This window comes from Strix uralensis, chromosome 33, assembly GCF_047716275.1.
Source record: "Strix uralensis isolate ZFMK-TIS-50842 chromosome 33, bStrUra1, whole genome shotgun sequence".
In the NCBI taxonomy this organism is placed as follows: domain Eukaryota; kingdom Metazoa; phylum Chordata; class Aves; order Strigiformes; family Strigidae; genus Strix; species Strix uralensis.
In genome coordinates, this window is record NC_134004.1 from 1,477,900 (window position 1) to 1,612,533 (window position 134,634).

Consider the following 134,634-nt stretch of genomic DNA (forward strand, 5'->3'; position numbering starts at 1 on the left):
GGGCTTTGTCCGCAGCGGCCTCCTGGGAGGCTGCGGGGCAGTGGGGAGGATCTGGGGGGGCTGGGGAGGATCTGGGGGGGCTGGGGAAGATCTGGGGGGGAATGGGAGGGAGCTGGGGGGGGGGTCGGCTGCAGCAGGGATGCCCCGTGGCTGCAGGGCGAGGGGTTGGCCTCAACCACTGGCTGCCCCCAGGTCCATCCTGCCCTGTGTCCGTCCGTCCGTCCATCCGTCCGTCCGTCCGTCCATCCATCCATCCATCCGTCCATCCATCCGTCCGTCCATCCGTCCGTCCATCCGTCCCTCCGTGACCCTCCCCAGCCCCCTCCCTCCCTGGTTTCATCCTGACCTGGTCCTGTCCCCTCCCCAGCTCCAGCCTTCCCCAACCAGACCAGGGGCTGCACCCCCCCCCCCCCCCCCAATCCCCTTCCCAGCCCCCCCCGCAACCCCACACAGCCCCCAGGGCAGGATGGAGCCCCCCCCCCCCTCCCCCCCCCAAGCATTGACCCCCAGATCTGTGAACCCCCAACATCAAGCCCCCCCCCCAAACCAACCCCCCCATTTATTTTCACGGGGGATTTGTGAGTGGTGGGTGGAAGGGAAGTGAGTGGGGACCCCCCTTGTTGGGGACCCCCTTGTCAGGGACCCCCCACCCAGCAGCTGGGGGGTGTGGGGGGGTCCTGCAGGGCCTGGGCCCGACAGCCTGGAGCTGCTGGGGGGAGCCCCAAAGCCCTTTTAAAGGCCGGGGCAGGCCCCCACCATCACCTGACAGCACCCAGCACCCTCCCCGTTTTGGGGGGGGGGGGGGGGGGGGGCAGAGGTGGGATGTTCCCCCCCTCATTTGCTTCAGACCCCAGATGTCACCAACTGGGGGGAGGCTGCTTTGCCCATCCCCAGCCCCCCCGCGCCCAAGCACAGGGGCCAGGCAGAGCCGGGGTGCGCACGTGGCGGGGGGGGCCAAGCCCCCCACTTTGGAGCTCGGCCCTGGGTTGGAAAATGTGTCTGTGTCTGTGTCCCCCCCGAATCCCCCTGAAAAGTCCCCACTGTACCCCCCCTCACTGCTGCTCGGGGTGCGGGGACCCCCCCCCATCCTCCTGAGCCCCTTCCCTAAGGTGGGGGGATCCGGGGGGGGGAAGGGGGTTTGGGAGGGGTCAGGCTGGGTCCTGCCCCCCCCCCCCCCCCTGCTCCTTGCACCCCCTGTTTTGGGGGGGGGGTTGATGATCCTGGGCCCAGTTCCAGGCAGAGAAATGATGGGGGGGGGCTACGTTGTGCTGGGGGCGATATCCTGTGTGTCCCCCCTGAATCCCCAGAAATGGGGGGCAAAATGAATGGGGGGGGGGATTGGGGCAGAATGGGGGGGGCTGCAGGGTGGGGGAGCTGAAAAGGGGCTGGAGCAGGGACTGGGGGGGGGGGGGGGGGCAGGGTGGGGAGGGGGATTTGGGGCAGGGACTGGGGGGGGGGCAGATACCCCCGAGGGGTTTGGCACCCCTGTGTGTGTAGGGGGGGGGGGTGTGTTTCAACTTCTCCAGGACCCCCGGGATGGGGGGGGGTGTCTCAGTCTCCCCCAGGGAACCCCGGAATAGGGTGTGGGGGGGGGGTAATCAGCTCCCCAGGGTCTCCAGGATGGAGGGGGGGGGTGTCTCAGTCCCCCGGGCTCTCCGGCATGGGGTGAAATGGGGGGGTTTCAGTCTTCCCAGTACCACCAGAATGGAGGGGGGGTGTCTCAGCCCCCAGGGACCCCCCCCCAGGAGGGGGAATTCAGCCCCCGGGTCCCCCGGGATGTGAAGGAATGGGGGGGGGGGGGGGTGTCTCAGCCCCCTGGGACCCCCAGGACGGGATGAGATGGGGGGGGGGTGTGTGTGTCTCAATCTTCGCAAGACCCCCAGAATGGAGGGGGGGTGTCTCGGCCTCCAGGGACCCCCCCAGGAGGGGGAAATCAGCCTCCCGGGGGACCTTCACATCCCGGGGGACCGAGGAGGAGGTGAAGGAATGGCGGGGGAGGGGGGGGGGGGGGTCGGGTCTCAGCCCCCCCCCCAGGGACGGCATGAGCCGGGAAGGGGGGGGCGGGTGTCTCAGTCTTCCCGAGCCCCCCAGGATGGAAGGGGGGGGGGGGGGTGTCACAAACTCCCGGCCCCCCGGGATGTGATTGGGGGGGGGGGGGGGAGACACCCCGACCTCCGCACCTCCCCGGGGGTGGCCGTGATTGGGGGGGGGGGGTGTGTGGGGGTACAGCCCCGTGTGTCCCCCCCCTCCTTCCCCTCTCCCTCCCCGCTCCCTCCCGCCCTCCCTGGCCGCCGGTGCCGTCCCGGAGGAGGGTCGGGGGGGCCGTCCCGGCTCGGGTTACACGGCCCGGGGGGCCGCGCCGGGACTTATACGCGGCGGCGGGGCGGTGCGGGCACTGCTCGGCCCGACGCACGGTGAGGGGCTCCGCCGCCTCGCCATGCCCGGCCGCCGCCCGCTCCGCCTCGCCGCCGGCCTCGCCATCCTCTGCCTCGCCGCCGTCGCCGCGCAGGACCGAGACCTCCGTGAGTACCGACCCCCCCCCCACAGCCCCGACCCCCTCCGCGAGCGGAGCTCCGGGATGGCGGGAGGGGAAGGAAAAGAGGGGGGGGGGGGGGATGTGTGTGTGTTCGTGGGGAGACGGGGGTGGAGGGAGACACGCGGGGACAGCGTGGGGACATTGGGGGACAGCGTGGGGACATTGGGGGACAGCGTGGCACAAGGGGGACAGCGTGGGGTGGAGGGGGGGAAAGTTTAAAGGTAGTTGGGGGGCAGTGTGGGTTGAGGGGGACACTGGGGGACAGCACAGAGAGGGTGACGGCGTGGGGACACTGGGGGACAGCGTGGGGACACTGGGGGACAGCGTGGGGACACGGGGGACAGCGTGGCACAGAGGGGGACAGCGTGGGGTGGAGGGGGGGAAAGTTTAAAGGTAGTTGGGGGGGCGGTGTGGGTTGAGGGGGACACTGGGGGACAGCACAGAGAGGGTGACGGCGTGGGGACACTGGGGGACAGCGTGGGGACACTGGGGGACAGCGTGGGGACACGGGGGACAGCGTGGCACAGAGGGGGACAGCGTGGGGTGGAGGGGGGGAAGTTTAAAGGTAGTTGGGGGGCGGTGTGGGTTGAGGGGGATACTGGGGGACAGAGTGGGGACACGGGGGACAGCGTGGGGACACTGGGGGACGGCGTGGGGACACGGGGGACAGCATGGCACAGAGGGAGACAGCGTGGGATGGAAGGGGGGAAAGTTTAAAGGTAGTTGGGGGGGGCGCTGTGTGTTGAGGGGGACACTGGGGGACAGCACAGAGAGGGTGACGGCGTAGGGACACTGGGGGACAGAGTGGGGACACGGGGGACAGCGTGGCACAGAGGGGGACAGTGTGGGATGGAGGGGGAGGGCGTGAGGTGGAAGGGGAGAAAGTTTAAAGGTAGTTGGGGGGCGGTGTGGGTTGAGGGGGACACTGGGGACAGCATGAGGAGAGTGTGGGACAGGGAGGGACAGCATGGGGACACTGAGGGACAACGTGGGATAGAGGGGGGACAGTGTGGGGTGCATGGGGAAAGTTTTAGGGTAGTGGGGGGCACAGCCGGGGATGGGGGGGGGCAGAGGCTGGGGGACGGCATGGGACAGGGAGGGACAGCATGAGACACTGGGGGACAGCACAAGGAGAGTGGGGGACACCGTGGGGACACTGGGGGACAGTGGGAGACACTGGGGGACAGCGTGGGATAGTGGGGTGTGGGATGGAGGAGGAAAGTTTAAGGATAGTGGAGAGGACAGTTTGGGCTGTGAGGGGCAGTGTGGGACACTGGGGGACACCCTGGGACACTGGGGGACAGCATTAGGACCATGGGTACAGATGGGACAGTGGGGTGCAGCTTGGGGACAGCAGGTTACGATGTGGGGACAGTGGGGGACAGCCTGGGGACATGGGGTACACCCTGGGATAGCAGGGAGCAGCCCAGGGATGGGGGGGGGGCAGCTTGGGGACAGCAGGGTCCAGCCTGAGACATGGGGTCCCCTTGGGGACACAGGGTGCAGCTGGGGACAGGGGTTCCAGCCTGGGGACACTGAGGTCCAGCCCTGGGGGTGCTGGGGCAGAACCCAGGGACCTTGGGGACTGGTTTGGGGACACTGGGGGCTGGCCTGGAGACCCTGGGGACACCAGGGAACATCCCAGGGACCCTGGGGACACCAGGGCACATTCTAGGGATCCTGGGGCACATTCTGGGGACCCTGGGGACATTTCCTGCAGCCACCGCAGCACATCCCAGGTCCCTGGGGACACCAGGGCACATCCCAGGGACACCTGGGCACCTCCTGGGGACCCTGGGGTGCAGCCTGGGGACACTGGGACACATCTCAGGGACCTTGAGGCACCTCTGGAGACCCTGAGGTGCAGCCTGGGGACACCCGGGCACCTCGAAGGGACCCTGGGGTGGAGCCTGGGGACACTGGGCCACATCCCAGGGACCTTGAGGCACCTTGAAGGGACCCTGAGGTGCAGCCTGGGGACACCCGGGCACCTCGAAGGGACCTTGGGGTGCAGCCTGGGGACACTGGGCCACATCCCAGGGACCTTGGGGCACCTCTGGAGACCTTGGGGTGCAGCTTGGACGCTCCTGAGGACCCTGGGGTACATCCTGGGGACACTGGGACACATCCCAGGGACCCTGGGGCAACTCGGGGGGGGACACCAGCCCTCCCCCCGCCCAGACCCTGGGCCCCCTGGAGAGGTGCAGGGGCTGCGGGGACACCCTGAGCACCCCCAAGACAGGGGGACACCCAGTGCCATTGGGGTGGGGGGGGGGAACACACAACACCCCCCTGCTTCAGGCTGAGCCACCCCCCTGCTGCTCCGGGACCCCCAGGAGGTGGAGGGGCCTCACTCCTCCTCCTCCCCCCCCCCAAATTAAGCGGGGATTTGGCAAGGGGGGGGGGGTGTCCCCCCATAATGGATTACAGTGGCAGTGCCACCACCTCCATCATGGGTCACTGCCACCAGGGATGGAAGGGAAAGGGAGGGGGGTGTGACACCATCCCCATCTCCCCCCCCCGCCCCCCCCGCCGTACTCCCCCCCCCCCCCCCCCCCCCCACCTTTCCCCACAGCCGAAGCAGGCAGCTGCCTGCAGGACGGGCAGCGCTATAGCGATAAGGACGTCTGGAAGCCGGAGCCGTGCCGTATCTGCGTGTGCGACACGGGGACCGTCCTCTGCGACGAAATCATCTGCGAGGAGCTGCGGGATTGTCCCAGCCCCGAAATCCCCTTCGGAGAGTGCTGCCCCATATGTCCCACTGACCAGCCCAGCGGTTGTAATTTATTTATTTCCCTCCTTTTATCAATAAATAAATTACCCGGCCATGGATGGGCTTTGAGGGGGGGGAACATCCATGGGGAGCCCCAGGGAAAAGGCAACTTCCCCCCCCCCCCACCCCCCTCCTCTCCCTTCCGCAGGGGCGTAAAAAAATTTTTAAAAATTAAAAAAATCAGCCCAGGGTGGAAAAATTACTTTTTTTAGTCCCAAATAGCAGGTTCCAGCCCCAAAATCCCCTTCGGAGAGCGCTGCCCCTGTCCCACTGACCAGCCCAGCGCTTGTAATTTATTTATTTCCCTCTTTTTATCAATAAATAAATTACCCGGCTGTGGATGGGCTTTGAGGGGGGGGAACATCCATGGGGAGCCCCAGGGAAAAGGCAACTTCCACCCCTTCCCCCCCTCTCCCGCAGGGGCGTAAAAAATTTTTTAAAATTAAAAAAATCAGCCCAGGGTGGAAAAATTATTATTTTTGGTCCAAAATAGCAGGTTCCAGCCCCAAAATCCCCTTCGGAGAGCGCTGCCCCTGTCCCACTGACCAGCCCAGCGCTTGTAATTTATTTATTTCCCTCTTTTTATCAATAAATAAATTACCCGGCCGTGGATGGGCTTTGAGGGGGGGGAACATCCATGGGGAGCCCCAGGGAAAAGGCAACTTCCACCCCCCCCCCCCCTCCTCTCCCTTCCGCAGGGGCGTAAAAAAATTAAAAAAAAAATCAGCCCAGGGTGGAAAAATGATTTTTTTTAACCCCAAACAGCAGCTGGGTTCAAAGCCTGGAGGGTTTTGGGGTGTTTTTATAGAAAATCCGTTGAAAATGGATGGGTTTGGGGTGCAGGGGGTGACGCTGGGGGGACTGTGGTCATGGACACCCCCCCCTCCCCCCCCCCCAAGGCATCCTGGCAGAAGGGACGTTCAAATGGGGTTTCCATCCCCAAAACTCTGATAATTCACCCAGAATGATGGAAAAGTGACACACAACCCCCCCCCCCCAGGAAGGGCCGTGACCCCAAAACCCCCAAACTCCCAAAGTTGCCTTTTTTTAACCCTTCCCTGCCCCCTCTAGGGGGGGTGTCAAGGGTTAACCCTGCCAGCTGCCCCCCCCCCCCCCAAACCACGCAAGCCTGCTTCCCCCCCCCCCCCCCCCCCCGCCCCTCTTCCTGCTTCGGGGGAGCCCCTGCGCTCCTGTGCCCCCCGGTTTGGCCCCACAGCCCCCCCAGGAGCATCACCCCCCCCCCCCCCCCGAGCTGGGGACAGAGGCGCCTCGTGTTCCACCCCCCCCCCCCCCAAGCCCATCCCTTCTCTAATTTCTCTTTATTTCTTTGTTTTTCCAACAGGGCAACCTGGCCCCAAGGTGAGGCTGGTGTGTGTGTGTGCCCCCCCCCCCACTCCGCGGTCCCAAAATCCTGGGGTTTTCCCCCAAAATGGCACGGGGGTGGGGGGGGCTCAACGCAGGACCCCTGAGCATCTGCATGGGACGAGCAGCTCTGGGGTTGTCACCTCCCAGGGGGGGTTTGTCACCTCCTAAGGGGGTTTGTCACCTCCTGGGGGGGGAGGTTGTTAACTCCTGGGGGGGTTTGTCATTGGGGGGGGGCAGAAATTTGGGGGGGGGGTGTCATTTGCCTCACCCCGCGCTTTGCCTTGCAGGGGCAGAAGGGTGAACCCGGTGACATTAAAGATGTAAGTGCAGGGCGTGTGCTGGGGGACCCCCAAAATGGGGGGGCCCTGCCGTTGTGGGGGTGATCTGGGGTGGGGGGGGGTCCCCACCTGCACCCGTCTCACCTCACCCTTGTGTGTGTCCCCCCCCCCCACAGGTCGTAGGACCCCGAGGGCCTCCGGGACCACAGGTGGGAGCGTTTCTCCGGGCGCATTGTTGGAATATTTGTGGGAGGGGGTTGGGGGGGGGTTGGGGGGGGATTGAGGGGGGGGCTGCGGGGAAGAGCTGACCCCCCCCCTCCCCTCCTGCAGGGCCCGGCAGGTGAGCAGGGCCAGCGAGGGGACCGCGGTGAGAAGGGGGAGAAGGTAAGAGTGTACCCACCCCCCCAGACGCCCCCCCCCCACCCCCCCGGTACTGGTGGGGGGGGGCAGAGAACTGTCACACTCACCACATGGATGACCCCCCACCCCCCCCCTTTTTCTCCCCCCGCCCCCCAGGGTGCTCCCGGCCCCCGGGGCAGGGATGGAGAACCCGGCACCCCTGGGAATCCCGGCCCCCCTGGCCCCCCCGGACCTCCTGGCCCCCCTGGCCTTGGTGGGGTGAGTATCAGGGTTGGTTTATTTTTTTTTGGGGTGAAACAAGGGGGTTTTGGGGTGACCGGTGCGCTCAGCCCCCTTCCCCCTGCAGAACTTCGCAGCTCAGATGGCGGGTGGCTTCGACGAGAAGGCTGGAGGCGCACAGATGGGCGTCATGCAGGGACCCATGGTAAGGGGGATCCCCCCCCCCCCCCCTCAACACCCCCCCCGGGTCTGGGGACCCCCCCAAGCCCCCCCCACACCCCAGGGGGACATGGCGGCGGCTCCCACCTTGGGACATGGGGGACCCCGTGTCACCGACACTGGGGACTGTCCCCATTTTGGGGGGGACCCTGCTGGTTTGGCAGGTGATGGGGGGGTGACCACCTCACCCCCCCCCCCCCTTGACATTGTTGTCTCCCCCCCCTCAGGGCCCCATGGGACCTCGCGGCCCCCCCGGACCTTCCGGCGCTCCCGTAAGTACCCCCCCGTCCCCCCCCCCGTCCAATCTCGGGGGTCTCTGGGTGGGCACCCCCCACCCCGCTGATGTCACCGTCTCCTTTCCAGGGTCCCCAAGGATTTCAAGGCAACCCCGGCGAGCCCGGCGAGCCCGGCGCTGCTGTGAGTGTCCCCCCCCCCCCCCCCCATCCTCCCGTCCCCCCCCCAGCCCGTCCCCCCCAGTTTGGGGACCAGCTCCCGCTCACCCGCTGCCCCCTTTGTCCCCTTTAGGGTCCGATGGGTCCCCGGGGACCTCCGGGACCTCCTGGGAAACCCGGTGATGACGTGAGTCCTTTGTCCCCCGGCTGAGAACGGGCAGCTCGTTGCAGCAGTGGCCTCAGCCAGAGACTGAAGGGTGATTTTATTCCCCCCCCCTCCCCATGCCCCCCCCATCTCCCTGCAGGGCGAGACCGGCAAACCCGGCAAATCTGGCGAGCGTGGCCCCCCCGGCCCCCAGGTAACGCGCCCCCCCCCCCCTGCTGTCCCCCCCTCCAAAACGGGGACCCCCGTGTCCCCCCTTCACCCCCAACCCCCTTTCTCTCTGCTGGCCGCAGGGTGCTCGTGGCTTCCCTGGGACCCCCGGTCTCCCCGGAGTGAAAGGCCACCGGGTAAGTGTGTGTCCCCCCACTTTGCACCCCCAGTGTCCCCACCACGTGGTGGCACAGAGGGTGACACCACGCCCCCCCCCATTTCTCTGTCCCCAGGGCTACCCCGGTTTGGACGGTGCCAAAGGAGAGGCGGGAGCTCCTGGAGCCAAGGTGAGTGTTGGGCGACCACCCAGTGGCCTTGGGGTGTCGGGGTGACCGTCCCCATGGCCTTGGGGCTGGTGAGGTGACCGTCCCCACAGTGTTGGGGTGTCAGGGTGACCATTCCCATGGCCTTGGGGTGTCGGGGTGACTGTCCCCATAGCCTTGGGGTGTCGGGGTGACCATCCCTGTGGCATGGGGGTGTCAGGGTGACTGTCCCCATGGCCTTGGGGTGTCGGGGTGACCATCCCTGTGGCATGGGGGTGTCAGGGTGACTGTCCCCATGGCCTTGGAGTGTCGGGGTGACCATCCCCGTGGCCTTGGGGTGTCAGGGTGACCGTCCCTGTGGCATTGGGGTGTCAGGGTGACCATCCCTGTGGCATTGGGGTGTCGGGGTGACCGTCCCCGTGGCCTTGGGGTATCAGGGTGACCATCCCCCTGGCATTGGGGTGTCAGGGTGACCATCCCTGTGGCATTGGGGTGTCGGGGTGACCGTCCCCGTGGCCTCGGGGCTGCACGCCGGGACTCACCCTCTGCCCTTCCCCACAGGGTGAATCCGGCTCCCCCGGCGAGAACGGCTCCCCCGGCCCCATGGTGAGTCTCTGGGCTGGGAAAAGGGGAAACTGAGGCACAGGGGGGGGGTGTGGGGGTGTGGGGGGGTGGGTGGGCACCACAGACCCTGACCCACCACCGTGTCCCCCCCCCTCCAGGGTCCCCGCGGGCTGCCCGGTGAGCGAGGACGTCCTGGCCCCTCCGGCGCTGCGGTGAGTGTGACACTGCCCGGGTCCCCGGTGACACCCCGGTGGCACCCCGGTGGCAGGGGGTCCCCCCCCCCCCGCGGTGCCCCCCATGACTCCCACCACCGTCTCCCCCCAGGGTGCTCGTGGCAACGATGGTCTCCCCGGCCCAGCCGGACCCCCGGTAAGTAAAGGGCTGCTTGGCCCCTTCCCGCGCTGCCGGACCCCGTGTCACCCCATTGCGGGGGGGACAACGGGGTCCCCTGGGACCCCCCCAAAGCTTGGCCAGACCCTCACATTCTTCTCACCCCCAGGGACCTGTCGGCCCGGCCGGAGCCCCCGGCTTTCCCGGCGCCCCCGGCTCGAAGGTGAGGGGGAAGGGGCTGCTCCCAGCGTGGGAAACTGAGGCACGGCGCCGGCTGCCCCCCCCCCCCACCCCCCCCCCGCCTCACCCCGTCTTTCCTCCCTCCAGGGTGAAGCTGGTCCCACCGGCGCTCGGGGGCCTGAGGGTGCCCAGGGCCCCCGCGGTGAATCCGGCACCCCCGGCTCTCCCGGCCCCGCCGGTGCCCCCGTAAGTGCCAGCACTCGCTGTGCCCCCCCCCCACAGTGGCTCGTCCCCGCGATGTCCCCTGAGCTGGGGGATGGGGCTGGTTCTGCGACGTTTTGGGGGGTGGGGGTGTCATCCACTGCTTGGCAGTGGGGAAACTGAGGCACGGGGAGCAGAGCCGGGCTGAGCGGTGTCTTGTTTTAGGGGAACCCCGGGACTGACGGAATCCCCGGCGCGAAGGGCTCGGCGGTGAGTGTGGCTGGGGACGGGGACGGGGTGTCCTGAGCCCCTCGGGGGGCTGGGGGGGGGGCATGGGGCTCAGCAAGGGGCTGGTTTGGGGAGGGGAGGGGCTGCCGAGGGCTGAGCTGGGATTTGGGGACACGTGGGGACCCTGGGGGATGTGGGAGGATGTTGGGGGAGCGGAGGATGCGGGATGCTGGGGGGATGCGGGGTGCTGGGAGATACTGGGGGATGCTGGGGGACGTGGGGACACTGGGGGACGTAGGGATGTGGAGGGATGTGAGGGTGCTGGGGGACATTGGGGGGTGCTGGGGGACATTGGGGGGTGCTGGGGTTGTGGGATGCATGTGGGACATGGGGACGGGGGGGGGGGTGTGGGGATGCTGGGGGACACTGGGGATGTTGGGGGGCACTGGCGGGATGCTGGGGGATACTGGGGTTGCTGGGGACACTGTGGGACACGAGGTGCTGGGGGAGGGACGTGAGGATGCTGGCAGATGCGGGGGACGCTGGGGGAGGCGGGAGGACACAGGGGACACGGGTCCACGGAGGGACACGGGGCCATGGGGGGGGGACACGGGGCCGCGGGGGGGGCACGGTCCGTGCGTGACCCCCGCCGACGGCCGCCTGCCCGCAGGGTGCCCCCGGCATCGCCGGCGCCCCAGGCTTCCCCGGCCCCCGCGGCCCGCCCGGGCCCCAGGGTGCCACCGGCCCGCTGGGACCCAAGGGACAGACGGTAAGAGCCCCCCGAGAGCCCCCCGGGAGCCCCCCGAGAGGGGGACCGCGGCCCTGGCCCCGCCCACTGCTCAGTGGCCACGCCCACACCAGACTCGCCACACCCACTCTGTGACTTGCCCCGCCCATTCCGCCACAGGCCACGCCCCCATTCCCCAAGCTCTTGCGGGTCCCCTCCCCGGTGCCCTTGGGTCACTCCCAGGTCACCAAGGGGCCACCGGGGGTGGGGACGGGCTGGGGACAGGGCTGGGGGGGGCAGCGCTGGGGACAGGTAAGAGGACTGGGATGGAGACGGGGATGAGGAAGGCGATGGGGACGAGGATGACGATGGGGACAGGCGTGGGGACAGGGATAGGGTTGGGGTTGGGGTCAGGAATGAGGACAGGAGTGGGGGAGAAGAAAGGGGATGGGGACAGGGATGGGTGGGGACAGGAGTGGAGGGAGGGGGACGGGGGGGACAGGGATGAGGATGGGCACGGACGAGGAGACAGGGATGGCGGGGACAAAGATAGGGGTGGGCTTGGGGACAAGGATGGGGACAGGAATGGGGTGTGGGAATGAAGATGGGGACAGGATGGGGAGGGGGACAGGATGGGGACAGGGATAGGGACAGAGATGGGGACAGGACAGGGACAGGATGGGGACAGAGATGGACATGTAGATGGGGCCAGGACAGGGACAGGGATGGGGCCAGGACAGGGCCAGGATGGGGACAAGGATGGGGACAGAGATGGGGACAGGGATGGGGACAGGGATGGGGCCAGGACAGGGCCAGGATGGGGACGGGGATGGGGGCAGAGATGGGGACAGGGATGGGGACAGGGATGGGGCCAGGACAGGGCCAGGATGGGGACGGGGATGGGGCAGAGATGGGGACAGGGATGGGGACAGGGATGGGGCCAGGACAGGGACAGGATGGGGACAAGGATGGGGACAGAGATGGGGACAGGGATGGGGCCAGGACAGGGACAGGATGGGGACAAGGATGGGGACAGAGATGGGGACAGGACAGGGACAGGGATGGGGCCAGGACAGGGACAGGATGGGGACAAGGATGGGGACAGAGATGGGGACAGGGATGGGGACAGGGATGGGGCCAGGACAGGGACAGGATGGGGACAAGGATGGGGCCAGGACAGGGACAGGGATGGGGCCAGGACAGGGACAGGATGGGGACAAGGATGGGGACAGAGATGGGGACAGGACAGGGACAGGGATGGGGCCAGGACAGGGACAGGATGGGGATAAGGATGGGGACAGGTTGTGAACAGAGATGGGGACAGGGATGGGGACAGGACAGGGACAGAGATGGGGACAGGGATGGGGACAGGAGAGAAGACGGACACAGGGATGGGGTCAGGGCCTGGTGCAGGGCACGGGGCCGGGGGCAGCCGTGGGGACACCGCGGCCCCGTCCCCCACCGCCCTCTCGCTCCGCAGGGAGAACCCGGCATCGCCGGCTTCAAAGGCGAACAGGGACCGAAGGGCGAGACGGTGAGTCCGGGGGGGTGGTGGCAGTGGTGGGGGCCCATCCAACCCTCCCACCCCCCACCCCGCAGCTGGGGGTCCAGCCCCCAGCCCCTCACTCCCCATCCGCGGCCGGAGCGTCTCATCGGCGTCTAACGAACCTCTTCCCCTAACGAGGCCCCTCGAGGGGCAGCGTCCCCCCTCCCGCGGGGGGAACAATAGTCGCTGTGTTCGTGTGTCCCCCCCCCCGCGCTGGGGACATTCCCCCCTCGCTTCATTAACCAGCCTCAATGCACCGGCCCGGATCCCCGCCGCGGTGGCCGCCGAGCCCCGGCGCCGGCGGGACACGTGGCACCCCTGGGGTCTGTGATTTAGTGGGGGGGGGGATGCAGGCAGGGCCCCCCCCCCTGCGTACTGTGGGGGAGGAAGGCTTCTTGTAACCCCTTTTCCTCCTCTTCCTCAGGGACCCGCAGGACCCCAAGGTGCCCCTGGGCCGGCTGGTGAGGAAGGCAAGAGAGGAGCCCGTGGTGAACCGGGTGCTGCCGGCCCTGTGGGACCACCTGGAGAGAGGGTGTGTGGCCCCCCCGCGCCCCCCCCCCCCCACGCCCAGCGAGGTGCTGCTCCCCCAGATCTCCCCGTCTGACTTCACTCCTCCTCCTCCTCCTCCTCTTCCTCCATAGGGTGCTCCCGGCAATCGTGGCTTCCCCGGGCAGGACGGGCTGGCTGGACCCAAGGTGGGACGTCAGGGTCATGGGTAGGGGGGTGTCCAGGGGGGTGACCACCCCTTGAACCCCCAAACTCACCCCTTTCCCCCCCCCTCCTGCCCCACACAGGGTGCTCCGGGCGAGCGTGGCCCCGCTGGCCTCGCGGGGCCCAAGGGAGCCACCGGTGACCCCGGACGCCCCGGAGAGCCCGGGCTGCCCGGAGCCAGGGTAAGAGGCGGGGGGTCGCATCCTGCACCCCCACAGCGGGGGCTGTCTTGGGTGGGGGGGGGGGCTCCCCGCTGTGCTAGGCGGGGGGTGGCCGGGGCAGGACCATGTGGGGACAGTGGTGACGCTGGTGGGACCTGCTGGGGTCAGCGAGGAGGATCTTTGGGGTCGATAAGGTGCTTTTGGGGTCAATAAGGTGCTTTTGGGGTCGATAAGGTGCCTTTGGGGTCGATAAGGTGCTTTTGGGGTCAATAAGGTGTTTTTGGGGTCGATAAGGTGCTTTTGGGGTCGATAAGGTGCCTTTGGGGTCAATAAGGTGCCTTTGGGGTCAATAAGGTGCTTTGGGGGTCAGTTAAGGTGCTTTTGGGGTCAATAAGGTGTTTTGGGGGTCAATAAGGTGTTTTTGGGGTTGGTTAAGGTGCTTTTAGGGTCAGTTAAGGTATTTTTGGGGTCAGCAAGGTGGTTTTAGGTTTGGTTAAGGTGCTTTTGGGTTTAGCCAAGATGCTCTTCAGCATTAAGATGCTCTTTGGTGCTAATTAAGAAATTCTTTGCAATAAGTTAAGATGCTCTTTGGGGTTAGTTAAGACGCTCTTTGCTAATTAAGATGTTCTTCAGGGTTATCAAAGATGCAATTTGGGGTTAGCCAAGATGCTTTTGGGGTTCGTGAAGGTGCAATTTGGGGTTAGCAAAGCTGCTCTGTGGTGATAATTAAAGTTTTTGGGGTTAGCCAAGGTGTATTTGGGGTTAGCAAAGATACTCCTTGGGGTTAAGATGCTCTTTGGGGTTCAGATTCTTTCTTGGTGCTAATTAAGATGCTTTTTGGGGTTAGATAAGATGCATTTGGGGTTGGCAAAGATGCCTTTTGGGGTGAAGATGCTCTTTGGGGTGAGTGAAGATGCTTTTTGGGGTTAGGCACCATGGGGTTAGGCAGACCCCTGTGCCCCCTCCGTGAGCAGCGGTGGGGGGCTGGGCAGGACGGGGTGCCCAGTGTCCCCCCACCTCGGGGCCGGCCACCGCAGCCCCCCCCAGTTCCTTCCCTCCGCCACAGGGTCTCACCGGCCGCCCAGGTGACGCTGGTCCTCAAGGCAAAGTCGGCCCAACCGTAAGTGATGCTCTGCCGGGGGGGGGCGGGAAAGGGGGTTGGCGTGGGGTGGGGGGGGACACTGGGGGCTGGCGAGGTCCCTGCTGATGTCCCCCTCCCCTCAAGGGCGCTCCCGGCGAGGACGGCCGCCCCGGCCCCCCCGGCCCGCAGGGTGCTCGTGGCCAGCCCGGTGTGATGGGATTCCCCGGTCCCAAAGGTGCTAATGTGAGTATTGACCGATTTTTACCCAAAACGGGGCCGCAGCCCAGGCGCGGAGCCCATCACCGTCACCGCTCTCCTCTCTCTAGGGCGAGCCTGGAAAAGCCGGTGAGAAGGGACTCCCCGGTGCCCCGGGGCTGCGGGTGAGTTGTTTTCCCTCCCTCGCTGCCCCCCCAAAACCACATCTTGGGGTCCCCTCAGGCACGTGCAGTCTCGGGGTGGGGAAACTGAGGCACGGGGGAGGGTGGAGCGGGGGCTGCAGCACCGCGCCCGGGCCTCAGCGGTGCTTTTTCTCCTCCGTAGGGTCTTCCTGGCAAGGACGGCGAGACGGGAGCTGCCGGCCCCCCCGGACCTGCCGTGAGTGTCGCAGCGGGGCCAAAACCCGCTTGAAATGGGGGGGTTGGGGGTTGTAGCCCCCCCTCCCCACCCCCAGATCTGCATAAAGGAGCACCCCGGGGATGGAGCCTCCACGCTCCCCGGCTTTTGTGGTGTTGGGGTGTGGGTATTTCGGGATCCTCCCCATAATTCTGGCTCTGCCCAAAACCTTGGGGCGGGTGAAGCCCAAACCCCGAGAGGTTTCGGGGTCCTTCACCCCCCGTCCTTCCCGCAGGGTCCCGCGGGCGAGAGAGGAGAACAAGGAGCCCCCGGTCCCTCCGGCTTCCAGGTGAGCACATGGAAGTGGGGGGGTTTGGGGTGCCAGGGCCGGGGTGACATTCGGGGGTGACCCCCAAGGCCCCGTTCCTGGGGGGGGGGTCTCGCTGTCACCGTGCTAACGCCGCTGCTTTCCCCTCCCAGGGGCTGCCCGGGCCACCAGGTCCCCCCGGAGAGAGCGGCAAACCCGGAGATCAGGTGAGGCCCCGTTTTTCCCTCCTCTCAGGCATCCCCCAGCTGCAAATGGGGGGATCAGGACCCCTGGTAGCCCCCAGGGCTGACCCCCAACCCTTTTTTTTTTTTTTTTCCTCCTCACCGCAGGGTGTTCCCGGAGAAGCCGGTGCCCCCGGTCTCGTCGGTCCCAGAGTAAGTAGCACCCGTCCTCCTCCTGGCTGTGGGGGGACAGGACACCTCTCACCGTCCCAGGGGAGGTTTTGGGGGGGCTCGAGGTGGTTGGCGGAGCCTGGTCACCCCCATCCAGGGCCATCAGCTCCCCCCGCCCTCCCCATCCTGGTGGCTCAACCTCCACTGCAGCCCATCCCGTCTCCTCCCAGTACATCCCAGTCCCTTTGGGGCGCTGGGGATGGATGCTCTGCCCTCCATCCTTGGGGACATCCATTTAAAGGACGTTGTGACCCTCACCGTGGACTCGTGGCCTCTTCCTAACCATGTGTGTGTCCCCCCCAGGGTGAACGTGGCTTCCCTGGCGAACGTGGCTCTCCTGGTGCACAAGGGCTGCAAGGTCCCCGCGGGCTCCCTGGCACACCGGGCACCGACGGACCCAAGGCGGGTGACAAGGGGGACGACTCGGTGCCACCAGTGGAGCTGTGACACTGGGGGTCAATGTGGGGCTGGGGGGTGGGGGTTGGCACCCCAATAACTGCACTTTCACTCTGCTTTAGGGTGCAACTGGACCGGCCGGCCCCAACGGCGCCCAGGGTCCCCCGGGGCTGCAGGGAATGCCCGGTGAGAGAGGAGCCGCCGGCATTGCCGGTCCCAAGGGAGACCGGGTAAGTGAATGGGTGCTGGAGGTGTCCCGAGCGGCGTCAGGTCTCAGCTCGGCTCATACCACCTTCATCTCGCCCCGCAGGGAGACGTCGGAGAGAAGGGCCCCGAGGGAGCCCCCGGAAAGGACGGCGCACGCGTAAGTGGGACGGGGACACGGTGGGAGGGGTGGCCAGCGAGGGATGCTCGTGGTGGCCTCATCCTCATCCTCATCCTTCTCTCCTCCCATAGGGTCTGACAGGTCCCATCGGTCCCCCCGGCCCCGCTGGCCCCAACGGCGAGAAGGTGAGAGCCCGGGCAGCCCCTCGGCTGCTCCCAACTGAGGGAGATGCCACCCCCACCCTTCCCCAAACTCTCCATCGTTTCTTTTCCAGGGTGAATCTGGCCCTCCCGGTCCATCCGGCGCTGCCGGCGCCCGTGGTGCCCCCGTAAGTGCCGTCCCCCCACAGCCCCCCGGGTGCTGGCCCCGCTCCCCCTGTCCCCCCTCATTTAACTCCCCTCTCTCCCCCGCAGGGCGAGCGCGGTGAGCCTGGTGCCCCCGGTCCCGCCGGATTTGCCGGCCCCCCGGTGAGTATTTGGCCCCGTTCCCCCCGGCACGGGTCCAGCGTCGGCTCAACCCGCTCACGGCGGCCGTTTCCCCGCAGGGTGCCGACGGGCAACCTGGTGCCAAAGGCGAACAAGGAGAGCCCGGGCAGAAGGGTGACGCCGGCGCTCCTGGTCCCCAAGGTCCCTCTGGCGCACCTGGCCCGCAGGTGGGTACAGCCGGGGCACCCCGAAACGGGGGGCGAACCCTGTGGGGGTCCCTACCCCAAGAAATTTGGGGCGAGTTGCAGCTCCCCCGGGCACATTTCTAACCCGTTTTCCTCTTCTTCCCAGGGTCCAACTGGTGTAACTGGTCCCAAAGGAGCCCGGGGTGCTCAGGGCCCCCCTGTGAGTATGGCGGGGGGGAGGGGGGGGGGGAGGGGGGAGCGCGGGGCAGCATCCGAGCCACCTTTCTCCTCTCCTTCCCCAGGGAGCCACCGGATTCCCGGGTGCCGCCGGCCGTGTGGGACCACCCGGCCCTAACGTGAGTCAGGGGTAGCCGGGATCGCTTGGGAGCAGCTGAGATTGTTTAGGGGCAGCCGGGATCTCTCGGGGGCTACTGGGATTGCGCGAGGGCAGCTGGGATCACTTGGGAGCAACTGGGATCGCTCAGGAGCGGCTGGGATCAATCGCCCGGGGGTAGCCGGGATCATTTGGGATCAGCCAGGATTGCTTAGGGGCAGCTGGGAACTCTTGGGGGCTACTGGGATTGCTCAAGGGTAGCTGGGATCTCTTGGGGGGCTGCTGGGATCACTTGGGAGCAGCTGGGATCACTCAGGGGGCCGCTGGAATCTCCTGGGGGGCTGCTGGATCTCTTGGGAGCAGCCAGGATCGCTCAGGGGGCTGCTGGAATCACTTGAGGGGCTGCTGAGATCTCCTGGGGGGCTACTGAGATCACTTGGGAGCAGCCAGGATCACTCAAGGGGCTGCTGGGATCTCCTGGGGGGCTACTGGGATCACTTGGGAGCAGCCAGGATCGCTCAGGGGGCTGCTGGGATCTCCTGGGGGGCTACTGGGATCACTTGGGATCAGCCAGGATCGCTCAAGGGGCTGCTGGAATCACTTGAGGGGCTGCTGAGATCTCCTGGGGGGCTACTGGGATCACTTGGGAGCAGCCAGGATCGATCAAGGGGCTGCTGGGATCTCCTGGGGGGCTACTGGGATCACTTGGAAGCACCCAGGATCGCTCAAGGGGCTGCTGGGATCTCCTGGGGGGCTACTGGGATCACTTGGGAGCAGCCAGGATCGCTCAAGGGGCTGCTGGGATCTCCTGGGGGGCTACTGGGATCACTTGGGAGCAGCCAGGATCGCTCAGGGGGCTGCTGGGATCTCCTGGGGGGCTACTGGGATCACTTAGGAGCAGCCAGGATCGCTCAGGGGGCTGCTGGGATCTCCTGGGGGGCTACTGGGATCACTTGGGAGCAGCCAGGATCGCTCAGGGGGCTGCTGGGATCTCCTGGGGGGCTACTGGGATCACTTGGGAGCAGCCAGGATCGCTCAGGGGGCTGCTGGGATCTCCTGGGGGGCTACTGGGATCACTTGGGAGCAGCCAGGATCGCTCAGGGGGCTGCTGGGATCTCCTGGGGGGCTACTGGGATCACTTGGGAGCAGCCAGGATCGCTCAGGGGGCTGCTGGGATCTCCTGGGGGGCTACTGGGATCACTTGGAAGCACCCAGGATCGCTCAAGGGGCTGCTGGGATCTCCTGGGGGGCTACTGGGATCACTTGGGAGCAGCCAGGATCGCTCAGGGGGCTGCTGGGATCTCCTGGGGGGCTACTGGGATCACTTGGGAGCACCCGGGATTGCTCAGGAGCAGCTGGGATCGCTCACCCCTGAGTTCAGGGGCTCGGGTGATGCTGCTCATCCCATGCCGGGGGCCAAGCAGCGAAGGGTCCCCGACCTAAACAGCCCCTGGGTGACACCAGGTGCCTCATCAGCCCATAAAAAGGGTTTTTTCTGAGGGTCTTTGAGCGCAGGAGCTGACCTGGAGCCCCAAGTGGCGCCAGGATGCAGGTGACAAAGGTGGAAAAGCCGCCTCCATTCACACCAACACCATCTTCTCCCCGCACAGGGTAACCCAGGCCCGCCCGGTCCCCCCGGCTCTGCTGGCAAAGACGGTCCCAAGGGTGCTCGTGGTGACGCCGGTCCCCCGGGCCGCGCCGGTGACCCCGGTCTCCAAGGCCCTGCCGGTCCCCCCGGTGAGAAAGGCGAACCTGGCGAGGACGGCCCTGCGGTACATTTGGCTTTTTTTTGGGGGGGGGGGGGCACATCCCTCCATGCTCATTTGGTGCGGTGCCACCACCCCACTGGGTCTGATCCCCCCACCTCTGCCTCCCCACAGGGTCCTGACGGTCCCCCCGGTCCCCAAGGTTTGGCAGGACAACGCGGCATCGTCGGTCTTCCCGGTCAGCGCGGTGAGAGAGGCTTCCCCGGGCTGCCGGGGCCATCGGTGAGTCGTCACCCCCCCCGGGCTCAGCCCCTTCACCCCCCCTGTGTCCAACGGTGGCATCAACCCCCCCGAGAGCTGTCGGAGCGGCCAAGCTTGGCTTTCCCGAGCTCAGCACCATGAATTCGGGTGCTTTGAAGCCAGCGCGGCAGCTCAGAGGCTGCTGAAGCCCCACGGGGCTGCAACGAGCTGGTCATGGGGCCACCAGCCCCCTTGGGTGCACCCCAGGGACCCCAATCCTGCATGGGGGGGGGACTTGCAGCACTACCAGGAGCTGCCGGTGGCGTCAGGGCTGTGCAATAACTGAAGCTTTTTTGGGCAGAGGGGTCGGGCAGCCTTAAAACGAAGCAAGAGCCAGGTGAAGGGCTACGCTGGGATCTCTCCTGCTCACGCCTGTTGTATTGTGGCTTTTTTTTTTTTTTTTTTTTTTTCCCCTCTTTCATTTAGGGTGAACCTGGGAAACAAGGAGCACCCGGCTCTGCGGGCGACCGCGGTCCCCCCGGCCCCGTGGGTCCCCCCGGTTTGACAGGTCCCGCCGGTGAACCTGGGCGCGAGGTAGGCAGCACCCCGGCGGGCGGGGAGGGGGCGAAGCGGGACGGTGCAGGATCATCCCGGTACGACCCCAACGGCAGCACCGGGATCGCTGATCCTGCAGCCGGAGAGCCCTGCGCCGTAACTCAGCTCTTGGCATCCGCTTCACCGTTGGTTTTTGCTTTGAAAAAGGAGTTTGCACGTGCCCTGCTCCATCCCAGGGACTTCATTTCTCCTCTTTTTCTCCCAGGGTAGCCCCGGTTCCGACGGACCCCCGGGCAGAGACGGCGCAGCCGGCGTGAAGGTGAGCTCACCCGCACGCTTCCCCTGGCGCTCGCTATCCGTGTGGCCTCTCATAAATCCCGCGGGTCTGACCATCCCCTTGTCTCGGCGCAGGGCGATCGCGGCGAGACTGGTCCCGTGGGTGCCCCCGGTGCTCCCGGTGCCCCCGGCGCTCCCGGCCCTGTCGGTCCCACCGGCAAACAAGGAGACAGAGGCGAGACGGTGAGTGCCGGCACGTCGGCGAAGGAAACGGCTCGTTGGGTTTGAGGTCTTGTTAGGGGAGACGGGAACCACCCCGAGCGCAGATAAATGAAGACATAGCAGTGGCCCCCACGGGAGCAATTAGCTACTCGGAGTAATTGGGAGAGCCAGGCGGGTGCCGTTAGCGGCTGTCGCTAATTCAGCGGTGCCCCGAGTGCCGTTAGCGGCTCCGAGCATCTTCCTGAGGATTCACGAGCGCCAAGAGCCCAGTTCGGGCTCTGCCGCCGCACAAGCGCTGCCTGGGGAGCTGTAAGCACCGGGAGGCTTAACCGGGGAAAATCTGCCGGCGGATTTATTTGCAAGGATCGTTACTCGGCGCTGACGCTCCGGCTGGGAGTATTTAAAGGTGCCATTCGGTGCTGGCAGCTGCCGATATCGGGGCTGTGAGCAGGGCAGCTCGCGGGCAGCGGGGCCGGTTTGGCCACCCCCAGAGGCACAGGGCACCCTTTCGACTCCCCTCTTTTTCTCTCCCCAGGGTGCACAAGGTCCCATGGGTCCCTCCGGGCCTGCTGGCGCTCGAGGGATGCCGGTGAGTGAGGCCGGGCTCATCGGGGCGTCCCGCCTGCGATGAACGGGGTCCTGGGGTGTGTTGGGTGGGGGTCTGTCACCCTGAGCCTGACACATCCCCTTCTCCCCTTCCAGGGTCCCCAAGGGCCTCGCGGTGACAAGGGTGAGACGGGAGAAGCTGGAGAGAGGGGCCTGAAGGGCCACCGCGGCTTCACCGGGCTGCAGGGTCTTCCCGGACCACCCGTAAGTGTTGGTTTTAGGACGCCAGTGCTCAGCCCTCCCCCTTATCTCGCTGCAGAGCTGGATGCGGCTCCTTCAGAGCCCCAGGCCCGTGCGAAGGCTTTGCTAGGGCTGAGCATCCCCCGATGCCGGGCGTGGGGCTCCAACCATCCCCCTTCGCTTCCTCCTCAGGGTCCTTCTGGAGATCAAGGTGCTGCTGGTCCCGCGGGTCCCTCTGGTCCCAGGGTAAGTCCTGCCCATGGCGTCTGGGGAGATTTGGGGCTCCATCCTTGAGCCCCCCCCCCCCCAACCCTGGGTCACCTACCGGAGCTAACAGCTCCCCAGCACCTTCCCTGCCTTCTTGCAATGACCCCCCCCCAACTTTGGGGGTCTCTTCTAGGGTCCCCCCGGCCCCGTCGGCCCCTCTGGCAAAGATGGCTCCAACGGCATGCCCGGCCCCATCGGTCCCCCCGGCCCCCGCGGACGAAGCGGCGAACCAGGTCCTGCGGTGAGTACAATCGCTGTCGATGGCAGGGAAAGGGGGGATCCAGCTCGCAGAGCTGCCCATCAGAATCGCATCTTCTTCCTCCCATAGGGTCCTCCCGGAAACCCAGGTCCCCCCGGTCCTCCCGGCCCCCCCGGCACCGGCATCGACATGTCGGCTTTCGCTGGCCTGGGTCAGACGGAGAAGGGTCCCGACCCCATCCGCTACATGCGAGCGGACGAGGCCGCCAGCAGCCTGCGGCAGCACGACGTCGAGGTGGACGCCACGCTCAAGTCCCTCAACAACCAGATCGAGAGCATCCGCAGCCCCGAGGGCTCCAAGAAGAACCCAGCCAGGACCTGCCGTGACATCAAGCTTTGCCATCCCGAGTGGAAGAGCGGTGAGAGCCTCCATCCCTGCCTCTTCCTCTCCTGTCCCTCTCCCCCAGCCCCAAGAGGACACTGAGGTCCATGATGCTCTTTGCTCCGACCTCCAAAAATTCACGTTCACGCACCGTTTGTCCTCCCCGCTGTAGGAGACTACTGGATTGACCCGAACCAAGGCTGCACCTTGGACGCCATCAAAGTTTTCTGCAACATGGAGACGGGCGAGACCTGTGTCTACCCCAACCCCAGCAGCATCCCCAAGAAGAACTGGTGGACCAGCAAGACCAAAGACAAGAAGCATGTCTGGTTCGCAGAGACCATTAACGGCGGTTTCCACGTAAGCGTTGCCCTGGGCTGGTGCTGCACACCGGGAGCGGGAAGGGAGGTTGAGCAGGGGAAGGCGTTGGGTGTCTTGTTGGAGGGTTGGGATGTTCTTCCTTGGAGTTATGTTGATGGATGTTGTACGATGGCTGTTGGAGTTGGGTCACTTGGGCTTTGATTTTTGCAGCCATCTGGGAACGTAAAGTATGGAAGTCCCCTCAAAAGGTGGCTGAAAAGAGGGTGGTTGTGACACCCACGGGCTTTAACCTCTCGCCTCTTCCCTCCAGTTTAGCTACGGCGATGAAGACCTGGCTCCCAACACCGCCAACATCCAGATGACCTTCCTCCGCCTCCTGTCCACCGAAGGCTCCCAGAACGTCACTTACCACTGCAAGAACAGCATCGCCTACATGGACGAGGAGACGGGCAACCTGAAGAAAGCCATCCTCATCCAGGGCTCCAACGACGTGGAGATCAGAGCCGAGGGCAACAGCAGGTTCACGTACAGCGTCCTGGAGGACGGTTGCACGGTGAGTCCGCGGGCGCCTGCGAGAGGAAGACGTAGACGATGAGTCGGGGTTCAACCCCTGAGGTTGCTGTTGGTTTGGAGAGCTCGAGAACATCTAATAACACCCTTCCTCCTTGTTTTCTCCCCAGAAACACACTGGCAAATGGGGCAAGACAGTCATTGAGTACCGATCGCAGAAGACCTCACGCCTGCCCATTGTAGATATTGCACCTATGGACATTGGTGGAGCCGATCAGGAGTTTGGCGTGGATATTGGCCCAGTCTGCTTCTTGTAAAAAGAATTGTTTTATTTGTGTGTTTGTTTGTTGTTGTTGGTTGGTTGTTGTTTGTTTTTGTTTTTTTTTTTAAAATCCAGCCCAATACCGTAAAAGAAAACTAAAAAAAAAAAACCAAAACCCAAACCCACCCCAAGGACCTGAGTACTTTCCAATCGCTCGTACGACTTCTGCACTGCAACGACCCTTCGTCGGGGACCACCGCCTCTTTCCAACGCCGTCTGGGCAGGCTGCAAAATAAAAAAAACCCCACGGTCTTATTTATTTATTCTCTTCCTGTAAGACCTATTTTTTAGGTCAGGTGGAGGTGGGAATCTAACTGGCAGGTACGATGGCCCTTCCCTGCAAAAGGGATCTCGCAAATCCAGGTATCACAAATCCCCTCCCGCCCCCAGCCCTCCCCCTGTGTATCACCAGCAGGAGTGCTAATGTATAATACAACAAAACAAAAAAAATGGTGCTATTCTTGTAAAACAAGTCTGTATTTTTTAACATCAGTTGATATAAAAAAAAAAAAAACTTTTGGTGGAAAGTACAACTCAATCTGGGCTTTGTTTTTGTCGCTCTCCGGTGTTTGCTTGCGGTCTGACTCCACGACAAAGGAAGGTTTTGGGTCAAATCTTTGACTTTTCCAGGTTGAGGCTACCTCATGTTAAGGGGAAAAAAAACCCCAAAACAAATAAATCACCAAAAAAAAAAGGGAGGGGAAAACCATTTTAAGTGAAAAACCTTGAAACACCAGGAGCCAACACAGCAGCCGCGAGGTTTCTGTGGAGGGATCTCTTGTCCCATCACACCCCTACACAGAACCGGGGCCAGCGGAGGCGAGCGCTCAGGACACCAGTTAAAGGAAACCACGGCCGGGGGCTGCCCTCCAACCCTCCTCCCCATGGAATTTGTCCCAAAAATACAATTTCAGGAGAGTTTTTGCAGGGCTGAAGGCGGCGGAGTTCGCAGCCATCGCGTGCGCACGCTGACGTAAAGCAGCTGCGCCTTTACGGTTTCATAAAAAGTTACATATGTAGATTCTTCTCTTAAACAGGCTTGCTAATTAGAGGAAAAACCTCAATAGTTGATTATTTTTTTTTTTAATACTTTCTTAAAGAAAATTAGCCCACTGACTCCACAAGAGTTACAAGTGTGCTTGAGCTTTATGTGCAGGAGGTAACAGGCAGCTGCTGACTGGGGAGTTTATGAGTTTCATGACAGTGCTTTTGTTAAAAACCTCAGCTTTTTGTGTCCGTTGATAGCATGGGCACTGCAGATTTTCATTAAGAGAAATTATGACTTTAAAGGATTAAAAAAACCCCTTTAAAAAAAAAATGCTACTTTGGGGCCCTCATCTCAATTTTAAACACTCACAGCTGGCAGCACAGCAGCAACTGCTCCTGCTAAAGCACCTGAGGCAGCCTCTGCAGGGCTGGGAACTTAAAAAAAATTAAAAAAAACCCACCATTGGCAGAAGAAATTCATTAAAAAGGATTGGAGGATTAAGAAGGATTTTCAAAATAAAATGGCCTTTAAAAGGCCAAGTGCTTTGGCACATGACCCAGAGGGCACCTCTAATTATTAATGCTCTCGTTTGGGGCAAAGCTGCTGGGGTTCCTGCTGCGGGCACCCCCTGAGCCCCCCAAAATCACCCAGTTCGAAGCAACCCCCCGCAGCAGGCTGCTCTGAGGGGGCCCTGAGGAAGAGGAGGGCACAAGCGATCCCTGGGGCTGCAGACAATGGAATGTTGGGGAGTGGGGGGGTTGTGTCACCTCACAAGGAGAAACCAAACCAGGCTGCTGCGGAGGAGGAAGCGCAGGAAAACAGATGGGTCAAGAGCAAAGTTTGTGACTTCCTCCTCTCCCTTAAAAAAAGAAAGTTCAACTCATCATAAATCGGGGGGTTTACGTAAAGTCGTGTGAGACGCTTGTGACCGACATCACCAGGGAGGGGGCAGGGTGAGGGCCACTGGCTGCCCCGGGGTGGGGCGGGGGGGGGAAGGGGGGCGCTTCGCCACTCCCCGGTTGACTTTCTTGCTCCTCGTTCCCCAAAAATGATCAGCAAGAAAAGGGGTACTCTGGGTGAAATATGGCACGATCCCAGTCACGACACAGAGCGCTAACTCTAGGACGAGGTTTGACTTCCACGAGGGAAAGCCAGAGCTTTTCTACAAACAAAGGACACGGCCCAGTAACGTACAACGCGGCTTTAATAAGTAAAATTCAGTTCTAGAAATCCCGCTAGGCAGAAGTGCCACTTCTTAAAAAAAAAAAAAAAATAAGGGGGTGTTTTCACCTCACGCTCGCACAAAATAAAGCATCCTTCATTGAAAAACATCCCTGTCCCTCGCAGCCTTCACCTGGGCTTTGTTCCCACACACACACTCCCAACCTCGCGTCCAAGCGGCAGCGGAGGAAGGGGGGAGCGCAGAGAGGAAACGAGGGCAGCGGGAGCGATCGAATTCCAGAAAAACTACAAAGGGCAGAAGAAGAATGAAATCCTCCAAGCTGCAAACGGCACAAATCGGCAGCGAGAAGTGCGTCGGGATGAGCTTTCACATTTATTTAAGAACAGGGTTGACAGCATCCGTCGGGAAGGGCCAGCTCCTGGGAGCGAAGCCTTTGAAACACCAAACTCCCACCCAAATCAGTTTAAATCCGCATTTGTTCGCGGCAGGCACAAGTACAAACCCACACCGAGCTCCAAATTCCCCGGTTTCAAACCCCAGAGAGCCTGCAGCTGGCGAACGTGGGGAGAGGAAGGCTCCGAGCCACGCGCGGAGGAGGAGGAGGAGGAGGAGGAGGAGGAAGGCTTAATTCACACGGACCCTTCGCGCGTCCCCAGCAGCGCCGCACTTACTGAGGCCGTCTTCAAGAAAACCGCGGTGGTTTGGTACCGGTTTGCTGTAGGTGGCCTCAGCTGCCAGCAAACAAATTCTGCACAACAGGGGAAAAAAAAAAAAAAAAAGGGTGTTTCAAAGGTTTTTGATTCCTTTCCCTCCTTCTGGGGCAAGTTACAGAGGTGGGAGCCTCGGCTGCGTGTTCCTTACAAGAACTATCTCTTTGTAGCAAGGTCAGCGTTGAAACAAGGCGGAGACGCGCTGCCACTGAACAAAAGTGGAATAAATTAATTGCACAGAACTAATTAGTTTAAGCTGAAAGGACCCGATACAGCGCTAAGCTTCAAAACAGCCGCAAAAGTCAACTCTAAATCTTTGGGACCTTCAGACCCCACTGCACCAAGCTCAAGAGGCCGTTTTCCCTACCAAAAACTAATTCTTCAGAACCGAAGGGGAAGGCAGGGCCAGCACGACCCCGACTTTGGGAAGGGACCTGTTTGCTTGCACATGAACAACACCCCAAGAGGGTTTTGCGAACAGCAGCGCAGCCCAGCTGCCCGCGGAAGAGCGCGAAAAGGACCCAAAGCTTTCAAATATCTCCCAAAGTCACTCGTCATCCCTCTGCTTCCATTTGAAAAGTCCCTGGTCCCTTCTAGAAATCCATCGGCCCGTGGAAAACATCGGCGGCGCCCTCAGGGCTTGCTCTCGGCTTTGGCTGCGCCCCGTGCCAAGCGGGACAGGGGAGGCAGCGGGTCCTGGGCAGCCGTGGAGTTGGAACTGCAATCCACGTAGTGGTACGTTTCCAGAGCGCTCTGCGTCACGTGGCCGATGTACGAGAGCTTCACCGACGTCCTGGGAGGGGGGGGAAGAGCGGTTTAGTGGGGACAGGACCTGCAGCAGAATCGCTTTATCAAAATTAAAAAAAAAAAAAAACAAACCTCAGCGGGTTTTACACTCATCACATAACTCTGCTTCCCCCTCGAAAGCTGCAGATTCTCTGATTTTTGCCCAAGACGGCTCGCTGCGGCGAGCTGGCGAGCGCGGGCTCTGGAGCGCACCCCCCCCTCCCGTGAGAGCTCGGCGGGGAGCTGCCGGGTGTCTCCTCTCTGTCTTACATTTCACCCAACTGTGTCAACTGGCCTGGATTAAAAAGCTGACACAGTGAAGCAGGCCGGGGTGTTTGCCAAGCGGGATTTCCCTCGCGGACCCCAGATCCGCTGCGGCAGCAGTTCCCTTTTGAGTCAGGAGCCGAGCAGAGAACCACCTACCTCATGAAGATCACGATGTTATGTACCTTCACCTTGGGAAACGTGCAGAAGAAACTGGAAGGGACAGAAACAAAGATGTAGGTCAGCACGGGCTAAGCAGGGTTGCAGAGGCACTTGTGTTTCTCGGTATCTTCTGATGATTTTTTTTCCCTTTGGTGTTAACCCGGCTCAAGACACGATCCAAAAACCACATCACAACATCCCAACAAAGCGGCCTTTCAAGTAATTTCTAGCAAACAGTTACTTTCCAGGAAATTAGAAGAAAACAAAGTCATTTCAGAGCAAGTTCTAACAAAAGCAGCTTAAACCCACGCTCTTCCCCAGCTACACAGAGTAGTAAATCCTTACTACACGTAGGAGAAGGGTCCACCCAGCTCCGCCTTCACAGTGAAATTCACCTGTAAAAGATAAAAGAAAAATACATTCACACGCAGCTTGAGAACTCGCTTCAATCCACCCCTTCCAGAGTCTTTCCTACTTGCTGTTGCCTTTCAGCTCTGGTGTGCTTAAAGCACAGGCTACAAAGCAAAGCTTTAAGGTACAGAAAGACCACCAAGCTAACGCGCAGTGGTCGCGCAGGTTTCAGCCTCGATTTGGTGATGCTTATGTTCAAGGGCAACGAAAGGTGGATACCAGTTTGTCGCTCAGCGGCTGGATGCTGGAGACGTTGGTGATCTGCTGGGTTCCCACCACGGTGTTCATGTACTGCACCTGACTAGTCAGGCTGGTCACTGTCACCGAGTAGAAGTTGGAGTTCCTGATGCGTAAGGTGGCCTGGATGGAGTGGAGGGGGAGGACACATGAGTAGCAGCGACCTTTCCTGGCAGCTCAGCACAGAATTTATTCTCTCAGGACCACAGACACACAAAAATTTTACCGTGATGGCAAGAATGACAACGGAGTTCTTCTTGTCGAACCAAACCTGAACCACTTTAATACCGTCGTCATCCACCAGGACCGAGTGTGGGAACAGGAAGAAAACCACCAGCCCCGATACGAGGAGGCAGAGCAGCACCGACAGCAGGACGTAGAGCTTCCTGGAAGAGGCAGGGAAGGGGTCACCTCCTTCACCCTAACACAGCATCTGCAGGAGACTTTGTATCTGAAACCCAACCCAGCCAGTAAACAACACATATTTGTTCTTCCCTAGAAGAGACACAGAAGTGCTGCTCTAACATTTTCGGTATCTGAAATTACTCACAGGCGTCACCCTTTAAGCAGTTTATTTTTTGGTAATGAGTAACCAAAGAATCATTTTTGCCCCCGTAGGGTTTTCACAATCTAGTGTTTTTGCTGTTGGTAAGACAGTTTCTTTCTAAAAAGTTCAGCAAAGGGAGCGGGGATGAAGCGTGTGAGTAGGATCATTGTTTCCCCGTTCACCCCACAGTGGGACTTCACAGGAAGTATTTAAAGTTACACTTTAAATTGTATTTGTTGGCATGCTTGGATGAAAACAAACCACTAGATGAAGGAGAGGCTGCAGTGTTTAATTGCGGCAGTACAAGACAAAAGAGCCCTGTTTGCTCTTTGCAGAGATGTAATTACTGTCTCGGTACACACTTACGTTCTCTGTGGACGAAGCCGCTGGTCGCTGTAGGGTATCAGAGCCACCAACTCATTCACCTGCTCTTTAAAGCAGAAGGAACATGTTAAATCCCATGCGCACGCAAGGTTGCTCGTGGAAATAAGCAACATTTTGTATTTAAGGCTGAGAGGAGCAGTCACCTGTGGGAATGCAGCCGGTGCCTTGGCAAGTGGGACAGGTGATGCTGTCCTGACCTGTGAATTCAACGTATGGAAACTTGGCAATGTCTTCCACACGGTCTCGGCTATCGAGTAAGTCGTCGTCGTCATCCTCAGGCTTCTTGCTCTGCCTTGAGGTAGCGTTATTAACGGAGAGGGAAAGCACAGAACCCATGGCAGCTGCTGGAGAAGACCTGTGACAGAGGCAGCAAGAGCAGCCCTGGTCATTAAAGAGGCTTTCAACCTGCTCCTGGCCAACAAGAAAACCCGACCCTGAACTACAGGTGTGAAGGGAACAACCTCCCCCCTCCAGAGACCCATCCCCAACACCCCTTAGAGAAACACCTCCACACAGAGACACCCTCCTGGGGGTTCAACACCCACCACAGAGCACGCCCCCCCCAGGGATGACTTTCACAGCACCCTACATAAGGGACACCCTACTTGGGGACACCTCAGTGGAGGGTTGTTTCCAGACAACCCCTTTAAACAGAGACACCTCCCACAGACACCACCACCCCCCCAGAACCCCACAACCCCCCCAGAGACCTACACCCCCCAGAACCCCCCAAAGGAGAGACATACCCTTCCTCCACAAAGAGCCATGCCTTCTTACCCACCTCCCCAAAAAAGAGACACACAAAAGAGACACACTGCCCCCCCCCCCGCCCCCAACAGCCTCCCCACAGGGACCCATCTACCCTCCCCCGCCCCCCCCGACACACCCACACGCAGCCCCTCAGAGACAATTCCCCCCTCAGACGACCCCGCAGAGGCCTGTCCGCCAACACCCCCATGAGAGACACCCCCAGCCAGAGGAACACCGCCACAGGCCGCCCCCCACAGCCCAAGGCCCCCCCAAGTCCGCCGCCGCCCCTCAGACCCGCGCCGCAGCCTCAGCTCCTCCCGCGCAGCCGCCGTCTCTATGACAACGCCGCGAGGCGGCGGTGGGCGGAGCCAGCCCTGCCCCCGCCCCCGGCGCAGGCGCACAGAGCGCAGGGCGGGATGGAGGGGGCGGGTTTCCGTCAAACCACGCCCACTCGTTGAGCCCCCGCCCCCACGCACGCCCGGGTGGGGCTTTACGTCACCGCCCCGCCCACAAGGGAAAGGGGCGGGGCTTCGGGGACACCGCCTCACCGTGACGGACGGCCCCGCCCAGGCGCGCCCCGTCCGAAGTGCGCATGCGCCGAGCGGCCGCGGGGCGGTGTCCGAGACTCCGCCCCTTTGGCGGGGCTGAGGGGCGTGTCCGGGACTTCGCATGCGCCGGAGCTCAGCGGGGGGTCCCCGCGCGGGGGAGGGGGGAAGGCGGGGCGGGCGTGTCCTCGTGCTCATGCGCATTGCGGGGCGCACCCCACCCCCCCCCCCCGCGCGTGCGCATGTACGGGGTGGGCGGGGCCAGAGCGCGCGTGCGCGGGGCGGTGACTGACGGGGGTGGGCGGGGCCAGTGTGGGGCGACCGGACCAGTATGGGACTACACACACCAGTATGAGGGCTCCCGTCCCAGTATAGAACCCACACACATCAGCATGAGGGCTCCCGTCCCAGTATGGAACCCACACACACCAGCATGAGGGCTCCCGTCCCAGTATGGAACCACACACACCAGCATGAGGGCTCCCGTCCCAGTATGGAACCACACACACCAGTATGAGGGCTCCCGTCCCAGTATAGAACCCACACACATCAGCATGAGGGCTCCCGTCCCAGTATGGAACCCACACACACCAGCATGAGGGCTCCCGTCCCAGTATGGAACCACACACACCAGCATGAGGGCTCCCGTCCCAGTATGGAACCACACACACCAGCATGAGGGCTCCCGTCCCAGTATGGAACCACACACACCAGTATGAGGGCTCCCGTCCCAGTATGGAACCCACACACACCAGTATGAGGGCTCCCGTCCCAGTATGGAACCACACACACCAGTATGAGGGCTCCCGTCCCAGTATGGAACCCACACACACCAGTATGAGGGCTCCCGTCCCAGTATGGAACCCACACACACCAGTATGAGGGCTCCCGTCCCAGTATGGAACCCACACACACCAGTATGAGGGCTCCCGTCCCAGTATGGAACCCACACACACCAGTATGAGGGCTCCCGTCCCAGTATGGAACCACACACACCAGTATGAGGGCTCCCGTCCCAGTATGGAACCACACACACCAGCATGAGGGCTCCCGTCCCAGTATGGAACCACACACACCAGTATGAGGGCTCCCGTCCCAGTATGGAACCACACACACCAGTATGAGGGCTCCCGTCCCAGTATGGAACCCACACACACCAGTATGAGGGCTCCCGTCCCAGTATGGAACCACACACACCAGTATGAGGGCTCCCGTCCCAGTATGGAACCCACACACACCAGTATGAGGGCTCCCGTCCCAGTATGGAACCCACACACACCAGTATGAGGGCTCCCGTCCCAGTATGGAACCCACACACACCAGTATGAGGGCTCCCGTCCCAGTACAGACCTTTCCCACACCAGCCTGTGGGCTTGCATGTGCCTGTGCAAGGTTGTGTGCCCTCGTGCATGCTCGTGCAAAGCCGCGTATGCCCGTGCATGCTCATGCGAGTCTGCACGTGCTTGTGCGAGGTCACGTGCGCTCGTGCAAGGCCTCTCCGTGCTTGTGCAAAGCCACCTGCGCTTGCGTGAGGCTGAACATGCTTGTGCACGCTCGTGTGTGCTTGTGCAAGGCGGCACGGCACCGTGAAGCCGTGGTGCCGCTACGACGCTGTGCCAGACCGTGTGTCCTCGTGCAAAACGTGCGAGGCCGCCACGCTCCGTCCTTTGCCGCGGCCTCACCAGACCGGCAACTCGTTCCCCCCCCCCCGGTGCCGCCCGGGGGGGTCAGTCCGGGGGTCTCAGCACCGCGGGGACGCCCCTGCGGCAATAAAACCTGTGGAAAACCCCCAATTCCGCTGAATTCCCCCCAAAACCGCGCTGTGGCATCTCCGTCCCTGTCCCGCCAGCGCTGGCTGCTCCATTTTCGCTCTGTCTCCGTTTCACCCCCTCCCCAACTCTCCTGAGATTTTTATTTCTTTTTTTTTTTTTCCCCAGTTTTACGGCGCCGCCGCCGGCATCCTGCGAGTGGCACAACGCGGCACCTCAGGTGTTTTCTAAACTTCTAAATTTTGGGGGAAAAAAGAAAACCGCCCCATTTGGGTCAACATTGATTTAATAAACTCCCTCCTGTGCGAATGCTGTGGAATTTATTTTTTTTTTCCACCACCATAAACGTGCGAGCTGAGCGGAAAACTGATTTTTTTCCCCTCACAAGCGCCCAAACCATCAAAATAAGGCAAAATTAAATATTTCCGCCGGTCTCGTGCGCTCCCGAGGCAGATGCCTCCTGCACGCCGGGGTGGTCGGAGCTGCTCGATGGAAATTTTAGGGCTCATTTATTCTCGCCTTCCCAGGAGCAAAATGCCAGGGAGAAGGAGGCTTCCCAGCTCGCCCCCCCCCCCCCCCCCTGCTAATTGCCACCTCCTAATTGCCTAATTGCGGGCATCTCGCATCGCCCCTGAGGTGGTTGTTGCACCCCGAGGAAGGTGCTGGGTGCAGGATTGGCCCGTGCAGACAGACCCCGGCAGGGACTGAGAGGGGATGGGGAGGGGGAAACCCGCCCCGAGCCCCCCCTCCCCCGGGGACGGGCTGCGGGGTGAGCTCAACCCTATATTAGACAACAGAGAATCCCCAGACAGGGGGAAGAAGCTGCCCCTAAAGACAACGGTGCAAATCCATGCGGTGGCCTCCCCTCGGCCCCTCTTGCCAGATTGTGTCTCAGGCTTAATCCCTTTTCTTCCCGTTTTAAACCCATTTTCCCTGCAAAGCTGGTGGAGAGGGACAAAAAGGCGAGGGGGGGGGGGGGGCGACACAAGAGGCACCCCCCACGCCAGCGGGATTTTGCAACCACTTCCCAAGAAACCTTCGCTCGCCGGGGGTTGGAACAAGCGTCTGAGTCACCCCTGGGGAGAGTTGGCCCCGTCCCCGCACCCCGGGGGTTGGGGGGGAGCGGGGTGGGACGTCGCCGCTCCCGCGGGAGCCCCTTTTGGGGTGGTTTCCAGCCCAGCTGTGTTTGTGTTTTTTTTTTCTTGTCTGTGTGTCCCTCAGGGTTATCTGGGGAGGTGAGATGATTTGGCTGCGCCCGTGGCTGAGGGGGGCTTCGATTCCTCCCTCTCAACATCACACCCCGCCTGTTGAACCATCATCATCCTCCCCCAGCCCCACCGATCCCCAGCCGAGGGGGCTGAGCCGAGGGACCCCTTTTCCCAGCCTCGAAGATACCGACTCACGGTCGCAGCTCTCGGTCGCCCTTCCCACCCCGTGCATTGCGCAAGAATTAAATCCTCCTGCACCTCTGCGCATCCCCCGACTCCCACGCGGGAGGGATTTTGCAGCCCACGTGCCCCGAGGATGTGCAAGTCACGGGCATGTGATGGTGAGCAGCGCAGAGCCCGAATCTGGCCCCGATTCCCTCGTGCAAGGTGGATCGAGGAGGGAAAAGCAGCAGGAGAGCTGCTGGAAAACAGCTATAACCACCCCAGATCACGATAGAGGGAGCAAATTAAACATCTCATCGGCTACGAGCCTTCCCCATAGCTTGGGGCACAAACCCGGGCTGTGGCTGCGGGAAAAGGTGGGTTTGGCAGCAGAGCGGCTTTTTTATGGGGTTGAGGAGCACGTCGCACCGGTCCAGGCGAGGTGAGGTCAGTGGGACACGTGGGCACCAAGGTTTGGGACATATTTTAACATTTCAACGCCCGTGCTGGTGAAAATCAGCAGCGGTGGGATGGGTACATGCAGCCTCTCCGGCACAAAGTCACAGAATCACAGAATCCCAGAATCATCCAGGTTGGAAAAGCCCTTGAAGCTCCTCCAGCCCCACCATGAACCTCCCCCTGACCGTTCCCAACTCCACCAGATCCCTCAGCGCTGGCTCAACCCGACTCTTCAACCCCTCCAGGGATGGGGACTCCCCCCCTGCCCTGGGCAGCCCATTCCAACGCCCAACAGCCCCTTCTGCAAAGAAATCCTTCCTAAGAGCCAGTCTGACCCTGCCCTGGCGCAGCTTGAGGCCATTCCCTCTTGGCCTGCCGCTGGCTCCTTGGCTCAAGAGACTCCTCCCCCCTCTCTGCACCCTCCTTTCAGGGAGTTGCAGAGGGCCAGGAGGTCTCCCCTCAGCCTCCTCTTCTCCACACTAAACCCCCCCAGTTCCCTCAGCCGCTCCCCATCAGACCTGTGCTCCAGACCCTGCACCAGCTCCGTTGCCCTTCTCTGGACACGCTCGAGTCATTCAAGGGCCTTTTTGGGGTGAGGGGCCCAAAACTGAACCCACTCATCGAGGGGCGGCCTCACCAGTGCCCAGCCCAGGGGTCAGATCCCTTCCCTGTCCCTGCTGGCCACACTGGTGCTGGTACAAGCCAGGATGCCACTGGCCTTCTTGGCCACCTGGGCTCGCTGCTGGCTCATTACCAATCCCCCCCAGGTCCCTCTCTGACCGGCAGCTCTCCAGCCACTCCTCCCCAGGCCTGGAGCGCTGCTGGGGGTTGTTGTGGCCCAAGGGCAGCACCCGGCATTTGCCCTTAGTGAAACTCCCCCAGCTGGGCTCAGCCCATCGCTCCAGCCTGCCCAGGTCTCTCTGCAGACCCTCCCCACCCTCGAGCAGACCAACACCCCCACCCAACTGGGTGTCGTCTGCAAACTGACTGAGGGGGCACTCGATCCCCTCGTCCAGAGCATCAATGAAGATGTTAAACAGGAGTGGCCCCAAAACCCAGCCCTGGGGGACACCACTCGTGACCGGCCGCCAACTGGATTTAACTCCCTTCCCCACAACTCTTTGGGCCCGGCCATCAGCCAGTTTCTGACCCAGCAAAGCGTGTGCCCATCCAAGCCACGAGCAGCCAGTTTCACCAGCAGAATGCTGTGGGAAACGGTGTCAAAGGCCTTACTGAAGTCAAGGTAAACTACATCCACAGCCTTTCCCTCATCCAGTAAGCAGGTCACCCTGTCATAGAAGGAGATCAGGTTTGTCAAGCAGGACCTAAGTCACCCCGGTCCCGTCTGCAGCCCGCTCCCCACCCTCCCGAAAAAGGTTCTGCGCCACTAAATTATCTGTAATGAACTCCCATTTCTTCCCAGATGTTGTTTTCTCTGGTTGGCCTCATTAAATCCATTTGAAAACGGTGAGCGAAACGCTTTCCCCACGCAAATTCGAGCTGCTTGAACTCGGTGATTGCAGCTGAGGGGCGGTGATTGCCGTCTGCCTCGCTCGCGTGCAGCGGGGGCTCATTTTCTCTGGGGATTTTGGGTTAAGAAGACACTTCATAAACTCTGGGAGCATCACTCAGGGGCTTTCTCGAAGCATTTCTTGCTGCTTGATTCAGCGTTGTTAATGGCTGCACCCCAGGTGGGTTTTTGAGGATGGAAAGGGAAAAAAACTGCCAAACATCCCGAGTTTTTCAGACTGGGGGTGTAACGTGCCCAGGCAATGGAGCAGCTTTGGGTTGGGGCTGCAACACCAGCTGAACCTGCTCAACCCAAACCCCCGCGCTCCGAGTTTGACTCACGTCACCAGGAATGGGATTTTGGGGGGTCAAGGTCAGTATTTGTGACCCAGCTGGTTGCTTTGTCCCTCAGAAGCAGCCAAATCCAGGTGTCCTGCGGGCCCGTGGCCTCCAAACCTGCGAGGGCTTCGAACTGGCTCCGTTCATGCTCGGGGGGTGAAGCCCCGAGCTCTGCGGGACCGACCGGAGCAGCCCAGAGGCTGCAAACAGCCACGACTCTGCCGGGAACCTGCCCACCCTTGGCTGTACTTGGAGCTGTGCCGAGGCCCTCGCCGATGCTGCTGTCTCTAGTCCGGAGGCAGAGGATGAATCAGCTCTCCCTCTGCCCTTAATCTCATCTAAGCATCAGAAAAATACAAGAACTCTCTCAGGGCTGTAATCAGATCGAGGTTTTGCAGGGCACGGTGGCAGGTCTCTTGGGTGTCGTCCCAAAAAAGGGGAGAGGAGGGAGATGAGCCCAGCAAATGGTCCAGAAAATACTTCATAAGCCAGACGGAGTTTGTTTGCCAGGTGATGAATGCGGCGAGTCCATGGTGGTTTGTAACTTAGAAATCCGGGAAGGAAGCAGCCTCTGAACCGCTGCCAGCTCTGGGGACGGAGCTCTGCAAACACTCGACTTCTAGGAGGCACTGGAGGGAAGGTGGAACATGGAGGGGACACTCCGGTGGAACATGGTGGGGACACTCAGGTGGAATATGGTGGGGACACTCAAAAGGTGGAACATTGTGGGGGCACTCAAAAACAGGTGGAACATGGTGGGGACACTCAGGTGGAACATGGAGGGGACACTCAGACAGGTGGAACATGGTGGGGACACTCAAGAGGTGGAACATGGAGGGGACACTCAAGCAGATGGAACATGGTGGGGACACTCAGGTGGAACATGGAGGGGACACTCAAGCAGGTGGAACATGGTGGGGACACTCAGGTGGAACATGGAGGGGACACTCAAGCAGGTGGAACATGGTGGGGACACTCAAGAGGTGGAACATGGAGGGGACACTCAAGCAGATGGAACATGGAGGGGACACTCAGGTGAAATATGGTGGGGACACTCAAGCAGGTGGAACATGGAGGGGACACTCAAAAACAGGTGGAACATGGAGGGGACACTCAGGTGGAACACGGAGGGGACACTCAAAAACAGGTGGAACATGGAGGGGATACTCAGGTGGAACATGGTAGGGACACTCAAAAGGTGGAACATGGAGGGGACACTCAGACAGGTGGAACATGGTGGGGACACTCAAAGGTGCTCAGGACCTGACGCTCCAGGGAGACAGTTTGCCCGGGAGCGCTGGGGGGGGCACTATTGTACTGGTGGTGCTCGCCCTGTCCCAGGGAGGGGCCGACCCCAGCCCAGCAGGGAGGGGATGAGCTGCCTGAGCCCACGGGCCTTCCTGGAGGGGTTTTGCCCCAGAAGCACCAGGCAGCAGCACCCCAAAGCCCCCAGCAGCACCCCAGAAGCCCGCGGCAGAGCGCAGGGCTCCCCACAAGGTAGCACGGGCAGGGCTGGGCCGGGGGCGGGGGCCGGGCCGCGGGGTTGCGGCTCTTGGGGTCCCCAAACCGGGCAGCCCCGGCGGAGCCCCCCCCTCCGCTCCCCCGCGCAGGCAGCCACGTGCAATCACCCGCCAGCGCTGTCCCCGCCCACAGTGGGCGGGGACTGGCGCAGCACGCACCTAATATGGCTCTGGTGGGCGTGGCCGGCGCTGTCTCGTCGCGGCGGGGGCGGGGCCAAGGGGCGCAGGGCTGGCATTGGAGGGGCGTGGCCCAGAGGGGGCGTGGCCTCGGCGAGGGGCGGGGCGCGGAGCCGGCCGGTTCCCGTCAAAAGGCGGCCCCGGGGCGGTGCGCGGGGAGGGGGTGGCGGCGCCCGGAGCTCAGGTACCGGGGCCCGGGCTGGGGGCGCCGGGGACCCGCGGAGACGCTATTTCTGAGGGAGACACCCCCCCCCCTCGATGCCCACCGCGGGCCGGGTCTTGGGGGCTGCTGTGGTTCCGCTGGTCGCCGGGACACGGGTGGTACCGGCCGCGGGTGGGTGGGGGGCGGCTGTTGCTGTGGGGAAACCCTTGGTGACCCCGCAGATGGGGGGACGCGGGTGTGTGGGGGGGACACCGGTGCCCCCCGTGGGTCACCCCCAGGGGCCCTCTGCCTTTTCCTTGCCGGTTGTAGGGTCCTGTGGGGGTTTGGGGAGTGCACTGAGTCCCCCCGAGGCTGGGGGGTCCCGTGGGGGTGTTGGGCCTCCTGCAGTGTCTGTGTGCCCCCTGCTCTGGGGCTCGTGTGTTCCCCATCCTGGATTGGGGGTTGTATGTGTGTTTGTGGGCCCCCCCCAAGTTGGGGGTCCCATGTGAGACCCCCCTGACACCCAGGGTCTCCCCTCAGCTGGGGGCCCTCAGGGCTGTTAAAGGCTTCCCCTGTCAAAACTGGGGTCCCCTTAGGGTTGGGGGGGTGTCCCTGTCCCTCTCAGCCTCTCTGAGTTGTGGGGGTGTCTCCTGGTTTTGGGGGTGTCAGGATCCCCCCAGTGCTGCCCAGTCTTAGGTCTGATCACCCCTTGCTGGGCCTGGAAATGGGGGTTCAGCTTGGAGCTGGGGGGTGAGTGTGACTGTTTTGGGGTGCTTTCCTTCCCACTAAACTCTGGCTCTCTTAACCCTTTCTGGGCTGGTTGGTGATTTCCCCTGGACTCAGCATGAGAATGGGGAGAAGCTCGACCCAGTCCCGTACCCCATGTTGGTGTGACCCCCCTCATTCCTCTCCGCAGCCCTGAGCGCCTTCCAGAGCTTCATCCTCTACCCCCCATGATGGGAAGTCACCTCTGTCCCCTCTCCCCATGTCCATTCCCTCTGTGTCCCTTTTTGGGGGTCCCCAAACCCTTTCGGGGGGGGTCCAAAGCTGGTGAATTACCTGGGTGCTGCTGGGATGCTTAACTGATGTTTTAGGGTTTCCAGGCTGGTTTCTGATTCAGATGGGTGCCTGATGAATGATCAGCTTTAAAATGACTCTTAAACTTAATCTCCCAATTAAGTATGTTTTGAAGGGGGGAGGAGAGATTTCAAGTGCCAGGCTGAGACCCCAGCATGGCAGTAATTGCACTTGTCTGTAACTCCCCAGTGACTTCTCATCCATCTATGAGCAATCCCGTTGCCTGTGTCGGAGGTGACTGCCAGGATCTTTCAGCTGCGAGTTCCCAGCGCAAAGAAAACAAAGGTATCGGGGATCTCCCCGCAGTTGCTACATGAGGAAGGGGGTTTTCTTTTTCCCTAGACCAAGCAGGGCACCCCTGGGCCAGGAGCACCCAAAGGGACTTGGGGGTGGCTGGTGTAGGGCAGGTAGAGGTGCCTGTTCTCTGGGATGAGCTGCTCCTTCCCCCCCTTTTTTTTTTTTCTCCCCCTATTTGAGCCTGGGACTGGAGCCTTCAGCATTAAAAGTTTCTTCAGAAACTGGTTTTCACAAGAAGCCAGCCCTGGCTTTGCAGCGTTTTGTGGTGTGCTCTCCTCCCACACGAGCTGGGCAGTGACTCATCTTCCTCAGAGGAATCGGTTAAAGAAGCACCGGCCATCTCGGGGCAACGTGGTGTCCTGAAGGGAGACAGACATCTGCTCGCTGTCCCTCTCCGGTCTACGGACCCTCCTGGGGCTTCCTCTGTCTGCTGGGGACCAAGGGCAAACCAGGCTGCCTTGGGTTAGTGCTCCGAGTGCCTCTGTGTGGGTAGGGAAGAATATTTAACCTGTCTGCTTTGGGGGAGGAAGTTAAAGCTGTAATTACTCATTTGAATAAAACCTCTTCTGCCTTTTCCAAAGCAGCTGGTTAAAACGGCGTCAAACCAAATTGGTTTGGTAGCTGTTGGCTGCACTGTGGCTTTCAGATGGGCCTTGTGAAAGGGTGCTTAATTAGGAGCTAAGGCCAAAAAAAAAAAGTGTCAGGCTGAGGTTGGGGAACTCCAGGAGCCACGTGTTGGCATTGCATGGCTTGGACAGGCCTCCCTGTCCCTCCCGCATCACGTCCCCTCTGAGGAGCAGGAAGAGGAGTGTTGGCAGATGTCAGCCTGAGATCGTGCTTGGCTGTAAACAGATCAGGTGTAAGATCTTGTGATGGGATTGTGAATAACAAAGGCACGAAGCACAAAATATGGTTTTTCATCAGGCAAGAATTTGCCTCGGGTCAGTTAGTCTTTCACTAGATGTTTGTTTCGCGAATCCCAGTGCACTTAAGACAGAATAACTGGATGATCTAGCCTCTTTTTCCATTTAATAGCTAACTGTGGAGAAGCAGCTGTCTCTCTCTGTGGCTAGAGGTGCACTCAGGAATAATTTTTAACCTGCTGTCAGTGAGCCAAAGCGAAGTCAGTCTGGCCCAAACTTCCTGTGGCTTGTGAAGGGGAAATGCTGAAATGTCAAGTCACTGGGAGAGGAATAATCAGGGTCGAAGGCGGTTGTGAGGGTTGGTCTCTTCCCGTACGATGTCTGAGCATGGAGGTGATGGGGGGAAGCTGTTGGCTCAGCTGTGGCACGTCTTCCTCTGCTTGTGCAAGGGAGTGTGAGCCCACGGCAGCACATCAGCTGCGAGAGGAAGGGGGACGTGCATCTGGGGTACGGGGTAAGGTCTGATCACCCTGGCGTGAACCTCCTCGGTCCAATTACGGCCACAAACGAGGGTGATCAGGTGATGCTGCGGCTGGAGAAAAGACACGTGTGGCTGCAGCAGGCGTGGGGGCTGTTTGGCGGGTGGGCTTTGGATGCTGCTACAAGGGACTTTCCTAAAGTCATGTCACGTGGGAGGAATTAAATCCCACTGCTGTGGAAGGTGTTGTGTATGGGGGGTTGATTGCCAGCCGGCTGAACAGGAGCCAGCAGTGTGCCCAGGTGGCCAAGAAGGCCAAGAGCATCCTGGCTTGTATCAGCACCAGCGTGGCCAGAAGGGACAGGGAAGGGATCTGACCCCTGGGCTGGGCACTGGTGAGGCCGCCCCTCGATGAGTGGGTTCAGTTTTGGGCCCTTCACCCCAAAAAGGCCCTTGAATGACTCGAGCGTGTCCAGAGAAGGGCAACGGAGCTGGTGCAGGGTCTGGAGCACAGGTCTGATGGGGAGCGGCTGAGGGACCTGGGGGGGTTTAGTGTGGAGAAGAGGAGGCTGAGGGGAGACCTCCTGGCCCTCTGCAACTCCCTGAAAGGAGGGTGCAGAGAGGGGGGAGGAGTCTCTTGAGCCAAGGAGCCAGCGGCAGGCCAAGAGGGAATGGCCTCAAGCTGCGCCAGGGCAGGGTCAGACTGGCTCTTAGGAAGGATTTCTTTGCAGAAGGGGCTGTTGGGCGTTGGAATGGGCTGCCCAGGGCAGGGGGGGAGTCCCCATCCCTGGAGGGGTTGAAGAGTCGGGTTGAGCCAGCGCTGAGGGATCTGGTGGAGTTGGGAACGGTCAGGGGGAGGTTCATGGTGGGGCTGGAGGAGCTTCATGGTCTCTTCCAACCGGGATGATTCTGGGATACTCTGAGTGTCCTGTTTGGGAAGTGCCCTGCAGGCAGCGGGTTTTACGTGGTGCCCTTCTGTATTTGAATATGGCGCAGGTGCCACGTGAATAAATGCAGGTGGCACCGAAATAATGCTGTCACGTTGCTGGGGACCTGTCTAGGTGCTGCGGAGGGGCTTGTCCCATCCTGCAGGACTGACCTCTCCCAGCGCTGGATGCAGCAGAGCTGTCTGCATCGCAGTTCCTCCTCGCTACCAGGGACCTGTGATCCGGACAGCGTTTGCCCCAGCTCCTGCACAAGCAGCTCTGCTTGCCACCGACTCCCTCCTAACTGTAGCTACAAGGGGGTGGTTCCCCCTTTGGGGAACCTCTTGGGTAAGAGGTGGCAGTGGAGCGATGCAGCGCTCTGCTCTGGGGTTTGCATAACTCGTGTGAAACAGCTCGCGCTCACCGTGCATCACCCAGGCAGAAAGATCAGGGGGCCAAAACAACCGCTGTGTTTTCGGGCGGCAGGTGAAAGTTGTTGCGACAGCGGGCGGCTCGTCTCGCAGCCCACGGAGGGCAGGCATGGAGCATCTGGTTTCTGTTGATGGTTTTCTTCCCCCTCACATGACGGCGTATTTCGGGAGACCCAGAGGTGGCAGCTTCTGCATTTCAATTTCCCAGTTACCCTCCAGTGCGATGGCAAACACGGGGGGGGGGTGCTCATCCCTGCACGTGGGCACCCTCTGCTATCAGGCAACACCCTGTGGTGGGGATAAGGGGCAGTGGTGTTAACTTAGAACAGTTCTGCAGAGGTGGGGATTAAAATATAACCCCAAAATGAGAGAAATGCGAATGGAACCGCTTCTTAAAATAAATATGTTGACCTACAACTTGCTGCTGAGTGTTAATGCAGCAATTGTGGAAAGCATCCCTCTAATTTGGGCAGTTTGTGTTAAATTCCGTCTCTGAAGTTGTACCCACCGTGGAGGAGGACAACTGAAGAAGCAGGTAAAAGTGGAGTTTTTAGCTGATTGTTGTAGGTCCTTTCCAGTTGAACTATTCTAATCTAAAATTGAGAAGTACCTTTTTTTTTTTGAACAAGACCCGTGTGCTGGTGTTCAACTGGCAGCCCGTGAGGACAACTTGTGTCCCTGGGGCTGGGAGAGGGGGGGATGGTTAAATCAGGGTGTGAGGAGCATAAATAACAAGAGGAGCAAAAGTCCAGGGAGATAAGGAAGGTCAGACTCTCAAAGGCTTTAAAATGGCACTTCTCAGCAGTGGCCTGAAGAAGCAGATGTGATGGCTGAGGAATGGTCTCCTCTTCGTCCCCCCGAGCTCTGGGGTGGGACCAGGGTGTTCCCTGGTGCTGCTCTTGCCTCCTTCCACCTTCATTTTAAGTGTTTGCTGAATCAGCTGTGACTCAAGTAGAGTTTTCTTATCTGTGGTGTTTAGCAGCAGTATCAGTGTGAAACCTCACATGTAAGTGAATTTTTGCTACTAATAAATGGAAACAGGGTGTAAAAGTGATGAAAAACAATACCCGAGACCTTTATCTGTATATCTAAAAGTAGTTTTCTCACTGCCAGGAATACGTGCTGTCTGCCCAAGGCGTTGGGACCTGCTGATGTGACTTCTGAGCTGCGATTCTTCCTGGTCAGTTCAACACCGGTGAGTGACTCTCCTGTCTTAAACAAGTCCTGTGTGTATTTATAGATCTTAGAGATTTTTGGTGAAAGGACTGGTGTGGAGGATGGGGTGAGTTAGGTTGAAAAGGGTGTTCTTGACACACGATGCCTTTCTAGTCTCTTAAAATTAAGTACTTGAGTGTGTCCAAAGAAGGGCAACGGAGCTGGTGCAGGGTCTGGAGCACAGGTCTGATGGGGAGCGGCTGAGGGAACTGGGGGGGTTTAGTGTGGAGAAGAGGAGGCTGAGGGGAGACCTCCTGGCCCTCTGCAACTCCCTGAAAGGAGGGTGCAGAGAGGGGGGAGGAGTCTCTTGAGCCAAGGACCCAGCGGCAGGCCAAGAGGGAATGGCCTCAAGCTGCGCCAGGGCAGGGTCAGACTGGCTCTTCGGAAGGATTTCTTTGCAGAAGGGGCTGTTGGGCGTTGGAATGGGCTGCCCAGGGCAGGGGGGGAGTCCCCATCCCTGGAGGGGTTGAAGAGTCGGGTTGAGCCAGCGCTGAGGGATCTGGTGGAGTTGGGAACGGTCAGGGGGAGGTTCATGGTGGGGCTGGAGGAGCTTCAAGGGCTTTTCCAACCCGGATGATTCTGGGATTCTGTGTAAAGTCTTTTTCCTAAGGCCTTTTCCTAAGGGTTTGCACACCAGAAGCCTGCGCTCTCCTTTGCTCCAGGCCTTTCTGTCCCAACTGCTGCAGGCTGGATGCCCAGCTCGCGTAGGTGCTACTTCCATTGCTCAATGCCCGGCTGCAACACACACACCACCTCCTGCTTTATCAGTGCTCCCACTCCTCCAACTTGCTTGGGCAAGAAGCCTCCCACGACGGCTGGTGCGATGGGTGAGGCGTTCCCTCACCCACCGGGCGGGCTGGTGGCCTGTGCCATCGGTCACCCGCTGCCGGGCGAGGGACAGGGCTGCGGGGGCTGCGTGTCACATCTGTAAAGGCTTTGCTTCTCTCCCCTGCTGCAGGGACGTGGATAGTGCTGACGTGGAGGGTTCCTTATAAAGAAGCACTCATAGCTCCATAAATACACCTGTTGAACAGAACGCAGATAAGATACAAGCGAGGTTTATATTTAGACTTGCTTAGTTTTGCGGAACGTCGGTGTCCTTGAGCAGACCTGTGAGTGTTCACTCACCTTTGTGTCCCCGGGGGGGTGGCGAGTACCAGTTGCCACGTGTAGAGCTTGAATTGATGCCCTGGGAGATGTGGACCCAGAAGTACTTGTCTTGCATTGACCTGCACCTTCCCAAGGCATTTGTTCCCTCTTGGACAGGAGAATTTTTTTTTTCACCTTGGTGCTGTTTTCACCAGGTAGAGATTTTATTTCTATAGCCTGGCTTATGCTGAATGTGGAGATGGTCTGACTAGTCCCTAATCCTGAATTTAAATCTCCAGTTTGGGTGCTCTTCCCCACAGGGGAGAGCCCTTCTCAACCCCGTACTCCTGACACATTGCCTTCCTCCAGCCTTTTGTCCTGGCATCTGGGTGCAGCACTTCTCCTACCTGTCTGTGCCTGATAACTGGAGTTTCAAGTTGTGCTCTCGCTGGCACGCTGGAAGGAGAGGCCATTGTTTTCTGAGCCTCTCTGCTTCGTGCTCAGACGTTCGAGTAATCCTGTGGTCTGGTCAGTGTTGGACAGAGGAGAAACCTGTTTTTCTGTGCTCTGGCTGCTGCCCTGGGTGGCCTCCCACCCTGTCCTCCTTGTTGACACTGCATGTGACTGGGAGAAGGCACAAAAACCAGTGTGGTTGGGCTGCCTGATGCTCTTGGAACATAAACCATCGCTCACCGTAGCCGGGTAGGAGACCCTGTGTCTGTACCAGGACTGTTGTACACACACAGGGCTACTGCACTGCAAGAAACGCTTCCTTCTGTTTATTTTATTTGTCATGGATGACAGAATTTCAAACCAGTGAAGGATTTTGTGACAAAAGGTCTGTGAGCATGGTTGTGTGATCTTTGCTACAGAAACTTCGCAGGGAAAAGGATGAGGTGGGACCTGAGACAAGGCACCGACAACGCTGGGTGCCCACATCCATAGGTAATGTGGAGACCTAATCATAGAGGGGATGATGCTTAACTTCTGGCAGCTCAGGGACTCCTCTGCCCACAGGCGCTGCAGTCTCAAGCACAGAAAATGTAATTTCTGGGTTTTTTTTCTGCAGCCCAAACATACCTGGTCAGAGCACTTTGTGCTCCAGGGCAAGCTGAACAGAAAAAGGCTGCTGTGGGGAATGGGATTGCTGCAGCTCATCTCTGAGAGAAAAGCAGAATTACCCACAGATTTCTTAGTAGAGGGGAACAATTTTAACCCTGTTCACCCACTCACTTCCTTAAGTAGCAGTAAAATTGCTGGAGAAGAAACTGCCTGTCGAGGGCTGGGCATGACTCTGCCTTGGCATCACGTGCCGTGGCTGTACTTAGCTCTGAATTTACCCGTCGGCTCGTCCAGACAGGCAAGAGGAGCAGAGCCCTCGGAGCCAGCTCCTCCCCGTCGCGCTCCCTGGGCACCCGCCGCAGGTAAACAGCCGTCCTGGTCCGGGAGAGCAGCCGGGGAGGACCAGGGGCTCAGCAGAGCTTGGCTTGTGGCTCTGATTCCTTCCCTAGGGTCCCTGCGCTCAGCGATAGGCTGTAATTCTGACCCAAACTTCACTTCAGGGAAAACCAGCAATTAATGTGAAGGTTTAATAGTTGCTTGGTTTGTTTTATCTTTGAGAGACGACATGGGGATGTCCTCTTTGTTTTGTCTGACTTCTGGGGTTTTTTTCTTGCTTTTTTTCCCCTCCTGACTCGGTGCTCTTGTCTCTTTAACCTGTGGCTGCTGCGTTTCTGGTTGTCCTTTAATCAACTGATAGAGATCTGCCGGGAAATCACAGCTCTGCTCGTGGCTCTGAAGGAAACAGAAGTTTGTTGGGAACGCTTGGGCTGGAGAGAGGGATGAGTGCATGGGCTGGACTTCAGCATGGATGAAAGGTGGAGGCAAGAAAGCAAAGAATTAATATAAGTAATGAATGAGAGGACACGGCTACAACAAGCTGAGCTTCTGGAGCTTGTGAGAGCGAGTCTGGTCCCAGGGATGTTCACTTGTAGCTCCCGTCCTCTTGTATCTGCATGCAAATATTCCTGGCTGGGGTGGCCTCAGATGACATGACTCCAGTTTGGGTTTTTTTCTCCCATAAATTAGAAATATCCCACTGTGATGCCCCAGCCTTGTCTCTTCAGTACAAGCAGGTCCAGGGATACACTGAATTTTGGGTCCCAAAAGCTGCCAGCTCCCGTGGTCATATTGTAACTTCCTGCTTGAACACAATAACAAGACTTTCAGTCCTGTTGATGCTGTATATTGGGAGTTAAACCTTTTTTTTTCAACACTAAGACTCTTGTAATGCCACTTACTGTCTGCTGTAATGCCAAATTCTTGGAAAATGTGCTTGGTGGTGAAGCTGAATCTCTCTTAAACTGGCGGGGAGGCCTCCTGAGTTTACCTAGGCCTTGTAACAGGGGCTGGTCAAGGCTTGTGTTTCTATGGTGTTGATTTAGGGTGACTAATCCATCACAAATCAACTCTTCCGTTGCTTGCCGCTTCTCTGACTGTGGCTTTCTCCATGTCAGTGGCTTTCCCCACCCTAATAAATAAAACGTCTTACAAATATTTAGTAAATAGCTGAGGAGAAAAGCTGTAATTGGAGCAGCTTGACAAGCCTGGAGAGATGCAAGGGGCTTTAAAAGTTATTTTTCCCCTTTCATGAGAGGGTTTTGCTTGCCCCAAGGTAGATTTGTGAGTGTAGCTGGGTGTTTAACGCCTTTTGCAGCAAACATCTCGCAATCTGCTTCCAGCACAGGTCAGCCAAAGCTGCCAGGTCTCTACTTCTGGGAATGACCTCAGATGTTGTCCTCTATTTCCTGGAATCTTAGTAAATTAGTTTATTATTTCAAAGGCCGCTGGAGCAGATCGGCAGCCTCAGAAGGGCCCTATCTCCTCCACATACATTATGACTTTGTGAATCCCAAGACCTTGAATTCCAGACACTTCCTGCAGAGCTCTGGATCGGTGCCTGGCAAAGAGGAGCTGTTCTGGAGCTCAGTCTTGATACCTGGGAGTGCTGCTGGAGTGGCTTCACGCACTTACTCTGGGGAATGTCTGCGTGGTAATATCTGACCTGGTTGTGTGGGTTTAGCTGTGGCATTAAAGGGCTCTCCCAGCCCTCCCTCCTCTCCTGGGCAGCCTGAAACCAGCCAGGAGTTGCTTCTGCTGAAGAGTTGGACATTCAGCTCCTGGCACTTGCTCCAAGTCAGGGGATGAAGGTTTAAACTCTCTTCTTCAGCCAAGCTCTGTTCCTCTCCCAGATCTAGGGCATGTCTTCAGCAGATCATTATTTCTATCCAGACCTCAGAAGTATTCTGCAGCTTAATCAGCTGAAGTTTTTCCCTCCATCTCTAGCAAAAAACCCAAGGCAGGCTTCATATGATAAATGAGATATTTTCAGTATTAACGTTGTTGGGGAGTCCCTGGGGGGTTGTGTATTCTTGGTGCAATTTCTCTCTCTGGTGGAGAGCGATAGAGCAATTTGCATTCTTAGCAAGAACCTGTTTGCATATATTTCGAAATAAGGGAGAAGCTCTTAAGGAGTGTGGTATTTCCCACATGCAGGGACAGCTCCTCTCTGTTGGCCTTTCCTGAATTTTTGGTATATGAGAGAAAATATTCCTCTGCTGCTCTTACCCTGGAATTAGTGATTGGGAAACAAAGACACGAAGCACAGAAGCAATTCGGAGCGAGAGGAGGGGATGATTGAAATCTAGGAAGGGTTCAGGTGACGCTGTCACGGGGAAGCATCTGTGGAAATAATTGCTGTTCTGAATTTGTTCAAGCAGAATTTTCCCTTTGACCTGTCCTTGCTGTGCCCTGCAATTAGCTGGGTGCAAATGTGCTGGTGTTACTTGGAGGCACAACGGTACAGGCAGAGCAACGGTGATATCAGCGTGGAAATCATGTTGACTAAGCTGAAGGCAGAGTTTCCATTGGAAACATTAGCTTGGAGAAATAACTCTTCTAGATAAGAAGTGAAAATGTGGAAGAAGGAAATAGCTATTATGTGCTACTCCTGTCTGTAGTTAAAATTACAAGCCGAAGGGGTAGGAAAGGCAGAGACATCTGCTGCTGATAATTTGTGAATGGGTTAGGGTTACAGCACCTTCATGCCAAATCCTGCACGGTGCAGCTGGTGTAGATTTAATTTAGGAGCCTGTTCCGCAGTTGGAAACGCTCCACGCTCAGCCAGCTCTGCGATCCTGCCCCACTGCCCTCCGGGAGCCCCGGCTGAGCAAGGGCCTGATGGGGCGACGCTGCTTCTGCATCGTCTGGCTGAGGACACAGACCCTGCCCGTGGAGGTCGTCATCTTTAAACTTCAATAAAACCATAACGGGCAAAAGAAGCACCAGCTGCGCTGGCTGTGGTGCCGCAGGGCGAGGGGCCGTGCTGGTAAACATGTGTCTGTTCACCGCATCCCTCTGAAAAGCAAACAGAGCTCTGCTGCTCACGGCTCGTGCCTTTGGGAGCTCCAGACTTGATTTTTCTTTTCTCTGATTTTTTTTTTTGTTGATAGTTCCCCATAGCTAACTTAATTCTGCAGCCCTTGAACACCTTTGGGCAGTCAAACAGGATGTCCTGTAGTCGAGGATCAGGCTGAGCATGACTTTACTTCCTCAGCCTGTGGTAAGTCATAAAAGACAGCAAAAACCCCTCCTAGTGGGACTAACTCTTTTTTTTTTTTTTCTGTACTTTGTCCCTCTTTTTATTCTGAGCTAATGAATACTTCGGGCAGGGATGATGCTGGCTGATAGCTGGCCTGCCTTAAGCAGCATCTCCCAGCGAAGCAAGTGGGGACCTTTCAGCAGCCTCCGCTCGCTGCTCGGTGAGCAGAGCTGCCGTAGCTCTGCAGGGACGGGAGCTCAGGGCCTGGTGAGGAGGCTCAATGCTCGGTGAGCAGAGCTGCCATAGCGCTGCAGGGACGGGAGCTCAGGGCCTGGTGAGGAGGCTCAATGCTCGGTGAGCAGAGCTGCCGTAGCTCTGCAGGGACGGGAGCTCAGGGCCTGGTGAGGAGGCTCAATGCTCGGTGAGCAGAGCTGCCATAGCGCTGCAGGGACGGGAGCTCAGGGCCTGGCGAGGAGGCTCAATGCTCGGTGAGCAGAGCTGCCGTAGCTCTGTAGGGACGGGAGCTCAGGGCCTGGCGAGGAGGCCGCTTGGACGTGCCCACAGCACAGCCAGGAGTGGGCTCTTCCCTGGAATCCGGGCAGAGCGCCTGTGGGCTGCTTCGATGAGTCAGAGAGGAAGTTGGACAGGGCTGAATCCTTCCCGTGAACTGAAATCCTTCCTGTGCACCTACTTTCCTGGTAACTTCAAAGCTCAGTGATCCTCTTCCATCATCTGCTTCAGCCGCTCAATCACAACAGTGAGGTAAAACCGCGTTTCCGCGCTGGTGCCAAACCAGCTGCAGCGCAATCGGCACCGCGCAGCGAAGCTGCTTGGCTGACGCGCAGGTGTGAACACGCCACACGTGTTCGCTGCGTCTGCGGAGCAGTTTTGACACACAGGAACATTTTGGGGTAAACACACACACAGAGCAAACCCCTTGGCTGTGACAACGTTGACCATCTCCCCCCCACATGCACACCCTGCAGTGGTTGCAGTGCCCTTGGGCGTAGCGACGCAGGTACTCCGGAAAAAGCTGAAATGACTGAAACTCATCGTGTGAACTTTCCTGGGCTCTCCCTCTCCGCAGAGCTGCTCGCTGGGATTGCAGCCTGGCGTAGGCTGCTGCTGCTGGGAAGGTTTTAGGCTAATCCAGCTGTGCTGGAGAGCTGAAAAGTGTTTATGGCAAGCCTCACGTTAGCTAAGCTGATGAGGGATTGTGTCTTTGGCTGCTGGGCAAGGGCTGGAAGGTCCACACGCACTTTTAGAACATGCAGCGAAGTGACGGGAGGGATAAGTTGGGAAAGCCTGGTGTCTTGCAGGTTTTTCTAGCAAAATAAGAGTGAAATGGCTCTGTCCTGGGTGCAGTGTAGCTGGATTTGGCAGTAATCAAGGGATAATATTTTAAGTAGACAGGCAGTTGCACCAGAACTTCAAATTCTGGTTGTAAATACAGCACTATACTAGCACCTAAGCTATTATTGAGATTATCCAGTTTAACGTTTTACAGCTGCTGTTTTCCTTAAATCATAAACACATGCAGCAGCTTCCGAGTGAAAGAAACCCAACGCAACTTCCATTGCGCGGATCCAGCGCGCGTTGGTTTTTGTCATCTTACCCAAGCTTTCTGGCCCGTGAGGCGTGGGTTTGGTGTCTGCTGTCGCTTCTCATTCATGACTAACATCCTCCCGTGGCACTGCTCAGGAAATGAGGCATTCTGCAGTTCGCTTGCTGCAGGCACGGTGGTCTCCCTGCTCCAGGAGATGCCTTAGCTAATTTTTAGGCCCTGGTTCAAGCCTAATGCATTGGGGAAGGGTTTTTGCTCTTCGTGGCCTGCAGACTTGGAGGCATGGTCCCAGGCAGTGCTGCTGGCTTTGATGAAAGCCTGAGGAGCAAATGCAGCATCTGCGGGCAGGGGATCCCTGCCAGGAGCAGAGGCCTCCCTTGCGAAGCACGTGCCTCTGTGGTTAATTTTTTTTGTTTTCCTTCAATATGTGCAGATCGGGCAGGGAAGTGGTGGTCCGTGGTGGTGCCCTATCTCATTCGAGGCACAAGGGATGTCAGTCGAATGATTCAACACAACTTGTTTGAAGTGCCAGCTCCTAGGAGGATCGAGTGAACAAGGAATATTGCTGTGTTTGTGTGACAGAGGATAACGGGGTCTGTGGATCCCGAATACCATGGTGGCCTCATCCAACACAGGAGACCCCCATCTCTTCCAAGTCTGAACTTGGCTTTGTGAGGGCTGGGAGCTCAGAAGCTGCCGGGCTTGTTTTTTACCCCTCTGACTTCCTGCTCCCTGCTCTCCTGCTCCTGGGGTGCTGCCCTAGCACGGGGACGTTTGATCTGCCCTGCTGTTTGCGCTGTCGGTTGGCAAACTTTCACCCTTCCCTCTCCTTTTCCTGTTTTTTATCTCTGGAGCAGCTAGAGCTGCTGCCAAGTCAGGGGGGGATCTTCTATTTAAGAAGCATCTCCTGGGGATGGGGCAGCCCCGTAGTTCAGGTGCTGAATGAGGGAGAGGGTGGGGAGGGTTCAGACGAGGCTGGGCGAGGTGTCTCCTGCTTTCCTGTTGCCCCTGAATGCGGTCGTATTTCCCACAACAGGGGAAATAGAGTTATTTAGTCCATTCCTGGAAACCAGCCCTGGTCTGGCTGGACAGAGCCTGGCTACATGCTAACGTGAAGGGGTGTCAGCTGTCTTGAACCCCCCCCGGCGGACCATGGTGCTGCTGGACCCTGACCCTGGGGTCACCTGTGCTCCCCAGTTTGGGCCCGCTCGGACCTGCAAAGGAAAAAGAGCTATTGCTGCTCCTGCACCAGCTCAAACTGGAGGAGTCAGTGGCGTTGGGTATGGCCAACCTGCAGGAATAGGCTTTGTTTTGGTCCAGTTGAGTAATTTTTGCTCTTTGTCCCAGAAAATGAAAATTCCAATTGCTGCAGTTAATGGACGTGTATCTGTAAGCGTGTGATGCTCTCAGGGCTGCTTTGCACAATGTCAGGTTGTGAATCACTGCTCGATGCTTTCTTTGAAATCCAAGTCTGTGAGAGCAATGCTTTGCCAAAACTGTTTTCCTATCTAAAAGTTTATTTTGATTAGTTTTACCCTAGAAATGTTTTTGGGGCTTTGAATCTCTAAATGAATCGGTGTCGCAGATGTGAAATGTTAAAATGCAGCAGCTCCTTTACTCCCTGTGGTGTTACAACAAATTTAGGGCCTTGCTTGTTCACAGTTAGGGCTCACGGGCGCGGGGAGCTTCCCGGTTAGGGCTCACGGGCGCGGGGAGCTTCCCGGTTAGGGCTCACGGGCGCGGGGAGCTTCCCAGTTAGGGCTCACGGGCGCGGGGAGCTTCCCAGTTAGGGCTCACGGGCGCGAGGAGCTTCCCAGTTAGGGCTCACGGGCGCGAGGAGCTGGTTTAATCTACAGAGGGGGCTTCAAACAGGGAGGAGGAGCCCCAGATCAGGAGGTTTCTACTGAAAAGATTGCTGAGGAAGCCCAGAAGTCTGCTGGAGCCCATGGCAGCCCGTGACTCAACGCCGGAGGATGCTCCACCCTTCCCAGCGCGTGGTTCTTCCCAGTTCCCGTGCCGTGGTGCCGCAGGTCCTTCACCAGCACTGAAACTCGCTGTGTTTTGGGATGGTTCTTGCCTCTTCCTCTGTGTTCGCTCCTCGGGGCAGGGACGGGGGGGCTGTGGGTGCTCCTGCGATGCCGCAACGGAACACTCCTCTGTTATTACTCTTATCGGTGGCCGATGGCCTCTGCTCCGGGTGGGGTGTGCCGGGCTTGCTCATCCCAGTTGGCAGACGGTCTGGAGACCTGGCTCCGTGTCTGCAAAGTCTTGCATCAAGCTGGTCCAGAGAGGACGCGTGTGTGTGGAAGAGGCTCATCGGTTGGGAAGCAGGACAGAGCCCGAGCGAGGCCGATGCCAAACAACCCCTTTCCATCTTCTCGCAGGCGATGTCAGTAGATGTTGGCTTGTGCCAAAAAGCCCCAAAACAGGGAAGACTCAAGAAGAGAAGATCTGCCAGCTCGTGTCAAAGTCACAGCCACGTGAAAAGTCGCTTTCATTTATTTGTTGAAGGAGAGTTTGGGAAAGGGCACATTGCTCACATAAAAATCCCATATTAAAGCGATCCAGCTGCCACTAACGCGGTGCCGCTGGGGTCTCCTTTGGCTTCCAGATCCAGGTGTGTCGCTGCACTGAGCGCTCGGATTTTTGTGGCTTAAATGACAAAGCACTGTGCCAGTGTGGAGTCAGGTTGGAGGTATTTTTGATGTGGTGCCCGAGCTGTAATCTGGAAATCTGTTTACTTCATTCCTTCCAGTCAAGGGAATGGCACTTTGAAATATTTTCTGCTTTTACCTGCACATGTAAGGATTTGTTGCCTAATTGCGATGTGAGATTCTATAAAGATCCTTGGCTAATGTGGTAGAAGAGCTTGTAAATGGCCAGGTGGTTGGTTTTTTTCTGCTTCTCTGTGGTAGCGAAGCTGCTGAGGGTTTGCGCTGTGATGCTCGTCTCCAGCCAGCCCTTGTCCCTGCCGTACACCAGCTCCCTTGGCCCTTTTCCCAGCTCCCTGAACAGGCTCCTCCTGCACTTCCCATTCAGGGTGGATGCGATTTGTGCCTGGGCTCTCACCCCCGGCTCCTGTCTTGCAGCAGGTGAGAGGAAGCACATCTGCCATCCTTAGACCTGCCTCACACACGTGTTTGCTCGAGGACTCCTCGAGCCACCTTTGAAGGGTCTGGAGCACAGGTCTGATGGGGAGCGGCTGAGGGAACTGGGGGGGTTTAGTGTGGAGAAGAGGAGGCTGAGGGGAGACCTCCTGGCCCTCTGCAACTCCCTGAAAGGAGGGTGCAGAGAGGGGGGAGGAGTCTCTTGAGCCAAGGAGCCAGCGGCAGGCCAAGAGGGAATGGCCTCAAGCTGCGCCAGGGCAGGGTCAGACTGGCTCTTAGGAAGGATTTCTTTGCAGAAGGGGCTGTTGGGCGTTGGAATGGGCTGCCCAGGGCAGGGGGGGAGTCCCCATCCCTGGAGGGGTTGAAGAGTCGGGTTGAGCCAGCGCTGAGGGATCTGGTGGAGTTGGGAACGGTCAGGGGGAGGTTCATGGTGGGGCTGGAGGAGCTTCAAGGGCTTTTCCAACCCGGGATGACTCTGTGATGCCGGAGGCTGAATGGGATTTGCAGCCTACCCGGGGGGTTCTCTGCTCTGCAGCTCCTGTGTGGGGCTCTCCTGGTGCTGCTCCGACACCTTTGGAGAGCAATCCTCCTTCACAGAAGACTTGGGAAGGGTAGTATTGCTGTGGTGATGACCCTGGAAACCCGAACCTGGGTATTTGGGGACTGGCACCCCCTCTCCTCCCTCCTGGTTTCCCAGATTCTGGATGCGATGGCGAGGACGCCCTGTGACGCCAGAGGTGCGGGGTCACGGTGCGGCCTCAGGGGGCTGGCGACAGCCCCGCCGGGCTGAGAGCAGACCTGGTCTTGCTCTGTCAACACTAATTTTCTTATTTTTTTTTTAGCTTTGCTGCTAGGGACGTGGCTGCTCAGACGTCTGCTCCTAACCGCATTACGGGGGAGCGCTGGCGGCCGTCGTAGAGTTCAGCCTCTCCCCGGGCTTGCTCATTCCCAGACCACAAAGCGTTTAGGGAGCCCGTAAGATTCCTCCCAAAGAATGAGATTAGCATCCTGTTCCTTAGAGAGGGATTTTAAGTGTCTCTGACCTTCTTGAAACTAATATTTGTAGCTCCTTTGTTGTCGCACAGCTGGACCCTCCTCTGAGTGCCTCACTGCAGTGACATGTTTGCAGACTGGGAGTGTCTGGGCTCTCCAGGGTAGGAATTGTCACGCTTACGTGTTGCCTGGCATGGAGGAGCCTCCAGCCTTGGTCTGGGGGCGTTAGCAGAGGCTCCCGGAGGGTTTTAATCTAATCAAATGAATGGGGGAAGGGGCGGCATGAGCTGACTTGCATCAGGTAATAAATAGCTGCCAGTCTCATGACACTGCCAGGCTTGCCCGATCGCCTTGCCCAGCTCCTGGGAGCTTGAAGCCACTCTGGGTCTTGCAAAAAAAACCCCAATGTTTTTCCAGCCTAGAAGTGGAGGTGAGCGGCGGCACAGGGAGCTTCACCTGCTCCATCCATCCACGGGCAACGCGTAGAGAAACCGTCCGCGCCCGGGCTGGTGCTGGGCTCGTGCGGGAGCTTCCCGGGGAGGGGCGGGGGTCTGGCAATCTGCTCTCTAATAAATCTCATGGAAAGCAGCTAAATAACAGGGCTCCCTGGAGCTACAGAAGGAAATTATTTAATTGTCTTTTTTAATAGAGAAAGGGGTTGCTCGCATGCCGCAACTAGATGTTATGAATAGGCTGATTTGTACTGGAGAAAGCTTTAAAATGCGAGTGTGTTGCCAGAGGCTCTGCAGAGACTCCGTGGAGCATCGTTTTGTTTTGACATGTCAACAGTGGTGCTAATGGAGTGCGAGCCAGGAAAATAGTAAAACCTCCATGTAAATGAATGGGTCTCTCCCAGACTTAGCAGAGTCTTCAGTAGCAAGTCAGAGCAGTGCCAAGGGGGAGGATTTACTTAGACTTCAGAAACCAGGCTGTTCCTTTCAGGCCGTGCGGGTAAAGTTGTTTGGTTTTTTTTTATGTTTTGCTTGGCAAATAAATTAACCAAAAAATGCGTTTTGGTGGAGCAACAAAGACACTGAGAACGTGACAAATACTTTCACAGTATTGTAACAGTTTCTTTTCTGCCTCCCAAAAATGTTTAACGATGGTAGTCTCTAAACACCAAAGACTTCAAAGCCTCTTTAATGAAATGTCACTCTTATTTTCTGGGAATGTTCAGCTTGGTTTCTCCCCCAAATTTCAGCGAAGCCTGAACCTCCTGGGGAGCACTTGGCTGAATACAAACCCATATCCTTGCATCCTCGGCCAGACAAAGCCCTGGTCTTGCTTCGAGGTATTTCTTACACTGGGCATTCACATTAAAATATATTTCTGGCTTCGCACATCAGGGAGGCATCTGAGGCGCAGCCGGCTGCTGAGCAGCAGCCCCACAACCCACCTCCCGTCAGCCTCCAGCGCTGGTTCCTGGCTCTGGTTTAGTCTTAGCTCGTGTGGTATTCCCAGCTCTGGCTATTGCTGTGGCTAGTGGAAGGAAGGAAGCGTTTCGGTGCCGCGGTGCTGGGCGGGAAACCTGCCGCTGCGCAGACACCGAATGCGAGTGACTAAGGCTTTCAGCGGGAGCAGTCGTCCTCCGAAGCCTTTTCCCTTCTGCCAAGTCCTGATGAGCTGTGAGTGTGAGTTTGGCAAGTTGGCGAGAGAAAAAAGAAAGTGATAAAGCATGAGAAAACCCTTCAGCAAAATACTTCCTACCAATTTCTGAGTGGTTACTGAGGGTACTTAGAAAGAAATACAGGCTTAAAAGCAAAGGATCCTCCTTTGGGCTCAGCGTAGAGGAGGAAGAGGAGCAGAGGCCGTGTCCGTTTCCCTGTACGGGCAGGTAACTTGCTCTTATTTCTCACCCTCCTGCACCCCACGCCGGAGGTCCCAGTGCTCATGCAGCCACCCCCCGCTCACTGGGCTACAGCTTTGATGGCTGTTCCACTAATTTTCAGCGTGACTTGCCCAGTTTCTTTAAGCTTTGGGGAACAGCAAAGCCCTCCAGAGGCTGCTCTCCCCTTCGTGCAGTTGTTTTGCTCCTTACAGATGTGTTTTAGCTTCCCGGCCGTGTGCTGCTTTCCCTGAGCCCAGCTGTTGAACTGCTGCTCGCCCAGGGCTCTCGGCCAGCGGCGTGCGGCTCCGTCCACGCTTCACCATCAGCCACCTGCTTCGGGAAGCTGCCGCCTGCCCCCTCACATCTGCGAGGCTCCATTTAGTCACACAGGGCTGGAGGCCAAAGCTGGAGACGTTTCCTGCCGGGGTTAATGACTCTTCCAGTCGCCGCCATGGGGGCTGTGCGTACGCGAGGGCTGCGTCACCGGCCCTTCGCGCGCCGGTGGGAGACGGGATGGATGTGCCGAGGGGGAGGCTCGGCACCTTCTGGGTGGCCAGCAGACGTGAGTCACCCCTCTGGGCAAGGCAGGGAGGGGTGTGCAGGGGCAGCCAGCGCTTGCCTCTGCCTTGCCACATCCTCCCGGCTTCCCAGGTACGTGGGATCTATCGCAACTCCGGCCTAAATAACAGCTGCTGGCAGGGAGGCTGGGGCCGAGCTACCAACTGCAGCCCTTTGCGGGGCAGTCAGTGGCTTGTTTGTGCTGTTCTTCCCTCCGGGTGTGTCTGCTGCAGGTGAGCTTTTCCCATGGCTTTAAACCTTGACCATGGTGGCTCCTGTGCCGCTTCATCATCTGGCAGCATCCCAGTGGAGGGCTCCCGTTGCTAATTACAACCACGCAGCCTTCCCTGCCAGCTTCCTGGGGCTGTTTGAGCGTTGCTGCTGTGACAGCTCCGTACAAACCCAAAAAAAGGATCATCTGGAAGTTAAAATTTCCTGACCTACTCATGGATTTGGTGCCTTGGGAATGAGGTGATGGGAAACCTTAGATTTAGTGAAGCACGGCTGCTCGGAGCCAACCCCGGGGCTTCGCTGGGGCGGCAACTGGGTTGCCGCAACTTTGCTATAACCAGCTACAAAACTGGTTTGACCTTTCTGGTATCTGCTGGAAAGAGGTCAGTGCTTTGAACGCAAATTATTTTGCCTCTTCAAGAGGTGAAGGCTAAATGTCAGGTCTGATGAATGGGCGACCTTCCATGGGGGTGGAGGGAAACTCCTGTGCATGCTCCGCCCCACGCACTGATGTCACCTCCATTATGGGGCTGAGTAACGTTTTCCAAGAAGTCAGAGACAGTAGGTCGAAGCAGCACCGTCATCCATGAGGGAATTGCATCTGGCACAGATTTGTTACTCTCTAATGAACATCGGTGACCAAATCACCTCTTCCTTTTTTTAATTGAGAGCTGGAGGCAGCAGGAGGCATGACGGGGGTGGGGGGAGACCACTCCTAGGTTGACTGGCTGCCATCAGCACCTGCTTCCCCCGTCCTGCCTCGTGATGCCGGAGGTGTCATCGTCCCCCTGCGCAGTCCTGGGAAGGTGTGGTAGAGCAGGGCGCAACACAAAGCACTGGAGGAGCGTTAAATGGTAAATCAGGATGCCTGTATGGCAGGGAGAAGGTTTGCTGAGGTCTCCACAGGGGTCTTCACCAAAAAGCAGCCCTGCTGCTTCCTGGAGAGAGATGCCCCGCGTGACCGAGGGAGCAGCTTCCAGTTTGGGTGCTTGGCGGGTGTTTTGCCGTGGCCTGGTGCACGGTGGCTGTCGGCACTCCTGGAATCCAGCCCTTCAGGAAGCCGAGCCAGCTCAGAGCTGTCTGCGCCCTACTTCCCCCTGCGGACCTCAAAACCTGGTGGGATGGAGGCGGATGCTCGGCTGGGTGCTCAGGAGCTGCCCTGAGCAGGTTTCTGCCCAGCACAGCTACGTCCTGGGCTTATCCCAGATCCAGAAGCTCCACCATGTGCTGGTTTCCTGGGGACAGATCCCCAAGTTCTGCTCTCAGCCATTCACCCCGACATCATCCTCGGTGGTAGCTGCAGTGCAGCACTTGGGGAGAATGGCAACGTAAAGAAGGGCAATGGAGCTGGTGCAGGGTCTGGAGCACAGGTCTGATGGGGAGCGGCTGAGGGAACTGGGGGGGTTTAGTGTGGAGAAGAGGAGGCTGAGGGGAGACCTCCTGGCCCTCTGCAACTCCCTGAAAGGAGGGTGCAGAGAGGGGGGAGGAGTCTCTTGAGCCAAGGAGCCAGCGGCAGGCCAAGAGGGAATGGCCTCAAGCTGCGCCAGGGCAGGGTCAGACTGGCTCTTAGGAAGGATTTCTTTGCAGAAGGGGCTGTTGGGCGTTGGAATGGGCTGCCCAGGGCAGGGGGGGAGTCCCCATCCCTGGAGGGGTTGAAGAGTCGGGTTGAGCCAGCGCTGAGGGATCTGGTGGAGTTGGGAACGGTCAGGGGGAGGTTCATGGTGGGGCTGGAGGAGCTTCAAGGGCTTTTCCAACTGGGATGATTCTGTAATAAACCCTCCGGCTGGAGACACGTTTTGTGAGTGTGCTGGCCGCGGAACACGATTTGCAGCCACAACTCTCCTTGCTTTGGCCCTGCATTGTGGCACCTTCATCCTTTAGGGCTGTGAGTTCGTGTTGAACAGTGGGGTGACCCACAGGGACAAGCCAACCCATCGCCCCGTTGCTGATACAGGTTAGCCAGGCCTCGAGGAGAAGCTCAAGAGAGGCAAAGAACCTTAATAAAACCTCTTCCTAGCTCTGTCCCAACACCCTTAGCCTGATGCCAGCATGGTGCTTCCCACCCATGAGCAGAGCTGCTGAAAGAACAAAATGACACGAGGAGGGAGGAAAAACTCAGCGCTGCAGTGATCCCATTGACTTTGAGCCTGCGTGCTCTGGTGAACGAGGACCCGCGTTTATAGCAGCCATTCAGCTCCGCTTTATGCCATCCCACGCAAGCTGGCGGGTCTCACGCTGCTGCACGCTTGACAGGCTGAATTGTGAAATTTAAATTTATAGGAAAATATTACTGAGGGTAAAGGAACGAGCTGAGCACCTCTCGCTGTCTTCTCTCCTTCCTGTGCCCTTGCTCTCACTGAGGGTGGCTGCTGTGTTCGCCCGTGCGTTCCTCCGGCTCCCGGCACGCCGAGGGTGGCCAGGGCATTGCGATATCTCCTCCCGGATCCGCGACGAGGAGGTGGTGTGGGAACCAGACAAGTGGTACCCGAGCTGGCAGGTTATTTCAAGATCACCCCACCCCGGGCACGGTGCTCGTGTCTTGCCAAGGGGCTGGAGCGAGCCGTGACCGGGCTGGGCAGTCAGACACTCTCCTTTGACTCATCGACTTTAAGTTTTGAGCTGTCTCGGAGTGTGTTCTGTCTGTCTTTTTAATTGCAGGTAGCTCCATGTCCGAGCTCCAGAGCTCCTGGGAAATGCACCAGCAGAGCATGGCGTATCTTCCAGATACAGGTAAACGATAACCCCACCCTGCGCAGAGCACGTTCTCCTTGGGGTTGTGTCTGTCTTTCCTTGGGAGCTTTCTCCAAGCAGCGTAGTGGACTAGGACCAGTCTAAAGGTGCTTGGACTGTTGGCCTCGTTAAGTTTCACTTGAAGTACAGATGAAACCAAGATCAGGGAAAACTCCAAGCTCCTGGAGCTGCTCTGGGGGCTCTGCATCTCCAGGTACTGCGGGGACATCACTTGCTGGCCGTAGAGCCTTTGGGCTCTGCAGAGCTGCTCTCCCCTGGCAGGGGATCAAGAGGAGCACAAGCTTTACTGGGAGCAAGCAATAGCAAACTGGTAAACTTACAGTGAGACTTAAATTGTAGGGTTTGTCCTCTTGCTTTTTTCTGAACTTGCTTTTGCTCCAGACTCACCGTCTGGAGTTACTGCGTGACTGATAATGAGTATTTTACACAGAATTCCAGCACCAGCTAAAAGCCTTTTGAAAGCAGACTAGGCAGCAGCTCTCTGCAGTGCCTCTTGAGAAAACCTTTAGCCATACTTAAAACAAGACAAAGCTCTTGGATCAACTTAAAATTTCTCCTCCTGAGATGCGCGGAAGGGGTAACTCTGTCCTGGGTGTGGGGAGACTGAGGCACAGGAGCCGCTGAGAACTCGCAGGATAAGCTGAGCTACAAACACAGCCCGTCCTACTGGGTGGTGCCATCTGAAACCAGCCTCGGCAGGGTCTTTACCGAGCTTTGGCACCATGGAAATGTCTAGCTTTTGTTTTCCCAGTGCTGTTAGATACTCAAACTTTCTTCTAGCAGGCAGGCTTCTACCAGTGGATATTGGAAGCCAGGCAAAGTCTATTAAAAGCTCCATTTTAACATTCATTTCAGCAATCTGCGTTAGGAGCACTATTTCCTCCCTCCCTCGTTTATGTCCCTGTTGAGGATTTACTTTAAACAATGCTCACTCGACTCGCGTTTGGGATTTTTCTCACTTACGGGAGCTGGCGTGAGCGTGCCGGTGCCGCTTCCTGTCTGTGCACAAGGGAAATTCTGCAGCAGCGCAGGGGCGGCGCGACCTCTTTCCCTGTGGTTTTGCAGCATCGATCTGGGTGAATTCTGGTCCCTTCAAGGCTTTTGGAAAACAAACGTGAAGGAGCGAGGAGGGGAAAAAACTGAATTGGGTGTGGGGTGGGCTCTAGGACTTCTCCCGCTGAAGCACGGCAAAGTACCGTGAGTGCGTTTTGTGGTGTGTTTAAGTCTGGGGGTATGGGAGGGGGGATCAGTCCTGGTTTTACTGGGTAGACGAGCAAAATTGTACGCACACTAAAAACTAGCTAGAACCTGGTTTTTGGTGGTGTTAGTGCACAGAGCCAAGGGGAACACAGAAGTTTCTCTTGCCAAATCATCTTGAAGCCAAGGAAAGATCCTTTATTTGCATCTAATTTGCTTTTTGTGAAGCTGTGACAGCTTTACAGAATAAATACCTGGCTTTCTCCGCTCTCCCAGACACGGAGACGATGGCTGCTGGCACATCGCTTCCCGACCCGGCTGGTGAGTTCGACAGGAACGTGCCCCGTATCTGTGGTGTCTGCGGGGACAGAGCCACTGGCTTTCACTTCAACGCCATGACCTGCGAAGGCTGCAAGGGCTTCTTCAGGTGAGTGAGGGTCTTCGGGGAGGAGGAACCTTCCTCCGTAACCAGGAGCCGGCGATCCGACGTCCCAGTTACCTGCATCCCTACAAAGCTGGGCTGCAGCCAGCCTTGCCAGCCCTGTGCCCGCGTTGCAGACGGCTGACGTGCCTGCAAATCTTGATAACGGAGCGATCACAAACCATTTCCCTTCCTGTGGCTTGCTGTGGCACCCTGCTACGGGGAAATAGGTTGTTTTCCCCATAGCCAGAGATTTCCATCTGTCTGGGAGCCTTGCAGACCTCCACGTGCTCTATAGGCAGGAGCGTAAGAGCCTCTTGCATGCTACAGATGGCACCTGGGAAAATATACTTGAAACTAGCAGTCTTTGAAAATTAAACTGGTATGATGGCCACAAACTTCTTTCTTTTAAAGCAAGCTGCCTCTAACGTCTGCTGGGAAGCTCTGTGCACTCGTGTATGGAGATGTGTGTGGTCCTCTGCCCACCTGCTGGAGGGGGTGCCAAGCTCTTCCCAAAAATCAGGGAGTCTTTCAGCCACAGCGCTGGCTCTTGGGGGTTTAAAGGAGCTGTAGGCTGTGAATGCAGCTTTTCTGAGGCTTTTTTCAGGGCAGGGTTTTGAGTGGTCTCAGGCTGGTCAGTAAAGCAGAAACATCTCTGAAAGCTGCCGGGGTCCCCGAGTCTGGAGCGTCACAGGTTCGTGGCTGTTGGTTAGTGGCTCGGTTTTACCCCCGCGTCTGTCGAGGCGATGCTCCCGTACAGACGGTGCTGAGCCCTTCACGTGGGAGTTCAGCTCGCTTGCACCGAGTGAGAGAATGACTAAGCGCTGGTGAAATGAAGCAAGGTGATGACTGGCGTGGGACTGGCTGGGAAAAGCCTTGCTCAAGTATTTTGCACTGTAATGAGATGGTGGCACGGGTGGCTGTGGGATTGCAAACACCAGAGCTTTATACCTTGAGCTGGGCTCTTACAGCAACCAGAGCTTGAACTTTCACACCGAAGTCAGAACTCCTCCTCTTGCAGGAATTTCGGGGCTAGATGGGGCTTTTCACATACCGTGGTCTTGCAGGCTGTTTTCAAACGGGGCAGCTTTGAAGCCCGGCCAACCTGAGCAACAACATTTTCCTCAATTACTGCTGCTAAATGAGTAACTCTTCATTTGGGAGCTCTCCTCTGTGCTCTGGTCTGCTGTCCTTGACCTTCCCTGTCCCTGTTGTGGCCAGAGAAGCAGTGGTCTGCCTTTTGACCTCTGAAATGGCCAGTGCTGCCTGACCACCCCGTCCTGGGTGCGATGTGGCTCTTGTGCTGATGTTGAGCCCTGCTGCTGCGTTTCCCCATCTCTATTCTCACACCATTGTAATCATGCAAGACGTACAGCTGTGACAGTATTTCTGAACAGACATCTTAATGATGTGAAAAGCTCATCTTCAGCTAGCCCTTCATGCCCCATATAAAGCCTTTATTTTCAATTTAGGGCTCTTACTACTTTTTTTAATCTTGCTTTCCAGGCACGCTCTCCCCATGCTAGGTCTTGGTGTGTTCTCTCTTGCTTACACAGGCTTGTTTACATGCTGTTTTCAATCACTGAATTAACTAATGTTTGCTGCTGCCACAGTAATCCAAGAGCTTTCTGCAGTAAAATACAGCAGCACTGCTGTGAAGGAGCCCAGCCCCCTAAAACTCTCCCAGAACAGCCATGGATCCCTTTGCGAGCACTTCGAGTTTTAGAACAGGCTGTGCTTGCGTGCACTTGCTGTTTTTCAACTTTCAGCTCGTGCTCCCTGAGAAGGTCTTTGAAAAAAAATCGCTGTGCAGGTGCCAGTTTTGGGTGGCTGATCACACTCGCAGCCTTGGCTGGAAGGGGCTGGAAGAGGGCGAGCAGCTGTGCGTACTGAACTGCAGCAGCAAAACCTCGGGGGGGGGGTTCCCAGCTGTTTCTGAGGTCACTCAGGCTGTAGACACGACTTAATCTCCTCTGCAGGCTGGACTAGGACTGGTTCTTCTGTAGGCAGGGCTCTGAGCACTAGTGCAGGGATGCAGCGAAACGCAGCCTGAGCCTCGGCCCGCGACAGCAGAACTGCTGGGGGACCTTCTGGTGGACCTCACCTGCCTCGGGGACGTACCTGTGTGACATGATTCCCCGGCGTGAAGTCCCCCAGGAGGTCCTGGGTTTAATGAGTCTATAAACAGCATTAGGAATTTATTGGCACCTCTGGGTGCTCAGACCTGCACGTAACCTGCGGCACAAACAGACGTGAGGCAACCTTTGGCCGCTGGCTTCAAAGTCCACTGTTTACTAATGATGCCAACAGCAACAGTAGCCTTTTATTGAGCTCTGCTGTTTGCTCAGGAGCTAAGCTGGAGTGATTTATTCTGCTGTGACTTGGCTGAAGCATCCACAATTGCTCTGGTTTCTTCTACAGTCCTAGTTTTCCCCAGGTGTAATGGCACTGGGCGTTAATAGCAGAGCTGCTTGGAAAGGTTTTGGGTATTTCAAAACCTATGAAGTCCCCACCCATCCTGTCTGCATCACTGCATCTCCCACTCCTGCAGTCCTCTCCAGTTCTTTGCAACGTTCGATATGAAACTTTTAAAATAAATCCATCCCCTCTTCCTCCTTCCCCAGAGGTCTCTGAAGATATTTCAGGGCAAGGTGGGGTTGTCTGGAGGCTTCCTGGGCTCAGAAGTGGGGGATGGAGCTGGCAGGATTTGGGGGACAAAATGCAAATGGATGCAAAACGGGTGCTGCAGCTCTGCTCCTGCTGTTGACTTGGCTCTTGGTGTACCAAGGGGCTTCCCTGGAGGGCTGGGAGGTGTAATGGGGGAGGAACAGGGGATTATCCTACCCCAAACGGTTTGTGATGCTGTGCGAGGTGGTTCTGCTGCAGCCTGGGTGCCAGAATGACTCCTCATCTATGAACGTGTGGTGGGTGGCAGAAAGGATGTGCCGGGAAGGCCACTGCGGGGTTTGGTTATGAGTAGGGTAGCTTGCAGGAAACAGTACTTCACATATGCAAATGTGAGAGTAGTGCATATCGAAAGCCTATTTTGCTAATAAAAAAACTCTCAAGTTACTGGGAAAATCAGTTCTGTCTGGTAAAGGGGGAGGACAGAGCACAGCACTGACACCGGCCACGTGATTACTCGAGCGTGTCCAGAGAAGGGCAACGGAGCTGGTGCAGGGTCTGGAGCACAGGTCTGATGGGGAGCGGCTGAGGGAACTGGGGGGGTTTAGTGTGGAGAAGAGGAGGCTGAGGGGAGACCTCCTGGCCCTCTGCAACTCCCTGAAAGGAGGGTGCAGAGAGGGGGGAGGAGTCTCTTGAGCCAAGGAGCCAGCGGCAGGCCAAGAGGGAATGGCCTCAAGCTGCGCCAGGGCAGGGTCAGACTGGCTCTTAGGAAGGATTTCTTTGCAGAAGGGGCTGTTGGGCGTTGGAATGGGCTGCCCAGGGCAGGGGGGGAGTCCCCATCCCTGGAGGGGTTGAAGAGTCGGGTTGAGCCAGCGCTGAGGGATCTGGTGGAGCTGGGAACGGTCAGGGTGAGGTCTCCCCTCAGCCTCCTCTTCTCCACACTAAACCCCCCCAGGTCCCTCAGCCGCTCCCCATCAGACCTGTGCTTCAGACCCTGCACCAGCTCCGTTGCCCTTCTCTGGACACGCTCGAGTCATTCAAGGTCCTTTTTGGGGTGAGGGGCCCAAAACTGAACCCACTCATCGAGGGGCGGCCTCACCAGGGCCGAGCACAGGGGTCAGATCCCTTGCCTGTCCCTGCTGGCCACGCTGGTGCTGGTACAAGCCAGGATGCCACTGGCCTTCTTGGCCACCTGGGCACACTGCTGGCTCATTACCAATCCCCCCCAGGTCTCTCTCTGACCAACAGCTCTCCAGCCACTCCTCCCTCCAAGCACTGGGGAGCGATGGGTGTCCCCCCCGCCACGTGCAGCAGCCCACGCTCTGCAACATTGGGTTTGCAGGCAGCGAATGGTGATGTTGGAGAGCACGTCTGGGAACGCTGTCCCTATTTCCCCCACCACCACCACCAGGTACAGCCACCCTGACCTCGGAGCACACCGCTCCCCCCTCGGCAAACCCCGGCTTCCCTTGCTGCTGGCTGTGGCCGTGTTTACTCTCACCCACGGGCTGGCTTTGCGCAGGGAGGGAGCTCGTTATTTTTAACATTCGGCAGCCTGCCTGGGACATGGATCTTAAATGAGCCTTGAAATGGCTGGTTCTGGAGCTTTATAAAAATACACCCGAGCCAGACGGCGTGAGGTCCCGCTGTGGGTCTGATGGCCGCTCCTCTGCGTTGCTGCTGTGACCTGGGGCCCCTCGTAGCCAAGAGCTGTGGACCCTTGGGGCAGCGAAGTGGCTATTGTGCCCAGCCACCCTCTATTCGAATAAACTACAATTTTCATACCAAACCCATAATGTTGGCTTGTCCCTGCACATGGGACATCTTTCCCTGCCCGAGGGCCTCGTGTTTCTCTGGCTTGTTTGTGCATTCCCCAGCCTTGCCCTTGGCTGTGGGTGAAAAGACGAGCTGCCTGCCTGCCCCAGAGACTCAAAAGCAGAGTTGCTCACGGAAACTGGGAGATTTTGGGGTGTTCAGTTCCAAATCCTGATTTTCCTCTACGCTGAGCAACGTTTGTCCCCGTTCCTGGGAGAGGAAAGGTCCTGCTGGTCTTGGTGGAAGGGGAAAACCCAGAGAAAAGCAATAAACCGTGAGCCAGCTGCTGGGTGAAACAGGAATTTCTTAGTGCACGGCAGGTTCTGGAGGGCTCTGCCATCCGCTTCTCCTGTATTAATTTTCCTAAATGCATTTATTCATGTTAGATGAAGGGAGAGTAAAGCCTCTTTGTTTACATCTCCCTTTCTAAAATAGCCTCTAATTGCACGCTACGTGCTGCTCGGGTCTGCAGCCCGAGAACATATTTTATATTTATACCCTATAAGCGCAGGCTTGGCGCCGGTCCTGGCCTGGAGGGGCCCCTCTGCCGTCGCCCTCTGAGCCCGCAGTCACCCGTTTGGTGCCTCCACGCCGTTTGTGTCGCGCGGGGATTTCGTTGCTGGAAGAGCAACTCTTTCTAGCGGGAGACTCTTCACCCCGCTGCTGAAACCCAGCGTTAAGTTGGGGGCAGATTTCTCGCTGTCGTCCCTGAATCACGTCTCAGCTCCGCTTCTCTGCTGCGTTTTTACCCTCTGAACATCCTCGCTTTGACTTTCCAGCCCGCAGGCGCCCTGGCCTTGGTTTACCCCCACACAAAACCACCCCTTTGAAAGCGAGCAGCACCTTTAGAAATATTTTCAAATCCAGAGATAAGCTTGGCTCGCTGGTGGCAGATCGTTGAGTCGCTTTCTCCAAAGCAAAGATGCGGCGTCTCCTGAACGCAGAGGACAAACCACCCTCAGTGGCCCGGCTCAGCGACGCCTGTAACGTGTCGTCAGCGGGTATCGTGCAGGATGGCCCCGCAGGAAGGTGAATTTTCGCTGCGAGTTTTCACTGCGAGCTCTGGCTTTGACCCTTTGTACTTGGAAGATTTACGGTCCCGATTGCAGCAGCGGATTAACGTGGCACGGTGTGGTTTTGGTGGAAGAGAGGGTTATTATGTTAAGTGTTGTTTCTCTTGTATCCTGCAGTGAGATTTCTTTCTCCTGCACACACAAACATGCGCTCCAGCCAGTTATTCTAGCAAAGCCAGGCTTTAAAGGCTGGTAAATGTTTAATAACAGGGGCTGCTTTGTACATGCCGGCCTCTGCTCTGGTTTCTTTTGTTGCTGGTGGGGGTTTTTCTACAATCCTTCCACCATTCTTATGGCATTTAAAATACCTGTTCAAAACCAGAAAGCTGCTTAACCTGTGGTTGAACCCCTCAGCTGTGTCCTTGTGAGAAGTTGTCCTTTTCACAGAATCACAGAATCATCCAGGTTGGAAAGGACCTTGAAGATCATCTAGTCCAACTGTTAACCTAGCACTGACAGTTTCCAACTCCACCAGATCCCTCAGCACTATGTCGACCCGACTCTTCAACCCCTCCAGGGATGGGGACTCCACCACCTCCCTGGGCAGCCCATTCCAATGACTGACTACCCGTTCTGTAAAGAAATACTTCCTAATATCCAGTCTAAACCTTCCCTGGTGCAACTTGAGGCCATTCCCTCTTGTCTTATCGCTCATTACTTGGTTAAAGAGACTCCTCCCCCCTCTCTGCACCCTCCTTTCAGGGAGTTGTAGAGGACCATGAGGTCTCCCCTCAGCCTCCTCTTCTCCACACTAAACCCCCCCAGTTCCCTCAGCCGCTCCCCATCAGACCTGTGCTCCAGACCCTGCACCAGCTCCGTTGCCCTTCTCTGGACACGCTCGAGTCATTCAATTTTCCGTGCTGCCCAGCAATGCCCAAATCTGTGGATGCACCCAACTGGCTGCAAACTCCCCAACTTGGTGTTCTCAAGCAACCAGCTGAGCTGAACAGAATCAGGCCAGTGATGTTCCCAGCACCCTCTTAGCAATCCCCCTCCAGCAGTTTGCTGCCCAGAGAGCTGGATTTGTGCTTGCTTCTGCTCCCGATGCTTGGAGCAGCCTTTTGTACAGTCAAATCACAGAATCACAGAATCGTTCAGGTTGGAAAAGCCCCTCAGGATCATCGAGTCCAACCCTCAGCCTGACTCTACAAAGTTCACAGAATCGCAGAATCGTCTAGGTTGGAAAAGACCTTGAAGATCATCCAGTCCAACCATTGACCTAACACTGACAGTTCCCAACTCCACCAGATCCCTCAGCGCTAAGTCAACTTTACTCTTCAACCCCTCCAGGGATGGGGACTCCACCACCTCCCTGGGCAGCCCATTCCAACGCCCAACAACCCCTTCTGCAAAGAAATGCTTCCTAATATCCAGTCTAAACCTTCCCTGGTGCAACTTGAGGCCATTATCTCTTGTCTTATCGCTTGTTACTTGGTTAAAGAGACTCATCCCCAGCTCTCTGCAGCCTCCTTTCAGGGAGTTGGAGAGGGCCATGAGGTCAAAGTTCTCCCCTACCCCACATCCCCCCAAAATCGGTGTTGATTTGACGTGAGATGGTTTTTAATATTTTTTTTTTGTTCCTCTCCAGGAGAAGCATGAAGAGGAAAGCGATGTTCACGTGCCCGTTCAACGGCGACTGCAAAATCACCAAGGACAACCGGCGGCACTGCCAGGCATGTCGGCTGAAGCGCTGCGTGGACATCGGCATGATGAAAGAGTGTGAGTACGCGGACGCGCGGCCCGCGGGGAACGGCCCGGCTTCGCCCCGTCACCTCCTTTTCCTTCTCGATTAACGGGCGGTGCGGAAGGCAGGCAGGCGGGCGTAAAACCTGAAAGCCCTCCAAGGATTCGAAGAGGATGCAAAGGGCAGGGGATGCGGTGGGTAATGATTGAGAGGAGCTCGTTTAATGATTGAGGCTGCTCCTGTGGTGGTTAGCGATGTGGGGAGCTGATTTTAGCAGAGTCAAGTCTCCTCTGCTGGCTCTTGGGGGGCACCAGCTGAGCGAGAGCATCCGGGGCTGTTGCTGATTAACTCCCTCTTACATCGACTGAACTTATTCCTCTCCCGCCTTCACAAAGTCATCGTCCTCTCCGACGTGTTTTTGCGTGCTCCTCGCCGCATCCAAACAGGGAGAGTTGAATGAGCTTCCCCACAGCGACAGTAATTTCCATTAGCGTGGAACCACCTTGCGTTTCGCTCCGCCGTACCTCTTGGACTTTATTTTTTTTGGGGGGGGGGTGCCCTTTATTCTTGCAACATGGGTCTGTCCATCCAGCCACGTGCACAGCAGAGACTTAAGTAAATAGCAGAGGGAAGCAAAGTCGTTTTTAACCCAATCCAAACACACTAATGTTGTCCAAATATTTATTTTCTTCAACTATATTCATAGATAAGCAGCTTTTAAAAATAAAATGGTTGACACGCTTCCTCCTACGTACAGATGCTTTCCACATCTTAAGTCTTTAGGAGAAGGCTGGTGTTCGCGTAACGTTCAAACCAAAATAACAGCCTTCTGCTAGGAGACATCGCAAACAGGATGTCACGTCGGATGATTGATGGACCTGAAAATTTGGAAAATGGAAGTGGTGCTCATTTCCTTACGCGGTGAGCGGAGGGCAAACAGCATCTGATGTCACAGGGTGCCACCACAGCACCTGGCTCCTCCAGAAAATCAGGTGTTTGCAGGAAAAAATGCCTAAATTTCCAATTGTCCCCAAGATTGAGCAGATCCCCCATGAAGAGAAGATCCCTGGATCTTATTCTTTTAAACTAGCAGCCACGTCCCGTAAAGAGAGAGAAAAAGACCATATAATTCACCAAATATACCCACGTTTTGGGTGAGTGTGAGGACGTGTGAGCCCGTGGTGGCCGGTTGGTGCGGCCCATTTGGCGTAGCCATTGCTACTGAGGGAAATGTGTTGACTTGCACCAGTTAATTACCCAGGAAAGGCCGGAAAATTCAGTGGCAGCGATGCACGGAGCACTTGCACCCGGCCGGGGCCAGGTCCCAGGGATGTGTGTGCTCTCTGCAGGAGTTAACTTGTAAGCGACCTCGTTAGTAAACTGTTACTGGATTAACAAAACCTAATGAGACTAAAAATAGCCTTCCTGTGGACTTTGCTGCTGGTTAAATGAAGGGGAACAGGGTGTGCTGCTGTTATTTTTAGGTTGAATCAAAGATCTTGAAGCTCTTGACAGGGGTTTGTGTCTTCCCCGGGCTGTCGCTGAAGGCGATGAGGATTGTCACAGGCAAGGCTGGGCCAGTTTGGCCCCGCTGCCGCTGGGATCTGAGTCCGAAGCAGAAACAAGAGCGTGAGCCAGGGGTAAAGAGGAGGACGAAGAGGACAGACCTTGTGCCTGTGTTAATTTGGGGTTTGGTGCAGGCAGACCCTTCTCCATCCCCGGAGCGTGGGCTGGTCGGTGGCCTGGATGATTTTAGACATCGCCTCCAGCCCAAACCACGCAGGGCTGAGACCTGTGGCAGCGTGGCCCTGCTGAGGGTCCCTTCCCCGACGTGTGCTCTGAGTTTGGGTGCGGCCAAACCTGGGGAGCGGATGCTGCAGTGATGGGCTGGAGGAGTCGGTGCCTGTTGGGGAGACGCAGCAAGGAAAGGATCACGTATGCTCAAACTGCCCGAGCAAAATCCCTGAGCCACCACGCTCCCCAGGGAGCTGGGGACAGCGTCGGGGCGGCCACTGTCCCCTGCAGAGGGACCAGGGAGGGGGCGAGGTGGAAGCTGGAGGGCACCGAGGTTACGGCCATAGGGCTGGAGCAGGATTTATGGCCCCGCCGCAACGCCTGAGTTCACCCCAAGCTGTCCGCAGCCAACGTTAGCAAATATTTGTGGTTTTCCGCCTGTCTTATCTGCGCGGGGTAAAGCGCAGGGCAAGCGCACAGGGCTGTGGGGCAGGCGATCGGAGGAGGAGAAATCCACCTCGCAGCCCGAGCCGTGGTGCCTGGGAACGCTCCTTGAGCCGCTCTCAGGAGCAGTTTCCCTTCGGATGCCTCCGAGGAGGGCAGGTCCCCCTCCTGCCACCCTGCCCGCTCGCTGCTGCTTTCCCCTAGGATGATGCTTAGCACAAAAGTACTTTAAAGTGGGGTAAAGAGTCTGTTGCTGGACTATCCTGCCTGCTTTGGCACTTGTTTGGGTGGCAAGAAAATGCTGAAGTCACCCCTTCTACCCTGCAAAATTTGCTTTTTGCCTGGAGCTCAGGAGGGAACGTCTGTGTCGGCCAAAACACGGGGTGTTAGATGGACTCAGGCTCCGCAGCCACCCGTGACCTTTGGGTGATTGACTTCTCTTAGTGTCTCTGCCCCTTTTCCCCTGACCTTTAGCAGCTTCTCCAGTGTTTGTGGGACGGGGACCAGGTCATCTGTCCTGCTCGGTCTCAAGGTGTTGCTGTGAGGCAGGAAGATAAATTATGCATCACCAAATCGAGTGGCTGGAGGGACCCACAGGCTCCCCGGGGCTGCAGCGCTCTTACGGCATTGAATTTATCCTCTCCCCGCCACTTTATTTGCTGCTGGGGAATTTTTTTGTGCTGTTGTGGTGCCAGTTAGTTGGGAATCAGTGAATCTCCTTGGGAGGGTCCCCAGTCATGTCCTGAGGCAGTTTGTCCCTCTGCAGCCGGGTCCTCAGCCCTTGGGGAAGGCACTTGCAGAAAATCCCCCTCCCTGGCGCCGCAGCAAGGTCAGTGGTTTGCCTGGGGTCAGCGCCCCGCGGATCTTCTCTCCCCTTTTCCAAGGAAAAGGCTCTCCGGGATCTGGTCGTAGTCACGAGCAGCTGATGCTCAGCATCCTCACCACGAGGCTCCATTTATGAGCTCAGTGCTGAAAATCCCCAAAGGGGAGGAGAAAAATAAAGAAACCAATGTCTCAGAGCCAGGGAGAGGAGCAGAAACTGGAAGAAGATTGTGCAGAGAGAGGGGAATTTCCCAGATCAGTCAGGAGAGGAGCGGAGATGCTCGGGGGAGCCGGCAGGATTTCGGTTGTTTAGGGTGGGACTGCGGGACGAGGGTGAGCAAGGAGGGAGGTGGCCTTCCCAGCTCTCCTCCACTTCCCCGAATAGGCGGTGATACTCCAAGCAAAAAAAAAAAAAGTCCCCCGCTGCCCCAAACGTGGGATGTGTTCCCTGGCCTGGGAGCTGCTGCACGGCGGAGTTGTGCAACGCCGGCTTCTGCGACCCGCGCTGACGCCGGAGCCTGGCCCAGAGGCGAAGCAGGAGCACGAGAGGGAGGGAAGAGTTGTGCCCATCCGGGAAAACGTCACTTGGCGGTGGCCCGGCGTTCTCAGGCTGGCCGGGAAGCGTCTCCGCTCCCCGCGGGCTCAGAGCACATGCTATAAACATCCAGCGTCCTCTGTAATTAGAGCAGGCTTGGGAGCTGGCAGGGGCCGAGCAGCTGGAAAGCCCTCTCCGAAATCTGTGCAGCATTGCTTGGGTGAGCCGTGCCTCAGCTGCGTCGGAGGGACACGACCTCCTTGGCGGGGGGAAGCAGTAGCCGGCGGCCCTGCAGCTGCTGTCGCTGCTCCGATTTGCTCCGGCGCGGGTCCAGGACCTGTGATTTAAATTGCTGCTGCTTCTCAGAACCACAGAGTCACAGAATCGTTCAGGTTGGAAAAGCCCCTCGGGATCATCGAGTCCAACCCTCAGCCCGACTCTACAAAGTTCTCGCCTACCCCACATCCCCCCACAGCTCATCCAAACGGCCCTTAAACCCCCCCAGGGGTGGGGACTCCACCCCCTCCCTGGGCAGCCTGTTCCACTCTCTGACCACTCTGGCGGGGAAACATTTTTCCCTCCTGTCCAGCCTGACCCTCCCCTGTTGCAGTTCAAAGCCGTTCCCTCTCGTTCTGTCACTAATTCCCTGGGAGCAGAGACCAGCACCAACCTCTCCACAACGTCCTTTCAGGGAGCTGCAGAGAGTGATGAGGTCTCCCCTCCCCTTCTCCTCCTCACACTGAACAGCCCCAGCTCCTTCCATCGCTCCTCACAGGATTTATTCTCCAGGCCCTTCCCCAGCTCGTTGCCCTCCTCTGCCCTCGCTCCAGCCCCTCGAGATCTCTCTGGGATTGAGGTGCCAAACTTCCCTCCTCTCTGGTTTCCCTGCAAGCCCACGGGCTGTAGGAGATGCACACCGGCCGGCCAGCCTGCAGCATCCCGTTACCCACCCTCCAGCCATCGCAATGTTTCAGTTCCTGTTGTGCAATTGGGGTTTTTTCTGCCCGTGCCACTCCTTGGCCCATCCCTGTTCCCACCGGCTGCGCGGCCGATTACACCTGCAGGGATTTGGCTCCGTCTTCCAATGACCATCCTGAGGCGTCACAGCCAGGGTTTGGGGCAGGTCAGCGGGGCTGAAAGGTACATTCTGGGGGGAAGCAGCAGGGATGAATTCAGTTTTGCTCCCCGGCTTTCAAGGCTGTGTCCGGGGTCTTTGCTGTGTGAACTGCCACAACAACCCCCAGCAGCGCTCCAGGCCTGGGGAGGAGTGGCTGGAGAGCTGCCAGTCAGAGAGGGACCTGGGGGGGATTGGTAATGAGCCAGCAGCGTGCCCAGGTGGCCAAGAAGGCCAGTGGCATCCTGGCTTGTACCAGCACCAGCGTGACCAGCAGGGACAGGGCAGGGAACTGACCCCTGTGCTCGGCACTGGTGAGGCCGCCCCTCAATGAGTGGGTTCAGTTTTGGGCCCCTCACCCCAAAAAGGACCTTGAATGACTCGAGCGTGTCCAGAGAAGGGCAACGGAGCTGGTGCAGGGTCTGGAGCACAGGTCTGATGGGGAGCGGCTGAGGGACCTGGGGGGGTTGAGTGTGGAGAAGAGGAGGCTGAGGGGAGACCTCCTGGCCCTCTGCAACTCCCTGAAAGGAGGGTGCAGAGAGGGGGGAGGAGTCTCTTGAGCCAAGGAGCCAGCGGCAGGCCAAGAGGGAATGGCCTCAAGCTGCGCCAGGGCAGGGTCAGACTGGCTCTTAGGAAGGATTTCTTTGCAGAAGGGGCTGTTGGGCGTTGGAATGGGCTGCCCAGGGCAGGGGGGGAGTCCCCATCCCTGGAGGGGTTGAAGAGTCGGGTTGAGCCAGCGCTGAGGGATCTGGTGGAGTTGGGAACGGTCAGGGGGAGGTTCATGGTGGGGCTGGAGGAGCTTCAAGGGCTTTTCCAACCTGGATGATTCTGGGATTCTGGGATTCTGTGAACTGGTGCAGAGCCATCCTGGGGATCCTCAGCAGCTAAGCGGGGTCCCAACACCCTGCAGGGCAGCTCAGGGGATGGTTCCTGACCTTGATGCATGCGCCTTGGCCCTGTCCCTACACCGCACTACACTGCTTTTGCTGCTTGGCCCTCATTCAGCCATGAATCACTCCAAAGCTGCTTCTGTGATGGGTGTTTTTGTCCCCAACCAGGGGACACCAGCTTGGTTTCTGACCGCCACCACTGTCCCAGCAAGATCCCAAATGCCACCCCACCATGACGGCTGTGCCAGGCAGGCTGTCCCAGGGTGAGGGAACAACCCCCCAGCGTTTTGCACCCCTGGGGCTGAATGGTTCCCCCAGCTCCAGGTGGAGCAGGCAGAAGTACCCACCATTCAATGAAACGCTCAAACTCCATCCAGTGAACACGTTTCTTGCCTGATGTTTCCTAAACTTCAATTTTGCTTTATATTTGGCTGCTCTTTCCTCTCCTGACGGAGCGAGTCTGCCTTTGTGCTGCTCCACATCATCCTCCAGTGCTTCCAAGCCCCTGGTTTTGGCCAGGGCTGTATCCTCATGCGCTACCCTCGGTGTCGGCCGTGGCTTCCCCTGCTGCCCTCGTGGTGTCTCGCAAAGGGGGCCAGCGTCTGTCTGGAAGCGATGGGCAGATGTTATCTCAGCCTCTGGGTCAGGGCAGCCCACAAACGCTCCGCCACGTCGCTGGTTGTGCCAGGAGTCTACGGCTGGACGTCTCCAGCTCAGGGTTTGGAAAGAAATCGGAGCTGAGGCGTGAGCCGGGATCTCAAGTGGAAGGTGCCGGCATCAAGCTGCTTCCTGGTGCTGTTTCCCACCTCGAGGCAGGCAGGAACGTGATGGGCAACATCCATCCTTCTGTGAGGAAAAATGAGGGTCGAATCCTTTCCCCCAGGACTTTACAAAGCAGGAAAGTCACTTCGCTGACATCCCTCGTCCACGTTACCCCCCAGTCCTACCGAAAAGCCGTTCCTCCGGCGCGGCCAGGCGAGGGGCATTTCAGGTTTGCCGCTCCCCATCGTCACCAGGAACGATTTCACCCGAAAGGCCGGGGGTGGTTCCCAATCCACAGCACCGATGCTGCTGGGCTGTGTCGTGGCTGTGTCACAGCACTGCCCTTCGCCACACCAGACAAGCTGGAAGGAAATTGTTATTCCCCTTTATCTGATTTTTTTTTTTTTTAAAACACCCTTTAATTTGCCTGCGGGGGCTTCCTTTGGGTTTTACTCTCCTGTGGCCTCCAGCGAGTCCTCGCAGAGCATTAAACACCAAACCTGGGACCTGGTGCTGGCTGGGGCCCGTTTCTGTCAACGTCGCTGGCAGTTCAGCCGTGGATTCCCAGCAGCGTGCGGCCCACGTGCTCTGCCGAGCCTCGGGGCAGCCCTGGGACGTACAGAGAAACGGGATGTTTCATCGCATCGACCCTGTGTAGGGAAATCTGGCTGCCTTAGGGGGTCGTACCTGGGAGCACAAACCTTGCCAGCATTTGTTCCTCCACCAAAGCGATGCTTTGGGAAATGCTTTTGCTTTTCAGCTCCTACCAGTGTGAGAAACGCTGCCGCCTCGCTGCTTCAAATCTGGGTGGATTTCCTAAAGCTGGGTGAGAAATCCCAAGGCAGTCTTGCCCCAACACAGAAACATCCTTTTCTTTCCAGTCCGCTCTGTGGGTTCTTCCTAATTTCGCATCGATTCACTTGCAGGATCTGAGGTTTTCTTGGTGTAGACACCTACAATAACCCCTTCCGGAGCCCCAGGGCTTGGGACAGACCGTGCTGGCAAAGACTTTGAACACCATGACCACAGCCCAAGCGCTCAGCTCTTTGCCCCATCCTCATTCCCAGCCCCACGTGGTTCTTTCCCCACAGATGCTGCCTCATCTATGAACAGTTTCCCTTCTCGCACGCAGCGCCCAGATGGATCTGATGCTTTTGTAATAAAAACCAGGTTGGGAGATGGCAAAACCCTAATTTTTCTCCCCAAGCGGTCGTGCTGTCCCCCGCAGAGCTGGCCGTAACGTGCTGATCGTGAGAGCGACCTTTCAGCCCCAGCCGGTTGTTCCCGTGCCTCCGAGATCTTCAAGTCCCCTCTGAGATTGTGCAAGTTTGAAAACATATTGGAAAAATGCCGTCGGCTAAGGGTGGCAGAAAGGAGCAGGGACTGAAAACAGTTCCTTGCCTCGAGCCCTGCGACCGTGGCTCCCGTTGCCCTTTGCCGACCTCTCGTCCCGAATTCCACCACAAATTGCCCAGCATCCAATCTCTCTGCAACCCAAGGCAGGCAGAAAGCCGCCTCGTCATCAGATAACGTGCTTGAGGTTTTCTTTAATGACTGGTTAAAGGGCTAATAACATCTCGAGGAATGGGCACTGCTATTTTTAGGACCGCTGGTGGATGTGTATTAACAGGTACTTTTGTGAATGTGTGACTCTGTTACGAGGATGGGGGGGTTGCTACACCAAGAGATCGTTGCGGGTCCCTGTTTTCTTCTCTTTCAACCCTGTGAGGCTATTCAGGGCTTTAAGGTCTTTTTAAAAAAGTAAGATTTGAGCCCAAATTGCCTGTGGATGCTCTCCTTCCCTAATGGGAGAAGCCTTGCGTATGGCCTTTGAGTCCAGCCCTTGGCCACTGCCGAAGGCTGTCACCCATAATACAAGCCATAAATACCCAATTTGGGGAGTGGGGGTATGTTTATATGTCCCCTTAGCTTAAAAATATTTGCCATGATGCCAAAGGACTGCGGGATACCCAGGCTATCGCTGCTGACGGAGGCTGAGCGGTGCCGCGTCGGGCTCCCTCTGTTGTCGAGCGCTGCTGACAACAGCGCCGGAGTGAGATGAACCCACTGGCCTGAGTCTTGCAGGATCAAGATTTCTTTCACCTGAAAGCACAGAGCAAACATGTGGCAGCGCTGATGTGACCTTATTGCACCCGGTCCTTGCCTAAAAGCACCCGAGTGGGCTATAAATTGTGTCGGTCTCGTAGCAAAAAGCCGTGACCCGGCAGTCGAGGAGAGGAGCCGGATGGGGTTGATGCAGGTTTAATAACTGATTAGCAAGGGAATGGGGATGCTGGCTGCAGCGGCCTGGGGTCACTTCAATCCCTGTTTCGCCTGTTTCTGACGCTTTCCCTGTCCCTGCAGTCATCCTGACAGACGAGGAGGTTCAGAGGAAGCGCGAGATGATACTGAAGCGCAAGGAGGAAGAGGCGCTCAAGGAGAGTCTGAAGCCCAAACTCTCAGAGGAGCAGCAGAAAGTCATCGACGTCCTCCTCGAGGCTCATCGCAAAACCTACGACCCCACGTACGCCGACTTCACCAAGTTTCGGGTACGTCCGGGGCACGCCAGCCCCGATTCCCACACACGGGACCAAGCGGTTCCTGCCCAGATGCCCCAAACCCGCTTCATCCCATGATTTCTCCTTAGTGAGGAGTTAAAAATCCCAGTGCAAAAACCTCGATGGTGTTGGCAGCAGGCGAACGGCTGCCACCGACTTGCTCTCCCAGCCCCATTCCTCACGTCCTGCTCTCTCTTCCAGCCCCCCGTGAGAAGCAGCCCTAGCAACAGAGGGGCAGCAAGATCCTCCTCCCTCCTCACCCAGGACTTGTCCTCAGAGGACTCCACCGACCTCTTTGGCTCCGATGCCTTCAGCACGTTTCCAGGTACCACGCTCACCTCTCTGTAGGCGATGGGGGTAGAATTGAAACAGCTTTACCTAAATCTGGCCATTCAAACCCTTGTTTTACCTCTTCTGGGGAGCTTATTGAACTGTAAGACCCTCCTGGGGGTGTTGCAAAGGTTTTTTGTGAGCAAAAAGCATTAAATGCTTGCCAGGATCGTGGCCCTGCAGACCTCTGTGTGTCTGAGTCCTCCAGGATGGCCAAGGGGAGTGTGTTAGACTGGCTCTTAGGAAGGATTTCTTTGCAGAAGGGGCTGTTGGGCGTTGGAATGGGCTGCCCAGGGCAGGGGGGGAGTCCCCATCCCTGGAGGGGTTGAAGAGTCGGGTTGAGCCAGCGCTGAGGGATCTGGTGGAGTTGGGAATGGTCAGGGTGAGGTTCATGGTGGGGCTGGAGGAGCTTCAAGGGCTTTTCCAACCCGGATGATTCTGTCATTCTGTGAAGGTGAACGCTGGGCTGCGGTGTCGCCGCTCTGGCTGCAGTTAGACTTGATCCCAGCACAGGAGAGGAGTTAAAGGCCTCAGTGCAAAAATCTTGATGCTGTTGGCAGCCAGCGAACGCCTGCTCCTCTCCCAGCCCCGTTCCTCATGTCCTGCTGTCTAAACACAGCACAAAGCCCTCCTGGTGGGACGAACGCCGTTCCCGCTGCGACGGGCATCCTTCCCCTCACCCGGAATGTCTTGCCTACAACCGAGGTACCCTCTGACCGTCTCCCTCTCTCCAGAGTCTGTGGAGCCCCAGATGTTTTCGAACCTGGTGCTCTCCGAGGAGAACGACGAGACCTCCTCCATGAACATCGACTTCTCCCACCTCTCCATGCTCCCGCACTTGGCCGACCTGGTCAGCTACAGCATACAGAAGGTGATCGGCTTTGCCAAAATGATCCCTGGATTCAGGTGAGACGTTTGCTCCCAGATGTGATGTCCATGATGGTTTTCTACTCTCTGGAATCCCGTCCTACCCTTCACAGCCAGATCATTTTTCTCTGTTTCATCTTCACAGCCGTCCCTCAGGCTCTGTTCCCTTCCCAGGTCTGTTCCTACTTTCATGTTTTCTGTCTCTCCCCCTTCCTGGGGTTACTCCTCTCCTGCCTTTACCCTGATTCACCTGTCAACAAAACCCTTGAGCTCCTGAGATGCTCAAAGCCATGTGAGTGGTCCCCATCCTGGTTTGTGAAGGACCTCAGGTCCTGTTTAACTTGAGGCTGGTGTCTGGGTCGCTGGGTGCTGCCCCTCAATAAATAGAGCTGCAGAAATACCTGATGCTTAATCACAGAATGAGAAAATCATCTCGGGTGGAAAAGCTCTTGAAGTTCCTCCAGCCCCACCATGAACCTCCCCCTGACCGTTCCCAACTCCACCAGATCCCTCAGCGCTGGCTCAACCCGACTCTTCAACCCCTCCAGGGATGGGGACTCCCCCCCTGCCCTGGGCAGCCCATTCCAACGCCCAACAGCCCCTTCTGCAAAGAAATCCTTCCTAAGAGCCAGTCTGACCCTGCCCTGGCACAGCTTGAGGCCATTCCCTCTTGGCCTGCCGCTGGGTCCTTGGCTCAAGAGACTCCTTCCCCCTCTCTGCACCCTCCTTTCAGGCAGTTGTAGAGGGAGGTTGCAGAGAGATGGGGATGAGTCTCCTGAACCAAGTAACCAGCGATAGGAGAAGAGAATCACACAGAAACCCAGGGTGAGGCAGAAGCTGGGGTGCCCCCAGCAAAGGGACTGGGTTACTGATGGAGAACCTGGCGCATGGGTGGCTGGTTTCTGTGGCTTTGCTCGCTGGGTGGATCTCACATCACCCTCTTCCCCCTGCCCAGGGATCTGGCAGCAGAGGACCAGATCGTCCTGCTGAAATCCAGCGCCATCGAGGTGATCATGCTGCGCTCGAACCAGTCCTTCACCCTCGAGGACATGACGTGGACCTGTGGCAGCAACGACTTCAAGTACAGGATCAGCGATGTCACCCAAGGTAAAGGCTTCCGGACACTCTCCCGGGCTAAGAAATGTCATCCCAGCCTTAAATTTGGATGCAGAAATCCCATCCTGAGCAGTGTGCAAGCAGGGACGCGTTGGCAGGCTGCACGGCTTGTAACCTCTGTCCCGGCCCCAGCCCTGTGCCGTGGGATGCGTGTGCCTCCTGCAGCCACGCCGGGTGGCTGGGAAGGGCCGAGAACTCCTGAAGAAAAGCAAAGCCAGAGAATGTGCCCGTAGCTCAGAGCTGTCTCCAACTCCTCTGCCTTGCCACAGGGGATGAGTTCAGTTTGCTCCGTGCTGCCATGAGGGCTGGAAAGCCGCTGTGCCATCCCTCTGCAGCCAGGAAACCCTTCTGCTTAGGAAAAGTGGTGAAGCCTGCCCTAAACCTCCCCCGCTTGAGGATTTGGGGACCAACACAGAGAACAGGGTGTGCAGATCATCCATATGGACCTTAAATCTCTCCCTGCACTTGGAAGAGCCTTGGAGTAACCTGCCAGTCAGAGAGGGACCTGGGGGGGATTGGTAATGAGCCAGCAGCGTGCCCAGGTGGCCAAGAAGGCCAGTGGCATCCTGGCTTGTACCAGCACCAGCGTGGCCAGCAGGGACAGGGAAGGGATCTGACCCCTGGGCTCGGCACTGGTGAGGCCGCCCCTCGATGAGTGGGTTCAGTTTTGGGCCCCTCACCCCAAAAAGGCCCTTGAATGACTCGAGTGTGTCCAGAGAAGGGCAACGGAGCTGGTGCAGGGTCTGGAGCACAGGTCTGATGGGGAGCGGCTGAGGGACCTGGGGGGGTTTAGTGTGGAGAAGAGGAGGCTGAGGGGAGACCTCCTGGCTCTCTGCAACTCCCTGAAAGGAGGGTGCAGAGAGGGGGGAGGAGTCTCTTGAGCCAAGGACCCAGCGGCAGGCCAAGAGGGAATGGCCTCAAGCTGCGCCAGGGCAGGGTCAGACTGGCTCTTAGGAAGGATTTCTTCGCAGAAGGGGCTGTTGGGCGTTGGAATGGGCTGCCCAGGGCAGGGGGGGAGTCCCCATCCCTGGAGGGGTTGAAGAGTCGGGTTGAGCCAGCGCTGAGGGATCTGGTGGAGTTGGGAACGGTCAGGGGGAGGTTCATGGTGGGGCTGGAGGAGCTTCAAGGGCTTTTCCAACCCAGATGATTCTGGGATTCTGTGGGGATGCCGAGACCCTCGGTGCGAGGGCGAGATCCCAGGGGACCAGGCACGGGGCAGTTGGCACCCACTGAACGCAGGAAAAAGATCTGCTTGCAGGAGAGCTCTGGGCACACGAGGTGGGGTTTGTGATGCTTGGGCAGCACACGGTGCGCTGTGGCCGTGGTGATAAGGAGGCAAAATGTCCGTAGGTTAATTGTCTTTATGGATTTCAAAAGCAAACGCTGCTCTGTAATCTCCTGCTTTAAAGAAATTACTGGGGAGAAAAGCACAATTAAAAACCAAAGTCCTCTTCCTGCTGTCCTGGCTCTCTGCTGTGCTGAAAGAGGCGCTGCCGAGCTCCACGCTCATCCCTCAGCTGTGGGAGATCTTGTTCTTGCTCAAGGTCCTTTCTCTCCCCAGCTGGTCACAGCATGGACCTGCTCGAGCCGCTGGTGAAATTCCAGGTTGGCTTGAAGAAGCTGAACCTTCATGAAGAAGAGCACGTGCTCCTCATGGCCATCTGCATCCTGTCCCCAGGTAGGAGCACACTCATCCCCCAAGGTCACTAACCTGTCACCTGCTTTGCTGATTAAGGATACCAATTAAACTCAGACACCAGAGTGAAAAGAGCAGGCGTATTTTACTGGGGATAACTAAATAATGTAATAGTAATACAGAAAACGTACGGTAAGAAAAGACAGAACAGGGCACTTGAAGCAAACAAATAGGAAAATACAGGGTAATGCATCAAATCGTTACTACGAGAGAGAGTGAATAGTGATTAAGAAAGATCCATCACTACTTGCACCCGTTACCAGCATCTAGATCCGCAGATGCTGGGCAGCCCTGGGTGCAGTGAGGATTTGTTGAGCATTTCCCAGCACATGGGAAATCCTACACGGTGCATCCACCCGTAGCTGAGGCACCCAAAGTCGCTGCAAGCGGGTCCAGCCTTATGTACCAAAAAAATCAGCAAGTCAGAATAACGGGCACCTTTGTTTTGAGTGGAAACATCTGGTTTCACTCTCCGATTAGATTCCCCCAGAGCCTGGCCAGGGCTCAAGGAGGAAGCCAAGGGAGTTTCCCTGCTTATCTAATTGATTTATGAGCAAGTTCACACATCTGGTCACGAGGCCGGAGAGCTGGTTCCATGGCCCTGTCAGCTTGCCCCTGCACAACAAAGGATGAAGATATATTCAGGATAGACATGTTTTATGATATCTAAGCTAGATCTTTCATTAACAAGCATACTTGTTAACACTCCAAAAAGGCCCTTGAATGACTCGAGCGTGTCCAGAGAAGGGCAACGGAGCTGGTGCAGGGTCTGGAGCACAGGTCTGATGGGGAGCGGCTGAGGGAACTGGGGGGGTTTAGTGTGGAGAAGAGGAGGCTGAGGGGAGACCTCCTGGCCCTCTGCAACCCCCTGAAAGGAGGGTGCAGAGAGGGGGGTTGAGTCTCTTGAGCCAAGGAGCCAGCGGCAGGCCAAGAGGGAATGGCCTCAAGCTGCGCCAGGGCAGGGTCAGACTGGCTCTTAGGAAGGATTTCTTTGCAGAAGGGGCTGTTGGGCATTGGAATGGGCTGCCCAGGGCAGGGGGGGAGTCCCCATCCCTGGAGGGGTTGAAGAGTCGGGTTGAGCCAGCGCTGAGGGATCTGGTGGAGTTGGGAACGGTCAGGGGGAGGTTCATGGTGGGGCTGGAGGAGCTTCAAGGGCTTTTCCAACCCGGGTGATTCTGGGATTCTGTGATACATCTTTCACTAATGATCACATACTGAGTCAGCAGCTTCAGCTTGTGGCCTGTTGTTCAGGCTTCAATACTTCAACAATTCAGCGCTTTTTTCCATCAGCGTAGGTGGTTTGTTCTAACCCAGCACAATACCTACTAGCACCATGGTTATCAGTTATAAAATACACAGGATTCATCTACAGGTCAACTCTGGCTTGGGCCTGTTGTCCAAGCCTGAGCACTTCATCACCTTTTGGCTGTGTCACCCTTCCCTGCGTCTCCATCGAGGCCAGCTGGGAAAAGGGAATCACCCCCTGCATCCGTGCTGTTTCCTAGATCGCCCGGGCGTGCAGGACACCTCACTGGTGGAATCCCTCCAGGATCGCCTCTCGGAGATCCTCCAAACCTACATCCGCTGCCGGCACCCTCCTCCCGGCAGCCGCCTGCTCTACGCCAAGATGATCCAGAAGCTGGCGGACCTGCGCAGCCTGAACGAGGAGCACTCCAAGCAGTACCGCTGCCTCTCCTTCCAGCCCGAGCACAGCATGCAGCTCACGCCGCTGGTGCTCGAGGTCTTCGGCAATGAGATCTCCTGACTCCAGCCGTGGGGTTTGAGCACCCACCAGTAAAGGGATAAGTCAGCCCGGCTTCCCCCGCGGCAGCGAGTGGAGAGACGTGACCCCGGGCAGGAGTTTTCCACACGGACAGTTTGGTTTCACACTACTGGAGCTCCTGTTTTTTCTTCTCCTCCATGGCGGCCGAGGTTTGCTCCTGACAGACCCAAATCCGTCTGGTTTCCCCCCGCTCCGTGAGCAGCTTTTCCGCTTCCCTGCCATCTGCAAGAGCTGACTTATCCCTTTATGGATCCTTTGAAGCTGGGCTGCCTCCAATCCACTTCTTTCTTGACCCAAAAAATCAGGCTGCTTGGAAGGAGAAGCGCCGGGGGAATTTAGCATGGGGAGACGGACTCGCGCCGTCGCTGAGCCGTTGGTGCCGTCCTCCCTCCCTAAAATCTGCAGCGCTTGCCCCCCTCCCCCCACGTTTCAAAACGGGGGACACAGATTGAATTGCACACCCCAAATCCCTGCTGGGAACGGCCGTGGGGTGTGTCCCCACGCGTGCGACCCCCTAAAACCACTCCCGTGGGACTGGGACGAGGCCTGAGCCGCCCGTGTCAGCCCAAGAGGGGGAATTTGTCCTCGGCCCTCAAAGAAAACAACCGGCGGAGCCATCAGATGCCTTCTCCGCACTCCGGCCTGGCATGGGGGGAGCGTGGGGGTTGTCTCGGGGTGCCACCGCGCTCTCAGAGCTGAACCCCCCTTTCCTGTGGCTCTCGGGTACGACTCCCGGGGCTCCCCGCAACCTGTGAGGGCGCAGCGGGCCCAGCTCGGTTTGGGCACCTTGTGGGGTCCTGGGCTGCGCTGGGAGCAGGCGCCGGAGGCTGCTCCGTGTCACCGGCCCCCTGAGGTGCCGGTAGAGACACCCCCGTTTGGGGCGGGGGGGAGGCTCTGGGGCCCCCCCACGCCGTGCAGAGTGTCTGGGAGGGGACCCACCTCGCTGCCAGCTGCTGCAAATAAAATCATGCTTGGGAACAGTGCCTGAGCTGGTTTGGGAGGTTTTTTTTGGGGGGGGGGGGGGGCGGGGCTGCGTGTCTGTCTGTCTGTCCCCGAATCCCAGAATCATCCCGGTTGGAAAAGCCCTTGAAGCTCCTCCAGCCCCACCATGAACCTCCCCCTGACCGTTCCCAACTCCACCAGATCCCTCAGCGCTGGCTCAACCCGACTCTTCAACCCCTCCAGGGATGGGGACTCCCCCCCTGCCCTGGGCAGCCCATTCCAACGCCCAACAACCCCTTCTGCAAAGAAATCCTTCCTAAGAGCCAGTCTGACCCTGCCCTGGCGCAGCTTGAGGCCATTCCCTCTTGGCCTGCCGCTGGCTCCTTGGCTCAAGAGACTCCTCCCCCCTCTCTGCACCCTCCTTTCAGGGAGTTGCAGAGGGCCAGGAGGTCTCCCCTCAGCCTCCTCTTCTCCACACTAAACCCCCCCAGGTCCCTCAGCCGCTCCCCATCAGACCTGTGCTCCAGACCCTGCACCAGCTCCGTTGCCCTTCTCTGGACACGCTCGAGTCATTCAAGGGCCTTTTTGGGGTGAGGGGCCCAAAACTGAACCCACTCAGCGAGCACTCGTGTCCCCGCGGGCTCTGCAGGACCGTGTCCCCGTGTCCCCGTGTCTGTTTGTCCTAGGGGGGCTGGCGGCGGTGTCCGCGGGGCCCGGGCAGCCCCTGTGCCCACCGCCGTGTCCGTGTCTGTGTGTCCCTGTACGCCCACGCGTGTCCGTGGGTCCCCCAGCGGGTCCCTCTGTCCGCCCGTAAGTCCCCGCAGACTCGGACGTGGCCACGCCCCCAAGAAGCCCCGCCCTGGCTCCGCCCCTACCGCGCAGTGACGGACGGGCGGGGGCGGGGCGATGTGGCGCATACGCAGTCGCGCGGAGGCGTGTGCCGGGAGGGGCGCGCGTGGCGCACGCGCGCGGTGGAGGGGCGGGGCTTGGGCGGTGCCGGGCGCGGCGCGCGCATGCGCGTGGCGGCTGGGCGAGGCCTGGGCGGTGCCGACGCCTGCGCAGAGCGGCGGGGAGGGGCAGGGCGCGGCGGGCGCGTGCGCAGATGGACAGCGAGCAGGTGCGCGGGAGCTGGACGCACGCGCCGTCTGGACGCGGTGACGTTGCAGCGCGGCGCATGCGCGGGGGCGTGGGGGGTGGGGCCGCGCATGCGCAGCGCCATGCGCGCCGCCCGCCTCATGGCCGCCGCCGTGAGCAGCGGGGGCACGGCCGGGCCTGGGCCCAAGCGATCGCGGCCTGAGCCCGTCCCGCGCATCGGTACCCACGACGGCACCTTCCACTGTGATGAGGTGTTGGCGTGTTACCTGCTGCGCCTCCTGCCCCGCTACCGGGTACGGCCCCGGCGCACCGCGCGGCGGGACCGGCATTGCTGCCTGCTCGGACCCCCGTGCAACCGGGCCCGCGTCCCCTGCAACGGGGCAGGGCCGCTGTGCAGTGCCCTGACCCCTGCCCGCCCTCGAGTCCCGGGTCCCTCCTCGGGGCCACCCATAGATGCCCAGTCCCCCTGTCGGGGTCCCCCGTTACTGGGGAGTCGTCTCCCAGTGTTCCCGGTCGCATCTGGGGGACACCCTTTGGGTCCCCAGTCGCACTTGGAGGTCGCTGGTTCTACCCAGGGGCCCCTCTTAGGTCCCCAGTCGCCCCTCGGGGTCCCTAGTCCCACCTGGGGGCCACCCTTCGGCTCCCCAGTCCTCTCTCGGGGTCCCTAGGCCCACCTGGGAGCCACTCTTCGGGTCCCCAGTCCACCCTCGGGGTCCCTAGTCCCACCTGGGGGCCACCCTTTGGGTCCCCATTCCCACTTGGGGGTCACCCTTAAATTCTCAATCCCTCCTCGGGGGTCCCTGGTCTCCCCAGGAGCAGCGCTCAGGGGGTCCCCAGTCACTCCTGGGTCCCCCACCCCGGGCTCCCCAACCTCACTGCACCCCCCAACAGGACGCGGAGGTGGTGCGCACCCGGGACCCCCAGCGCCTGGCCCAGTGTGATGTGGTGGTGGACGTAGGGGGTGAGTACAACCCCGAGCGACACCGCTATGACCATCACCAGAGGTGAGGCCCCCCCCAGCGATGGAAAACGGGGTCCCCCAGACACTGGGGGTCCCTCAGGGCTGACCCCCACGGCCCCACAGATCATTCACACAGTCCATGCGGAGCCTTCGGCCCGACAAGCCCTGGACCACGAAGCTGAGCAGCGCCGGGTTGGTCTACTGCCACTTCGGCTCCGAAATCCTCGCGGGGCTCCTGGGGCAGCCAGAGGACGGCCCCGTCGTGACAGCGCTCTACGATAAGGTACTGGGGGGTGACGGGGGGAACCAGGCGCGTCTCTTGCGGGGCTCTAACCCCACCAGCGCCACACAGCTTTCCCCAGGGCTTCTTCTGTGCGGGGGTCACCCCATAAAAGAGCGCTTGGGGGAGGAGGACCCCATAAAAGAGGGCACCAGTTTGTTCCAGCTACTGCTGCGCAGTTGGGCTGGGCTGACCCGGTCACGAGTGGTGTCCCCCAGGGCTGGGTTTTGGGGCCACTCCTGTTTAACATCTTCATTGATGCTCTAGACGAGGGGATCGAGTGCCCCCTCAGTCAGTTTGCAGACGACACCCAGTTGGGTGGGGGTGTTGGTCTGCTCGAGGGTGGGGAGGGTCTGCAGAGAGACCTGGGCAGGCTGGAGCGATGGGCTGAGCCCAGCTGGGGGAGTTTCACTAAGGGCAAGTGCCGGGTGCTGCCCTTGGGCCACAACAACCCCCAGCAGCGCTCCAGGCCTGGGGAGGAGTGGCTGGAGAGCTGCCAGTCAGAGAGGGACCTGGGGGGGATTGGTAATGAGCCAGCAGCGTGCCCAGGTGGCCAAGAAGGCCAGTGGGGCTTGTACCAGCACCAGCGTGGCCAGCAGGGACAGGGAAGGGATCTGACCCCTGGGCTGGGCACTGGTGAGGCCGCCCCTCGATGAGTGGGTTCAGTTTTGGGCCCCTCACCCCAAAAAGGCCCTTGAATGACTCGAGCGTGTCCAGAGAAGGGCAACGGAGCTGGTGCAGGGTCTGGAGCACAGGTGTGATGGGGAGCGGCTGAGGGACCTGGGGGGGTTTAGTGTGGAGAAGAGGAGGCTGAGGGGAGACCTCCTGGCCCCCTGCAACTCCCTGAAAGGAGGGTGCAGAGAGGGGGGAGGAGTCTCTGGAGCCAAGGAGCCAGCGGCAGGCCAAGAGGGAATGGCCTCAAGCTGCGCCAGGGCAGGGTCAGACTGGCTCTTAGGAAGGATTTCTTTGCAGAAGGGGCTGTTGGGCGTTGGAATGGGCTGCCCAGGGCAGGGGGGGAGTCCCCATCCCTGGAGGGGTTGAAGAGTCGGGTTGAGCCAGCGCTGAGGGATCTGGTGGAGTTGGGAACGGTCAGGGGGAGGTTCATGGTGGGGCTGGAGGAGCTTCAAGGGCTTTTCCAACCCAGATGATTCTGTCATTCTGTGACCCCCCCTGCTGTCCCCCTGCTTTGTCCCCAGCTGTACGAGAACTTCGTGGAGGAGATTGATGCCATCGACAACGGCATCGCGCAGGCAGAGGGGGAGCCCCGCTACGCCCTCACCACCACCCTCAGCGCCCGCGTGGCCCACCTGAACCCCCGCTGGAACGACCCCGACCAGGACACTGAGGTGGGGATGGGGAATGTGGCTGGGTGGGGGTGGGAGGGGCAGCATGGTGCCACCCCACTTGGGGCCACCCTGTTCAGGGCCACCGCTGAGCCTCCTCTGTGTCCCCAGGCGGGGTTCAAGCGGGCAACGGAGCTGGTCGGGGGCGAGTTCATGGACCGACTCGACTACTACCACCACGCCTGGCTGCCCGCGCGGACGCTGGTGGAGGAGGCCATCCGGCGGCGCTTTGAGGTACCCACTGTGCCCGTTTGGGGGGGTTTGAAAGTTTGGGGGGGAGCACTGGGGTGAGAGGAGGCCAGCTCCCCTTGGTATAAACCTCCCTGCACCGTCCAGAGCACCCCTTGCACCCCATAGCCCTACGCACAGCCCTGCACCCCCTCCCGTACCCCTATATCCTTACGTATAGCCCTGCACCCCCTCCTGTACCCCTATATCCTTACGTATAGCCCTGCACCCCCTCCTGTGCCCCTATATCCTTACGTATAGCCCTGCACCCCCTCTTGTACCCCTATATCCTTACATATGGCCATCTACCCCCCCCTTCTGCTCCCCTATACTCCTCCGCACGGCCGTGCACCCCATCCTGTGCCCTCCACACCCCTGCATGGCCATACACGCATCCCCACGCACGCCCACACCCTCTATCCCGCCACGTGACCCACCCGCACCCTAATAATATCATCACCCTCCCCCGTACACCCCCACATCACCATGCACCATCACACACCTCTCTGTGCCCCCCACTTTCCCCCTCATGCACCCCCAGAGCTCCCCATGGGGGCTGGGCAGAGCACCCAGCACCAGGCGCACATGGATTTGGGGGGGGTGGGTTGGGGAAACTGAGGCAGGGGGTGGCCCCCCCCCGTATGCCCAGCATGTCCCTGTGCGCAGGTGGATGCGAGCGGGGCCGTGCTGGAGCTGCCACAGGGTGGGTGCCCGTGGAAGGAGCATGTCCTGGCGCTGGAGCAGGCGCTGGCGCTGCCCCGACCCCTCCAGCTGGTGCTTTTCCCCGACCGCAGCGGGCAGTGGCGGGTGCAGAGCGTCCCCACGGGGCCACACACCTTCCAGAGCCGGTGAGACCCTTCCCCTCGCTGCCTGGCCTTCCCCCCCCTGCTTCAGGGGGGTAAATTTTCACCCTCTTCTCCCCCAAACCCTGCAGCCTCCCTCTCCCTGAGCCCTGGCGAGGTGTCCGGGACGAGGCGTTGTCGCAGCTCGCCGGCATTCCCGGCTGCGTCTTCGTACATGCCAGCGGCTTCATCGGGGGCAACCGCACGCGGGAGGGGGCTTTGGAGATGGCCCGGCGGACGCTGGCCCAGCAACACGAGGAGGGGGCGCAGAGCGGATGAGCCCCCTCCCATCCTCGTCACCCCAAAAGAAACCCCTTGCCCAGCGTTGGGGGGTTCCAGGGACTGTGGCTGGGGAGGGCTGAGACCGGCCCCGCTCGGCACATGTAACGGGATCGCAGTGGGATGCGGTAATGGGGGGGGGGGGGCCAGGCCCCCCCGGGGGTGTCACTGCTCCCAGTCCCAGCGTTCTGGGGGCCCCCGGCGGTGTCACTGCTCCCAGTCCCAGCGTTCTGGGGGCCCCCAGCGGTGTCATTGCTCCCAGTCCCAGTGTTCTGGGGGGGCCCGGGCCCCCCCAGGGGTGTCACTGCTCCCAGTCCCAGTGTTGGCCTGGGGCAAGCCCAGTCAGAGCCCAAACAGACTTTTTGGACCCATTTCTCTGAAGATTGTCCCCATTCTTGTTATGTACCTGCTGCCGCTGGGTTCCCAACACCAGTAAAAACCAGTGTGTTTCCAGTGCATTCGCTGCTGAGTCAATGGGGGCTGGAGAAGGGGGGTGTGGGGTGTGGGGCAGTGTCCTTGGGGGGGGCAGGGCTCTGCATAGCAATATGGGGGTGCAAGGGGCTGTGAATTGGGGTGCAGATGGGGGTGCAGGCATCAACCCCCCACCCCATGCTGGGAGACTGGGGGAGGATCCCAGGCATCCCGCTGCCCCCCCCACGCCAGGAAACTGCACATCTGGTGGTAGGAAGGAGGGGGGGGGACACACACAGAGCCCCCCCCCAACTCCCAGTCTCCTGCCGCAGGGCGATGCGGGCAGCCTGGCTGCTCCTCTTAGTGCTCCCCAACTACCCCTGGGGGTGCCGGTGCCCGGGGTGGCCCCCCCTGGCGCTGCCCCCCGCCAGCAGCCGCAACGAGACGGTGGCAGGGGGCAGTGGGCGGCCGCGGGCACCGGACGTGGCGGTGCTGGTGGCCATGGGCACGTGGCTCGGTGCCGTCCTCCTCTACGTGGGCCGATACGTCCGGAGGAGCCGAGCCGAGAGCCGCTTGCACCTCCAGTACCTGCAGGCGCTTCCCTGCCAACCCCCCAGCCCTAGGGAGGAAGAGCAGGAGGAGGAAGAGACACTCAGCAACGTCCTCTGAGGCGCCGCAGGCACCAGCGACCACCTGGAAGAGCCCCGAGGGGGTGAAGCCCCCCCCAGACCTGCCCCAGCAGCTGGAGTGGGTTCGTACCCCCTTTTTATTTACCCCGTATCCTTGTGTCACCCCCATCTGGGCTCAGCTCCCCCCCCACACAGGGGCTGGGGGTTCCTGTCCCTGGAGGTGGGGGGTTCCCTGCCCTGAGGCTTGGCTTTGGGGGGCAGGGGGGGGATTTTGGGGGTCCTGGGGGTGTCTGCAGAGCTGAGGGGGTGAGCGGGGACCCTGTGCTGTCCCCATCATCTGTACTTTAGCAGAGCTATTACAACGTAATCCTGGGGATTAACCACGTGTAATCAGGGGTTTAACCACGCTGCCTCCCCAGCCTCACCGTTAATCCCCCCTCGGGGTGTGGGGGGGTGGCCCATCTGCTCCCCCCCTCCCAGCTTCGGTGCTGCTTGGGCTCACGGGGGCCAGCACAAGCCCCGCTGCAGCCCCAAATGGGAGCAAGTTTTGGTTTTTATGGACCTACAGAGTTTTTTAGTTCACTTTGGGTGGTTCTTCCCCCCCTCAAGGCAAAGCCCAGAGGCTGCACTTGTGGCTGAGGCCCCCCCCGCCCCCTCTGCCCTCACCTTTCCCCTCGGGGAGCAGCTTTTTCACCCCCAACCGAAGCCCCGTGGGCTCACAGCCACCAGAGCCCCAGCAGGTGCCTTCGTTAAAACCGATTTCAGGCACAAAGAAGGGATTTTCTCCTGCAGGTTCACCCTGAGCTAGTTTTGACGTGAAAAAGCACCACTGGAGCCCCAAAAAATCACACCCAGGACTTGGAGAACTCGCCCCACGCAAAACTTTCAGCCCCTCCCCAGGGAGAGGAAAGAACAAGGTGAGGTGAGAAAGAACCAGCTTTAATCTGGGCAGCTGCAAGACCCCCCCAGGGGGGATCGAAGGCACCTGAGGCCGCGTGTGGGGCCGAGGAGGAGGATGGAGGCTGCGGGGGGAGCGTCGCGAGGCCGCTGAGGTGTCGTCACAGCTCCGAGAAGAGCGGCTGCTCCCGCACGTTGGCGCTGGCCAGGATGGGGACGGGGCTGTGGCTGGGGCTGGCGCAGGGGACGTGGGCGCTCACGAAGAAGAAAGGGATGTGACTGATTTTCCCTGTGGACCAGCACTGGAGAGGGAGGAGGAGGAGGTGAGGAGGCAGAGGAGTACAGGACACGGGATGACAGTCTGAGCGTCACCCTCCCGTCCTCCCCACGATCCCAGCAAGGACACCTGCCCCCTCTCCTCTCTGTGGGGACACTGCGGGGAGGGTTTTTTCAGCCACCGGCTCAATCTCAGAGAATCCCAGAATCATTGAGGTTGGAAAAGCCCTTGAAGCTCCTCCAGCCCCACCATGAACCTCCCCCTGACCGTTCCCAACTCCACCAGATCCCTCAGCGCTGGCTCAACCCGACTCTTCAACCCCTCCAGGGATGGGGACTCCCCCCCTGCCCTGGGCAGCCCCTTCCAACGCCCAACAGCCCCTTCTGCAAAGAAATCCTTCCTAAGAGCCAGTCTGACCCTGCCCTGGCGCAGCTTGAGGCCATTCCCTCTTGGCCTGCCGCTGGCTCCTTGGCTCAAGAGACTCCTCCCCCCTCTCTGCACCCTCCTTTCAGGGAGTTGCAGAGGGCCAGGAGGTCTCCCCTCAGCCTCCTCTTCTCCACACTAAACCCCCCCAGGTCCCTCAGCCGCTCCCCATCAGACCTGTGCTCCAGACCCTGCACCAGCTCCGTTGCCCTTCTCTGGACACGCTCGAGTCATTCAATGGCCTTTTTGGGGTGAGGGGCCCAAAACTGAACCCACTCATCGAGGGGCGGCCTCACCAGTGCCCAGCACAGGGGTCAGATCCCTTCCCTGTCCCTGCTGGCCACGCTGGTGCTGGTACAAGCCAGGATGCCACTGGCCTTCTTGGCCACCTGGGCACACTGCTGGCTCATTACCAATCCCCCCCAGGTCCCTCTCTGACTGGCAGGTTACTCCAAGGCTCTTCCAAGTGCAGGGAGAGATTTAAGGTCCATATGGATGATCTGCACACCCTGTTCTCTGTGTTGGTCCCCAGATCCTCCAGCGGGGCAGGTTTAGGGCAGGCTTCACCACTTTTCCTAGCAGAAGGGTCTCCTCACCACTCGCTCAGGGGGAGCACTAAGGAGCCCCGAGAAGCGCTGCCAGAACCAGGGACCACACTCACAGAATCCCAGAATCATCTGGGTTGGAAAAGACCTTGAAGATCATCGAGTCCAACCAACTCACCACGGTCAGGAGGGCGCCTTTCTTGAAGCTGGGGTGGAAGGCGATGAGCTGGGGCTGCGCCCCGCACTCGCCCCGCAGGAAACCGCTGGAGGAAAAAGGAAAAAGCCGCGGTTACAGCACGGCCGCGGGGCAACGCCGGCAAAACGCAGCGTTCTCGGGGCAGCTCGTGGTTACGTGGAGATGTCTGGGCCCTGTCTGGATGCACCAGGCGAGGGCAACCTGAAGCAAAAAGATTTTTGAGGTGGATAATGGACAATATGGCCAAAACGCAACTGATTCTGGAGGAAAACGGTGATAAAGCCTGAAGTAGGAGCACAGGACGGCAGCGTCTTCCCCCCACACCCCGGGGGATTGCTGGTACCCAACCAACCCCACACCAACGCCACACCCGCCGCTACGCACCACGGCAGGAGCTCAAACACGGGGCTGTTGCGGGTGCGAAACACAGCGATGACTGTCTGGCTCCCGGGAGCGTCGGCGTGCCCTGCAGGAGGGAGAGGAGGAGCATGAAGGCTTCCCCGTGCCCCAGAGACGGCGCAGACTGTCCCCTTGATGCCACACCGGGGACACGGAGGTCAGATTTTTGTGGGTGCTGCAGAGACCGGGACAAGCAGCCTCCAAGGGGGGGGAAAGCTGCCTGCGGACCGCGTTTTCCTCACACCGAGGCAAGTAGGATCCCAGGATGGGGCTTTCAAAGACCCTTTGGTGATTTAAAACCAGCTCCGAGGTCTCCGGCAGCCAAGTTTGGCCAAGAAGGGTTTGGGCAAGAGGTGAGGCAGCTCCTTTGGAACCAGCCCAGCCTGTAAGGTGTGATGGGGGGGGGGGCCCTGTCACCCCAACACGAAGGTTATTTTCCATCCCCTCACAGTTTCTGCGCTGAGATCCTCACTGGCTGTGGGGAGGGCAGGGGGGTACCAGCTATGGCAGTCCTGGTACCCTCAGGGTTTCCCCCCCCCCCCATTTTTTCCCCACCCAGCTTTAAGCACGGAAAAAAAAAAAAAAACCACCACACTCCTGAGTGGGCTCAGCAGCTTCAGCCGGTGGCGCACAGGGAGGGAGCTCGAGGCAGCAGCAGCCCCAGCACCGTGTTTCAGTGCTGCCTCAAAGCTCCGCTTTGTCTCGGAGCCTGAAAGGCTCGATTATCCCAGGGGCTGCTCCTAAAAAACGGAGCCAAGAGGCCCAGTCGGGCTCCAGGTGCGATGTGGGAACACGGAGACCTGGCAGAGGGGTTGGGAGAGGTGATTCATCCGACTGGAAGTGGGGAGGGAACGTGGCCGCATCCCTCTCCGAAGGATACGGAGCGGTGCTGCCTTCCTGACCCGCCGCCTCACCCCGGCGGGGTTTGTGCCCCTTTTGCCTGCTAGAAGGGGGATTTTGGGGCAAATCCTGGCCCTGGGGCGGGCAGGTGGAGGCAGCACTTACCTCTGATGATCACAGCGAGTCTCTCGCCGGTGGGGTCCCACGCCATGGAGTGGACTTCTCCTCCGACCCTGAAACCGGCATGAGCGGCGGTGAAATCCCCCCCTTCTAGTGCTGGGGGTGGGGGGACACGGACCCCCCCAGCCTCCCAGGTGTGGCGTTAGGGCACCGGGCACAGCCAGACCCACCTCTCCTCCCCGTAGAGCGTCTCGAAAGTGGTCTCGGACAGATCTGCCACGATAGAAGCTGTTTTCGAGCCTCCCACTTGCCCTTGCATCTCCCCTGAAACAAAGAGCCTGGTCACTTCTCGTCATCTCCTCAAATTACTACATGGGTCATCTCGCTCCCTAAATCACACTTATTTCCAAAATGATACGTAATTTAAGGTCTGTTTTGTAGAGCAGCTGTGGAGCAACGTGCTGCTGTCCCGGCAGCATCCGCCCAGGTCTGGGATGGAGGACAGGGGAGGTTTCCCCTCGACAAACATCAGGACCAGCCCCCTCCGTTGAAAAAAGCCCCATGAGTTGGGCATTAACCTGCTGTAAAAATCCCCCTGCAAACCGTTTGCCACCGTAAGATTGTAACTGGGAGCAAGAAGCAACGTGAAGGGAGGAAAAAACTCAACACCACAGAGATTCTGTGCTTTGTGAGACCCTCCCAAGACCCCCTTTCCCCGCTGCGTGTCCTGGCTTCGCCTCTGCCCTTTCAGGCTGGGAAATGCAGCTGATAAACAAAAAGCCCGTCGCAGCCAGAAGCGAGAGAATCGTTTGGGGACCGGCTCTTGGAAAGCTTCGCCTTGGGGAGACTCACCCCGGTACTCCGAGAAGGACAAGGAGTAGATGACGGACTCGCCCAACACCGTGAAGAGCAGTCGGCTGCCGTCAGGGCTCCAGCACCCCGTCTGCGGGACACAGAGCACGTTAACACCCGCGGCCCAGCTTCCAAGGGGCTTTTTTGGAGCCGGCTGGAAATGGGGGAGTTTTAGTAAAACACCGTATACACGGCTGGGGGAACTGGGGGGGTGTAGTCTGGAGAAGAGGAGGCTGAGGGGAGACCTCCTGGCCCTCTGCAACTCCCTGAAAGGAGGGTGCAGAGAGGGGGGTTGAGTCTCTTGAGCCAAGGAGCCAGCGGCAGGCCAAGAGGGAATGGCCTCAAGCTGCGCCAGGGCAGGGTCAGACTGGCTCTTAGGAAGGATTTCTTTGCAGAAGGGGTTGTTGGGCGTTGGAATGGGCTGCCCAGGGCAGGGGGGGAGTCCCCATCCCTGGAGGGGTTGAAGAGTCGGGTTGAGCCAGCGCTGAGGGATCTGGTGGAGTTGGGAACAGTCAGGGGGAGGTTCATGGTGGGGCTGGAGGAGCTTCAAGGGCTTTTCCAACCTCAATGATTCTGGGATTCTGTGATAGACCCCTCGAGGGCCTTGAAGGCAGCATCTGGGGTGGGAAATGGCCCCATCCTACCTGGCAGCGTCCCTTGATGGTGGGCCACCGCTCACATGTCCACATCTGAGCCTCCCACACTCTACAAGAGAGACAGACAGAAGTGAGGGGGACAAACACCCAAAATCTGCCCCAATTCTGCTGCTCCGAGAGGAGACCAAGTCATCAGACCCCATTATCCACCCATTTATTTCCCTCCCACCCCCCCATTAGACACAGTAGGATTTGGAGCAGTGAGGAAGAACCCAGAGCTTTAGAGCAAAGAATCCAGATCTGCTTGGTTTTGGAGCAAACCAAAATGATAACAAGGGCTGAAATAAACCATCTCGCAGGCCGGGAGCTCACCTGAACACGGCGGAGGGGGTGGCTGCCAGGACCTTGCTGCCGTCGGGTGACCAAGCCAAGTAAGTGACGCCGCCACCCCCAAACCACTGCAGCTGGACGCAGTTTTCAGTGGACACGTCCCACACCTGGAGGGGACAAACAAGGAGAACGACAGTGGGATCTGAACGCTGCCCCGGTAGTTAGCGCAGCTTTGGGGGAGTTTTGCGTGGATTGGGGAATACAGGTTGATGCTTTCAGATCTAGTTCAGATTAAGGGGCTGCTTGAGGAAACGCCGCCTGTTCCCGGCCGTCCCGCAGCTGAACGGTCCCTTGGTGACCCCCCGGGGTGTGTTCACGGTCCCGGGATCCCTGAGGCAGCACCCGGGGAAGGTCCAAGCCTCTGACTCACCAGCATGGCCGTGTCAACCGGGGACGCCGAGAGCAGCAGCTCCCCGCTGGGAGCCCAGGCCAGGCTGGTGACGGGGCTGTGCCCAGGGTAGGACAACACCTGAGCGCAGCCGGACGACGGTCTGCAGGGAAGGAGAGAAAAACCCCCCGTGGTTGATGGCAGGAAGGGCTGGCCCACGTGTGCCGAAAGCCAGCGCCGTGTCCGGGCCCAGCACCTGCCCAGTGTTACCCAAAACAAGCTCACAACGACCCCCGGGGAGAAGCTGTCACCTCGTGGAGAGAGAGGTGGGATCCAGGTGCCACACCAGGACGCAGCTCTGGCAGGCGACGGCGAGGATGGAGGCGCAGAGCGGCTTCCAGGCCATGGCGGCCACGTTCCTCTGCAGGCGATGCTTCAGCGAGGGGATGGTGGCGCTGCCGGGGAGGAGGGACACGTGACACGAGGGAAAACAGGGCGTGAAAATCCTCACGCAGCCCGAGGAGGGCCACGGGCCGTCTCCCAGTGTCCTCTCTCCAGCTCCGACCGCGGTGAGGGGCTAAAAGCAGAGTGGGAAAGGGAGGGGATGTGCCCCAGCGTGACCTGCTTCCATTTTGGTGAGGGGGGGGACGACAGAGCTCCCAGCCAGGTGACGCAGCGAGCCAGAGCACACCTCGTGCGATTAAGCGCCGTGCCCCGTGCTGCCCACGGGTGGGAGATGGCACTTGCTGGCTTGAAATCCCAACTGGGGGAGAACGCCTCGGGGGGGAGGCGCGGGGAGGGCTGCAGGACCAGCCGGCAGAGTCGTCTCCTCAGGAGGGTTTTACACACCCCAGGGGAGCAGGGAGACCTGAAGGAGAAAGGAGACTCAAGGACAGCCAGGCTGGGTGTCCCCGGGGCCGCTGCAGCAGCTACAGAGCAGGGAGGGAAAAAGAAACCAAAGTTTTAAGTCAGGCCAGAGATTTTTGGAGATTTTTTTTTTTCTTCTTGCAGAGCTCCTGCTACGCAGCAAGAGGTTTTGGGGGACAGACGGCAAAGCCTGAACGAACGCCGAGGCAGAGGCGCCGCAGGAATCCTCAGAACGTGCTGGAGGTTGGATGTGAGAGGGCGAAACGGGGAGTGGGGGGTCTGCAGAGGCCCCCAGGACATGGCCAGTGGTGCCCGAGGAGCAGCTCTGGCCCTCACCTGGTGGAGTTGTAGACCCGAATGGAGTCGTCCAGAAGAGCTACAGCGAATTTGCTGGTGTGGGGGTGCCAGGCGAAGGCCCGGACGGTGCAGCCAGCCCTGGAGGGAGGGATGGGGCTGGGTGAGGCACAGCAGCCCCCGGCTCAAGGCAGCAGTGATGGGCTCTCAGGCATTGGGCAGAGAATCCCAGAATCATCTGGGTTGGAAAAGCCCTTGAAGCTCCTCCAGCCCCACCATGAACCTCCCCCTGACCGTTCCCAACTCCACCAGATCCCTCAGCGCTGGCTCAACCCGACTCTTCAACCCCTCCAGGGATGGGGACTCCCCCCCTGCCCTGGGCAGCCCATTCCAACGCCCAACAGCCCCTTCTGCAAAGAAATCCTTCCTAAGAGCCAGTCTGACCCTGCCCTGGCGCAGCTTGAGGCCATTCCCTCTTGGCCTGCCGCTGGCTCCTTGGCTCAAGAGACTCCTCCCCCCTCTCTGCACCCTCCTTTCAGGGAGTTGCAGAGGGCCAGGAGGTCTCCCCTCAGCCTCCTCTTGAACTCAGCACAACTCCCAACAGCCCCCCAAGGCCAACATAGGAAGTTCCCACAGTCACTGGTGAATAAAACCTCCTTTTTGCTGCTGAATGGGACCATTTTCTCTGAGAAATTGCCCGTTCCTGGCTATTATTCACAGGGCTCTGCCGAGGGGCCGTTTAACAAAGTCCAGGGTTGGTATTTGAAGGAATTTTCCCAGCCCTGATCTAGTTTGACACCACTTCCCCCACGTGCAGCGCGTCAGGGCACGCTTTGCCTCTCACTGTCATACACAAACTGGGGCAGCCAGAGCCAACGGGGAAATACCCACCCTAACATCTGTCTAACGGGGCGGGGTGGGGGGGGCCTGAACACAAAAAAACGGGGTGATCCTGTCCTTGATCCCCACCCGCTTCGCTCGGCTCCATAACCCCCTTTCGCAGGGTTTCGCACACACAGGACTCACCAATCCACCGCCTGGGAGAACGCTGCGATCATGTCTTCGCTGGTGAGCTGCGGGGGAGAAGAGTTAATGCTGAGCGAGAGCGGGAGCTGCCTCTGCTACAGCAGCAAGGACCCCCTGCATCCAAACACCCCCTTCCCTCCTTGATTTCGGGCCCTCTTAGAGCCCTAATGCCTTCCCAGCACCCATTCTCCTCCTTTTGGTGAAGAAAACCCACGGTGTTTTCAGCTGGCTGCCCCCACGAGGAATATTTTGCTGTGTTTCCAGCCAAAAAACACCCACCCGCCACCCAAACCAGCCCCTCGGTGCAGGGTTGATGTCACGGGATGCGCTGCATCATCCCCGCCGTCCCAAGCACGAGGGTTGAGCCCCGAAAAGACTCACCGAGAGGTGAGGGAAGAGGGAGCCGTGCAGCGAGGAGAGCCAGTGGCACACGGCCAGCGTGTAGCTCGAGCCCGTCTTCACCCACTGCAGCCCTGCGGAGAGAAAAGCACCATCAGCGCCTCCGCGGGCTTCAACGAGAGGCCCGACGGGTGGAGGAAGCCCCGGCAGCGGCGACAGGCAGGGATGGGACGAAGGGAAACGAAGGATCAAAGCGAGATCCAGAGAGATCGGCCCAGACTCACCCTCCTCCTCGGCGCTGGCGATCTCCTTCAGCACCCCGCACAGCCCCACGTCCCGCCTGCAGCGAAAGCTGGGTCAGCCTCCCTCGCCCCGCGCGTGGGTGACATGAAGCCCCGGGCACTTCTCTCCCCATCCCCTCAAAACCCTCTTTCACCTGCTTGAGACCCCTCCCCAGGGGCCTCCAAACCAGCTCTTCCCTCAGGGGAAGCCCAGGGCCAACACTCAGTGCCAGCGCTATGGGCCACCACCATGGGCCACCCCCGAGGGCCCTGGGGACACTTACCCCTGTCACCAGCGACTGCTAGACCTGACCTTAGATCTAGATTTCACAGAAACCCAGAATCATCGAGGTTGGAAAAGCCCTTGAAGCTCCTCCAGCCCCACCATGAACCTCCCCCTGACCGTTCCCAACTCCACCAGATCCCTCAGCGCTGGCTCAACCCGACTCTTCAACCCCTCCAGGGATGGGGACTCCCCCCCTGCCCTGGGCAGCCCATTCCAACGCCCAACAGCCCCTTCTGCAAAGAAATCCTTCCTAAGAGCCAGTCTGACCCTGCCCTGGCGCAGCTTGAGGCCATTCCCTCTTGGCCTGCCGCTGGCTCCTTGGCTCAAGAGACTCCTCCCCCCTCTCTGCACCCTCCTTTCAGGGAGTTGCAGAGGGCCAGGAGGTCTCCCCTCAGCCTCCTCTTCTCCACACTAAACCCCCCCAGTTCCCTCAGCCGCTCCCCATCAGACCTGTGCTTCAGACCCTGCACCAGCTCCGTTGCCCTTCTCTGGACACGCTCGAGTCATTCAAGGTCCTTTTTGGGGTGAGGGGCCCAAAACTGAACCCACTCATCGAGGGGCGGCCTCACCAGTGCCGAGCCCAGGGGCCAGTTCCCTCCCCTGTCCCTGCTGGCCACGCTGGTGCTGGTACAAGCCAGGATGCCACTGGCCTTCTTGGCCACCTGGGCACACTGCTGGCTCATTACCAATCCCCCCCAGGTCCCTCTCTGACTGGCAGCTCTCCAGCCACTCCTCCCTAACCTGTCCCCAGTTGCGCTGAGCTCTCAGCTAATTATGACCCCCCCCAAAAACTCCCCCAGAAAGCTCCGACTGGGGGGTTGGTGGCACCACGAAGGCCTGGGCGCAGGCGCTGCCCTCCTGGCGCTCACAGGGGCAGAGGGGCCTCCACCACGTCCCAGAGCGAAGAGGCCACAGGACAGGTACAGGGATGGGGGTTTGAGCATTGAACAGGCAGATTTGGGCTTTCCCGCTGGTTTGGGGGGGGGGGCACTCACCAGGCACTGAGGCACCTCTTCCAGAGGGACTCACGATGGTGCATGAAGGGCGGGCGGGTGCTGTGCTCCAGCCGGCTGTGAGCCTTGAGGGTGTCCTTGGGCAGGCTGAGGGCGGGCAGGTCGGCCAGCTGCGGGCACAGAGACACCGCTGGGAGGCAACCGGCCCAGCTCCGGGTGTCAGGGCGTGTGGGGGGGGTGTGGAGGGGGCCCCCCCTCTTTTGCAGAAAGCAACTAGTGATGTGAGAAAAGGAGGGGGGCAAAGACAGGCGCCAAGAAACCCTGCAGGTGTGAGCCCGGCTCCTTTGTGGCTGAGGGCAACCTCTGGGGGGGGCAAAGAGGAGACACCCCCAGGGGTGGGGGTGTGTGTGTGTGTCTGTGTCCCCCACCCCGGGTGAGGGAGAAAGGAGGAGACACCCCCAGCATAAGACGGGGTGGGGGTGCATGTGTGTGTCTGTCTGTGTGTCCCCCACCCCGGGGGGGTGGGGAAGGAGGAGACACCCCCAGCAGAAGGGGGTGAGGTGGGGGGGGGGTGACACCCCCAGCAGAATGGGGTGTGGGGGGGTGTCTGTGTTTCTGGGTGTCTGTCTGTGTGTCCCCCGCCCCGGGGGGAAGGAGGAGACACCCCCAGCAGAAGGGGGGGGTTGTGGGGGCTGTGTCTGTGTGTCCGTCCCCCCCCCGCCCCGGGGGGCTCACCTGGCTCTGGAAGGCGAGCGGGAGCTGCTCGTAGAGGCGGCCGCAGACCAGGGCGTTGTTGAACTCGTACAGGGTGATGTCGCCGGGGCGCGGCGGCGGCGGGAACAGCGCCAGGGAGCACATGGCGGCGCGGGGGCTGCGGCCGGGGCGCGCTCAGAGATGCAGCCGCGACCCCCCCCTCAAAATAAACCCCCCCACGAGCCCCCCCCCCCGGCCCCCGAGGGCGCGGGGGCTCCCCCACTCCCTCTCCGCACGCCGAGGCCTCCCCAGCCCCTCACGGGTCCCCCGGCGCCGCCATGTCGCCCCTCACCCGTTTCCCGCCTACGGGTCCCGCGGAGGGTCAATCCCCGTCGCGCGCCCCCTGGCGGCGGGAGACCGCGGCGGAGGGATTTAAAGGGGCCGCGGCCCCGGGTTGGACTCAGCGCGGGTGGGGGTGGGGGGGGGTGTGACACGGCGGGGTGGGCACCCCCATCCCGGCTCTGCCTCAGCGGGGGCTGCGGGACCCGTCCCGCCCTCTGCCACCAACCCCGTCCGAGGAATTAGGGGTTCCCCCTCTGTAAGGGAGGATGATCAATTAGGGGCCCCACCTCTGGGGCTCGTTGCCCCTTTAAGAGGCGGGGCGCCCCCGTGGGGGCGGGAAAGCGGCGCGTGGCGCCGGTCCCTCACGTGGTGCCCGAGCGGGGCGGTGGGACCAGGACCCCCCTCCCGCGGTGTCCTGCAGCCCCACCCCGCGTGGGGTCCCCGGGGCACCCCCGTGTCCTGCACCACCCCCAGGGGTCCCCGGGCTCCGCTTGACCCCCCCCCCCAACCCCCCCCCCGCATCTGGGGGTGCCCCGGACGCGGTCCCGTGGGGGGGTGCTGCTCTCCGTGGGCGCCCCCCTGTGCGCGGCTCCCATGGGTGCAGGCTTCACCCGCCTGCGTGTGAGCCCCGTGGGGGCCCACGTCCTCCAACGCCCCCCCTCCCGCCAGACCTGTGTCCCGTGGGCACCCATGTACCCCCCCCTCCATACCTGGGTCCCATAGGTGCCCAGGTACCCCCCCCCCACCTGGGTCCCGTGGGCACCCATGTACCCCCCCCCCCCCCCCATACCTGGGTCCCGTGGGCACCCATGTACCCCCCCCCCCATACCTGGGTCCCGTGGGCGCCCATGTACCACCCCCCCCCCATACCTGGGTCCCGTGGGCACCCATGTACCCCCCCCCCCCATACCTGGGTCCCGTGGGCGCCCATGTACCACCCCCCCCCATACCTGGGTCCCGTGGGCACCCATGTACCCCCCCCCCCCCATACCTGGGTCCCGCGAGTGCCCATGTCCTCCCCCACCCCATACCAAGGTCTCGTAGGTGCCCGAGTCGTCCCCCTGCACCCCCATCACCTGAGTCCTGTGGGTGCCCATGTCCACCCCCCACCCCGGGTCCCATGGGTGCCTGCATCCCCCCCAGGCAGAACAGTGGGTGCTGCGCTCCCCCCCCCCCCCCCCCCCCCCGCCTTGGATCACTCCCAACTCCTCTTTTCGGGGCTCTCCATTTCCCTTCCCCTCCTGTTTTCGGCTCGCTTTTATTATATTTATCTCTGTGTTTGCCTTAGCGGCCGCAAAAGTTATTTTAATTTTTTCAGGATATTAAATAAAGGCTGCGGCGGGGGGGGCCTGCATTCCTCACCCGTTACGGAGCGAGCGGGGTTTGATAGGAGACAACGATTTGGCCGGCGCCGACATCAGAACCACCGCAGGGGCTGGCGTGGCCTTGTGGCTTCCCCTCCCTTGGACCCGGCGGCGGGAGCTGAACCCCCCCAAAAATAAGCCCCCTTGGGGGAACGAGGCAGGAAAATCTGGTGCTGCCAAAAAAATAAAAAAAAAAAGGGGGGGGGGGATGTTGGATGAGTTTGGGCTCCGTGGTTTGGGAGGCTCCGGGCGGTCGAGCCCTCGGTGGCCACCGGGTCGGGGTTTGGCTCAGGGACGTGGCTGGATGCTCTCGTTGGCACTGGCCCACCCACGGTGAGGGCTGGGGGTTTTTTTGGGGGGAAAACAGCCCAAAAAGAGCAAATCTATGTCCAAGGTGGGGGGTGAGAAGCAGAGCTGGCACCCACCATCCCAAATCCTCCCAGGAGCCACCCTGGGGGTGGCTCTGCCACCCGCCGTGTCGTGGCCACCCCGTTGGCACGGGGACACCGCCGTGCCTCAGTTTCCCCTCCCTGTATGATGGGGGGGGGACGACAGCGTGTTGCCCCCTGCCCCCTCCCTGGGGACACCTGGGTCCTGGCCAGCTCCGCGGAGCCATGGCCACGGTGACTCAGTCCGGGGCTGGCACACGTGGCCAGGGGTGGCCCCGCCACGCTGGCACAGGGACCCGCTGCTGTCCCTGTCCCTGTCGCCCCACGGGGTGGTGGGTGCCAGCAGCCACCCCCCCACACCCCCCTCCCGCCTCCTCATGCTGGCGCAGGAGCCCGTTTCCGCCTCCCTTTGCCTTTTTCCGTGGCTTTTTTGGGTTTTTTGCTGAAAAACCCCAAAAAAGCCCCAAACCGGGGCTGGGCGCATCAAAGGGCTGGCGAGAGCCCAGGGCAGTGGGGGGGGGGGGGGCTGCTTGAGGGGGAGGGGAGGGGGGGTCCCCGCCAGCCCGTGGCGCCCAAAATTGGGGTGACCTCGGTAACACGTGGCCCCGCCACATGCTGCCACGTGGCCCCTGGCCGTGATGCTGCCGTGGGGAAACTGAGGCACGAGACAAGGCGTGGGCTGTGCCTGCCCCTTCCTGCGCACACGCGTGTTCCTGCGCACACGCGTGTGCGTGTTCCCGTGAACGGATGACCGGGGGACGCACGCGTGTGGCTGGCCGGGGTGAGCGTGCGGGGCTGTGTGGGGTGAGGATGGTGTCACCGCTGCTGTCACGGGTGGAAAAGTCCCGTCAGGTCCCCAAAAGTGGATTTGGGTGATCCCTGAGCCTGGGGCCGTGGGGACAGAGGGCTGTGGGGACATGGGGACATGGGGTCCTGGGGCCATGGGGACATGGGGTTATGGGGACATGGGAACGGGGGATATGGGGGTCCTGGGGACGCAGAGACATGGGGACACAGGGTCCTGGGGACATGGTGACAGAGGGACACGGGGTCCTGGGGACATGGGGACAAAGGGCTATGGGGACATGGGGACACAGGGCTCTGGGGACACGGGGACAGGGGGCTATGAGGGACCTGGGGACACAGAGACATGGGGATACAGGGTCCTGGGGCCATGGGGACACCAGGATGGGGACACAGGGCCAGGGGGCTATGGGGTCCTGGGGACACGGGACCATGGGGAATGGGGAGACACGGCCAGGGGACCTGGTGTCATGGGGGTCTGGGGACACAGGGACAAGGGACGACAGGGACCCAGAGTCCTGGGGCTCTGGGGACACAGGGACACGGGGACACAGGGACAGGGGACCACGGGGCCACGAGGGGCCAGCAGCGGGGGCCTATGGAGGGACAGGAACCCAGGGATGGGGGACAAGGGGGCAGAACCAGATTGTCCCCAACCCCGCTCAGCTCCCGCCACCCCCGGGGGGGGGGACACACACACACACGACACAGTGACCCCGAGTGGCGCCAGGTCCCCTCCGTGCCTCAGTTTCCCTTTGAGAGCCGCAGCCGAGGAGGAGCGCGGGAGGAAGGCAGAGCCCATCCCTGTGACGAAGCCGCCCGGCCTCAGCCCCGCAGGAGAAGGGGGCACAGCTCCGCTTTCACGCCTTAGTGATCCCTTTATTGCTTTTTTTTTGAGGGGGGGGGGCAGCCAGCTAAAAAAAGGGGGGGTACATTACATTAGCGCCTAACGAACCGGGCGTGCTAACGAGGCTGGAGGCGGAGGAGAAGGGGCGAACCCTGTCCCTGAGCTCTGTGCGGGGGCGCGAGGCGGCCGGCGAGGTTTTGGGGGCAAGAAGATGGGGTGGGGGGGGGGGGGGAAGAGTGGGGGTCTCACCTCAACACCCCCCCCCTGCAGTGACCCCCAGAGTGCTCGGAGAGCCCCCCCATAATTTAAGACATAAATTATAATCGCTAACGAGGAGCTGCCGCCAGCCCTGGATGCGGGATTTTGGGGGATTTGGAAAGGGGGGGGGGGGGGGGCGCGCAGGGGGCAGCACCCCCTAATAAATATCCCCAGCAGCGCAGAGGAGGAGGAGGATGGAGGACGAAGGCTCAAATCTCCAACAAACTCCCGGCCTCGGGACTCCCGGCGTCTTTCCCGGGAGACGCCGGCGGCTGCCGAGGAGAAGCGGGCGGCTGCTCGCCGCCGGTGCCGGGGGGGGGTTTGGGGGTGCCGGTTTCAGCGTGGGTTTTCTGGTGCTTGCTGAGGTGATCGCTGCGGGTGAAGCGTTTGCTGCAGAGGAGACAGGTGAATTTTTTCTCCCGCGTGTGGGTGCGGACGTGTCGCTCCAGCTCGTCGCTGCGGGTGAAGCGTTTGCCGCAGAAGAGCCAGTTGCAGACGAAGGGCCGCTCGCCCGTGTGCCAGCGCAGGTGGGCCTTGAGGTGCGAGGCTTTGCCGTAAACCTTCCCGCAGCCGGGGATGTGGCAGCTGTGAACCGGTTTTCTTCGGGATCCCCCCGGTCCCCCCAAACGCTCCAATTCTTGACAATTGGGACAATCGCAAGCCGGGCGACCCCCTAACGAACCGCCGCGGGGTCCCTTCGGGGTTTCGCCCGGGGTGGTTTTAGGGGTAGGGGGTGCGGTGGGGTTGGTGGTGTAAGGGGGGGGGTTGAGAGCCCCGAAATCGGAGCTGTAAGTGGGCAGCGCGGGGGGGCTGAGGGTGGGTTGGCCCTGCAGCGAGCCCTGCAGCCCCTCGGCGCCCGCCGGCCCCCCCAGCCAGCCCCCGTTTGGGTGCACGTCCCACCAGGAGGGTGCTGCCGGCCCCGAGCCCCCCGGTAGCCCCCCGCCGATGCCGCCCTTGTACCAGGAGCCGTAGGGATGCGGCATCTCCAGCGAGGGGTAGACACCCGGCAAACAGTCGCCCGGGGGGTGTCCCTTGGCTGTCACCACCACGGGGGCACCCAGCACCTCCTGGGCGCCGGTGGGTGCCGGGAAGGGGTGGCCGAAGGGGCCGTAGTCGGGGCCGTAGGGGCCGGGGGACGCCTGGGGGCTGGCGGAGGGCGAGAGCAGCCCCGGGGCGCTGGGGAAGGCGGCGGTGTAGGAGTCACCCATGGTGGCGGCGGTCAGGGGGGGCGATGGGTGGGAGCACCCCGAGGTGAAGGGGGGCGGCGTCAGCGGGGGCACGGGGCCATGGCGCCCGGCGGCCTGCGGGAAGAGGGAGATGGGTGTTAGGGTGCTGGGGGGCACCCGGTGCGATGGGGTAATTCGTATGGGGGGGGCACCCAGTGAAGTGGGGTAACCAGGGCTGGGGGGGGCACCCAGTGAAATGGGGTAACTGGTACTGGGGGGGGCACCCAGTGCTTGGGGGGGCACCCAGTGAAATGGGGGGCACCCAGTGAAATGGGGTAACTGGTACTGGGGGGGGCACCCAGTGCTGGGGGGGCACCCAGTGAAATGGGGTAACCAGGGCTGGGGGGGCACCCAGTGAAATGGGGGGCACCCAGTGAAATGGGGTAACCAGGGCTGGGGGGGCACCCAGTGCTGGGGGGGCACCCAGTGCAATGGGGTAACTAGGACTGGGGGGGCACCCAGTGAAATGGGGTAAGTAGGACTGGGGGGGGCACCCAATGAAATGGGGTAACTGGTACTGGGGGGGGCACCCAGTGCTGGGGGGGCACCCAGTGAAATGGGGTAACCAGGGCTGGGGGGGGCACCCAGTGAAATGGGGGGCACCCAGTGAAATGGGGTAACCAGGGCTGGGGGGGCACCCAGTGCTGGAGGGCACCCAGTGAAGTTGGGTAACCGGTACTGGGGGGGGCACCCAGTGCAATGGGTAACCAGGGCTGGGGGAGCACCCAGTGCTGGAGGGCACCCAGTGAAATGGGATAACTGGTGCAATGGGGCACCCAGTCCTGGGGAGGGGGGGCAATCAGCGCTGGGGGGCCCCCAATCCTTGAGAGAGGGGGTGTACCCAGTTCTGGGGGGCACCTGGTGCAATGGGGTAACCAGGGCCGGGGCGGGGGGGGGGGGGAGGGGTACCCAGTGCTGGGGAGGGGGGGGTGCACTCAGCCCCATGGGGTGCCCAGCCCCAGGCAGCACCCACACTCCAGCTACACCTCCCCCCCCCGCAGTGCTCCCCACCCCTCTGTGCCTCAGTTTCCCCCCCCCCCCCCCCGAGCCAAGAGCACCCCAGCTCCACCCCCAGACCAGAGGCATCCTCGCAGGGGCTTCTCCGAGGGCTAATAGCAGGGTTGTGCCAGCAGCGGGGGGCCCCCTCCCCGCCCCCCCCCCCCGCTCCCAATCTCGGCTCCTTCTGCCTTTATGGCCTTTTAATCGAATTACGCTGTGGCCTCCCCCCTCCCCGGGCCACTTCCTCTGCTTTTATGCCCTTCATGGCTTTCAGCTGCCGCGGGCTGAGACCGGGCGTCACGAGCTGCACCCCCTCCCTCCCATCACCCCGAGTTTTTCCCTTTATTTTAATTTTTTTTTTTTTTTTTAAATTTCTCCCTCTCCTTCACCCACTTTGTGGCTTCTCCTTTTTTTTTTTTTTTTTTTTTCATGAAGGGGGGGGTCCCCCCTCCTGCTTTTTACCGTGGTTATTGCTCCTATTTTTAAGCCGGCCCCGGCCGCGGCCGCAGCGCGCTCCCGGTTTTCCAAGGATAACAAGGGCCAGGCCTGTGCCCCGGGAACGCTGCCCTGCCGCGAGAGCCGAGGTAATTAAAACCAGGGCGAGCGTCTAACGGAGGCACGCTTAAAATAGTGTAAACCTCCCATAAATCAGCTCCGCTTGCGCCGGGAAATTAGGAGCAGGGCAGGCGCCCCGGGGAGCCGGGAGCTGCGGGCTGAGAACGGCGCGAGCTCGGTGCATGAGTGGCTGCTGCTGGGGAAAGCGGCTGAGGGGGGGGGGACAGCTGGTGGCTTCGTGGCTCTGCGTGGCCTCTGCTCTGTGTCACCCCCTTCCCGCGCTGGAGCAGCTGTCTGGGGTGGGATGGGTCCAGCTCCTGCTCTGGGGGGTCCCTGATTCCCAGTCCCTTGTCCCTGATCCCCAGTAGCCGGTTCCTGGTCCCCAGTTTGAGGTCCCCAATCCCTGTCCCCATGTCCCCAATCCTTCATCTCCAGTCCCTGATCCCCCAGGTCCCCAATCTCTTGTCCCCAGACCCCAACCCTGGTCCCCTGTCCCCCAAGTCCCCAACCCCAGGTCCCCAAACCCCACCCCTGTCCCCAGTCCCTTGTCCCCAACCCCAGGTCCCCAGACCCCAGCCCTCATTTCCTGTCCCCAATCCTGGGTCCCCAAACCCCATTCCCTGTCCCCAAATCCCATTCTCTGTCCCCAAACCCCATTCCCTGTCTGCAACCCCAGATCCCCAAACCCCATCCCTGCTCCCTGTCCCCGCTGCGCCGCCGCTGCCCCCAGCCCCGACCCCAGAGGGTGCCCCCCCCAGCCCCTGCCTTAGTTTCCTGTGTCACCATGTCACCGTGTCACCACCAGTCCCCATCCTTGCTCGGCCCCGGCTCCCCCCTCCCCCTGTGAACCCCCGGTGTCCAGGGCACCCCCTCCCCCGGGGCCCTGGCTCCCCCTGTTCGCACGGTGCAGCCGTCCCCAACGAGGGGACAGTTTGGGGTGGAGGTGGCACTTGCCACCATCCCCGTATCCCTGTCCCCTCCCTGGGGATGGCGGGGTGCAGGTCCTGCTGGCGTGGGGGACACCAGCGTGTCCCCTGCGGGCACAGGGACAGCGGGAGGGGGGGGATCAGGCCCCCCACGGAGATGGGGGAGGCCGGGTCCCCAAATCCTGGTCCCCACGGCTCCCAGGGACCGCAGTGGCCTCTGGTGCCAGCCCGGTGGCCTCCCCAGGGACCTGCCTGTCCCGGGGTGGCCCTGTGCCAGGGACGGACGTGGCCCCATCACTGTGGCCTTGGGGACAGACGTGGCCCCAAGGGGTGCCAGACTCCTGGGGACAGTCGTGTCCCCATCAGCTGGTCTGGGGGTGCCACGACTCTGGGGACAGACATGTCCCCATCCCCAGGACCAGGGTGCCACGGCCCTGGGGACAGACGTGTCCCCAACAGCAGGTCCCCGAGCACCGCGGCCTTATCCGTCCCCTTCCAGCACCCAGAGCTCAGCACCCCGGGGTGCCCCGGTGCCACAGGACCCCAGTGGTCCCCGGGCTGGGTCCTGGTGGCCCCAGTGGCAGCGGTGACAGGGTGGCGCCGGCGGGGGTGGGGGGTGGGGGTGACACACACACATGACACCCGTCTGGAAACAGCCACGAAGTCCCCGGGGCTGAAAATATCCCCGGAGCCACCGACCCCCACGCGCAGACACCTGGGTCCTCTCCAGGCCGTGCCATGGTGGGAAGGGGGGGGGTCCCCCACTTTCCGGGGGGGTCTCATATCCCAGGGGACCCTTCCTGACTCGAGGGGGGTCTCCTTTCCCTGGGGGGATCCTGTCCCAGAGGGTCCCTGTCCCAGGGGATCCCCCATCCCGGCAGGGTCCCGTATCCCGGGGGGGGGCTCCCCCATTCTGGAGGGGGTCCTTGTCCCGGGTTTGGGGGGGGGGGGTGTCACCCTCCCCAGAGTGTCCCTGTCCTGGAGGGTCCCATACCCCGGGGGGGGCTCCCATTCCGGAGGGGCTCCCTCATCCTGCCCAGTCCCGTATCCTGGGGGGTCCCTGTCCCAGGGAGGAGGGGGGGGGGGTCCCCATCCCGGAGTGTCCCGGTCCCGGAGGGGGGGGTCCCCCATCCCCACAGGGTCCCTGTCGTGGTGGGTCCCGTTCCCCGGGGGTCTCCCCCACCCCGGTGCGGATCCCCCACCCCACGAGTCCCGTATCCCGGGGTCCCTGTCCCCGGGGCGGGAGCGGGGAGGCGGGGGGGGGGGGGCGGGGATCCCCCATCCTGCCGGGTCCCGTATCCCGAGGGGTCCCTGTCCCGGGGGGGGGTGGGGGGGGTGTCCCTTATCCCGAAGGGTCCCTGTCCCGGGGCTCCTCACCGCGCTCCGGGGCTCCGGGGATGCCGGGGGTTGGTACCGGCCGCGGGATGCCGCCGTCGGGGTGCCGGTATCGGGGTGTCGGTGTCCCGGGGTGCCGGTGTCCCGGGGTGCCGGTGTCCCGGGGTGCCGGGGCTCGGTGCGGGAGGGAGGGAGGGAGGGAGCTCCGCGGCGGCCGCCCGCCCCGCTGTGCCGCTGCGGCGGGGCTGGGCCGGGCCGGGACCGGGGCCGGGAGCCCTGCCCCGAACCGCCCCTCGCCGGGGGGGGGGGGGGGGGACACACCGGGGGGGGGTGTCGGGGGAAGGGAGGGCAGGGGGAAGGGGAAAGGGAAAAGGAAAAGGGGACAGGAAAAAGGGAAGGAAAAGAGGAAAAGGAGGAAAAGAGTGTGAGCAAAAAGAAGATGGAATTGGAAGAGGGAAAGAAATTAGGAAGGAAAAGAGAAAAGAAAGGAGAGAGAGAAGGGGAAGGAAAGAAAGGGAAGGAGAAGAGAGGAAGGGAGAAAGGAAAAGAGAAAGGAAAAGAGGAAAGGAAAAGAGGAAAGGAAAAGAAAAGAAGGGAAAATAAAGATACAAGGAAAGACAAAGAAAACAATAGAAAAAGAAAATGAATATAAAAAGAGAAGCAAAATAATAGAAATATAAAACCAAAGAAAAATAAAAGAAAGAAGTAAAGAAAAAAGTTGTGAATGGGGGAATACAGGGAGGCTGAAGGCCGGGGGAGGGAGGTGGGGGCTGGGGGACAGGGACTGGGGGGGGCAGGAGAGGGGGAAGGGGAAAGGAGAGGAGTGGGGAGAGGGAGGGAAGGGCTGAGGGGCTGCGGTGGCAGGAAGGGAAGGGGAAGGGGAAGGGGAAAAGGGAAAGAGGCTGGGGGGGAAAGGGGGAGGTGGGGGGGAAGGGGAAGGAGGGGATGGAGGGAAAGTGCTGGGAAGGAGGGAAGGAAAAAGGCAAAAGGGGGAAAAAAGGGCTGGGGAGGGGAAAGGGGCAAAGGGGGAGGGGGGATCCGGGGTGAGAGATGGGACAAAACCACCCCAAAACGGTGCCCAGTGGGGATGGAGCAGGGCTGGGGGAGGGGGGTGGCTGGGGTGGGGCTGGGGGGGTCAAGGGCTGGGAACAGGGGCAAGGTAGGGATGGGACAGGGATGGGGACAGGGACAGACGGGAACCAGGAGGGACATGGGGGTATCAGGGATGGGGATGAAGCAGGACGGGATGGAACTGGGCCAGGATGGGGCTGGGATTGGGATGGGGACAGGGATGGGGACAGGGGACCAGGGACAGGGCTGGGGACAGGGCTGGGACAGGGATGGGGACAGGAGGGACAAGGGACAGGGATGGGACAAGGCTGGGACAGGGCTGGGGACAGGGGGACCCAGGGACAGCATGGTGACAGGGGGTACCAGGGATGGGGACAGAAGAGGCCCAGGGATGGGGTTGGGGGTACCAAGGATGGGGACAGGGGGGATGTGGAGCTGGGGACAAGGACCAGGGACACTTGCAGGGGAACAGGGTTGGGGACAGGGACACGAGTGGCCCCGGAGCTGGGGATCCCCCCATGCCTCAGTTTCCCCACTACAGAGAGGTTATTCCAACCACTCCCTTTTTTCCCCCTTTTTCTCCCCCCCCCCTTTTTTTTTTTTTTTCCCTTTTTCTTCCTATTTTCCCCTTTTCTTTTTTATTTTCCCCCTTTCCTATTTTTTTCCCCCGACACGGCCGTTTGGGAGCCAGCGGGGCCCTTTCCCAGCCCTGAGTCAGGGCTTTCCGCTCCGGAGCCGCCGGCGCCGCGGCCGCCCGCCGAAGGCCGCAACCACCGTCCCCCCCCCCCTCCTTCCCCCAGTCCCCGTCCCCCCCCCGCCGACCCGTTTGCTGGGACTTCCACTGCCCACAAACTGGGAGCAAACTGGGACAGCCGCTCCATCCCTCCTCTTCCTCGGCCCACGGGGTTTTTTGGGGGGTCACAGGGGGTTTGGCTCCCACCGGCGTCGACCGCGAGGGTTTGGTTCACTACGGGGGGGGGGGGGGGGGGGGGGGCGTGTTGGGAACCACCCGAATTCCCGGGGGTGTGAATTGGGGTTTAGGTCTCTCCTCATTTTTGGGGGTGGTGGGGACCCCCCCACCGTGTCCCCCGGGACCCTTCAAAGCTTGGCGGTCGCCCACCGAGGGGTGCGGGGGGGGGTGCGAGGGCTGGCGGTGGCGGGGGCTGATTACAGGGCGGCGCCGGGCCCGGCTTGCCCACGCGCCCCACGGCCGCGATCGGGGCCCCCGCAATTACCGGGTATTTATACCCCAGCCGGACGCCTGGGCTTGCTCGCGGGGGCGAGGGGGGGGCCCGGGGGGGCCCCTTCCCCATGGCCCATCCTCCAGCCCAACGTCCTTCCAGCCTTCCCCCATCCTGACTCATTTGCCCCCATCCGACACGAGTTTGGGGGGGTCTCAGGCCCTGGCCTGACATGAGTTTGGGGGTCTCAGCCCCCCCTGACAAGTTTGGGGGTCTCAGCTCCCATGACACAACTTTGGGGGGCGGGGTCTCAGTCCCCATAACACAAATTGGGGGGGTCTCAGCCCCCCTAACATGAGTTCGGGGAGTCTCAGCCCCCTGACATGAGTTTGGGGGGTCTCAACCCCCATGACACAAATTTGGGGGGTCTCGCCCCCTGACATGAGTATGGGGAGGTCTTAACTCTCACGACATGAGTTTGGGGGTTCTCAGCCCCATGACACAACTTTGGGGTGGTTCTCAGTCCTCATGACACATATTGGGGGGGGGTCTCAGCCCCCCCCGACATGAGTTTGGGGCGTCTCAGCCCCCATGACATGAGTCTGGGGGGTTCTCAGCAGGACAGAGGTTGCAGGGCTGGAGATGTCCCTGTCCCCATCCCGGTGTCTGTCCCCAGAGGCCAGGGGACACCCCCCCCCCCCAGTTGTAACCGCGGCCCCCCCTGTGCGGAGCGCGGGACCCGGGAGTCCTGCGGTGAGCGGCAGCAGCTGGGCCGGGGGCACCGCGGCCCTTCAAAGGGGAGAGAAAATCAGCCCACGAATGGCTTCCATGTGTCGTGGGGGGGGCACTGGGAGTGGGGACTGGGAGCACTGGGAATGGGGACTGGGGGCACTGGGAGTGGGGAATGTGGGCGTTGAAAATGGGGAGCACTGGGAGTGGGGACTGGGAGCACTGGGAATAGGCACTGGGGGCACTGGGAATGGGAAATGGAGCAATGGGAATGGGGAATGGGAGCACTGGGAATAGGGACTGGGAGCACTGGGAATGGGGACTGGGGCACTGGGAGTGGGGAATGTGGGCGCTGAGAATGGGGAGCACTGGGGAGTGGGGACTGGGAGCGCTGGGAATAGGCACTGGGGGCACTGGGAATGGGAAATGGGAGCAATGGGGAATGGGGACCGGGAGCACTGGGAATAGGGACTGGGGGCACCGGGAATGGGAAATGGCAGCAATGGGAATGGGGACTGGGAGCACTGGGAATAGGGACTGGGGGCACTGGGAATGGGAAATGGGAGCAATGGGAATGGGGACTGGGAGCACTGGGAATAGGGACTGGGGGCACTGGGAATGGAAATGGGAGCGCTGGGAATGGGGAATGGAGCACTGGGAATAGGGACTGGGGGCACTGGAATGGGAAATGGGAGCGCTGGGAATGGGGAATGGGAGCACTGGGAATAGGGACTGGGGGCACTGGGAATGGGAAATGGGAGCAATGGGAATGGGGAATGGGAGCACTGGGAATAGGCACTGGGAGCACTGGGAATGGGGACTGGGGGCACTGGGAGTGGGGAATGTGGGCGTTGAAAATGGGGAGCACTGGGAGTGGGGACTGGGAGCGCTGGGAATAGGCACTGGGGGCACTGGGAATGGGAAATGGGAGCAATGGGAATGGGGACTGGGAGCACTGGGAATAGGGACTGGGGGCACTGGGAATGGGAACCATGGGAGCAATGGGAATGGGGAATGGGAGCACTGGGAATAGGCACTGGAGCACTGGGAATGGGGACTGGGGGCACTGGGAGTGGGGAATGTGGGCGTTGAAAATGGGAGGCACTGGGAATGGGGACTGGGAGCGCTGGGAATAGGCACTGGGGCACTGGGAATGCGAAATGGGAGCAATGGGAATAGGGACTGGGAGCACTGGAATAGGGACTGGGGCACTGGGAATGGGGAATGTGGGTGCTGAGAATGGGGGCACTGGGAGTGGGGACTAGGAGCACTAGGAATAGGGACTGGGGACACTGGGAATGGGAAATGGGAGCACTGGGAATAGGGACTGGGAGCACTGGAATAGGCACTGGGGGCACTGGGAATGGGGAATGTGGGCATTGAGAATGGGGAGCACTGGGAATGGGGACTGGGGACACTGGGAATAGGGACTGGGGGCACTGGGAATGGGAAATGGGAGCAATGGGAATGGGGACTGGGGAGCACTGGGAATAGGCACTGGGAGCACTGGAGTGGGAAATGTGGCGCTGAGAATGGGGAGCACTGGGAATAGGGACTGGGAGCACTGGGAATGGGAAAATGGGAGCACTGGAATAGGGACTGAAGCACTGGGAGTAGGGACTGGGGGTACTGGGAACAGGGACTGGGGTACTGAGAATGAGGAGCACTGGGAATGGGGACTGTGAGCACTGGGAACAGGGACTGGGGGCACTGGAATAGGGACTGGGGGCACTGGGAGTAGGGACTGGGGCACTGGGGATGGGGAGCACTGGGAACGGAGCACCAGGGGCACTGGGAATGTTGTACCCCCAGCCCAGTGTCCCCAGTGGCACAGTGCCCCCCCCCCCAGTATCCCCAGTGTCCCCACGTCCCCCCGGCACGATGTCCCCAACGCCCCCCCCCATAACCCAGAGTCCTCGCGCCCCACGACAGGCCACCAGCCGGGGGACACCAGGGGTGGCCCCAGGTGCCCCCACCCCACTCGGCGGTGGTGGCCACCGCGTGTGTGTCCCCCCCCCGTCCCTCGTGTGTGTGTGTGTGTGTGTGTGTGTGTGTGTGTCCCCACCCCCCCACCCCCTTCCCGCCACGCTCCGGCCCCCGGATGTTTCTTTTGCGGTCGGAGGCCCCGAAATAGCGGCGGCCCCAGCGCGTGTGTGGTGCGCCGGGCCACTACGTGCCAGCACCCGCGGGCTCCAGCCGGCCGCGGGGACCGGGGGGGGGGACGGGGGACGGGTGGGGGGGGGACAGTGGGGAGTCTCTGAGGGCTCGTAGTGGGTTGAGCACCCCCAGTCACCACCAGCACCCCGCTGGCTCGGCCTTTCACCCGCTGTGTGGGCCCCCCCCCCCCCCCAGCATCCCACCTTCACCCCACTCAAGTTCATGGTCTCATGGTGGGGAGGGGGAAGATGAGGGTCTGGGGGGATCTATAGGGTCTGGGGGGATCTATAGGGTCTGGGGGGATGGGAGGGGGGTTAGGGGGGATGTGGAGGGTCTATGAGTACACAGGGGAAATGGAGGGGGGGGATCTGGGGGGTCCCAGGGGAACGTAGGGGACCTGGAGGCTGTATGAGGGACCCAGGGGGACATGGGGGAGATTGGGGGGGGACCCATGGGGACAGCCAGGGGTCATGGGGGAGATTTGGGGGGGCCCATGGGGACATGGAGGGAGCCAGGGGGACTTGGAAGAGATTGGGGAGGGACCCATGGGGACATGGGGGGGAGCCGGGGGGTCATGGGGGACTTGGGTGGGGCATCCATGGGGTCATGGAGGAGCCAGGGGGACTTGGGGAGATTTGGGGGGGCCCATGGGGACATGGGGGATCGGGAGGACATGGGGGAGATTTGGGGGGGGCATGGGGACATGGGGGGAGCCAGGGGGGACTTGGGGGAGATTTGGGGGGACCCATGGGGACATGGGGATCCGGGAGGACATGGGGGAGATTTGGGGGGGGGCATGGGGTCATGGGGGGAGCCAAGGAGTCATGGGGAAGATTTGGGGGGGCCATGGGGTCATGGGGGAGCAGGGGGACTTGGGGGAGATTTGGGGGGACCCATGGGGACATGGGGGATCCGGGAGGACATGGGGAGATTTGGGGGGGGGCATGGGGACATGGGGGAGCCAGGGGACTTGGGGAGATTTGGGGGGACCCATGGGGTCATGGGGAGCCAGGGAGGACATGGGGGAGATTTGGGGGGGCCATGGGGTCATGGGGGGAGCCAAGGAGTCATGGGGAAAGATTTGGGGGGGCCATGGGGTCATGGGGGGAGCCAGGGAGACTTGGGGGAGATTTGGGGGGACCAAGGGGGTCATAGGGGGGACCCAAAGACACCAGGAGCACCTGCAGGGACCCAGGGGATCCGGAGGCACCCAAAGGGACACTGGGGATGGGGGAAGGGAGGGGGAACACAGGGGGACCCTAAAAGACAAGGGGGGAGCGGGAGGGACGAGGGGCCCGGGGGGGGCTGGGGGTCCCCGGGCCCGGGGAAGCCGGGGGCAGAGGTTGCCCCGGGGCCGAGCCGTGCCCACGCCCGCGGCGCTTCCTCCCCACCCTCTAATTATCCCCCGGCCGGGCCTGAAATAACTGCGGTGGCCACGGGGGACAGGCCCGGCCCGCGGGGACACGGGGAGCGACGCGGGGGGGGGGACAGGGATCGACACCCGCCCCCCCCACCACCCCACGATGGCCACACACCCCCCCCAGCATGGCCAGAGACACCCCGGGGTGACAGGGGTGGACCCCAGGTTCCACGGAGGAGCCCCCTACTCTGCACCCCCATCCGTCTGTCCCCCATCTGTGTGTCCCCCCCCTCCCCGCTGTGTGCCCCCCCCCCCCCTCCATCCCGCCCCCCCCCCCGCCATGTGGCTCCCATTGCGCTGCGGTGCAGAAGCCACATCAAAGCGGTGGCAGCGGCGGCCGCGGGGGTGGCATTGGGGGGCCTGACCCCCCTCCAGCTGCCAAAGGACCCCCCCAGGAGTTCTGGGACCCCCCCAGGTCGCCAAAAGCCCCCCCCCCCCCCAAGATCCTGCTTCCCCCCCGCCCCCCCCAAGCTGCCGTGGTGTCCTGGGTCCCCCTTAGGCTGCCAAGGGCCCCCCTGGCAATCTTGGTGTCCCCCTCCCAGGTTCCCCCAAGCACTTTGCCCCCCCCAAGCTACCAGGGACCCCCCCAATGGTGCCCTGGGACCCCCCCCAAGCTGACAGGGACCGTGGTGCCTTGGGTCCCCCCAGGTCCCCCCATCCAAGCCCTGGGACACCCCCCAGCCTGCCAGTGGATCCCCCCCAGGCCTTGGGACCCCCCCTCATGATTCCTTGAGTCCCCCCCAAGCGCTGTGACCCCCCCCGCAGGCTGCCAGGAACCCCCCCCATGGTCTCCTGTGACCCCCCCAGGCTGCCAGGCGACCATCACCCCCCCCAGGCCCTGGGACCCCCACATGATGCCTTGGGTCCCCCCAGGTCCCCCCCCCCCAAGCCCTGTGACCCCCCCCTAGACTGCCAGGGGACCCCCCCCAAGCCTTGCGACCACCCCCCCGCGCTCCCAGGGTCACCCCCCCCCCCCATTCTCTGGGACCCTCCCTCAAGCTGTCAGGGCCCCCCCTCCTGCCGTGAGACACCCCCCCGCCCCCCCCCCCCCCCGATGCCCTGGGTCCCCCCAAAGCTGTCAGGTGGTGCCTTGGGTGCCCCCAGGTCCCCCCCTCAGTGTCCTGGGCCCTCCCCCCCCCCCGCGGTGGCCTGGCCCCCCCCCGGGCCGTGCCCTGTCCCCGTCCCCGTCCCTGTCCCCGCGGTCGGGCCGGGCTGGCTCGTGCCACGCTGCATTTCTGCGGTTCCCAACCCAAAATTGCTGGGAGTCGCCCGGCGTCGCCCTGATTCCTCTGTGGCCGCGACCTGCGGGGGGGCCCGGGGGGACGCTCCCGGGGGGGGGGGGCCGGGGGGCTGGGCACCCCAGGCTGCTCCCACTGCCCCCCCCAACCACCCCAGTGCCCCCGTGACCCACCCCAGTGTCCCCATTCCTCATCCCAGTATCCCCATTCCTTCCCAGACTGGTCCCAGTGTCCATGTTACCCATCCCAGTGCCTCTGCCCCCCCTAACTGGTCCCAGTACCCCCACTCCTCATCCCAGTATCCCTATTCCTTCCCAGACTGGTCCCAGTGCCCCCATAACCCATCCCAGTACCCCCATTCCTCATCCCAGTATCTCCATTCCCTCCCAGACTGGTCCCAGTGTCTGCATTACCCACCCCAGTGCCTCTGCCCCCCCTAAGTAGTCCCAGTACTCCCACTCCTCATCCCAGTATCCCTATTCCCTCCCAGACTGGTCCCAGTGTCTGCATTACACACCCCAATGCCTCTGCCCCCCCTAACTGGTCCCAGTACCCCCATTTCTCATCCCAGTGTCCCCCTCCATTGACAGACTGGTCCCAGTGCCCCCATGCCCCACCCCAGTGCCCCCATTCCTCATCCCAGTATCCCCATTTCATCCCAGACTGGTCCCAGTGTCCATGTCACCCACCCCAGTGCCTCTGCCCCCCCTAACTGGTCCCAGTACCCCCATTTCTCATCCCAGTGTCCCCCTTTCCCTGACAGACTGGTCCCAGTGCCCCCATGCCCCACCCCAGTGCCCCCATTCCTCATCCCAGTATCCCCATTCCCTCCCAAACTGGTCCCAGTGTCCACGTTACCCACCCCAGTGCCTCTCCCTCTGCCCCAAACTGGTCCCAACATCCTCATTCCTTATTCCAGTGTCCCCCTTCCCTCCTGGACTGGTCCCAGTGCCTCTCTGTGCCCCCAAACTGGTCCCAGTGCTCCCAGCACCCACCCCAGTGTCCCCATTCACTTCCAGACTGGTCCCAGTGCCCCCATTACCTACCCCAGTGCCCCTGTTCCCCCCAGATTGGTCCCAGTGCCCCTGTTCCCCCTTCCAGTTTGCCCCCATACTGGTCCACGCCCCCTGGCCAGAGCTGAGTGCTCCTTGGTCCCCGTCCTGTGTCCCCAGTGCTGAGGCAGATGGGGATGGGGATGGGACAGGGATGGGGACAGGGACTGGGTTAGGGACAGGGTTGGGGACAAGAAAGGGACAGGGATGGGGACAGCAGGAGAGCTAGCACAGGGACAGGGATGGGACAGCGTCACAGAAAGAGAGAGGTTTGGGGACAGGGACAGGGATGGGGACAGGGATGGGGAGAGGAACTGGGACAGGACAGTGACATGGATGGGGTGGGGGACACAGGGGTAGCGTTGGGGACAGGGATGGGGACAGGGAGTGGCACAGGGCAAAGAAAGGGCATTGACAAGGTTGGGGCCAGGGGAGGGATGGGGACAGGGCCAGGACAGGGTTGGGGACAGGAGCAGGACAGGGACAGGACAGCCCTGGGAAATGGCAGGGCTGGGGATGGGGACAAAGACAGGGTTGGGGACAAGAATGTGGTCAGGACAGGGTTGGGGACAGAAGAGAGTTGGGATGAGGACAGGGTTGGGGACATTGTTAGGGACAGGACAGGGTTGGGGTGAGGACGGGGCCAGAGCTGGGGACCCTGTTGGGGACAGGGCAGGACAGGGTTAGGGTTGGGGACACTGTGGGGACAGGACAGGGTTGAGGACAATGTTTGGGACAGGACAGGACACTGTTGGGGACAGGACAGGGCTGGGGACACTGCTGAGGACACTGCTGGGGACAGGACAGGGTTGGGGACACTATTGGGGACAGGGACAGGACAGTGTTGGGGACAAGACAGGGTTGTGGACACTAATGGGGACAGGACAGGGTTGGGGACAGGGCTGGGGACAGGACGGGACACTGCTGGGGACAGGACAGGGCTGGGGACACTGTTGGGGACAGGGCTGGGACAGCCGGGCCAGGCGACCCCGCCAGGCGGCAGTAGAGACCCTCGCCCGGGGGCGGGACCGACCCTCTGCGGCCACCAGGGGGAGATGGGACTGGGAGGGACTGGGAGGGACTGGGAGGGACTGGGAGGGACTGGGAGGGACTGGGAAGGACTGGAAGGGGGCGCGGCCTGGGGTGCTAAGGGGGGTGGCTAACGGGAGACAGTGGGGTGCTGGGGCGGGGGGGCAGTGGGGTTAATGGTGTGCTACTGGGGTGGGGGGGGTACTGGGGGGCGTCCCAATGGGGGTAACTGGGGGGGGTTCATGGGGGGATTAATTGGGGGGGTCCTTATGGGGTGGGGGGTTGCTGGATGGAAGGGGGACCCAATGGGGGTAACTGGGGGGGGTTAATGGGGGGCTAATGGTGGGGGGCTACTGGAGGAGGGTTAATGGGGTGACGATCGTGATGGGAGTAATGGGGTGCTGGGGGGGTGAGGGGGGGTCCCAACTGGGCGTGAAGATCTAACGGAGGGGGGGGCCCTGCGGTGGTTCTGCCCAGCCCCCCCAGACCAGCCCCAGCCCCCCCACGGCCCCCAGGCCCCCGGCAGGGTGGGGTGGGGGGTTGTCCCCCGTTGTCCCCCCCCCAGCGGGACGAGGAGGAGGAGGAGGAGGAGGAGGAGGCCGCGTGAGGAGTGGGCCGGGACTGAGCTCCGGTGACAGTGACAGTGACAGTGACAGGATGGGGACAGACCCACATCCCCCACCCACCTTGTGCCCTCCCCAGCGCCGGGTCAGACCCTTCTGGGGACCCTTTGGCTGCCAAGCACGGCCCCGGCAGCGTCACCGGCCCCGGGGACGCCACAACGGGGACAAACGAACAGAAACCCCGAGTTTGTCCCCTTCCCCGGTGGCACTGCACCCCAAGTGCCACCCCGGTGGGTCAGGAGGGGAAACTGAGGCACGGGGCAGGGTGGACACATGCTCTGTGTCCCCAAGTGCCACCATAGTGGGTCAGAAGGGGAAACTGAGGCACGGGGTGGGGTGGACACACACTCTGTGTCCCTTCATGTCCCCAAGTGCCACGACAGTGGGTCAGGAGGGGAAACTGAGGCACGGGGCAGGGTGGACACATGCTCTGTGTCCCCAAGTGCCACCCCAGTGGGTCAGGAGGGAAAACTGAGGCACGGGGCGGGGTGGACACATGCTCTGTGTCCCCAAGTGCCACCCCAGTGGGTCAGGAGGGGAAACTGAGGCACGGGGTGGGGTGGACACATGCTCGGTGTCCCCAGGTGTCACCGCAGTGGGTCAGGAGGGGAAACTGGGGCACGGGGCAGGGTGGACACATGCTCTGTGTCCCTGCATGTCCCCAAGTGCCACCCCAGTGGGTCAGGAGGGGAAACTGAGGCATGAGGTGGGGTGGACACACGCTCTGTGTCCCCAAGTGCCACGACAGTGGGTCAGGAGGGGAAACTGAGGCACGGGGCGGGGTGGACACACGCTCTGTGTCCCTACATGTCCCCAAGTGCCACCACTGCAGGACGTGAGGCCGGATGAAAGGAAGCGCCGCGTTTGCTTGATGCGGGGGGACACAGGGACCAGGACCCCCCCGATGGCAGAGGCAGGAGTGGTAACTTCAAGACCACAGCGGGGTCTGGGGTGAAATAGCGGCCACATCCCCCCGGCACAGGGAGGGGGGACAAAGCCACCACTTCCCTTGACAGCGAGGGGACAGGACGGTTGTCCCCTCCCCGTTGCTGGGGTTTTGGGGGACGGGCTCCGTGAGGCACTGGAGCCAGGATGAGGGGCTGTCCCCAAAAACCACTGGTTGCCGGAGGGGGGGTTGGTTTTATTTCACCTCCGCGGGTGGGTCTTTGCTTTTTGTCCGGTGTTATTTTAATGACTCCGGGGGCTCGGGGCCGGTGCCGCGCCGAGAAGCCGAAATAAAACAGTTCCGCTGGAAACGGGGTGAGGTCGCGGTGAGCGACGGCCCTTTTCCAGCCGCAGGATGAAAGGAATTAGGCCAAAAAAAGTGGAAAATAAAAAAGGTCACAACGAAGACGGCATCCGGGCGGCCGGTGGGGAGCCGGGCAAGGGGATCGCTGGCCTTGGTAGCGCCTCCAAAATCAACAGCGGGGCTGTGGGGGGGGTGCTGCGGGGGGGCTCCCTGCGCCGTGGCCCCCCATTACCTGGGGACATCAAAGGGCGGTGGCCGGTGGGGAGAGGCAGCGGGTGACAAGGCGGCTTCAGGGGGGGGGACGGTGTCGTGTGGGGTGTGTGGCTTTGATGCTGGAAAACAAAAAAATAGTAATAGATAAACGTCACTCCTTGTGTCGTCCCCCCCCCCCCCCAGTTTGTCACCAGCTGCGCCCGTCTCCCGCTGCCGGGGTGGCCACACGGTCACGTCCCCCAGGGACCCTCATGTTTCGTTTGCCTTCAAAAAACTTCATTTTTTGTAAACTAGTGGCTTTTCGCTGTGGAACCCCCCAAAACCGCCCCCCGCCCCCATTCCCAGAGCAGGGTTGACCCCAAGAGCTCCTGCCTGAGGCGGGGAGAGGCCACGGTGTCCCTGCGGTGACAGTCCCGGTCACGACACGGCTGGGTGCTGTGACAGGAGGCAGGGCATGTCATGACAGGGACTTGAGGGCCCGCTGCGGTGACTGGGCCCTGGGGGTGTTTACACAGTGACGAGGCCCCGCCGCGGGCCTGTGAGGACATGTCACACGCGGAGGGCAGCTGTCGCGACAGGGCTGGAGGTGGCTCGTGACAGAAAAAGGTCACCGGGAGGGCGAAGAGCGGCGCTATCGCGACACGGCCTGGGTTACCGAGCCGGCGTGGCCACCGCGGGGACGCCGCCCGGGGTCGGGGTCGCCCGGCTCCGGGCAAAGCGGCGGCCGCGGCCGGGGCGGAGCCAGCACCAAAATGGCGCCTTTTCCGCCACATTCCCGGCGCCGCCAAGCCGTCCCTCCAAGGGCGCAGCCCGGCCGCTCGCCCCGCCTCCTCGCGGGACTTATTGGCCAGTTTGAGACGGACCGCCGTTCTCATTGGCGCGGCTCTCCGCCGCGGCCACCGCCTCCGAGCTAGGATTGGGCAGCGCGCACGTCAGTGTGCGAGCCCGCCTTCCCCCGGGGCGACAACCGCGCGGCCGGTTGGCGGTCCGCGCTGCCAGTCACTCCTCCGCCCCGCCTTCCCCTACCCATTGGCGGCGGCGCACGCCCATCACGCCGCATCCCACGCCGCCGCGGCCGCTCCCATACGGGGTCTCCCTGCGAGCCCGCGCGGGCGCCGATTGGCCCCCGCCACCGCCGGCCCGCCCCCCCCGCTCCCCCATTGGCCGCCGCCCGCCGCGCTCCCCCTCCCCCACGGGGCGGGGCGGCGGGGGCGGTGCCCCTCCCGCCTCCCTCCCCCCCCCGCCGGCCCGCCCTCGCTTCCCAATGGCCACTCCGCCCGTCACTCGCCCGCCCGCGGCGGCGTCCCATTGGCGGACGCGGCGGAGGGGGCGGGCCGCGGGGCCGGGGCCGCGGCGCGCGGCTCCCTCCCTCGGCAGCCCCTTGGCGGTCACCGGCGGGGTTAGGCCGCCTCGTCAGCGAGCCGGGCGCGCCCGCCCCTCCGCCCCCCCGCCCCGCCGCCGCTCGGGCTCGCCCCCCCCGGCCACCATGAGCGGTAAGGACGGGCCCGCCGCGCCGGCGGGAGGGGGGCGAGGGGCGCACGGCCGCCCAGGCACACGCAGACGACGGCGCCCGCCCGCTCGGAGGGGCCAGAGGCGGCCCCGCCCCACGCCGGGCCGGGCCCCGCCGGGCCGGGCCTCGCCTCGCCTCGCCGCGCCGGGGGGACCTGCCGGGGGAGGGACCCGGGGGAGGGGGAAGGCCTCGGGGGAGGGACCCGGCGGCCGGGCCGGGCCGGGCTGGGAGCGGAGGAGGGGGCGAAGGCGGCGGCGGCGGCGGGGGGGGAGCGGGATGGGGGAGGTCCCGGTAATCGAGGCGGGGGGGGTGTGTGAGGGAGGATCCCGGGGGATCGGGCGCGGAGAGGAGGATTTTTGCGGGGGGAGGGTGTAGGCCTGGGCGGGGGGGGGGGCGGCTGTGAGAGCAGGTACCGGAGCGAGGGGGGGGCGCTTCCCCCCAGCCCCCGAGGAAGGCGCCTTGCGAGGGCGGATGCGTGCGGGGGGGGGAGCCGTGGGGAAGGTGTGACCTGCTGGGTGTGTTTCGGGGGGGGGCGAGGGGGGGTGATAGTCCACGGAAGCGATGCTGGGGGGCTGGAGGGGACCCTGGTAAAGGGGTGCTGGGGGTGTGGGCAGGTCCTCGGCCGGGGGGGTGGTTGAGGAGGGATTTGGGGGGAGCAGCGACACCCCCCCGCCCCGTGCGGTGGGGGTCAGAGGGAGCACGGATGGGGGAGTCCCGGCCTGGGGAGCCCCGTGGGCTGGCTCCACGGTGGGGAATCCCGTGGGCAGGGCAGGGAAAGGGCTGCCGGGGTGGATCCACGGAGGGCCGGGGCGGGAGGTGTGCTCCAGGCCAGCGGGGACGGCAAAGGGGAGGCCCGGGGAGGACCTCGACGGGGGCCAGGGAGTGTCCCGAGCGGGTAGGGAGGAGCTGGGGCCTGGAGCAGGGCCGGGTCCTCCTCCGCCTGTCCCGCTGCCAGCTCCCCTTTGGCAGCTCCCTCCGGTTCCCAGCCCCTTCGCGCCGGTGCCCGAGCAGCGCACGGTCCCCCCCCGAGTGCCTGACAGCGTGCCGTGCCCCCCCGCTCTGCCCAGCCCTCCTGCGACTCCCCATGTGTCCTCGCACTCCCGATCCCCCTTTCCTGCCCCGAAATGTCTTTAACTCCCGCTGTCGTTTCCCGCCCGCGCAGACCAAGAGAGTCCCGAGGAGATGTCGACAGTGAAGCCCGAGAAGGGCGAAGGAGATGCCAGCAGTAACAGCAGCACAGGCAGTGGGGAGGGCCAGGTGAGTGCAGGGAGGGAGGAACAGCCCCAAGCCGGCGCCTCTCGCCCCGGGGAACTCGCTGTCCCCGTGGCAAAGTCCAGGGCCGGGCCGATGTGTTTGTTTGGCCCAGCCGAGCGTTACGCCGGCTCCTCTCCCCGGGGAGAGGAAGAGGAGGGTGAGTGAGTGCTGGGGGATCGTCACGCTGCCAAAGGCCCTGCCGACCCGAAGCGCCCGTGGCTTCCCCTCCTCCCCCAGCTCTGCAGGGTGCCCTCAAAAACCTGACAGTTCCCCGGCTCCCAGTAAACACCGCAGCCCCGACTGGCCCTTTGCCAGGTCGGGGTGCCCAGGAGCGACTGTACTTCCCCAGAGTTGTTCTCCTGTGGGGCGATTTGCCCGCTTTGGGGTGGAGGAGACATCTCCTTCCCTTTTACATGCAGACTCCCTCCCCTTTCCTCCCTCCCAGAGGGTTTTTCCCTGTGGGTTCAGTCTGTCCCGGCCTGACAGCCCTGTGTCTGGCAGTTGTATTTTTCCGGCTGTGGGTGGGTTTTCTCAGGAAGGAGTGTTTATCTTTTCCAAGTACGCTCCTCCCTGCTTTCTCTTTTAATTATTCCCCCCCCCCCCCCCCCCCGCCCGCTTTTTTTTTTTTTTATTTTTGGCCTGCCCATCGGGCCGCCTCCCACGTCCTTTAACTCCTCCTCTCCTTCCCAGGAATCGCAGCCTTCCCCGCTGGCTCTGCTGGCAGCCACCTGCAGCAGGATCGAGTCTCCCAACGAGAATTCCAACAGCTCCCAGGGCCAGCAAGGCGGGAGCGGCGAGCTGGACCTCACAGCCGCCGCCGCTCAGATCGCCCAGTCCGCTAACGGCTGGCAAATCATTTCTGCCGGCTCCAGCACGCCCACGGCCTCCAAGGAACAGGGCAGCAACGGCAGCAACGGCGGAGACGCCTCCAAAAGCCGGCCCGTGAGCGCGGGGCAGTACGTGGTCACGACCGCCTCCAACTTGCAGAACCAGCAGGTGCTCACGGGCCTGCCGGGAGTTATCCCGAATATCCAGTACCAGGTCATTCCCCAATTCCAAACCATCGATGGGCAGCAGCTCCAGTTTGCCACCACCCCAGCCCAAGTCAACGTGCAGCAGGATGCCTCTGGTCAACTCCAGATCATCCCCGGCACGAACCAGCAGATCATAACGAGCCGAGCGGGGACGAGTAACCTCATCGCCATGCCAAACCTGCTGCAGCAGGCTGTCCCCATCCAGGGCGTGGGCTTGACCAACAACACCCTCTCAGGGCAAACCCAGTACGTAGCCAACGTCCCCGTGGCTCTGAACGGCAACATCACCTTGCTGCCCGTCAACAGCGTGGCCGCCAGCCTGGCTCCCACCTCTCAGACCGTCACGTTGAGCAGCTCCGGCTCTCCGGACAGCAGCTCCCAGCCGGCCACCTCGGGTGCTGCCATCAGTTCCACCAACACGGCCACGTCTCACGCTAGTTCCGGCGCCTTTTTTACCAACGCCAACAGCTACTCCACCACCACCACCACCAGTAACATGGGCATCATGAATTTTTCCACCAGCGCGACGGTGGGAACCAACGTCCAGGCGCAGACGCCCCAGAGGGTCAGCAGCGTCCAGAGCTCGGACTCTCTGCAGAGCCAAGTTTCTGGGGTGGCTTTGCAGCCGGGGCAGCAGAAAGAGGGGGATCAGAGTCAGCAATCGCAGCAGCAGCAGCAGATCCTGATCCAGCCGCAGCTAGTCCAAGGAGGGCAGGCGATCCAAGCCCTCCAGACCACCCCGCTCTCTGGGCAGACCTTTGCCACTCAAGCCATCTCGCAGGATGCCCTGCAGAACCTGCAGCTCCAAGCTGTCCCCAACTCTGGGCCCATCATCATCCGAACGCCTACGGTGGGTCCCAACGGGCAGGTCAGCTGGCAAACCATCCAGCTCCAAAACCTTCAGGTTCAAAACCCCCAGGCCCAGACAATCACCTTGGCCCCCATGCAGGGAGTGTCGCTGGGGCAGACGGGCAGCACCAGCACCACGCTCACCCCCATCGCCTCCCTCCCCAGCGGCACTGTCACTGTCAACGCTGCCCAGCTCTCCTCCATGCCCGGCCTCCAGACTATTAACCTCAGTGCCTTGGGAGCGTCTGGGATCCAGGTGCATCAGCTGCAGGGGCTGCCTCTGGCCATAGCAAACACTGCCGGTAAGTTGGTTTCTCTCGGTTCCTTTTCCGTAGCTGGGCAGAGGAAATCGAAGGCGAAACCGTGTCGCCTGGCTGCACGCAGCCGGCTCCGTGCCCCGTCTGGGGGTTTGGGACACTGGCACAGCCGTGCCAGGGCTGGAGCTGGGTGTGAGCGATGCCAAACAGAGTTGGCAAGCGGGCCGGCGCTTCTGTTGGCCCCGTGAAGGAAGTATTAAGCCTCTGCCGATCGCCAGAAGACTCTGACACTCCTTTTGGGGAGTTAATTAACTCTTGGGCGGCTGATTGCGTGAAAAAAAACAGGGGAGATGCCTGTGAATGGGGAAGGGGAGAGACGCGTGGGGAGGAGAAGGGGGACGTTGCGTGTGATGCTAAAGTGAAGTGTGGTTTTGTGCGAGGCCGCTGTCCTGCCCCGATGGCCATCCAGGGGGGTCTCGGGTCAGGTTTGGGGTGTGGACCCGAGTCCAGCTCAGCTCCTCGGCTGCGGAAGCCCTCAGAAAGAGCCACGGATTGTAAAACTCAGGAATAGCTGAAAACCCCCTGCCTTCCCCCTAGAAAACAAACAAACAAAAAAGCCCTGGGGAATTTCCTTGCAGAGGCGGAAGAACGGGCTCTTTAAGTGTATATTTAGCCTAAAGTTGGGTGCTGGTGTGGGACGCTGTGATCTCATCATGGCCAAGACGGCCCCGCGTGCGTGGCTGGCGCGGGGCGTCCTGCTCGCTCCCCCCCCCACCCCGGATCAGTCCTGGCGTCTCCCAAAAGCTCCCACCAGACCGGGGCGGGGGGTGTGGACACGGTGTGAGCTTGGGGCTGCTCAGCTTCCCCTCGGAAATGCCGAGCCTGCCTGGGCGAGGGGGCTGTAAGCTCCTGCCGTGGAAGAAATTGGTGCTGAAAAGGAGCTCCGCTTGCTTTTCCAGTGTTTTTCTTTTTTTTTTTTTTTTTTTTTTTGTTCTGGCTCTGGCTAAAAAGGCAGTTGCTAGATTTAGTCACAGCTGAGAGGCAGCAAAAAAATGTTGCTCAATCCGACTCCTCGTGCTTCCTTCTCGCGAGAAGAGGCGGCTGCTCTCCCGGAGTTGTTTTGCAGCATTATTTTGGGCTGTTGCTACAGCAGCTTGGCTTGCAGGCGTCCGCGGGTTTATTACAGACCGCGCCGCAGTCGGGATTAGCCTGATCCTTGGATTTCCCTGAGCGGAGAGACCCGCTTGTGCTAAAGCACGCGGCGGCGGGGGGGGGCTGATGGCAAGTCACCTCTTTTATACGTGGAAATGCAGGTGGTGGAGGGTCCCTCTGGTCTTCGCCCGCCCGGGTGCGCCGGGATCCCCTCGCCCTGCGGCCTGGCAGGGCCGTTTGCGTCGAGACGAGCTTGTTTTGGAGGTGCCGGAGAAGCGCATGGGCGACTCCTAGTTCCTGTATTTGTGCCTGGCTCTGCCCTCGGAGGTGGGGCAGGGAGGAACGTTCCAGAGACCACCCATCCAACACGCTCACGCTGGGGAGCCCCGGCCACCGCCTCCTCCCCCCTTTTTTTTTTTTTTTTAAGCTCTTGATCCACGGTGACGAATTCACCGTCCGACGCTGGCAGCTGCACCAAGAACCACAGCCGAGGGCCTCGCTCTTCCTTAGCTCGGAGGATGTGACGTTCAGGCGACGCTTTGATGTCGTTAGGTTTGAAAAACCAGAGCAGGGTTCAGGTTTCAAAGGGCTTGTGGGGACCCACCGAGACCCCAGCTCGATGGGACCCTAAGTTAGGCTCCTAGGACGAGATCGCAGAGGCTGCGGCTGGGACAGAAAGCTTCCTAGCACTGCTCTGTTCACACAATTTGTGTGGGTTAACTCCAAACTGGAGGATTTTTTTTCTAGATGGGGCCGTTTGTCCCCCTGCCACCTGCAAACAGCCCCTCTCCAGCGGGTGCTGAGCCCCCCCCCGGACCCTGCACTGGGTGCGTCGTCTCCGTCCGGAGCTGAGCTGTCCTCTGCTGCGTTGGGAGGCTGCGAGCGCTGCTCCCTCGCGGTCCCAGCTCTCTGATGGCAACTTAACTCTGCCCGTGGTCCAAATTTTTGAACATTTTCCATGAGGAGCCTCCCCGGCGGCTCTGCGAACACACACCACGTGTGCTGGAACTTTCTGCGCTCGCTTTCTGCTCGAGGCTAAGAGTTGAGAAGGTTTTTATTGTAGTAGAAAAAGCTCCTCTGCTTCCCAGAGAGGCGAATGGAAAATAAACCCCAGGTTTGCTTCGAGGGGAGACTGGCAGCTGGTCTTCCCCGGCCCCTTGGGTTTCACCACGCGTTACGGTGTGGCGGGGAGAAGGGGGTGCACGGTGTAGGGGTTCGGGAGCGGAGCATGCACCCCAGCTGCCTCCCGGGCTCGCGGCCGCCGCCTTTCCTACCACTTCCCTGCAAATCTGCTTTAGCTGAGTTACTCCAGAGAGCTCAGCTCGGCTTCCTTCAGGGCTGACAGCCGCTCCGGTGTCCTGGCTTGGCTGTGACAAGCATGTGTCCCCTCTCCTGAACCCCGCTCTGGTGTGTGGGCACGGCGGGGGCGGGGCTCCTCTGGCCTGTGGCTCTCAGCCCCTCAGGAGGGCTGGGGGCGAGTCGCTGATGAGTTTTCTGCTTTTCCCTTTCCTTTTTGCAAAGCGGCGAGGGGAAAGATCCTTCAGGAGAAAATGACACCTGAAAAAAAGTCTTTAAAAATCAGATTTTTGCTCTTGGGCATGAGGCAGAGCCCGGCGCTCTGTGCAAATGGAACTCGGCTTGTGTTTGTATTAATTAGGTGGTTTGCAGGCTGCCTCCTCCTTGGCATTAGACAGGCTGTGAATTAGCCCCATGGCATGAGAAGGTCTGTGACCAAAATGGGCTGGTATGTGGGCAAACAGGCCTTGCAGCTGGCTCTGCTGCCAGGGGAAGGCAGCCACGGAGCCGGGGAGGGGATTTCCTCGGCTGGCATCGCCCCAAAAACCCGGCCGTGGGTTTGGGTGCCACCGTTCCCCACGCGAGTGGGCAAGCAGGACTGCCTGCGGGCTGAAGGAAAAGGAGATTTTGGGTGCTGTTCTGTGGGTGTGCTAGTGCAAGGGTGGGTGTCGCAACACTCGGACACCTCGGTGGGATCCTCACCCCGGAGAGCGGCGTCACCCCAACGTCACCCCAGTGCTGGCCCGCTCGGGGGGGGGACGACATCCTGCGTCAGGCCCCTTCACGCGGAGGCTCTGTGGCAAGCGGGGTGGGGGCGATTTTCAGAAGTTTGTCAGGCCGGGGTTTCTCTTCCCCTTTTGACCAAGCTTTAGGGAGGAGGAGAGGGACTTTTTTTAGCTCCGTGTCTGTCTAGTTTTGGCAGCGAAGTGGCTCTGCCCCACATACCTGTCCCTGGCAGAGTCCTGCCGCTTCGAGCTCGGTGCCTCGGAGATAAAGAGCCCTGCCTGGCTGAGGTATGTGCTGGGTAAACAGGCGTCCGGCGGTGGCTTCCCGTGAGGTCAACACCGGAGTTAAACCCCCTCATCCGAGGCCTTAGCGAGCGCTAAAGGATGGTTTATTCCAGGGGAGGATGGAGCCGGGAGGGTGCCCGGAGCACTGGTGGGACTGGGGAGATGGGGCAGCCCCCAGCCATGCCCCTGCCCAGGGGTGTGTGGGCAGGACGAGCTCCCTTTCGGGGCTCTGTCTGTCGTTTGGACGGAGGCGTGTGGTCGAATTGAGCAGTGGGACGTAGCAAGGACATCCTTGGGAAAGAAAAAAACAAAAAAAAGCCTTTGTGGGGGAAGTAACCCTTTGAAATCTGTTTACCAAACGCATCCCCAGCTCTCTGCTGCGACTTTGTTCTTACAGGGCTCTTCCCAGCCGTCGGGGCACTGACACAAAGACCTGATTGTCTCCTATTTTCTGTTTTTAAGGGAAGCTTTGTAGCAGGGCCTTGATGAGACATCCACATGGCATCATCTGCGGAGGGGAGGGGAAAATCGGAATCAATCTCGGGCCAGCAAGCCCTGACAGGATCTCTCCTTAACGTGCTGTAATTGTTTGTTTCATTACGCCCATGACATCACGTCAGAAAATAATTGTATTGTGAAATTTCCTTCTCTAAACTCTAGCTGGGCTGGACTTTAAATACCCTCCCAGCTTCCCTGGCTGACCTCTCTCCTTGCCATAATAAAGAGAGTGGTTTACTGAAAAAAATTACACAAATCCCAAGAGATCCTGGGTCTGCTTGGGAAAAGGGAGTGATCCCCACATAGAGCCTGTGTTGCTGCTGTGCAGCTTCGTCCTGGCAAGGTTGTGCCCTGTGCAAAGTTGGGTCTGGGGCTTTGTGGGGCAGCCCTCCTCCTCCTCCTCCTCCTCCTCCTCCTCCTCCTCCTCCTCCTCCTCGAGGCCGGGGCTCACCCGCCCAGGAATGGGAGTGCGCTGGCAGCGGTGCTGGTTGGACTGGTTGGGTGCTGCGCACCCCGTGACTCCTCACAGAAGAGTTTCCTCGCCTGGCTCCGGACCGTCTCGCCAGGCCCTGATCTTCCCTTTCCTTTTATCTGTGCCGGCCTCAGCCCCGCCGCCGCCTCCTCCTCCTCCTCCTCGCGTGGTCTTTATCGCCCGCTCGCAGGAGCTGGCTCCGGGGCCCCAGGACTGGGGGTGGTTTCAGCGTGGCTCCTTTCCAGAGCGTCAGGCCACTGGCTCCCGCCGTGGGGAGGCTCACGCCGTCCAGCCCTCTCCCCGTCCCGTCTGGGTTAGATGCCGTGAGTGATAGAGGCACCAACTCTCTGCAGAGGGGCGTGATTAGAGACGGAAGAAGCATCCACCCTTGTCTGCAGTGGCCCGGAGGAATACGGGGGGGGGTTCAGGTGTGGCGAGAGATGCCCACGGGGGTTTCCCCATCTCTTGGGTGTGCTTTGGGGCTGGGCTCCCCTCCTCGGTGCTGACGGGGATCACCCTCCCCTCTCAGCTGGGTGTTTTCCTCCTCCGGTGCTCCTCGCGCCTCGTCAGGGACTTCTCTTTTTAACTAACCCCATTTCTTTTTTGGCGGGGTTGGGTAGGACCTGCCTGCGCTACGGGGTGAAGGTGCTCCGGCTGCCGCTGGTGGCCTGGTTCGCCCTGGCAGGGCCACCCCAGTGACGGCTTTACCAGAACTAGAGGTTTCACCCCAGTTTTGCGGCTATCCAGACTGGAATTAAAAGGGAGAGGAGAGTTGCCTTTCAGTTTGCAGCACGACAAAGGTATTTAGCAAGTGCTGGGGTGGGGAGGGGGGGGGTCAGGGATCGTGCAGATTGGACGAGGTGGCTTCCCAGCACGTCACGGGGCTGGGGGGGACACGGCTCCGGCTGCCCTCGCAGCCCACCTCGCTCTTGACCCCACAGCTCCGTCCTTATTTATTTCTTCTCCAAAGGAAGTGTAATTTATTGTGACGCACAGAAACCTCCAACAATTAAAGGATATCGCCGAACTCGCCGTGTGGTTTTTCAAGTCATTAAACTCCAGATTAAAACACAATGACTCAATGTGCTGCAGTCTGACTTCAAAACTGCACCCTCGTACGCAGCCGGGCACCGCGCGCTCCCCGCGCCGCCGTCCATAACCCCGAAGAATTACGAAGCGAGAGCTTGGCTAATTTACGTGAATGACTTCCTAGCGCAGATTAACTCATTTTGCAAATTAGTGAGGAAATCAAACGAGATAAAAATCAAGGGGACTGCGTTACAAAACCGACTTTGTTCCTTTGTGTAGCAAGTGCAGCTTAATTGTCTTTGATCTGTCTGGAGCAGAGCGTGGTGGTGTGTTTTGGGGAGAGCAGCGAGCACCGGCGAGGCCACGCTGCTCGCTGCCACCCCGGGCTTTCAGACTCTGCCAAAAAAAAAAAAAAAAAAAAAAAGGAGGAAGCGGGGAGAACTTGAGTTGTGAGCTAGAAAGGTTTGACTGGGGTGAGTTTTCTTTCAGGCTCATGCCTGCTGTCTGACGTCCGCTGCGATGTGCCGAGAGGTTGAGGGAGCCCCCGGGGCTGCGCGCTGATGGGTTTTGTGGCCCTTTCTATTCGCCTTCAAACTTCCTCTTGCCTCTTTTGGTTGCGTCTGGAAGGTGACATGGGTTTGTCGTGCGTGCCCCGCTCTGCGTGGTGACGACTCACCCTCCTCTTCCTCTCCTGCCTCTGCAGAGTTGCAGCTGCCAATGTTGCAGAATTTGCACAAGAAACCATTTTGGGGTTTTTTTTTTTTTTTCAGATCCTCTGTAAAAATGAACATCGAGTCTGTTTCCCCTCTCCTAAGGTCAGCTGGGGTGGATCTAAAAATGCTCCTCTCTCCTCTCCACAGGGCATTTCTCACCTCGTTTTAGTTTGCTAAATAAAACGACTAAACCGAAGCATTTTTCCTCCGATGAGCAGTGAGAAGACAAGAAACACCTTGTCTTGAGAGAAGTCGCACGCCAAGACTCAGGCGCTTTGGTCCTTTTAGTGTGAGGCCAGCAAACAATTGCCCCTCTTCTGGGGGGGGTCTCGGAGGTCGGTACCCCCATCCCATGCTGATGGAGCAAAGACAGGTCGGGTGCAGGAGCCGGGCGCAGCAAAGCAGGATCAGCTCTTGTCGCCTGTCCTCACAGGCAAGTCCTTTGCTCCCCAGGGTTTTCCAAGGATTAACCCCCCCCCTCCTTGCTCTATTAATATATTTTTTTCAGGATTTCAATGACCTGAGCGCGGACCAGGGGCTTGGCAGCCTTCGTGAAAGCTTTAGTCTTAGAAGTAATCTATATTAGTGGAGATAATAAACATAAATTATCCAGCTGGTTTCTCTCCGCCAAGCTTTCTCCTGAAACTGCAATATTCTGGAGACTTCGGCGCGTCCTGATATGTGAAGAATGAAGCGTGTACGTACAAGATCTGTCTTCTCTTGCCGTAATTTATTTATAACTTAATTAGATGCGAGCCATAGATTACCAGAAGGAGGATTTGGGTTTTTTCCCCTCCATATGACATGCCAACAGACTATAAAATGCTGCGTAGGCTTTTGCATGTTGGAAGATTGAAGCCGTTCCAAGACATCAGGGCTGGAGTCTCCCCCTCCCAAGCGTATTTTGGGGAGAGCGCGTGTGTCTTCTCCTTCCTTTTACAGCAGCTCTCTCCGGACGGCACATACGTGACAGGGAAATCTCTAATCTGTCGCTGTAACGCAAGCTGTCGTCGTTGGCTTATAAAGCTTAAAAAAAAAAAAAAAACAACCAACCCCAAACCCAACCCTCCCTGGTTCCCTCCGTGCTGGTTTTAGACTGTAAACATGTGTTGCAAGGGCTGGGGGGGTGGCGGCCAAAAAGGTTTTGTCCTAAAATTGCTAAACTTTGCAGGGAGCACAGGAATGTTGCTGGTGAGGTATGGGAGGGCCCAGCCAAGATTTCCAAGCGGGGCTCAAAATTGTCCCCTTTAAGGGGGGACAAATAATTCGCCTCCTCCCACCTGGTGACACTGAACAGCCAGACCTGGCCTGGTCGCTGTCACGACAATATTTCTCTCCACCTCAGTGTCCGGGTGTGTGGGCAGCCACAACCCCCCCCGTTGTGGTTATTAACGCTGCCACCACGCAGGAGCCCCGTCCCGGGGCTGAACTGGTCCCAGTGTGTCGGTCGTTGGAGTTATTTGCAGCATCTTTCGGGCGTGACGTAAGTAGAGACGGGACGAGCGGATGAGTCAGGCTTCGTTTCCTTGATTGCAACCTCCTTCTCTCCCAGTCGTGGCTTTGATGCTCTGGATGTCTCGATGGCAAACGGCTTGCCCAGCGCTGCCCTCTCCCAGGAAATCCGCACCCCTCCAAACTTGGGGGGGCAGAACAGCCTTAATTTCAAGCCTCCCTGTTTGTGTGCTCCAGCCTGGGAAAGAGAAGCTCTTGCTGATGCCGCCGTGGCCCAGAGGAGTGAAATCAGAGCTGGTCCTCTCGCCGGAGGAAGCCCAGATGTGGAGCACGGCCCGGCCACACACATAAACCCCCTGCTGGCCACGCAGATCGTTGGCAAAGCCACCGCAGAGCTGTCGGGCATCATGGCCCAGGGCTGGCCAGTGCCCCAAGTAGCCAGAGCTCTATTTCTGGTGGCTTTTGTCCTTTCCTGAGCTTGGGCCTGGCTCCTCGGCCGAGCTTTGCCAGGCCACCACTGACACCTGCTGGTAA

General features: G+C 60.4%; 7 protein-coding genes and 1 long non-coding RNA gene across 14 annotated transcripts in view; 5 read left to right on the forward strand and 3 right to left on the reverse strand.

The window, feature by feature from the left end:
* Nucleotides 1-2,415: 2,415 nt before the first annotated feature.
* COL2A1 (collagen type II alpha 1 chain) lies at nt 2,416-23,791 on the forward strand. Its single transcript, XM_074853858.1, has 53 exons — nt 2,416-2,522; nt 5,112-5,312; nt 6,912-6,994; nt 7,129-7,161; nt 7,283-7,336; nt 7,469-7,570; nt 7,659-7,736; nt 7,978-8,022; nt 8,114-8,167; nt 8,276-8,329; nt 8,448-8,501; nt 8,599-8,652; nt 8,749-8,802; nt 9,340-9,384; nt 9,501-9,554; nt 9,667-9,711; nt 9,842-9,895; nt 10,000-10,098; nt 10,279-10,323; nt 10,952-11,050; nt 12,489-12,542; nt 12,979-13,086; nt 13,196-13,249; nt 13,349-13,447; nt 14,493-14,546; nt 14,652-14,750; nt 14,834-14,887; nt 15,048-15,101; nt 15,355-15,408; nt 15,540-15,593; nt 15,717-15,761; nt 16,083-16,181; nt 16,298-16,405; nt 16,486-16,539; nt 16,632-16,685; nt 16,775-16,828; nt 16,914-16,967; nt 17,045-17,152; nt 17,277-17,330; nt 17,413-17,466; nt 19,055-19,216; nt 19,325-19,432; nt 19,877-19,984; nt 20,211-20,264; nt 20,357-20,464; nt 20,979-21,032; nt 21,146-21,253; nt 21,422-21,475; nt 21,630-21,737; nt 21,825-22,113; nt 22,249-22,436; nt 22,708-22,950; nt 23,078-23,791. Exons 1-53 carry the CDS (start codon nt 2,438-2,440, stop codon nt 23,222-23,224), a joined length of 4,491 nt encoding a protein of 1,496 aa, XP_074709959.1. The 5' UTR covers nt 2,416-2,437; the 3' UTR covers nt 23,225-23,791.
* Nucleotides 22,402-30,018, reverse strand: TMEM106C (transmembrane protein 106C). Of its 3 annotated transcripts, XR_012626779.1 has the most exons (12): nt 29,946-30,018; nt 29,045-29,256; nt 28,884-28,947; nt 28,197-28,356; nt 27,953-28,093; nt 27,668-27,717; nt 27,320-27,373; nt 26,262-26,903; nt 26,072-26,148; nt 23,356-23,454; nt 22,807-22,966; nt 22,402-22,611 (listed from the first exon to the last, which is right to left on the reverse strand). XR_012626779.1 is itself a non-coding variant. In XM_074853854.1 (8 exons), the coding sequence occupies exons 2-8, from the start codon at nt 29,235-29,237 to the stop codon at nt 26,744-26,746; spliced, it is 822 nt and encodes a 273-aa protein (XP_074709955.1). In that variant the 5' UTR covers nt 29,238-29,256; nt 29,946-30,018; the 3' UTR covers nt 25,404-26,743. The 3 variants fall into 3 exon arrangements, 1 of the variants encoding a protein (XP_074709955.1); XR_012626780.1 differs by having other exon boundaries at nt 23,365-23,454; nt 26,072-26,903; XM_074853854.1 differs by lacking the exons at nt 22,402-22,611; nt 22,807-22,966; nt 23,356-23,454 and having other exon boundaries at nt 25,404-26,903.
* A 7,468-nt stretch (nt 30,019-37,486) lies between these two features.
* Nucleotides 37,487-83,938, forward strand: VDR (vitamin D receptor). 4 transcript variants are annotated; one of them, XM_074853848.1, is made up of 12 exons: nt 37,487-37,523; nt 38,748-38,843; nt 42,667-42,748; nt 59,397-59,468; nt 60,963-61,113; nt 68,209-68,339; nt 76,970-77,154; nt 77,365-77,488; nt 78,228-78,399; nt 79,316-79,467; nt 81,038-81,154; nt 82,678-83,938. In XM_074853848.1, exons 4-12 carry the CDS (start codon nt 59,405-59,407, stop codon nt 82,935-82,937), a joined length of 1,356 nt encoding a protein of 451 aa, XP_074709949.1. In that variant the 5' UTR covers nt 37,487-37,523; nt 38,748-38,843; nt 42,667-42,748; nt 59,397-59,404; the 3' UTR covers nt 82,938-83,938. The 4 variants fall into 4 exon arrangements, with proteins under 4 accessions (XP_074709949.1, XP_074709950.1, XP_074709951.1 ...); XM_074853849.1 differs by lacking the exon at nt 37,487-37,523 and adding an exon at nt 37,623-37,673; XM_074853850.1 differs by lacking the exons at nt 37,487-37,523; nt 38,748-38,843 and adding an exon at nt 39,072-39,317.
* Nucleotides 83,939-85,096: 1,158 nt separating this feature from the next.
* MYG1 (MYG1 exonuclease) lies at nt 85,097-89,383 on the forward strand. Its single transcript, XM_074853855.1, has 7 exons — nt 85,097-85,285; nt 85,884-85,996; nt 86,077-86,236; nt 87,430-87,579; nt 87,688-87,810; nt 88,471-88,652; nt 88,739-89,383. The coding sequence occupies exons 1-7, from the start codon at nt 85,103-85,105 to the stop codon at nt 88,923-88,925; spliced, it is 1,098 nt and encodes a 365-aa protein (XP_074709956.1). The 5' UTR covers nt 85,097-85,102; the 3' UTR covers nt 88,926-89,383.
* Nucleotides 89,384-90,888: 1,505 nt separating this feature from the next.
* AAAS (aladin WD repeat nucleoporin) lies at nt 90,889-100,781 on the reverse strand. 2 transcript variants are annotated; one of them, XM_074853842.1, is made up of 16 exons: nt 100,610-100,781; nt 99,917-100,044; nt 98,639-98,694; nt 98,397-98,488; nt 98,016-98,062; nt 97,032-97,130; nt 96,140-96,283; nt 95,871-95,991; nt 95,483-95,607; nt 95,159-95,219; nt 94,515-94,605; nt 93,893-93,986; nt 93,708-93,775; nt 92,688-92,769; nt 92,286-92,370; nt 90,889-91,164 (listed from the first exon to the last, which is right to left on the reverse strand). In XM_074853842.1, exons 1-16 carry the CDS (start codon nt 100,730-100,732, stop codon nt 91,024-91,026), a joined length of 1,557 nt encoding a protein of 518 aa, XP_074709943.1. In that variant the 5' UTR covers nt 100,733-100,781; the 3' UTR covers nt 90,889-91,023. The 2 variants fall into 2 exon arrangements, with proteins under 2 accessions (XP_074709943.1, XP_074709945.1); XM_074853844.1 differs by lacking the exons at nt 90,889-91,164; nt 92,286-92,370; nt 92,688-92,769 and adding an exon at nt 92,779-93,502.
* LOC141936696 (uncharacterized) lies at nt 96,249-97,656 on the forward strand. The gene is made up of 2 exons (XR_012626782.1): nt 96,249-96,397; nt 96,840-97,656. It is a non-coding gene; the product is annotated as an uncharacterized LOC141936696 (long non-coding RNA).
* Nucleotides 100,782-104,780: 3,999 nt separating the features above from the next.
* On the reverse strand, nt 104,781-105,788 carry SP7 (Sp7 transcription factor). The gene has a single exon (XM_074853857.1). It carries the CDS (start codon nt 105,777-105,779, stop codon nt 104,781-104,783), a length of 999 nt encoding a protein of 332 aa, XP_074709958.1. The 5' UTR covers nt 105,780-105,788.
* A 17,158-nt stretch (nt 105,789-122,946) lies between these two features.
* SP1 (Sp1 transcription factor) overlaps nt 122,947-134,634 on the forward strand; it is a 17,044-nt gene continuing 5,356 nt past the window's right edge. The window contains exons 1-3 of the mRNA XM_074853783.1: nt 122,947-123,067; nt 124,247-124,341; nt 125,029-126,523. Coding sequence (XP_074709884.1) covers nt 123,061-123,067; nt 124,247-124,341; nt 125,029-126,523 — 1,597 coding nt within the window. The 5' untranslated portion in view covers nt 122,947-123,060. The remainder of the gene's footprint in view (nt 123,068-124,246; nt 124,342-125,028; nt 126,524-134,634) is intronic.

Excerpts from the sequence above, each read along its gene's own strand:
- COL2A1 (XM_074853858.1), top strand. The coding sequence starts at position 2,438 with ATGCCCGGCCGCCGCCCGCTCCGCCTCGCCGCCGGCCTCGCCATCCTC. Across the intron at positions 16,829-16,913 it reads CCGGCGCCCGTGGTGCCCCC|GGCGAGCGCGGTGAGCCTGG; the intron begins GTAAGTGCCGTC and ends TCTCCCCCGCAG. Across the intron at positions 20,265-20,356 it reads ACGGCGCAGCCGGCGTGAAG|GGCGATCGCGGCGAGACTGG; the intron begins GTGAGCTCACCC and ends GTCTCGGCGCAG.
- AAAS (XM_074853842.1), bottom strand. The coding sequence starts at position 100,732 with ATGTGCTCCCTGGCGCTGTTCCCGCCGCCGCCGCGCCCCGGCGACATC. Across the intron at positions 95,992-96,139 it reads CCCACCTCTCTCTCCACGAG|ACCGTCGTCCGGCTGCGCTC; the intron begins GTGACAGCTTCT and ends CCTTCCCTGCAG. Across the intron at positions 94,606-95,158 it reads CCATCAAGGGACGCTGCCAG|ACGGGGTGCTGGAGCCCTGA; the intron begins GTAGGATGGGGC and ends TGTGTCCCGCAG.
- MYG1 (XM_074853855.1), top strand. The coding sequence starts at position 85,103 with ATGCGCAGCGCCATGCGCGCCGCCCGCCTCATGGCCGCCGCCGTGAGC. Across the intron at positions 85,286-85,883 it reads GCCTCCTGCCCCGCTACCGG|GACGCGGAGGTGGTGCGCAC; the intron begins GTACGGCCCCGG and ends ACCCCCCAACAG. Across the intron at positions 86,237-87,429 it reads TGACAGCGCTCTACGATAAG|CTGTACGAGAACTTCGTGGA; the intron begins GTACTGGGGGGT and ends CTTTGTCCCCAG.
- SP7 (XM_074853857.1), bottom strand. The coding sequence starts at position 105,779 with ATGGGTGACTCCTACACCGCCGCCTTCCCCAGCGCCCCGGGGCTGCTC.
- TMEM106C (XM_074853854.1), bottom strand. The coding sequence starts at position 29,237 with ATGGGTTCTGTGCTTTCCCTCTCCGTTAATAACGCTACCTCAAGGCAG. Across the intron at positions 28,357-28,883 it reads CGGCTTCGTCCACAGAGAAC|GAAGCTCTACGTCCTGCTGT; the intron begins GTAAGTGTGTAC and ends TGCCTCTTCCAG. Across the intron at positions 27,374-27,667 it reads GGACCCTTCTCCTACGTGTA|TTTCTTCTGCACGTTTCCCA; the intron begins GTAAGGATTTAC and ends TGTCCCTTCCAG.
- VDR (XM_074853848.1), top strand. The coding sequence starts at position 59,405 with ATGTCCGAGCTCCAGAGCTCCTGGGAAATGCACCAGCAGAGCATGGCG. Across the intron at positions 61,114-68,208 it reads GGCTGCAAGGGCTTCTTCAG|GAGAAGCATGAAGAGGAAAG; the intron begins GTGAGTGAGGGT and ends GTTCCTCTCCAG. Across the intron at positions 68,340-76,969 it reads CATCGGCATGATGAAAGAGT|TCATCCTGACAGACGAGGAG; the intron begins GTGAGTACGCGG and ends CTGTCCCTGCAG.